Below are 144,179 nucleotides of genomic sequence, written 5' to 3'. Positions count from 1 at the left end.
TTCCTGCATTTTATTTGGAACAAACCCATCCCAGTAAGAACCAAGATTGGAGAGTTATATTACAACTCATTGCAATGATAAACGGTGTCAATCAAAAATAAATTCACCATCTGTCTCCAGTCTTCTGTTGCTTGCATTGGTGTGAATTTGCTTTCATTTTTCATCAGGTTTTCGTAAGTGCACATTTTTTTTAGCAAAGCTTGGTGAAATTGGAGACGGATTCTGAAAAGGCCTTTCATGTAACATGTACTAATGGACAGTCATCATGTAATTTTGTGGGTAGAATATGGCAGTAGCCAGCAAAATAGCAGCAGAATGGAAGTGTAGATCCAAGCAAATGCACAATGAAGTAACTAAAACTCTATTGAGTCATCCTTATAACAAGCTTTCCAGAGCCACTACTTATTATAATTTTGTGCAACGCATAGTTACAAGACTCGTAGTATTTTAGGCTTTTACCCAAAAATGCAAAGCAGCTTTTCTAAGTGCAAATCTGGATATTTGGTCTTCATTCCCTTCCCGTGGCTGCAAAGATGTTGAATTTGGAGCTTTTCATCAAAAAAGGCTTTAATAAATAACAAAAAGGTTTAAAAAAAGGAACATGACACAAAATAGAACCATCATATGCAAAGATAATTGTGCAAGCTATCTCTCTGGAGGATCTGAGTAAATTATTACTTCAAAATGATTTGAGAAGTACCACAATAATTATAGCAGGTCTGCAATTCACAGAAACATAGAAGCACAAATATTTCCGTACTTCTTACTCTTGCTGTTAAACACCAATACTGTCATTGTAATGTTACTGGTGTTTGTTTTTTGGAGAAGGTGTGAATGATTTTTTATGGAACAGACCATTTATTCAAATATTTACTCAGTCCTGTAGCATATTGGTTAGAACACTCGCCTTGCAAGCAAAAAGACCTGGGTTCAATTCCCGGGCAGGGCAAAACCTCAGGCAAGTTTCCTTACTCCTGTTTACCTACCAGTAAGTAGGAATCTGATTATTAGTTGATTGGCAGATCGCTTTCTGTTGTTAATAATCCCTTAAAAACATTATAATAATTTGGTATCTTAATTCACAACTGTTTATGGGTCATTACTGTGCGCAATTGGCTGCCAGGTTTCAACCATAAAATATACAGTCAATTCACTTCACAGTATATTTTTGAAGCACTTTAAGACAAATCAACAATGTGATTAAATGCAAGGATTATTATTTTAAATTTGGTTATTCACTTCATGGCTGTTCTGTGGGACGTTGCTGTATGCAAATTGGTTACTTCGTTCGCCTACAAATGCACAGTTACTACACTTCAAAGTAAAATCCTGTGAAGCGGTTTGAGATGTCTCAATGATGGGATAAGGTTCTATCTCAATTATAAGGATAAATATAAAGATTGCCAAAATTAATTTATGTCAAAGGTCACCTAATTCTTGCCAGAGTCTGTCTGTTCTGCATTCAAACGCAGCTCCCATAGATGAAAGGGCATTATTCTAATTGGATACCAGCTATATATGAGTACTGGAAACTAAAGTAATGTGACATCAGGGCCCTTTCATACTCTGGGATAAAAGTTGAACTATTCGGGTGCTGAAGATTCTACACGACTGTAACAAGTCATCAATACAAAGAGAACCTAGCCACTATTTTAAAACAAGAAAATAAATAAATAACCAAGTTGCTTAAGACAGTCTTGGCATTCAGACAACATTCCTGAGCCACTTGAGCCTTGGTCTCACAGTTTATAACATCATGTGAATCCCTTGATGTGTCACAACTTTGCAACACATTTCAACTACACTTACTTAACTTTGATTTAATCCATGCAACATGCCAATTAGTTCAGGGATGAAATTATTATAGGATATAACATATTACTTAGCAAACTGTGCAGCTGAGGGTTGGCCATTTTGAATGGATATTTTGGGTTGCTGTCTGTAAAATTATTACTGTTGAGGGGGAATATTGGGTATGTTGGCAGGATATTGTTATGTGCAAATTAGCTGCTGTGTTTGTCTACAAAATATACTCAATGCATGTTACAATATATACTATGAAATGCCCCTCTCTCCCCCCAAAACCATCTCTCACCTCCTCACTGTCACTCTTACCCTCAAGAGATTATGAGCTTCAGTATATTTTTTTGCTGGGGTGGGAGGGGGGAGGGAGAGATTTAATTTTAAAAAGTAGCATAGAATTTTTTTTCACTACTCTCTTCACTCCTTCCCTCTCTCTGTCCCTCTCCCATGTATCACTCTAGAAAGGTGGGTAATTTCCTCTGTCACTACTTTGCTGCAGAATGCCATACAGGAGGAGTCCTGTACCTCAGTGGTTAGAGCACTCGCCTCAAGCTTGATTCTCAGCAGGGTGAAACCTTGGGCAGGTTTCCTCACTCTATACTCCTGATAATAATAATCACTCAAGAAAAACAATAATAAATTGGTCACTTCAATCCACGACTGTTTGTGGGACGCTGCTGTGCACAATTGGCTGCCGCATTTCTCCCACAAATATACAGTCAGTTCACTTTATAGTATACTCTGTGAAGCGCTTTGAGACGTCTACAAAACTCGAAAAACACTGGGTCAAATACAAGAACTATATTATATTATTTAATTTACCATGCATACCTCATATTTTAGGGCTTAATTAAAGCAGTTTTAAATGTAGCTCATCAAGGATAAGAAAGCCCCAAATAAAATATGTCCAAGAAACCCCCCTGCAAGACCTTTCCGATGAGGTGTAAATCATGTCTCTACGTCAATCGGTTATTGCGTTCTAGCAGACAGACAGACAGACAGACAGACAGACAAATATTTCATCTTGCTTATCATAGATATGTGTTGTGTTTTACACATTCATACATTTACAATTTGTCCCTACGACATGTTCAGGATCGGGACAACAGGTCTACTCTGGAGAATAGTTTAAAACACCTTTAACTGGGCACTTTTACTGCAGGCCATTATGTGTAAGGCCATAGATATTACAGAGAAGTAGGCAGACAATTCCTTGTATGTTCTCCCTACAACTTGTCCCAATGAACTTGTCTGCAGGGACCTGATGCAAACTAAAAACCAAAGGGAAAGAACATGGATTGCATTAGCAACTAAGTCAAGACATGGCACTAGGGTTCACAAATACCACATTATATTAAACTTAGCCCTGAATTTCACCAGGAGAATAAGCAGCCTTGATAATGTGATTAAATCTCTTGTCGCCTAATGAGGTTAGTGGAGGTTTTGTATGCTGGTCAGATTCTTTCTCTTTGGAACAGAAATAAAACCCTCGTACTGGTAAGGACCAAACCAATGGATGTTATGGTGAAAACAAATCACTGAAGTGTTCAACAATTTGCTGCTGTCATTTCACTAAATTTACATTGCCGACAAACATGTCTCAAGTAGAAACATGACCAGGGCTTTGTCCAGGGGTTAAACAATACAGAGCATCTGCAGCTTTTGTTGGAAATCTCTTTCTCAGTTACTGTTCTGTTGTGGGGGTGGTGTGTGTGGGGTGGGGGGGGGGGGTGGGGTTGGAGTAAACTTTCCTCCAATTTTCAGTCTCTCTTTTTTAACTGTTAATTTTATGATTCTTAATTCTTATCTGTATCAAATAGCTTGTGTGTTACACCTGCATCAGCTGTGTCTCTGATCATTGTAAAGACATGTATCTGGTGTGTCCATGTTATTAATATTCAACAATACTTATAATAATAATTATCCTTGAATTTGACTTAGCATTTTATCACATCATCAAGATGTCTCAAAGCACATCACAGGATAATAATAATCCTTGCATTTGATATAGTGCCTGATCATGTCGTCTCAACGTACTTCACAGAATATACTGTAAATTGAATTGACTTTACATTTTGTGGATGAAATGCAGCAGCCAATTGCGCACAGCAGTGTCCTACAAACAGTCGTGGATTATGTGAACAAATTATGATTTTTTTACTGTACATTGCTTTGACTGTTTATTCAGCTCCTGTCCAGAATGGATCAATATTTATTTACTGTAGGGAGGAAGCACTGATGGATTTGTACAATTTCATCCCCGCACCAAAAAAAAGAGAAAATGGATTTGGGGAGAATGTTAAAAATAACTTCCTCGGTTTTGCATTTCTTTTCATTTTAAAGGCCTTTTGGTGAATGTGACATTTTTAAACTTTTTTTTATATAAAAAGGCGTTGTTCACCCTTTGCCTATTTAGGGATTGATGAATAACAGGTCAAACCTGTTTTCTGTCTTATTTATTCCAATCATATAATAGTAATAATCCTTGCATGAGATACAGCACCTTTCAGGTCAGGACGACATCTCAAAGTCTTTCACCTAATTTACTGTAAAGAGAAGTGACTGTGTATTTTGCAGGGGAACGAGGCAGCCAATTTGGGCACAGCAATGTCCCACAAGCAAATTTATGCGTTGACCCTGGATGTGTGTTTTTTTGCAAAGAGGACATTGTAAATATCAGGATAATGTTTATTAAATGCAGCATTATTCAGACTAAGCCATTTGGCTGTCTCTGTGTGTCAGCACCTGTCTTTCCCGATGGGATGTGACACTAATGAGCTTAAGGAGCGGTGTAGTGATTGTGCTAATGAAATCTGTGCAATCGATCATATGATTAGCCCTGGACTGTAGATCCTTGTGGATGGGTACAGTCCGGGAATGAGAACTAAACCCTTGGAATACCGCAAAGTGCTCTGCCAAAGAGTTTAAAGGTCACAGAAATAGCAAGGCTCACACACCACAACCTTATTTCATGCTAAAACCAGTTGATACCATAATACTGAACTGCTGAGCGCAATTGTCTGCTGCATTTCGTCCACAAAATACACAGTCAATTCACTTTTCGGTAAATTCTGTGAAGCGCTTTGAGACGCCTCAATGATGTGATAAGGCGCTAGATTAAATGCAAGGATTATTGTAATTAACAGTGAAAAACATAACTCTGATGTATAATGAACCTCAATGAACTTGGAAACACTTGTAGGATTTGTAAATTGATGTTTTTTTCCCATTCAATGTGAGTATTTTCTGGGCGGCGAGAGTGGGGAAAGAAAGCTGGAATCTAAATGAACTCCCTCAAAAATAACAATAATCCACACTCCTTTCGAGTACGTGGTAAGAAATTCAAAACAGTCTTGCTTTTTTTTGTTGAAATAACATATTGTGCTCCGGGTTTGATCTTAGACCATACTGACCTTTTTACTTTATTTATCTAAAAACAAAGAATAACACTGAAGGAAATCGGGTTCCATTACAAGGTCAATGCTATAGCCAGTCTGTGGCCGTTTTATTGCTTTTCAGAGATTGCTGCTGTTCTGATGTGATCTCACTATTCCCACCCACCCAACTCGTGTCAAGAGTGTAAGGCAACTCATAGGAAATGTATGATTACATGAACGACCACCAGAGTTGATTTCAAAATCAATGACAAACTGGGACCCATTGAGTTACATTGTGCCAAGGTAAATCATTAGCTGGTACGACTAGGTCAAGCAAAAGTTATTAGTGTTTCACCCACAAACTACACAGTCAATCCACTTTACAATATATTCTGTGAAGTGCTTTGAGACATCTCAACAATGTGATAAGGCACAAATGCAAGCACTATTAAAATAATTATTATTATATCGACTAGAGTTGGAGGAATTTAGCTATTACCGTGAGCGGAACAAATTGGGGACTTTAGAATCCTACCTGGAAGGGAACCTGTCTGTGTGTGCGAGCGAACGAATGTGTGAATATTTGTGTTGGTGAAGTTTGCATTTTAATATATTTCATGTTATAATGAACTTACACCAGGGGGCATTCACATCAAAGGCACCTTAATTGCATTTAAAACACAAGGAGCAAGAAGACAAAACTGTTTAGAAGGGAGACTAAATTGGCTGTTATGTGAACTCAGAGGTTATGTAACATGAGCAACGCTTTATGAATTTCTTCTTTTCCATCCCTGTCAACCAGTGATGGAAATACTCGTGTAGAATTAGACACGTGTTAGCTGTTGGATCTCAGATGTCAGCAAGTCCAGGTTGCCTATAATTCGCTGTCATATAACTTCTTGAATGGGAACAAGAACCTCTTTTTTTATGAGTTTATCTTGGCTTGTTCAGCACATTTGTAAAATTCCTAAGGACTTGGAGATTTAAGACGGCGCTTGTAAAAAAGACAAAAAAAGTTCCAACTGGGTCTCTCAAAGGCCTGCAGATATACATAGCGAGATGGCAAGAGATGTGGGGGGAGGGAGGGAGTGGCGGGGGAGGGAAGAGAGGGTGGGGGTAATGTTTGTGCTCCCTTATCACTCTTGTAAAATCAATTCAGCCCAGTCAGATAAGCACCTCACAGCTTTCCTTGTCAGTCATCATTTGAGGTTCATTCGGTTTCACAGCGTGGCAGGCGGGCTGTTGAATGCCTCGCAAAAAACACACCATCTGAAACAAATTAGCTCCCTATTATGTCCACCCAGAGAGTTCGCTGATAAATAGGCGTCTGCATTTACAGCAAAACTAATTGGGTGCACACACAGACATATTACTGCCTGCTATTATATAGAACCTGATATCAAGAGATGCTGTATCTTACTTGTTAAGTAAGTTGGATCTTATATCTTGGCAGGTTTTTTTTGTGAATTAGGGTAGGTTCGTTTGTACTTCAGCACAGCTAGTTTTACTGGGGATGGGGGAAGGAGATAATTAAACACAGTGCTTTTTAATTCATATACAGAAAAATCAGATTCACAATCATTCAGCATGTACACTGTCACTCATAATTACATTCACTCTAATTATAATAATCCTTGCATTTAATTAGCTCCTTATCACGTCATTGAGAGATCTCAAAGCACTTCATAGGATATACCATAAAGTGGATGGACTCTTTATTTTGTGGGCGATTATATAGTGCAACACCAATCCTATGAATCCACTTATTTTCATCTGTTTCGCATTCCTACCACATCTATTATCTCATTTTCAATTCACATTTCTTTTTAATCGCTCTTCATTTATTTCTCATCTGATAGAGTAACCTTTCATTGTCAGCTGGCTCCGTTGTTACTTGTTTAGCACAAGATCTTCTTGTACAACCTTTATCATTGTCTCCTTGTCTTTTGGGGCTAATTATACACGTTTTTGACAGCCATTTCAACACAATTATTTCTTATTCTTATTCTAAGCTATACAGTACAGATCCAGCAAAATGCTGGGTTATAAGTATGCAAATATATTAGTTTTCCATGTGGAACTCTATAATTATCACGATTTGCGATATTTCCACCCCAACACACGGACCAATTTGCTGTTTTAATTGTCTCCTTTAATAATGTTTAGGAATATTGGATTTAATTTTCAGTTTTAATGAGATTCCGTCCTTTTGAATTTTCTTCACTCTAATGGAACCCCACTCTAGAATTCTAGGCCTGAAATTCCACCTAGTTTTGACATATAAAACCATTTTATCTTAATAATTACGATTGCACAGAATAGTAGAAATTTCTTAATTTCAGTTGTATTTTACAAGCCCGTTTCTCTTTAAGAACTGTAAACCAAATTAAAAAGTTAAGAATTTGCCATTATTCTGTGAATTCTTAAATTTTAAGATAAAATGTACATAATAATAATCCTTACATTTGATGTAGCTCCTTTCATGTCAGATGGATATCCCAAAGTGCTTCCTTTACAGAATATACTGTAAAGAGTAGTGACTGTGATTTGTGGGTGAACTTCTTTTCTTTGTGTTTTGTGAATGAAAATTGTCTTACAAGCTAAGACTGAGTGGAGTTTCAGACTTTTCATTGTGGGTCGAACATGGAGTTCCTGGAAATGAGCTGTATTTGCATGGTTTACCAATAGAGGGAACTAAAGAAGGCTAGGGACAAGGAAACATTGATGAGTTTAAACTCCTTTAATCACTTTAGCTTCTCAATGCTCCCTTAACTGGACCAACAAACAGTAATGGATTCAAATTTGCATGCTCCTGGTCCATAACTTGCAACTCTATCTGCTACACCATTGGGGCTACCCCTGGCAAGATATTCTCATTGTCAAACTGTCTCAATTGATCTGGGATGGAACCTATCTCATCCTGAATTACACCCCCCCACCAAACTGAATATGAGTAGAGCATGAGAATAGAAGGCATATTGTCAGGACAATGGCAATGTAGCACTATATCTTCAAGAGCTTTATCTCCCCCCAAAAAATCACCTATTAAATAATGCTCCCCAAAAAAAGAGGAGCTCAGATGTAGAAACATCTATACTGTTTCTATATCTATATATATGCTGCAGTTATACAGTTATCAATTTATTGGTGGGCCAACTAATTTTTATTTGCAATTGTGTGAAAATTCTGCCAGACAATTTGTCCTTCCTCAGCTTCTGACTGAATGTCAATAAATCGGTCACATGAAGATTGCAATGTTAACCTTTGGTTAGGTGTACACTGCCAGAACACAACTCGCATTTGGTGCCTAATCCGTTTGTACAGAAGCAGCTGGTTGTAATGGCCACAAGCACATTAGTGTCAGCAAAATTGCTAAATAATGCCATAAATAAATTTCAACACACTTATTTTTTTAATTTTTGGTCCCTGAAATGTGATCACTTAATCTAATCTCAGTTGTAGTTGCAGTGGGAGTAGTCTCATTGCCCTCCATCCTAGAGAGGAATAAAACCATGTTAAGTCGCAACTAAGCAGTGTCAACTGGAGACCATCATCTGTGAAGTGTGTCTATGTGGTGAGGCAGGATTAGGCTCAGTTATATTCTGCTTGGTGGACTGTCATACACAATTTTGCACATGAACAATTGCCCCTGGAGCAAAGTACTTTACAACAGTAACAATATTACCATGAGTTTTGCTTTCAGGGGATGAAGGGAGAAGAGCGCTCCAAGATGCTATGTCACATGAATTATAAATATTATAAATCATTTGATCACTCAATCCACGACAGTTTCTGAGACACTGCTGTGCACAATTGGCTGCTGTGTTTCGCCAGTCAATTTACTTGACAATATACTCTGTGAAGTGCCTTGAGACATCTCAATTACGTGATAAGCCATTCTATCAAACACAAGGATTATTACCTATTTTTAAATGAGAGTCGTTGTCGGTGAAAATTGGATGAGAAAAAATAATGCACTTTTCTAAAATTTTGCCTGAAAATTTAATTTTACAAAACTCTGAGATGGTTACTTGGGTTTGTGATTAAATTATATTAATAATTTTTATTTATAAGTTTGCTATTTTATACTGAAATGGAATATTCCTCTCAAAGAAATCATTTGATATTTAGTGTTCCCGTTCAAAGCAATTAGGATGCCAGTAACACCTATATCACTGATTTGTAACTGTCTTTTTCAATATTCACTTCACAATAATAATAATCCTTATGTTTCATACAGCGCTTTATGTCACATCTTTGACACGTCTCAAAGCTCTTCACAAATATACTGCAAAGTGGATTGACTGTATATTTTGTGGGCGAAACGAGTGTGCATTTTATTATTTAGTGTATGATCTTTGTGTTTTATTTCTATACTTAGCACATGTCTGCATTGAATTATTTATAACGATGTCCTAAAGGCTCCTCAAACAAATTGACTTTACAAAACAACGTTTATATGCAACCTGATACCAACAGGATGCTGGTGGGATTTCTTTAACATTTGCAGAAGATCTTAATTACTTAAATTGCTGCTACAGTGAGGGCCAGTTGGTTTTTTTTTAAAAATTGCTTATGGTCAAATCACGAAATGTTGTGACAAAATACAATATAATACTGATAATAATCCTTGTATTTGAAACAGTCACATCATTGAGATGTCTCAAATCGCTTCAAAAAAATATACTAGAAAGTGAATTGACTGTGTATTACATAGTTTCTGTTACCACCCAGCGATAGACTATATATAGACACATATTGTTCCTGTACATATAATGCAATCATGGGGTGTTAATTTAAAGCGTGTGTTATAAATATAGTTTCTACCACCTAACATGGTCTGTGAAGAAGATCTTGAAGATGAATAACCAAGCTAGAGCTATGGCAATATGGTTTTAAGGTTAACAGTTCTAAAGGGAATCCCAGAGTGGAATGCTTAGTGGTGAAGTAAGTTGAGAACTGAGGGACGTAGAGAAAATGTTAATGGTAATTGATCCAGTGCCCTTGATTATAGGGGGTTGAGCAAGATGAGCCGAAAATCCTTTACTGGTTGCTAATGTTCACACAGAGTATATTTGGAGTATATTTGGAGAAGGCAGCCTGGAACACATTATGTCATTTAAAAATTATCACTATATATGATCTGTTCACAAACACCAGCCTAGTATGTAAAGCAAACAGCACCTCTGCATAATAACACACAATGTCACTTGGGGCCACTAAGCTATATATATATATTTATAAAAAGGCAAAATATTGCAGATGCTGGAAATCTGAAATAAAACCAGAAGTTGCTGGGAACACTCAGCAGGTCAGGCAGCATCTAAAATATTTCGCCCACAAAATATACAGTCAATTCACTTTATGGTATATTCTGTGAAGCGCTTTGTGAGGTCTCAAAGAGGTGATAAGACGCTGTATCAAATGCAACGATTTTTATCATTATTATCTATGGAGAGAGGAAAGTGACCAAAGGTCATCGACCTGAGACCTTAACTCACTTTCCTCTCTCCATAGATGCTGCCTGATCTGTGATCTGCTGCTGTTCCCAGTGACTTCTGGTTTTGTTTAAGCTATATACCCCCCCCCCCCCCCCCCCCCCCCCCCCCACACACACACACACATATATACATATACCTCAGTGGTCAGACGCTGAACAGTTGAATATCAAAGCTCTCCCTCCCATCGCGTCAGTAATAGCTGATGTAAAACGCGCTGTTTCGGTTAAGAGCGAAGGTTTGGTGACTGGTGACACGGCAATAGTTACACTGAGGTGACCTTTCCCTGAGTCTCTTTTCTTAAATAAAATCCTGAAATCTCTGGCCATTGTGACCCGCGTTTCCGAGTCTGTACCTAAGATCCTGTACTCACTTGACGTGAAGTGACCACAGACCCAGTGCCTCTCTGTGCGTGTGGTCGCATCTATGTGCGGCTGAATGGAAACTGATAGATTTTTAAACACGTACTAAATACGACCATATTTACATCCCCCCGTGTTTTCAGTTTGAGCTACAAAGGGTTCGAGACCCAGTGAGTGAGGCAGCACTTGAAACTCTACCCCGTTTCATGCTTATTTATTTTATTATCCTATTGAGCTCCATGTTGACACTCCAAGTGCCACATCTGGATTAGATAATTTGTCGCGAATTAACAAGGGTTCGATGGTTATCATATCCAGCGTGATTAAATCTCTTTAAATTTATGATTTTTCTCGTGGGGGGGGAAATAGCAACCAGTCAGTTAAAAGTAATGGCCTCTGGAACACTTTGATGGTATAGGATTTTGGGGGAGAGTTTATACAAAGCGTGAGCTTCACTGATGAGAAATCAAAGTATTAGGCAATGCCATGGATACTTAACTCCAAGTTGTGTGTGTGTGTGAGAGAGAGAGAGAATACTGTACATTATGTAAATACATGTATTTACAAGGTTTTTTTTGTAATGAAGCAATTCGCGAAATCTTAAATAACGAGGGCTGTTTTTTTTTCTTTTTTTTTCACTGCAATATTCATTAAAATGTTCATTGCATTTTCTTTTTAACAAAACAAAACGAGTTACCTGCACTAAAACAGCACTGGCCGTTTTAAGGCGCCCACGGTTTCAGGTTCACGCCTCAGTCGAGCTCATGTCGGTTCAGGATTTGATGAAGTTTAATGTAATAATTAATAAGATTTATTGCCTGTTTGATGCAGCGCCGTATCACGTCACCGAGACGTCCCAACGCGCTTGAAGTGAATTACTGTGAAGTTTAGTGACTGCGTTTGTAGGTGAACACAGATAGATATCCACCAACATTGAAACTGACAGAAGGGAATTCGTTTTAAGAAATGAAGTGACTGCTGTGATTTCAATATAGGTTTTATATTCGGGGTGACTGGGGACCAAAGGTTAAACTCAAAACTGGAATGTAATTCCAGATTAAACCAATGTATTCATACAATAGTGACTGCTCGGGTTGATGAGGATTTACTGTGGTCACTAAATCACTTTGCCCTGTGCTGAGAGCTGTTCCACTGATGTCACCTTCCCTGAGGTTAGGAGAGGTCTGTGTGATTTACTGGACTGGGCGGTGCAGGAGGATTTCAGTACATTATTGACCAGGTCATGGCGAGGAAACCCAACTAAAGATATCAGTTTAACTTGTCAGTGTATTCGCTATTAAACAACCCAGAAACATACCGAGCAAAGCCACCCAGCACCCCCCCCCCCCCCCCCCCCCCCCCCCAGGCCGGTTCCCCTGCTGCCCTCATTACTGGGAACTCGAAACAGTTCAAATATTATTATTCATTATTAACACTGTATTATTAATTACATTCAGGCTGGATTAAAACCTCCAGTTAAATTAAATTTTAAATTAAATGAAATGGATTAATTCATTTAATAATACTGTACATTATTAAATACATTCAGGCTGGATTGAAACCTTCAATTAAATTAAACTTTAAATTAAATGAAATGGATTAATTCATTTAATAATACTGTATTATTAATTACATTCAGGCTGGTTTAAAACCTTCGCGAAGCATGGAGCGAACAGAGCGTTTAAAGAGAGTGATGTTGGTGCGGTGGGTGTGAGTGTCCTTTAGCTCAGGAAGGACTCTGATTGCAATGACTGGACATTTGATACCCACAAGGAGAAACGTGGCGTGTTTTGAGGGTCTCGCTAAACACACCAAGACAGAAAGTCTCACCGAACACAGCTTGGTGGGTGAGAGTCCGGGCAAGTGCGAGGGAATGGTGGAACTGTGTCAATTCTGCTGATAATTCTCAAATGTTCTCAGCATTTAATTCAAAGTGTTAATCGGCTCCACCCTGGAATAAAAGCTTCGCGACACCCAAGCAAATATTTCGTGAAGGGGGTAATAATCCCGTCATAAGATGGTTAAAATCACTTTTTTTGAAAAATGTGGTCACTCAATCCACGAGGATTTTTTTTGTGGGACACTGCTGTGTGTCCAACCATATAGAATAAATGATGTGAAGCGCTTTGAGACGTCTCAACGACGTGATATATCAAATTCAAAGATTTTTATATCAAATTCTGTATCAAAACGCTATATTAAATTCAAGGGTTATTACAATTATTATTATTAATATTAAATAACAATCCTTTGTAAATTCATTTATTCTGCCAACAATTATTTCTGTTCTAATCAGCTCCACTGTTTTGTACAGCACTGGACTCAGTTTTAAATGACTGATTTTACATCAGTTGTACATATGGAATCCATAGAAAGATTTTGTGTGTGTGTGTGTTTATCTGTGCAGTAGCGATGAAGCGAAATAACCACACACAGGAAAACGCGTTTGGAAGCGTTGAAAACTATTTTTTAAACTAGGTTCATATAAACCATAAACCATTCATTATAATTGTCTAAAAAAAGGATTAATATGAAAAGCGGTTGAATGGAAAAAGCTGCAAGTGACTCTTTGGGAGATCCCGTTGTAACAGTGAGTGAACAGTGAGCGATTAAAATAAGGATCAGTCAGTAATTTTCAATAAAAAAAACGCTGGATTGGGTCAGAGGCGCTTTTTTTGCTCCTCAGAAGGTTGAGAAAAAATACTTTTCCAACAAGCTCGCCTTGCTGTCAACTTTCAAACACGTTTCCTGCAAGCAATGGTTCTTTTAAAAACAAAATACCGTCTCTCTCACTCTCTTTCTCGGTCTATCTGCACACAATTTTATTTTGTGGAGGGGGCGGGGGGAGCCCTGTCCCTGTGGGTAAATATATATGTGTGTGGTCTTTTCTGAGAGCCACATCACAAACCGCTGATGTCTTGCATGGGAGAGGAGTTGATTTTTTGGTTACCGTCTGTAATGTGTAATTGTGTACCAGTTTAATTAGAACTTCAGGCCTGAGACCCCACACATTTCTGCTGAAGCTGCTATTGTCAGCGGCCGCTTGTGTGCCTTTGCCCCCTCCCCTCAGGGCGAGTTACACAGACTGCTGGTTGAAGGGGTCACTTCATGTCACACGACAGACACAGCAAACAGCAGCTTCCAAATGCATTCATTCCCCTTCCAAACGCAAACGGTGTGGCCACAGTTTAACATATGGTTCACACCAAAAAAAAAACAATAAATACATGTTTTAAAGAAAATAGATCGGGGGCTAATTTGATGCGTGTTTATTTCTCAATAGAGAGAAGGCGGTGGTATTATTGTTGTCTATTTGTTGTCTATTTCATGGATGTAAAACAGTACAGGCACATTAACATATAACTAATGTCAAGTCTGAAATCATAACACCTGCTTGAGGCACGCGTTCACCTGCACAGCCGATTGTGAATAATAAATAATAATACACTTTGCAGTCGTTATAGCGCCTCATCACGTCGTTGAGACGTCTCAAAGCGCTTCACAGAATATACTGCAGAGTGGATTGGCCGTGTATGTTGTGGGCGAAGCGACATGATTTATCATTCACAAGGTCTTTCTTTGTGAACTACAACATAATTTTTAAAAAATGATATTCCTGTTCTGACACCTCACAAGCCTTGCCATTGATAGCCAAACGACTCTTACGATATCTGTTTTTTTTCGAGTAAAGGAAAAGACACTCCTAATGTGAGCTACTGCTGTTTAAATGTTTTGACTGAAACCGAAATGTATAATAGAGACATACAATACGTTCGGCTGCAAACCGTGTCATTAAAGTTACACTGAACCCTATAATTGAATTGCAAGCGTATTATGAAGATGTTCCTCTTGGCTTCACTTATATTTCAGACATGTCATGCATTATATCGAATTACATAATTTTCCCCTTGAAGTAATGTGCACGCCAGTAATTCCAATTGAAATACATATTTTATGGTCGAATTCAGAAAATCTGGTGTGCATTCTCTCTCTCTCTCTCTCTCTCTCTCTCTCTCTCTCTCTGTGTGTATTTGTGTGAAGGAGAGACACACTCAAAAACACCGACTTTAAAACTATCACAATTGTGTCTCTTTACATCTGAAAATAATTTTACAATTACAACCCCCAAGCCAAGCCCACCCCATAGTATTCAATCGAAATACTCTGCCTTCCGCCTGTCTGTACTTTCCTTGTCTGTGCGCAAGTTATGGCTTCTCAAGAAAACTGTCTGAAAAAGCGCCTCAAACACAGACCATATTAACCATTATTAAGAACTTAAGAGTTGCTTTTGATGGACAGATAAGATATTATATTATCCATATAAAACGTCGTGGAGGCGCTTTAGCACCGGGAGAGAAGTGTGTTCACTCGTCTGTGTTTCAGTCCCTACGATCCATCTTTTCAGAACTCTCCAAGTTGGGCAAACTGAAAAGAAAAACAATAATTAGAGATAATTGCTTGTGTCCAAATATAAGCATCAAAGCCTTTTGGATTCGTTTGTAATGGACTATGGTGTGTAATCCAAAAGGATGACCCCTATTTTGCTTATTGAGTGGGTGCACACACTGAGTGACAGATGGAGTGGACCTCAGTGCACTCGCCATAGGCTCAGCCAGGGCACGGATTGTGGAGCAGACAGTCAGGGAATAAAGGGAAAGGTACAAAACCGAGGTCGGAAATAAAGGGTCCATAATTATTCGGGGGGTGGGGGCTGGAGGTAGAACAACAAAGAACACACCACAGTCGATTTTAACAAAAAAAACGTGTGTGCCGCCAGATTTTCTTCCAAATTGGAAAAAAAACCTAAAACACTACAAAGAACTGAAAAAAATCCTAAAATAAAAAAAAATCACATATTACATTTGGGGGGGGGGGGGGGGGGGGGGGGGAGACCAGTTTGAAAAGTAGAGAAGATGAAATAATTGATTGGGCTTTTAATTGTATTTTCTGACCGTATATTTCAAACCTATTTCTCTCAGGTTATTTTTTATCATGAGGCTATTCTGGTGGCTTGTGGTTTTCGATAGTCGGGTGAAAATGAGGATGAGAATGGAGGTTTCTTTCAAAAAACGGTATATTTACATTTTTTGTATCTTTCCAATGTAAAATCTTACTCCAGATATACACACGCACACATAACAGAGCGAACTGTATTGCTCAGAGAGAGATTGTCACTGGTGGGATGGGGGAGGGATGTTAAATATGAATTCTCCTGGTAGAGAAATGCTGATATATAGACAGACAAAAAACACATGAGTAATTGAAAGTTGGGAAGAGAAGAGAGGCGAGGATATACCACCCAGTAACTTCATCAGAGGAGATGTTTAGCTAGTTGAAGTGATTTACCAGTGAATGGACAAACGAGGAACAAAAGACCAAACTGCAGGGTTCCTGGTTGGAGTATTTAGAAAGCAGTGGTTCGTGTGATAAGATAAAGTGGGGTTTTTTGGGGACACGCAGTCTATTACACGGTAATGGGTTTTGAACGACCTAAACGATTTGTTGACTGGAACAATAAATGTATTGTCCTCAAAGAGTTTTTTTTACCCGAATTTAATACAACCGCTGACACAAAAGAGCGCGCATTCTGACCAAACTACAAAGATTGTTTTTGTCGGGTTTGAGACGTGCTTTCAAGACAGCTCGCGAGGGCAATCCTCACAAAATACCCCCAGCAAATCCCCAAAGGCTATTGTGATCTCCCACTAGTGTTTGACCCTTGTACCTGAAAGTTTGCAAATAAAATAATTCCAAGTTAGTCGGATCTGTTAACCACTAATGTACCTTATTCTCTCTCTCTCTCTCTCTCTCTCTCTCTCTCTCCATATCACTCTTACAGTCGATAACTGGTTGCAAAATCTCAAATCTGCTCAATAAACAGTATTTGTAGATTTTTTTCACTTTCGTTCTAGGGAATAAATATATTTCGCTCTTATAACAAATAGTCTGATGATGTGAAAGGCATAAACGCCCTCCTGTCTATCTTCTGTCATCCGCGAGAAATGCATAACAATAATACATAATAATATCATTTCATATTCTAATAACCCTTACATTTGATGCAGCGCCTTATCACGTCGTTGAGATGTCTCAAAGCGCTTCACAGAATATTCTGTAAAGTGTACTGACTGGATATTTTGTGGGCGAAACGTGGTGTGGGTTAGAATAGGATAGAATAGAATAGAATAATAGTTGCTTGTTTTAAGAACTCGCTCCTTCAATATGATGCCATGGCGGGTTAATCTCTTCGGCCTCTCAATGCCATCAGCCACTTCAGATCTGATCTTACTGCTCCTCCAACACGCTGGAGACGGCATTGCAATGGTTTAATACCTCAAACCTTCCTCCCCACCCACAACTGCGTTTCATTTCATTTCATTTAGAAACCAGCTCTGCCACCGTTTCTGCTGTTGCCCCTAATGTTGTTTCCAGCCACGTTCTTTATTAACTATGGCACTGTACAATAACTGTCACCAGTGATATTGTGTACATGTTGCCAGAGTACTTTTTCGTGTCCATTTTCACACTGACCTTTTCGATGAATGAATTCTCACTTCGAGAAAGTAAAATATTGTCCTAAAGTATTACTCTATGTGCACAGCTTTGAGAAGGGCACATATATACACATACACACACATACAAACATATATACACATACACACACACATACACACATACATACATACATACATACACACACATATACACACATATACACATACATGCATACATACATACACACACATACACTCGCACACACATACACACACACATACATACATACATACACTCACACATACATACACACACACACAATCATACACACGATTGCATTTTGGCTGTTGTTTTTTAGAACATTGTAGTGTATTCCTGGGAAACATCAGATATAGTGATATAGCTGTACAGCTACACATCACTGTAGTCACGGGTAGAAAATAAAAGTCACCTCGTGAATAGATACAGTTTCTCTTTAAGGGTCTTCAATTCAATTCTGTTCTTTTATTTATTATCTTTAGGCTCTGATTTAAGCGGACATCTCAAACACATCAACACTTCAGACATCCTATTGCTTTCGAAACACCTCGTTATTTACTGCTACATTTAATATTTCCTTTCGACACGAATAATGTTACAATAAAAAAACACACAAGAACTCCATTATTTCCTCGCTAACTGTACCATATGTTAACAACACGGTGTTAGACGTTATTGAGCTCAAATAGACTTTGTAATTAAAAATCTGCCATCGAATATCTGAAATCAGCGTTTTATCAAACTAAAAGTTTGCATATGGAGAGTGTGTGAACTCTTTAAACATCATGAACATTCTGTCAATTCGCGTTGTCTTTTAAATGCGTTTAATTCCATGTATTGGATTAAACCCACTAACACAACATCAATGCACCCACCAAGTAAGCAAATGCGAAGATTTAGAACTAATGTATTTTAACACACGCTCTATCTATAGATTTTCTTTAACCTCTGTGACGCCTTTAAACCCCGCAGTGATTCTGATGGAATAAATCAACCAACTTTCAATTAGCAAATCGTCTCAAGCAAGATTGCTTTAAATGCCGGTATCGCCTCAGCCACAAGGCTTGGGGACCCCGGAGGGTGGGTTGGGGTAACTGCTGGATCTAAACCAGCTCAAATCGCACAGCTCTGCCGTTGAGAGCACTGGCTGGTAAGCTCTCCTGCTGCTGTCCTGCTAGGACCATCCTGTCCGTTAGGGCTTTGGCTTGGTTTGCAGGGTTAACAAGAGCTGAGTGGGGGGTCTTGCTGCCCCCAGTGCCCTTCCAGGTCCTGCTCATGAGCCAGGCTGCCCTGGAAAACTGCAGAGCCACCCGGCTCAGGAACTGGATGAACCAAGACTGCGCCCTCACTAGATGGATAATAATAATAACAATAATAATAATAATAATAACCCTTGCATTTGATATAGCGCTTTTCACGTCGGGAGGACGTCCCAAAGCGCTTCACAGAACACACTGTAAAGTGAATTGACTGTATATTTGTGGGCGAACGCGGCAGCCAATTGCGCACAGCAATGTCCCACAAACAGTCGTGGATTGAAAATGACCAATTTATTATTGTTTTTTGTTTTGGAGGGATTATTATTAGGCTCTGTGTGGAGTAAGGAAACTTGCCCAAGGTTTCGCCCTCTGCCTGGAATTGAACTCAGGTCTCTCACTTGCAAAGCGAGTGCTCTAACCACTGAGCTACAGGACTCCACTGGATGGCAGCAGTGATGGACTGGCTCTCCCCAAAGGGGCTTGCGATTGTCATGTAAATTGGGGAGGGGGGGTGGGGCAGCAATTCGTGGGAAGTGGATGGGGGGGGGGGGATAAAACATCTGTGCATTAAAACTTTTTTGTTGTGTTTAAATGGTCAAGCAGCAGGAAAGCTTACCAGCCGGTGCTTTCAACGTCAAAGCTATGCGAACTGAGCTGTGCAAGTGGTAAACATCGAGAGCCATTCATTGGGGCGTTTGGGAGCCATTCACGGTATCCCAAATACCCAGATCCCCCCTCCCTTCTCCACCCCCCAATGTTGGGTACTGAAAACGCCTTGCCAGCTTCCTGGTGGGCATCACAGCTGGGTATGAGAGGATTGCAACCATCTTCTTGCCCACAGCGTGGTCGCACATCCCTTTCCATTGAGCGGTTCTACCAGTTGGAGGTCTGGAGCTTGAGCAGAGCTGCTTACCTCTCCGCAAACCAACCAAGGTGACTCCCAAGGGTTAGATGTATCTTAAAAAGTTTGCGGGCAGCGGCAAAACCTTAGGCAAGTTTCCTAACTCCACATGCAGTAAGTTTACATAGCAATAAGTAGGAACCTGATTGTTAGTTGATTGGCGGATCGCTTTCAGGGGTAATAATCTCTTCAAAAAAATATTTGGTCACTCAATCTACAACTGTTTGTGGGACACTGCTGTGTGCAATTGGCTGCCATGTTTCACCCATAAAATGCAGTCAATCCACTTTATAGTATATTCCATGAAGCGTTTTGAGACGTTTCAATGACGTGATAAGACGATATAGTAAATGCAAGGATTATTATTATTAAATGTATCCTACAGACTAAGACTAGGTGGAATTCTGGGCTTCTGTGAGATTTGATAAAATTATCTATGCTAATAGGAGAATCACCCTGGGGGGGAAGGATAGTTGTTCAAATTCTGTACCTGGAGTCCCGTCAAATGTTTGACTTTTTACCCTTCCGCCACAATAAGAAACAGAAACCATGGCAGAGTGGGAACATCCTCTATTAACCTCCCATTTAATTGCCTTTGACTATGGCTTTTTATGGCCACGCAACCTTGACGTTACCTGGTAACTGTTGAGTCCAGGTTATTAAATGAAAGGACTAATGGGATTTGCACACTAGTTAGGCTCTTTGAAATGGATTATAGAGTTCATATGTAAATCCAGGCTGGAGGATAGGACTCACAATTTCCCATTCATTCTGCAGATGAGAGGAAGGATATATTACAGAAGAGCTTTTAGTAGGGAAAGAATATTGTGTCTGAGGATCATTTGTTTTAAGAGGTGCTGTGCTCTCCCCCCCTCCCCCTCCCCCCCCCCGGTCAACCACATAATATAGAAAATTCTGAATCATAATGTGGAAATTGCAGTTTCAAGTGAGGTTGCTGTACAAAATATTATTTGTTTGTATATTGATTATTGCTCATTTTGTATGTGTGTGGTGGGTGGGGGTGGGGGGAGTGTTTTGGTGGGGGAAGGGAGGGGGTTGGTCCTGTATGAAAGTGGTCACTGGAAGAGAAAGAGATTCGCTATCACAACGCCTCCTCTCTCGCTCTCCCCTCAGCCCATTCTCTCTCTCTCTGAAAACGCTTGACCTCAGCTCAAGTCTTCACAAATTGGGGAACTCAATTTGGGTAAATTCAGAAAGGGAACAGTATAAGATTTGGGGTGAACTAAGGAATTGACAGATGTTACAAAATTGAATATTTTATGGAAGGATTTGAATATTTTGAGAGCATCAGAACAAACCCCAAGCATCTTACGAAATAATGTAACATATTGAGCCAAACTGACTCCTTTTATATGTATTGATGTGTTCCTAACTAATTATAATGAGAAAATCCCAGAGTGTTTTATCTTGGAACCCGTAGTTATAGATATCCTGGATTTACAGGAGTCCTGTAGCTCAGAGGTTAGAGCACTTCCCTCACAAGAGAGGGACCTGGGTTCGATTCCAAGCAGGGCGAAACCTTGGGCAAGTTTCCTTACTCCACACGCCTGATAATAATCCCTCAGAAACAAAAATTAATAATAAACTTGGTCACTTCAATCCACGACTGTTTGTGGGATGCAGATGTGTGCAATTGGCTGCCACGTTTCACCCACAAATATACGGTCAATTCACTTTACATGATATTCTGTGAAGTGCTTTGAGATGTCTGGAAGACGTGAAAAGCCGCTATATCAAAAGTCCAAACTGTCTCTTCTGAGAAAAATAACCGTTACCTCCCCTTTCAAAAGCAAAGAGAGTGACTAGCCAGCGAAAGTTGATATACATTTTTTTAAAATCAACTTTCAACTTTCTTCAATGACTGTTATTTTGCTAAAACACACAATTGCGTTGTTACAAGATCATAATTCTTGAAGCATAAATTAATAATAATCCTTGTGTTTAATATAGCGCCTTATCACACTGTTGAGATGTTTAAAAGTGCTTCATAGAATGTACATGTACTGTAAAGTGGATTGACTGTGTATTTTGGGGGCGAAAGAATATGGGCAGTAAATATGGGATGGATAAATAGAATATTGAATAACAGTGGTGGACTGGATCAGCCAGGGACAGGTTGGATGGGGGGAAATAGCCTTTTCACTTTAATTACCTTAGAACATAAGAACATAAGAAATAAGGGCAGCAGTAGGCCATTCGGCCCCTCAAGCCTTCCCCGCCATTTAATCAGATCATGGCTGATCTTCTAATCTAATTCCATTTACCTGCCCTATCCCCATATTCCTTAAGCTCTTTAGTTTAATAATGTATCAGAGCCTTCTTGTAGGTTGAAGTCTACTCTACCATCCTGAAAGGTTAGTTACTTTACAAGTAAAAGCCCACGGCAGACAAGCTTTATTTTAATTTAAAAAAAAACAAGAGGGTCCCCATTAGAAGTGAATAATTGCAGGTTTAAAAAAGTTTCAGTTTCGAGAATCATTCAGTCTACCACCACTATCTTTGAAGCAAAGTTGATATTGTCAGGTTAAAGTTATGTGTGTGTGTGTGTGTCTGTCTGACTTGAAGTTCCAAACTCAAAAGAAGAAATATATATTGGAAATATATTATATATAAACCTCAACCAAATTACACAAGATAATTTGCATTACTTTAAATAGAGGTACTATATGTAATACGTGGTGGGTTCAAAATAGACAATGAGAGGATTGAGTGACGGCTCCGGTCTATCACCAATACTTAGCAATGTCTTTGTCAGGAATGTAACAGGAACCACGAGCATTTGCTCACCGCCAATAGCCAAGAGAAATTCAAAAGCATCATAGACTTGGAGGCTTGGCATGTAATGGCAATTAACATAAACGGTTGGTCTAGAACCCCCCCCCCCGATAGTTGAGATTCACAGCTTTTACCAATGACCCTGAGAGCAACATTTATTGGAGAGGTTTCACTCACACCTGTTTATCACTGCGATGTACACACACTGTGTTAAGTTTTTGTGTCAGATTTCCAGCATCTGCAGTATTTTGCGTTTTGTTTAAATTAATACAATCGATTTTAAACTCCCGGTTCTTTCCAAAATCCCTCTGGTTCTTATTCGTACAATGTTGCTATGTTAGGAGAGGATTATTAACCCTTTAGATCTGACAGATAGTAAGTAAGGGCATCGTTTATTAATCCACTTTACAAGTAAGTATTGCCCCAAACGATTTGCACAATATTCTTCAAGATAACACATCATTTTCAAAGTATCATATTTCAATGTGCCCCACAGGTTACTATCAATTGCTATTTATTCATAAATTAAATTATTAATATAAATTACCAAAATATATATTAATGCAGATGACTTTAATTACAAAAACAAAAATACCTTTATTTTGTTTCTGTTTTTTTTGGGGGGGAGGGGGTATTTCGGAAACGTGGGATTATGGAATTTCTGGAATTAAATTTCTGTGAACCGCGTCTTAATCTATTCATCTCACCCCTAAAGGACCAAATATATCATTCCAAATAAGTAGAGCATTCATTTTAAGGACTCCACGTTATTCTATTCGCTCGTAGATCCGAATTGCAGCGGCGATGCTATTGTAAGGTACAATAAAGCCACATCCGTGTTTATCACTGAAGCATTATGTACTATTATTTTATATAGGTTAATAGCACAGAAATGTCAGCCACTGTGCCTAAAGGTAGTTATATCACAATCCCATCATAACACCCTGATTATGTCAAACCACACAGAAAGAGTGAGAAAGGAATGATTGCTTAAGTAATAAATGCTTTTACTTTTGATTTAAAATTCGGCTAGAAAAACATCAATGTTTATTAGATTTAAAAATAGTTAATGGCTTTTTTGATTTTTCTTACAAAATAGTTTAGAAGCTGCAGTTTCAGTTTCCCACTAGGGGTAAAGGATTTGTGTTGGTTCGACCACAAAATACACAGTCCATCCACTTTACAGTGTATTTTGTGAAGCGCTTTGAGATGTCTCAAAAACGTGAAAAGTGCTATATCAAATGCAATTATTTTATTATTATTATTCCGTGAAGTGCTTTGAGACGCCTCAACGACGTGATAAGTGGCTATATCAAATGCAATGATTAGTATTATTATTATGATTATTATTACTGTATCCAGGTCCTGTCCCTTGACCTGTCATTCGATATGCTTTACCTGTGGTTAGCAGTATTTCTTTAAACCCTCAGAAATATGCGATAAGAACAGAACTCAATAGTTTCCATATGGAAATCGATGTGTTACCCCAACTATCACTGAAAGTTTGCAGTGTTGGTCTGATCTGCTATTGGCATTCAATTATAACATAAAAATGTATTAAAACAGTTAAACAATGCTTTAAAAACGCACAAATCCTTTCTTTCTGTTCACCTTGTGCGATTTCTTTTACACGTTCGCCTACAAAACACAGTCACTACACTTTGCAGTAAACTCCGTGAAGCGCTTTTGGGCGCCCTCGCGTCGTGAGAAAGGCGCTGTATCAAATTTGACGACGATGATGATTATTTGGTTCCTTTCTTAAGTCTTTTCTCGTCACACAACCCCACATTCTCCGAATTTTCCCAGTAGTCTGCGAATGAAACCGTCCCCCAAAATTAGGTGATTCGTTACAGAACCTTCCAGAAAATCTACTAACGTCATAGTGTTTTAAAACATTTATTTTCTTCGTTAAAACAGAAAAGAAAACCTCATTCAATAATCATAAAGCAATAAAAACAACAAATCAGACTTGTTCTGATTTACTCATAGAGGTGATTTAAGCTCTCGGTGATAAATTGCTCATAAAAATAAAATAAAACCGTTGCTCCCTTTTGCTCCACAGCTATTAATATCATCCCTGATATAAAAGGATGTGGATATTTCTTTAGCGCCAGTATTCTATTCAGTGATATATGCTGCTCTGGCAGTAAGCAAACTTCGCCCCCTCCGCCCCCCCTCTCCAGGACCAGTTAAATGTTCAGCATTTCCACTTTGCTTACCTACATTTAACACTGTCCACTCCAATCTGTCCCTGATAAACCCTCACTCAGGGTGTGAGCACCAGCCCGAACTGCTGAGCGTATAATAACAAGTGCAATTCTGCTGAATGTCCGCCGTTTGTCTTCAGACCTCCTTCTAACCTTTGCAGAACGCGTTATAATTCATGTGTGTATTTATCCGTGTAAACATAACCTCTAAAGCGTCTAATCGGCCCACATTGCCTTGTTATCATAGGACCATCCGTCGCCACGATTATCTGTTGTGCACCTGAATACTGTGTTTTACATTTAACACTACAGTCCTGTGGGGGCAATGCCCTAGATTCTAAATAGCTAATACCCCCCCACCCCTCCCACCCCCATTACACACACACATATACACATTTTTCCTTCTCTGGACCCGTAAAGTTATAAACCCAGAACAGGGACTGGGTCGCGTTAATCTGCCTTTGAAATTTCAGACGGTCGTTCAATGGAGCGGATCCTGTGTCCAAAAACATACCGCTGAAATGATCAATTAACGAGGGGCTGTAACTAACCAATTTGGTCAGTAATTGTTAAACCACTTTTAATCCACCCTCCACACACCCACCCAAAAAAAGAGAAAAATCGCATATTTTGTGTTCAGCTCAGAGGGTGATATGTTTAATACAGGTGGAATATCATTTACATTCACCCCCCCCCCCCCCCCCCCCCCCCACCAGGCGCTTTTGCAGAGGCTAACGCGGGTTCACAGTAACTGGAACTATAGTGATGAACACTTACAGTGTTAAAAACTGCCCTGGATTCCAAATATCTAATCTCCCCCACACCCCCACACCTCAACACACACACACACACACACATTGCTTTTCCCCCTCTTTATGAGATAGTTTATAAGGTTTATACGCGAGTCCTGATTGAAAAGAACTGGACACGGATTACCAGCCATGTTTAAGAGAGAGTGAAATTTAAAATTGCCACAAATTAAAAACCAAACGTCGCCATTAGAGGTATTTATATATGTATAATTCACAAGCATGGCGTCTGCACTTGTTTTCTGATGTCTTCATCCTTTGATTTTGAATTCATCATTTATTTTTATATTATTTTCCATGTAAAGATGGATGGATCATTGGTTTTTTTCTCCAGGCAACAAGATTGTTGATTTTTTAATTGGTAAAATATTCACTTTTTTTGTTATGATTTTCCCAATATTCACTCAACATTTACCGGCGTTTTTCTTCCAATATGGTAGAATGAATGTGTCCCAGATTGCCATTCAGCTCTAACTGCAAGCCAGGCTGAACTCAAAACCAAGGCACATTGGCAAGGAGCAAGGGGAGAGGTAGAGCTGTATTATAGTGGAAGTTTATTGCTATATGGATCGCTCTTTCAGTATATTCAGTATATTCTGTGAAGCTCTTTGAGTCGTCTCAAAGGAGATACGGTGCTGTATCAAATGCAGTGATTATTATTATTATTATGAACAATGATTGACGCAGAATCCATAATAGTTTCTAAAAGGGAACTAAGACAAATATGATAGCAATCCTGACAGTGATATTGGCGTCTCAAAGCGAATTTTGGGACATAGAGTAAAGTGTAAAGAATCACTGTGTATTTTATGGGCGAATATTTGTAAAGGAAAAGTACAAAAGGGGTTGTGGGGACCGAGCAGGGAAGTTTGATTAGGGGGATAGCCTTTTCTTAAGAGCCATCAGAGTCGGTATGGGTCGAATGGCCTCGTTCTGTGCTGTTCAAATGCTTCAATTCCCACCAATGGATAAAAGTCAAATCTACAAACTCTCAGTCTACACGCAAGTGTGTCTCTTTACTGGGGACGGTATGAAACGCCAACTAAATACAAATGAAAAAGACACACATGTTACATGTAATGGAAAGAGCATCGCATTAGACACTGGAAGCAAAAAATCATCTTCTTTTCTGATCTCCAGCAATTGCCTCAGGGGATAAACATTGTACACAAAATACCTCTGGAACGTGAATACGACAACTATAGGGTGAATCTAGTGCCTTACTGTGGGATATGTTTGATCCCCCAGTTAAACAGCCGAGCCTTGCACCAACTCTTACAAATAATATTTATTGGCAGACAGCAAAATAACACACTGACGCCGAAAGTCTCTCTCCATCCATCTTATTTTAACCTCTTCTGATCCAGAAGATTTATCGCATATATATATATATGTGTGTGTGTGTGTTTACACCTTTTCGCTTTGGCAGAGACACTCTTACTCTCCACACGGCTCCTGCAGTCATTAATTATCATGATCAGAGGGAATCCAAGCACTGACCACAGTTTTGCCCTTAAGAGTCCTTAGGGTCCAATTCCCTTCGACTTTATTTTATTTTCCACACGGCGCATTAACAGAATTAATAATAATAATGATAATAATCCTTGATATAGCGCCTTATCGCGGCTTCGAGGCGTCTCACAGAGCTTCACATCTACAAGGGAGTCAAATTTATTTTGCCTGTTACCTGCATTGCTTCCAAGAGCCCCAGTAACCACATTCCGCTTGTTTTTCTGTGTATGTTGTGAAGATATTGGATAGATACATCCGCTGATTTTCAGGAAGAAACCAATTGGGAGTTTTTAACCGCCCGTAAACATTACACATTACTTACATTTAATTTGCCCGTTTGGAAATATAGCTTTGAGATTCGCACTTAGAAATATAGCATTGACCAAAGATGTTTAAATTTCAAGTCAATTGAAGGCAACAATTTGCAGTAAAATCCTGTAAGTACTTTTTCTGCCTGTGAATACATTGCTACTGGGCTTTGCAAAGCCTTGTAACAATACTATATCACATTACAAGCGAATTGCAATGGGAACTGTATAGGCAAGTTATGGAGAGGAGAGGACACTGTGCGCGATTCAGCGTAAACAGAACGAATATATACATATATAGATAGATTATACATATTATTTATACAGATATATTATATTCAGATGGGGGTAAAACAGACTACACACATTAACATTAACACAGAGACCCGCGCAGTCTATCACCCGCTTAAATGCAATTTAACAGAACAATTAGGATTTGGTAAAGATAAGAAAACACAGTCCCACATACGTACTTCTAGTTGTAAAAAAGATGGGCTACAATAAAAATGGGCGACAAGGACAGATTCTGTGATTAAAACTGTTGAGCATTCAAAGAGGGTGACAATAGTTTATATGATTTAGTATTTGTGTTGTATATGGACAGTGAGGGGTGAGGAAATAAGGTTAGCCAGTGAATAAATAAATACCTTTCCGTGACATACAAGTGGTGCGGCGCTGTCCTGTGTCACCCTCTATCTATGCCATGTTTGAGCCACAGCAGTAAAACGTCGAACACATATATTCCCACGAGGCTTTTTTCCCACTGTCACATCTCAGTCCGACTCAATTCACGCCATCACAAGCGGAAAAGGCACGATTCTGTACCCTCCAATCTCGGATTTCTTAGTTATTTGCACCTTTTTTTATTACTTTAATTATTTTGATTTTTTTAAAAAATTCTCCCTATCTCTCAAAATCAGCCTCTCACGCAATATTCCTTTTCTTTTTAAAAAATTACACCAACAATTTGTATTTATATAGCGACTCTCTCGCAGAGCGCTTGAAATTATTTATAATTATTATTATCTTGCTAATAAAACTCCCTGGGGGCGTTAGCAAATAAAAAAACATTCCCCCTTTTTTTCTTAAATAAAACAAATCACTGAACTACATTTTGGAAGGAAAAGAAACATATGAAATGAAAGAAATGAATGAATACAAATTGACCAGTGTCATACCATTTGCAGAATATTTTTAATAGCTACTAACATAGATATAACGCTAGTGTAGCATTTATGGGTTGTAGAATATAGCATTGCCTTATACACACACACAGTGCATAAATACAGACATACATTTCCTTTCTACACATTAATCTCAAATAATCTTGCAACAGACATTTCTAACGCATTAAACTTCAGGTTTATTCTCTCCCCACATCCCCCCTCTCTCTCGTGCCAATACCTGGCCCAGTTTTCTTGTTCCTTTTCTATTATAAACTAACTTTGACTTGGGAGTCACAATTTAACCTTGGTTTGGCTAAATCAACATGGCTTTTGAAGTCTGCTTAAAGCCAGAGCCGCCAGAGGCCAGGCGATTTTATGCCTTAACATGGATGGCAAATCCTGAACGGTTAAGTAAACTTAACCTTCATTTAGGAAACTCTTATGAAACAAAGAGCAAATGTGACTTGTGGAGTAATTACAGTGCAAGGGGAGGGAGGGGGTCGTTTAAAGGAGCCCCCCTGTGCCACACAAAACCTAATGAGTTTACCAGAAATTGATTCCCTATAATCTTACCATTTATATTCAACACCTTCTTCAAATTACTCGCCATTCAGGGTCAGTCAGCCTTCTGAACATTTAAAACCAAACCTTTTTTATTCCTCTTCTTTCCTCCTCTCCTCCACTTTTGCTCAATTTTTTTCTTCTATTTTGAATGAAATCCAGCATCAGTTGTTTTCACCCACAAACTGTACAGTCGATTCATTTTATACTATATTCTGTAAAGCACTTTGAAACATCAAATACAAGGATTGTTATTAATGTTTTCTCTCTGCCGCCAGTTAAACGTTTTTTGTTGTCTTTACTCTTGACTGAAATTAACTGAACCGAGATCGCACGTTTGAGAAATGAGCGTTTTTTTGCAAGTTTAGGAAAAGAAGAGACCAAGCAAGTACCTCTTCAAAACATGTGCATATTGCACTGTGTCCTTACTGTGCTCTTACTCTATCTAACTCATTGTCAGTTTCAGTGTCCAACAATGCAATACACTGCATTGTCCAACAAAGACACTGTCTGTCTTCCAAGTCAGCCCAGACATGGAAATCTCAAGCAATCACTTTGGGTAACCGTATCAAAGTGGAAAAACCCAGTTTTCAACACGCTTACTAAAACCAATTTGCATCCCCCAAAATAATAATAATGTGATCACTCAATCCACGGCTGTTTGTGGGACGCTGCTGAGTGCAATTGGCTGCTGCATTTCACCAACAAAATATGCAGTCAATTCACTTTACAGTATATTCTGTGAAGCGCTTTGAGAAGTCTTGACGACGTGATAAGACGCCGTATCAAATGAAAGGATTATTACTATTATTATAAGTCTTTATGGAAGGAGTGGAGAGTGAGAAATATCCAAATACAGGAAAACGAGCGGAGCAATGCACTTTGTTGACTTGAATCTAGTTTGGGAGCAATGCACAAGGACATGATCCATATATTACACTTGGCTGTGGAAACGGCATTTTTGGGTTAGGTGGGGGGGAGAAAAGAAGGAAAGAAATAAATGCTGCTTAAATGACACACAAATTGGGAAGGAGGGAAGGAGGGAGAGAGGGGAGGAACTGTGAATGTTTGTTGAAAGTTGTTGCTTAATCTGATTTCAGTGTGCGGTTTCTATGGAGTCTCCAGGCAACCAATCTGGTTATAGCAGCCAAAACATAGACAAGTTACTTCCTCCTTACTTTTTATAACACACACACACACACATACATACACAATTCTTGGTGGCTTTGGTGAGTTTTGCAAATGGCCTGTGCTATGTGGACAAAGTGAGTTTGTAACAGACTGACTTTGTTGCTCCATTCCAGTACTGGGAGGTGAGAACATTACTGAAGAAAGGCCTGCCATACAATATATAATGCTTACATTTCATGTAGCACCTTGTCGTCGAGACATCTCAAAGCGCTTCACAGGATTTTAATGTGAACTGGCTGCAGTTCAGTGAACATTTCGTGAACACAGTGACCAATTTGCGCACAGAGAGCCATGAAGCGAATGACTTTTTTTTTTATCTGGGGAATTGATGGCCAGGACATTGCAAGAAATTAACTTTCTTCTCTTTTCGAGCATTGCTGTGGAGTCTTTAACATCCACCTGAACAGGCAGTCAGAACCTTGGTCAAAGGTTCATCCAAAGGACAGCAACTCTGACATGGCAGAGCTCCCCCCAACACTGCATTGGAGCGTCAGCCTAAACTGTTAGTTCAAAGTCCCAGAATAGCATTTCAACACAACCTCCTGACTCGAAGGCAAGAGTATTATCAAGAGGTGCTTGGTTCCATGCAATCCACACAAAGCACATCAAACTTTTATTTTTATCTTTCCACAAGTTGCTTTATAAATGTTAGTAGGAAAGCTTCATCAACGCTCCTCTTTGACAATATATATATCTGTCAATTTGTTTAGGATCCCACTGAACATTCCTTAACTAGCAGAATCATGATAAATATCTCCACTGAGGCTGAAAATAGCTCTTATTTTACATCTGCGTTCACATACGGTCATTAGAAAAAATGTTTTTCATATAATTTGTGTTCTTGTAAAATGTAGTATTTTTAAAACTGATGTTAAAAAGTCAGTTGAAGGATTAAGGATGAATTTGTATTATTGTTGTTTGATGTGCTGCCATAGTCTTGTCGAGATCCAATATTCACAGTGTAAGACTGATCCCAATGTGAAACAGATGTAGATGCAGAGTACTTGTGGCAACGAAGGTCAAGTTGTGGGATGACATAGCATTATGTCGCCATCTAGTGACATGTATACAATCAGCAGCTTGCCACCACTGATCTCCAGCTGCCCAGCGCTCGGCACTGCTGAGCAACAGACTCGCATAGAATAAATCAATGTTTTTGACATTATCTTATTATAAATTATAAATAATAAACATTATAAAATAATGATTATTACAGTGTATTCTGTGAAGCCTGGTGAGACGGCTCGACGATGAGATAAAGTGCTACATCAAATGCAAGGATTAGGATTATTATTATGTTATTATTATTGTATTATTTCCTCAACAGCGAACTCGAAGCAGTTACCTGACTTTTACGCTGTGTGTGATCAGAAGACAATTGTAGATACATCTTGTGTTTTTTGTTTTAAGATTTTCATAACAGTGAATTATTTTTCCCGTTTTCCCCTTTTTCCTTACACAGGTTATATGTATTCTTTTATAGGCAAATGGAGGAGACAATTTCTGCACAGCATGAAACAGCCATGAAGTGAATGACCAATTTTTGTCTGCGGGATTGTTGGCCAGGACACCAGGAGAAACTCCCTTCTCTTTTCAAGTAGTGTTGTGGTATCTTTCACATTCACCTGAATGGGTACAAATGGAAGCTCAGTTAAATGTCTCATTCCAAAGGAAGCACTCATTTGGCAATGCAACACATTGCATTGGAGTGTCAGCCTGGACAATGAGCTCAAAGCTCAATGGGGGGGGGGTTGGGGAGGCTTGAACCCATAATCTTGTGACTCCGTGGCAAGAGTGCTACCGACTGAGTTAGACTGACATCTGTAGATTTGAAGTAAAGTACAGTACCTTGTCACTCCAGTGATCTAGTGACCTTCTTCTATACAAGATGTAAACCACTTTTTTAAACCTAGCATTAGCATTTACAGTGAGGAGCCACACAGCCTTATGAGGCAGTTTTATACGAGCCATTTGGCAGTGAACTCTGCTTTGTTTTCTTTCTAGTAAAAAGTCTATCATGGGTCGTACACAGTACTTTGACCTAACAACAACAACAACAACAACAACAACAACAAGATTCCATTTATAGAGCGCCTTTCACGTCAGGAGGACGTCCCAAGGCGCTGCACAGTTGGGTCATGACCCGAGCAGGGGGGAAATGGTCAGGGTGAGGGGAGGGAAGGGAGGGAGAGAGGAGGGGGGAAATGGTCAGGGTGAGGGGAGGGAAGGGAGGGAGCGAGGAGGAGGAAGAGAGTCGAGAGGGGAGCTGAAGGCACGGTCAAAGAGAAAGGTTTTGAGACCGGCCTTGAAGGAGGAAAGGGAGGAAGCAAGGCGAAGGCACTGGGGGATGGAGTTCCAGAGCCTCGGGGCTGAGAGGCTGAAGGCCCGACCACCGATAGTAGGGCGGTTGGGGCGGGGGACGTGGAGCAGACCGGAGACAGAGGAACGGAGGGTACGGGCAGGTAGGTAGGGGATAGTAGGTTGGAGAGGTAGGAGGGAGCAAGGCCGTGAATGGCCTTGTAGGTGAGGATGAGGATCTTGAAATCAATCCTCTGGGGGATGGGGAGCCAGTGGAGGCGAGCGAGGGTGGGAGTGATGTGATCGCGAGGCCTGGTGCGGGACAGTACACGAGCTGCAGAGTTCTGAATGACCTGCAGCTTGTGGAGGGAGGTGGCGGGAAGGCCGGCGAGGAGAGAGTTCCCATAGTCCAGCCTTGAGGTGACAAAGGCGTGAACCAGGGTTTCAGCGGCGTGAGGGGTGAGGTAGTGCCGTAATCTGGCGATATTCCGGAGGTGATGGAAGGCGGTGCCAGTTGTGGTGCGGATGTGAGGGAGAAAGGACAGCTCAGGGTCGAACAAAACTCCGAGGTTCCTGACTGGCTTTGAGAGGTGGAGAGTGCAGCCTTGGATGCTGATGGTGTCAGCGCCTGAGGTGCGGAGGCGCTGACGTGAGCCAATCAGCCATAGTGATCTCTCTGCCTGATAGAGAGCTGTGATAAACAGAGAAACAAGGTGTTGTCTGAGCGCAGTCCAACACCACAAAAAATAATAAACCTTTGAAGCCGATGTTCCCTCAAATATCCTGCAAAACATTTAACTTATTCAACACAACAGTCATTAAAAGTTATTTAATGTTTTGCAACTTTTGAGAAAAATGTGGCGCAATAAAAACAATTTGGCTTCAGAAATTACATCAAATGACCTGTATTGTACTTGCAACTGAAGTTATCGTCCCTCTTAATAAAGTTAAAGAGCACAAGACATGATTTTTATAACCACTGTATACTGCTGACCCCAAATATCACCATCAGGAACCTTTCCAGAAGCCAAATGGCTGCAAAGAATTATAACTGTTTTTATTTTCTCATTGTATATTTTGAAACCTTTGTTTAAAGTGATCTGAGCTGTGGACAACAGAGATGGGGAACAGGTGAGGAGAGTTTATGCAAACTGATCGGATATCACTGATTACCAAAATGTGGTAGACTCCAAAGTACGAGTGAAGGAGGAAAGGGAGGGAGAAAGGTGAAGGGAATGTGGGATGGAGTTCCAAAGGGTGGGGGCAGAGAGACTGAACGTCCGACCACTAATGGTGGGGCGGGCTGGGCGGGGGACATGGAGCCGGCTGAGTGTAGGGAATGGACATGACTGTATTTAAGCTGATGTTAATTCAATGCCCTCACACCATAGTTCTGCACCACTGGAAGGATGACTCACTGGATGGTAAAGAGAGAAAGTTGCTGGACACGACTTCACAAAGGATCTCCATTGTAAATGATGTTCACAATCACTGAGGGGCAAGATCCACAAAACATAGGTACAGACAGTGTCTGGGGTCAGGCGGGAGTCTGACACTTGGGGGAAAAACCATCACTGTGGTAATGAGTATCCAAACCAAGCTGAGATTTCCATGTATCCCACCTACATGGAGAGATTGTGTATTTCAAAGGTGATTTCTTCCCATTTGGCTCCTATTAACACTTACAAGACAAAGCCCTAAAAGGTTGGATGGTCCAACCAGAGATAGATTGTTGGAATGGGATGTGCACATTTTCCCTGGAGGGACGCATCCTGCTTACCTAATTGCATAAAATAAAATAGCTACTTGCCATTTCCCTTAACTTCAGTTCTGCAGATGAGTGTAAGTGCAAAGATATTGCATAACTCATAAAAATATATGGCCCTTGATTGCTGAGAAATGGCTAGTTCTTTTTATAGTATTTTTATGTAGCAATAACCATCAGTTATTTTTGTTTATGGGCAGGACTTAAATGGCATCTGTTTAGCATGAGCAAAATGACCTTAATGCACAATCACAGTCAGCTTAAAGGACTTGTTTTTGATCAGCCAAATATTCGACACATTCGGAAACCTATCAACATGCTTAATGGTATCCGAACCAGACTGAGAGTCGCACTTTATTTTACCCACAAAATATACAGTTAATTCACTTTACAGTATATTCTGTGAAGCACTTTGACATATCTCTAAGACGTGATGAAGCGCTATATCAAATGCAAGGATTATTATTATTATTATGTAAGCCACTTACACATAGAGATTTCCCTATGCCGGGTATGGAAGGTGTGCACACTCTCCCTGGTGGGAAGCACCCAGTTTATCTAACTACAAGAAGCATTCATAAAATAACAATAATCCTTGCATTTGATATTGTGCCTCGATAGGACTCTCAAAGCCTCACAGGATTTTACTGTAAAGTGTAGTGACTGTGTATTTTGTAGGCGAATGTTCCAGCCAATTAAGTGCACACCAATGTCCCACAGACAGCCGTGAAGTGAATGACCAAATTTATCTGGGAGATTAGGCATGCGAAAGCCAAGGTGTAGAGATCCTAGAGTGTGCATGGGGTAGAACTTGGGGTGAGGGGGTTTGGGTAATTAATGGAGTTTAACCAAATAAAGCTGTCCATCTTACCATTGAGATAATAATAATATAATAATCCTTGCATTTGATATAGTGCCTTATCACGCCAAAGCACTTCACAGAATATACAGTGTATATTTTGGGTAAGATCACTGTTTGGCACACTTTCCATTGCTTGTTCAGCTAGGACCACCCAACCTTTTCGGGCTTTGTCTTGCAAGGGTTAATAGGCACCAAGTGGGAAGAAACCACCTTTGAAAGAGCAGTTTATTGCCGCACTTAAACCAGGCATGAATACGGCTTCTAATGGAGTCACATAATTTAACCTTAATTGAAAACATGAACGATCGCTACCTCAGCTGTTAAATTTGGCAAAGCTCAGTGTGAAACTGAACCTTAAAGACCCTGAAGGTTCCAAAGACTTGAAACCTCACCTGATCTTAGCCTCACGTCCACCGTTTCAAAAATTATTAGAGGGTCAGGAAGAATTTTGAAAAATTCTTCAGTCCAGGCTTGATTTGGAACCTGGATTTCCACAGTTCTTCTCAAACAATGCAGCAAATTATTGTTTTAGGTACAATGTGTCAGCCTGGCTCAGTTGGTAGCACTTACATCTCTGAGCCAGGTTGGGGTTTGAGGTCAATGTCCAGGCTGGCACTGCAAAATCGGGAAATGTAGCTGTTCTTCAAGTGATAAGCTAAAGCAAAGCCCCGACTGCCTGTTCAGGTGGATGTTAAAGATCACGGGATTCAATTCGAAAAGAGAAGGGAATTTCTCCCGGCCAAGAATCCCCCAGATAGAATTAGTTGTTCACTCTACGGCTATTTCTGGCACATTGCTCTGCAAAAGTAGGCAGTCCAAAAATTAATAAATAATAAAAGTAAAATAATTTATAAAATAAAATTACTTTTAAACATTGACCCCAGGCTGGGGTCCAAAACTGTGAAAGGCGCTATACAAATGTAATTTCGTTGTTGTTGCCACGTAGGACTACAAAATCCAGTAAATCCATTGATGCACTTTGAGATATCCTCCTGACTTGAAAGGTGCTATATCAGATGCAAGGATTATTATTATAGTGATTTATCACTGATAGAGATAGCATGTGAGGAAACAATTTGCCCATTGTAAGCTCACCCGACAAGATGAATAAATTTACTGAACAACTAACAATCAAGATAGTCGATAAATTTACTAACAATCACAAAAATCATTCGCAATGTTCACCTCAGATACTGTGTACACTGGCTTGTTTTTCAATTTAGGCACTCGATCAGATCAGTAACCTTATCTCACACTAGATATACAAATTGGTCCAAGAGCATCCACTTAACTAACGTGTCAAAGCAAGATGAAAGCTTTTGGTGTAATAATTGGGCTCATTAGTGGTGCAGACCAACCTGAAAAGATTAACACTTTGCTAACAGTATTTATTGCTAAGCACTGCCTGACCTCTTCCATCTTCCATCCCAGTTGATCAAGTGAACTTTTACGCACTCTTTTAAAGAGCTTGAGATCTGTGGTCTCATTTCCTGCCTGGAAATTTATCCTATTTATAATAATCACCAGCTGTACCCATTGTAGCTTCGCTTGCAACCAAAGGATCCAATATGGAATGTAGGGTGACACACAGACAGACATGTCATCTTTATCTATACTCATCTGGGAGGGCTCCTGTGGGAGGACCCCTTTTGGGAGGGCTCCTGTGGGAGGACTTGGCGGTTTAAAAATGAAATGTTGTTGTTGTTGCCACGGCTTAGCTTCATCTGTGTTCTTTGTTTTGTTTCCACCACTTGGCTATGTGTTTGTTCTGTACCTCAGGATGTCACAGTGCCAGCCACAGTCAGCCGGCATGGCCACCAGGTGTAACTGCAGTGAAAAACACAAAACTAAAAATAACTCATGAACGAATTAAGATACCCGAAATCAAATATGCCTGTGTCACTCCCAGGGGCAAGTTCTTTCCGATAAGGTATATATCATGTCGCTATGTCAATTGGTTATTGGGATCCTTCTTGAAGCGTAGACAGACCTTGTTGTTTTATTAGTATAGAAGATAGACAGAAGAAGAAGCTAGATAATCCTTGCGTTTGATATAAGTGCCTAATCACACCTTCTGTACCAGCTCTTTGAAAAGAACTATCCAAATCAATCCCATTCTCTCCCCATAACCCTGCAAACTTGTCCTTCCCAAATAATGATTTACTGACCTAACAAATGTCCATCCACCTCAGTCTTGAGTGAATGGATCCAACATCCACAGCCTTTAGGGGGAGAGAGTTCCAGATTTCCTCTACCTTTTGGGTGAAAAACTGCCTCTGATTTCACTCCTAAATGGCCCGGCTCTAATTTTAAGATGATGCCCCTTGTTCTGGATTCCCCACCAGGGGAAATAGTTTCTCTGTAGCTACCCTATCAAATCCCTTTATAATAATAATAATCCTTGCATTTGATATAGCGCTTTTCACGTCGGGAGGACGTCCCAAAGCGCTTCACAGAATAGACTGTAAAGTGAATTGACTGTATATTTGTGGGCGAACGCGGCAGCCAATTGCGCACAGCAATGTCCCACAAACAGTCGTAGATTGAAAATGACCAATTTATTATTGTTTTTTTGTTTTTGGAGGGATTATTATTAGGCTCTGTGTGGAGTAAGGAAACTTGCCCAAGGTTTCGCCCTGCCTGGAATTGAACTCAGGTCTCTCACTTGCAAAGCGAGTGCTCTAACCACTGAGCTACAGGACTTTATTACTTTAAACACCTCAATCAGATCACCCCTAACCCCCTGAACTAAAGGGAATACAGACCAAGTTTACGCCACCTGTCCTCATAATTTAACCCTTTAAGCCCTGGTATTATTCTGTTGAGTCTGTGCTGCACCCCCTCCAGAGCCAATATATGCTCCCTGAGGTGCAGTACCCAAAACAGCACAGTCTCCAGGTGGGGTCTGACCAAGGCTCTATATAGTTGAAGCATCATTTCCTCTTTTTGATATTCCAGCCTCTTGAGATAAAGGCCAACATCCCATTAGCCTTTTTGATAACTTTTTGCACCTGTGATCTTGTTTTAAGTGATTTGTGTCCATGGACACCCAAATCGCTTTGCTCCTCCACAGTTCTTACCATTTAGAAAAAGTTTGTTTTGCTATTTTTGGATCCATAGTGGATGACGTCATACTTCCGTACAATGAATTCCATATGAAGAGTGAAAATATGGAACTCAGTACCCAAAACTGTGGTTGAAGCAGAAAGCAATCATGCATTTAAGAGGAAACCTGATGCATACATCAGGGTGAAGGGAATAGAGGGGTATGTGAGGGGGAACGAGGAGAGTTGGAGTCTCGTGTGGAGTACAAACACCGGCACGGACTATTTGGGCTGAATTCTATGTACAGTAGTTATAGTTTGGTCATTTTTATAATGAGAAATATTGCACTATTTTTTATTTAAATTCACACTTAGAACTAATTTGTGGACTCCAGATGATATACATTTTTCAGCTTCAGTGCAGTTGAGAACAATTAGACTGATTTTGATACTGTAGTGTGAAAATTAAGCATCGCAAAGCCTTGTGGAGTGCAGGAGTCTTGAAGTGCCACTCAGCAATTAGGATAAATTGTCATTCAGGTAGAAGTGCCACCTACATCTCCTGTCTCCTTCTCCAATAATGAAAAGATCCTCTGGCTGGACCTGACTCACTCATGGCAAGAAATCATCTCCAAGCCTCGTCGCGATGGAGCAGAGCTAATTACAGAGGCAATTAGCAACACGCACAAGAAATAAGTGGACAATCAACAGACGAGACTACCTGCATGATATTTAAACGTCAGACAAGTGGCACGGATGATAATTTGTACAGAATGAATGAAGACGTGGATTCCATGTTTATGCCACGCTGACGCAAAATTGGCTAAAATTTGCTCTTTGCATATTAAGTGAGAGCGTTAACTAGATTTGCCTAAGCCAAATTGCACTGAAACTCTTCTTTGCACTCCTCATTCCTGTAGGATTTTATGCAGAGGCCAGAAGAGCCATTTACAAAGTAACACAGCTACTCTCAACCTCCTGAAACTCCTCGAGAGATGATTATTCAGCCTGCACTGAATGCACCTGCTCTCCGAGATCTTGCTCAAGGGGCCTGGAATGCAATTGTTTCAGGGATTCCTCTAACATTACAAAGGCCATGCTCACACGGAATGTGAATTAAAGGTGGGGATTGTGTGTAACTATGTATGATGATTGAATGACTCAGAGCCACCCTCGAGGCAAGCATGATAAGTAATAACCACAGTATGAGCCTTGCCCTTTAAGATTAAGAAGTTGATATAGTGCCTTTCACATCAGGAGGATGTCCAAAACGCTTCACAAGATATTCTCTAAGGTGTAGTGACTGTTTATTTTGTAGGCAAGCGCGGCAGCCAATTGGCACACAACAATATCCCACGATCACTGAATGACCAATTTTTATTGAGGCAATTCTTGGCCGGGACACCGGGAGAGATGCACAGGATCTTTATTGTCTACCTGAACAGGCAGGCAGGATCACAGTTTAATGTATCATCTGAAGAACATTGCCCCCAACAATGCAACACACCACTAGCACTGCATTGGGGTGCATCAAACGCTCCGGGACGTCACCCCGCATGAAGAGCGCTCTATAAATGCAAGTTGTTGTTGTTTTTGTTGGCGTGCCGGCCTGGACAATGTGAGTTCAAAGTGCCGATGTGGGGCTTCAACCCACACAACCTTCTAACTCAGAAGCAAGAGTGTTACCAACTGAGCTGTTGAAGTTCCAAAGAAAGATCCATCACACGGTGAAACCAGCGATCGTTCATTAAGAATTGCAATTCACCACAATTTATTGCATTATTTTAACTATTTTTGATACTGTGCAACATTCTTTTCATAGCCTGATCTCTCTGGAGCTACCTGGACATGTGAATCACTCCCAAATCCACCGAATTTGATCAATAACTTGGGCTGCACTTAGAAGGCTCGATGTCGCATTCTCCTCCACACAAAGCCTTTAAACGTGAAGCATGCCTAATTTTGAGGCATTTAAGACACATTGTACAAATCCATAATTGCCGCAATCCCCTTATCTTTCCATTCTTATAAGAGAGTGCAGGATTAGAAGCCCGATAGCCATCAATGGATTAAGCCAAAGGGAAAGCCTTTGAGGATTTAAACAGATTTTCTTGAATGTCAAGTTTATTTCATCGTTGTGTAATTCATGGTACAAGTGGGGGTACTGAGGTCAATCCTTATTGTGAAACACTGCCTTTGTTCAGAATTTGGAAAATGTGAGCAACTACATTGCAATAACACGTTAGTGCCCTGAAGAGGGAGAGCTTGAGCTCTTAGGATTGAAGATACTTCCCAACATCCCATTTACTGTCAGCGCTTTAGGGCTGTGTTTTCCATGATTAAAGCAATTTAGAATAACCTAACACATAGCTCAATGACAAGTTATCGAGTCCTGTAGCTCACTAGTTAGAGCACTCTCCTTTAAGCAAGAGGTTCAATTCCTGGCAGATTGAAACTTTGGGCAAGTTTCCTTACTCCACACCCTTGATAATAATCCCTCAAGAAAACAATAATAAATTTGTCACTTCAATCCACGGCTGTTTGTGGGACGCTGCTGTGCACAATTGGCTGCCACATTTCGCCCACAAATATACAATCAATTTACTTTACCCTATATTCTGTGAAGCGCTTTGAGACAAGTCGAAGACATGATAAGGGCTGCATCAAATGCAAGGATTATTATTATTGACACCATAGCTATGTATTTTTAGCTGGCTTTGCCCACAAAATATATACAGCATGAAGCCCTGTGAGGCGTCTCAAAATCGTGATAAGACTCTATCAAATGCAATGATTATTATTATATTAAGCTTCAGCAGTTACACCCTCCCCCCGCCCCCCCCCCCCACCCCACCCCCAGCCACCCAAATGCACACTCTGGAGTTTTCTGTGGAATTAGGTAAGCAGGATTCATGTCCCTAGGGGGAGAGAGAGAGAGAGAGAGTGCACATTTCATCCCAGGCGTAGGGAATCTTTCATGCCTAAGTGGCATACATATGTGGAACTCTCAGTCTGGTTTGGAAACTTTCAAGTATAGTGATAGTTTCCTATAACTTTACCGTATTCTTTTTCCACCCCGGCTGAAATCAGCTAACTCAATGCAACCTGAGAATCGAACCTAAGATCTGATGTGCATTGCCCAGTTATGCAATGGAGTATTTTTTGAGGGGGGTGGGAGGAGATTTTATTACCTAATTGACTGGCACCAAAAGGACCCAAATGTATAGACTGTTCTATTTTCCACTGCAGTGTCCCCAAAAACACAAATCTTGTGCAGGCAATTGAATTCATTCATTTTGATTGTATCTGCTTTTTTTCTTTTGCAAGGTCACATTTGGGTGGCATCCGGAGAAATGATTGTGCTTCTTTCCACATAATTGGATTAAAATACATCTGAATTATTCTATTAATTGCATTAGCCACATTAATCCCCAGATGTGCCAAAATGAAGCGCCCAATTTATGTTCAGGATTATGCATCAATGAGAGCGAGTAACAAGGCTATGATTTACCCTTAGGGATTCAGGTTACTTTGTAGAACACATGAGTACAATGGATCATTTGAACCCCTAGATTAAATTCCAGCCACTATAATTACTTACAATAGGCGCCATTGTCTCCGTGAAATGAAGGCAATGCTATCCTAATGACATGATGGCTGGCAATGGAATTGTGATGTCAATACCAAAGGATAATATGGAATATTGAGTCACAGGAGAACACTAAATCCTTTTGCTCTTCTCAAGCATTGTAAGTGAAGAATTTGAAGCAATTCTCCATCTCCCGAGCTATTAGATTAAAAGGGCAAAGCAGCCGAAGGGGAGGTTTGAGGAATAACTTTGCAGTATTTTTCCGAAGGAGACGGGAAACAGAGGCAAGGACAACCAATCACTTAGATGAGATGTTGTTCATTTCGACAATAGAAATTGAGTTTTGTGAAAACCCACCTTCAAATGTTTGTCTCTTTTTCCGTATATGTATTTACGTAAACTATTGTGTATCAGCCTGGCTCAGTTGATAGCACTCTCGCCTCTGAGGCAGCAGGTTGTGGGGTGAGCCCCACATTGGGGCTTTGAGTTCACAGTTTAGACCAACACTCAATGCATTGCAAGAGAACCTGGACCATTTGATCTAGGCCTTCCAGAACCCTGAAAGGGTTCCACAACTTGGTGGAAGAGGAGGGCTTTGGGACTAGTCTTGAAGGAGGCAAGGGAGGGGGCGAGCAAAGGGACTGTGGGATGGAGTTTCAAAGGGTGGGAGCAGAGAGGTTGAAGGCCTGAACCCTGATGGTGTGTGTGCACATAAACTGGGTATGTATGTGTATATTATATATATGATAGTCCTCTTAAATGCTGATCCTGTCTGTAGCCTGGGGGTGTAGAGTCCACGTTGCCACTCATGGGAGATCTGGTCACTTTAGTACAAGGAAGGGATTTCCTGGTCCAGGAACCTAATTGGATTTAATGATTTAGTGCTGGATTGGGTTTGGGGAGAAGAGGATAGGAAAGCACTATATATTCCAATGTTAAATTAGATTTCTCAACAAAATGAAGTGTGAGACACCAATTATGTTTTTATTAATAGAGGAGAAATAGATTAAACACACTCTCAATGTGAAGCGTTGGCGGGTGCAGAGGAATTGATGGGATAATTGGCTGATTGGAGCAGGCGAGGAGTGGGATGAGAAAATTCTCACAGGGTCAGTGGGGAGTAGAACAGGTGCAGAGTGGTAATAGGCTACAAGGAGAGGTCTGAGAGCACGATGAGTGGCTTGTTATAAGACCAACTGGGAGGGTAGTGTGCTCAGCCTGTCAAATAGAATAACAGGTGCAGTCTATTAATGGGCAGTTCCCATCCCTGTCACTGGGGTGTTGTTATAAGCCCAGTGGGGAGAACATTCTGACAGCTCTAGCAGGGAAAGCAACATGTGCAAGTCAATGGGTCTATATGGACCAGGATGAATACCTTATTTCAGGCTGGGCTGGAGGGAAAAAGGTGCACGTTGATTTTGTCCATTAGACAAATGTTCCCATATGTTCCATCAGGATGTATTTTCCTCTGTTTTTTTATAGCATCAAGTAATAAATCTGTTTCTATGTTTACTAAATCTTTCCACTGACAGCATTATAAAAGAACAGGCAGCAAAAAATATTCCCAGAAAAATAAAAGAAAATCAATTTGCTGTAGCGCAACAAACCTTACTCAATGTAGAATGTTAGCAAGTGACAACAGCACATTTTAACAGAAAGAGTTTCCAGAGATTGTTCAGGTTATGTCATTCCAACACTCCACTGCAGTGTATGGCTGTAGTGGGGGAGCGCTGCATTGCTGAAAGTGCCATCCTTCAGATGAGATGTTAAACCCCGGGTCCCATCTGTCTGTTCAGTGGATATTAAAGATCCTGTGACACTGTTTGAAGAGAGAAGCGGGGGGGGGGGGGGTGTTCTCACAACGTCCTGACCATTTAACCTCTATTTAAATCAGGTCATTCTTCCTGACTGTTTGTAGGATATCACCGTGTACAAGTTGGCTGCTACATTATCCAACAAACATATAGTCAATACACTTGACAACAATTACTGAGAAACGCTTTGAGACAATTCATGTTATAGACGCAATATTGAATATCAATATTGTGTCAGCCTGGCGCAGTGGTAGCACTCTCACCTCTCAGTCAGAAGGTTGTGCGTTCAAGCCCCATGTCTGCACTTGGAATCACATAGTGATAGTCTAAGACATAGTCTTAGCTTGAGGGATGTTGTATTGTCCGAGGTGCCAACCTTCAGATGAGACGTTAAACAGAGGGCCCATCTGCTTGTTCAAGCAGATGTTAAACATCCCACAGCGCTGTTCGAAAGGAGAAGGGAGTTTCTCCTGATGTCCTGGCCAACTATCCCCCAAATAAAATTGATCACTCACTTTATGGCTGCTTGTGGGACACTACTGTGCATATTTGGCTGCCGGGTTTTGTCCACAAAATACAGTTCCTGCACATTACAGTATATCCCGTGAAGCTCTTTGGGATGTCTCACCAACATGATAAAAGCGCTATAATCAAATGCAAGGATTATTATCATTGTATCAGGATTATTATTATTATTATTATAAGTGCTTCAATTCACATCTGCCCAGTGTGACAGCAAACTGCACAGACCCAGGAGGTTCCCATGTTCACCCCTCAGTTTGTATTGAGTTGAGTGAGCTGTTCACAGAAAGGAAGGGATGGGGATAAAGGGAAGAGTATTCAACCACAATCCTTGATCAATCAGTGAGATTGTGTGGACATTGTGTGAAGATCAGGATCTGTTGCAAAACCGTCTTTCAGGCTGATAACACTCACCATCTGTCCTCATACTTGACCACTTAGGTAACCTATGTCAAAGAACAGCTGGCCCATTGCACCATTCTAACACCTGAGTGAAACATCCCGTGGCTGGAGCCTGTAACAGTTTCAGCTCCACAAAATGCATCAAATAGCAGATTACCTCACCTTTGCTCATGCAGATATAGCTTCCTCCAGGGCTTGACATCCCACCCACTCTTAGCCAGGTAAGAGCACTTCAACTTCAATTTTACGATTGGGCTGATTTGTAGAATATTTCTGAAACTCAGGCTCAATAATCCTTGTTGCCTTTTTATTAGAACTGCGGCTAGAAAAGTGGCTTCCAAAATTAAAATTCAATTTAACAATTTCCCACAATTTTGCATACTCTTAAAATTTGAAAACAAAATAGTTTTCCCCGGGCTTGGGTGGTATTTTAAGCCTTGGGTCTTTGACCCTCACTAAAGGAATCATTATTATCTTAACTCCTAATGGGCAGGGAAGGGCCTGATCTAGATCTAGATAAGCATTGGGAAGCTTTCCAGTTTATCGTACTTAGTAAACAGCACAGTTTTAGCTGGTTACTTGTAATTAGCTTGCTCTTTGCTCACTTTGGAGTTCATAATTTGTTGTTTTCTGTCAAGCCAGGCTTGTGTTATTAGCGCCTAGAGTGTGTGTGTGAATCTGCCTGTGTACAAATAGCAATTCCAATGAGTTCTCTATTGCCGGAACTGGAAAGTTAAGCACACTGATGGATTTCCACACATCCAGTCACTCAGCTGATTGCCATAAAAGGCTAATAGGGTGGTTGGTGCAGCCCAAAAGGTTCACGTTATGACAGAAAATAGGATGATCTGCTCAGATTTAGGCACAAACTTACTGCACATCTGATGTATACTATGCCTGACTTAGATTCACATAGAATTACATAGATTGAGGTGCCAGACTGGCTCAGTGGGTACTTTTTCCTCTAAATCAAGATGATTGTAAGTTAAAGCCCTACGCCAGGACTTTGAGCACACAGTCTAGGCTTACATTCCAAAGTAATGTTGGGGGAGTGCTGCTTCATTGAAGGTGTCACCTTTAGATGAGATGTTAAACCAGTGTTTCTCCAATGGTGTCCTGGCCAACAATCCCCCAATTCACTTTGTGGCTGCTTTGGGACATTGCTGTGTGGATTGTGAAGTGACAATGCAATAGAATGCCATAACAAATACAAGGATCATTATTATTAAGTGTTGGATCAGATAAAGAGCAGGTGAGGCTTTGGTTGCCAGTAATTGCTGCTACACGCCTCTAGGTGACAGTGCAAACATCTGAGTGGCCGAACAGCAAACTCAAAGATCACCAAGTCTCAGTATATTATAATGATTCATCAACTTTATATTAAGTTTTTTGCGATGTTGTGCGAAGTACAGAATGACTTGAAAAACAACGTGAGCAATATTTTTAAGGAGTTTATGAGTCACTTATACTGTTTCTGTGTTGAAGTCTATGACCCTATTTTGTCACTCATTTGTTGAACACAGCTGTATGCAATCACCTGCCGTGTTTCGCCTACAAAGCATACAGTGAATTCACTTTATATTATATCCTGCAAAGCGCTTTAAGACGTCTCGATAACGTGATAAGGTGCTATATCAAATGCAAGGATTATTTTGCATCAGTCAGTCACTCTAATCTCTTGCTTTGTGAGGAATTAATCCTTCAATAACGTAACATAACGTGAGTGGAGTCCTGTAGCTCAGTGGTTAGAGCACTCGCTTTGCAAGCGAGACACCTGAGTTCAATTCCAGGCAGCGCGAAACCTTGGGCAAGTTTCCTTTCTCCACACGACTGATAATAATCCCTCCAAAATAATAATAAATTGGTCATTTTCAATCCACAGCTGTTTGTGGGACGCTGCTGTGCGCAACTGGCTGCCGCGTTTCGCCCCAAATATACGGTTAATTCACTTTACAGCATATTCTGTGAAGCGCTTTGAGACCTCTAGAAGACCTAAGAAGCGCTATATCAAATGCAAGGATTATTATTATTATTATTAACATATTTTAACAAAAGATCCCACTAACAAAAGTTCATTTTTGAGTTCAATCAATTAAACTCATTAGTTTGTGTGGGGAAAAAACGTTTAATTTTAAAAACACATTAAAATTAAGGACAATATAGAATATAGATAGATTTCTGTTAGAAAATAACATCTCGGAATACAATATATAGTTTGGGACACGACATGTCAAGTGATGGTGAAATGGATGGACCTTGTCATTTTTTGGGGGGAACTAAGGCCAATTGTCTTCAACATCTCCCCGTTCCTTATTCCCCACCCACCCCACCACTGATATTACAAACTTCAGCACAGAGCTAGACTCAAACCTATGACCCTCCTGGTCTCCAGCTTGTGATGTGGGCAGTGCCTTTTTATTTGACCATTGGGGGGAGCCCTTCACAACCACTGTGGCCAGAGACTAACACCATAGAAATTTACAGCAGAGGAAAGCCATTCATCCCATCGTATCTTCTTCTAATAAGAATAATAATCATAATAATCCTTGCATCTGAAATACTGCCTTATCACAACTTTGAGATGTCTCAAAGTGCTTCACAGAATTTACTGTAATGTAAATTGACTCTATATTTTGTGGGTGAAACGCAGCAGCCAACTGTGCATATTAAATAAAAATTATTTATTTTTTTGAAGGGATTATTACCCCCAGAAAGCAATCCGCCAATTGACTAGGAAGTAGGTTCCTACTTACTGCGAGGTAAACAGAGACGTGTGTATGGAACAAGGAAACTTGCCTGAGGTTTCACCATGGGCGGGAATCGAACCTGGGTCCTCTCGCTTGCGAGGCAAACGCAATAACCACTACGCTACAGAATTCCATGAATCATACATAGGTCCCAGGATAATGGACAGCGAGGCTGATAGACTGTTAACTACCCTCCTGTTCCTCGGGAATGTAGGGATGCCTTGCAGAGGAGATTGGGCATTTGCCAGGCAGCTTATCACAGGGAGTGAGGAGAAAATCGCTTTAGTAAAACCATTTGTGTTAACACAATAGCCGAGATGAGACAATGTTGCCCAGACTGGTTGAGCCACAACTAAATAAGTACTGTTTGATCCAATCAGTTGCTATGAATTGACCTCAGTGCTCCTGAGATAAAAGATAATGATTCATAAATTAATGCGTATACATTGAAATATTACAATGAGCTTCACAAGTAATTGTTGTCAAGTGTACCGACTGTAATTGCAGCCAATTAGCACACAAGGTTCCAATATATAACCATGAAGTGATTGGTCAATTTTATCTGTTGGGATTGTTGGCCAGGACAACAGAAGGAATTCTCTTTTCTTTTCTATATTGTCAACAGGATTCTTAATGTCCACCAAACTAGACAGTGAGGCCATGGTTTTAACATCCCATATTGGAGAGGAGGGCAACTAAAATGATTGAGGGAATGGAGGGACTGGACTATGAGGAGCGACTAAGTAAATTGGGCATGTTCACAAATAGAAGATTGAAAGGCGGAAGGTAGAAAAGAGAAGATTGAAAGGTGACATGATTGCTGTCTTTATTAGGATTCTAAAGGGGCAAAACAACATAGATCATGACAGGCTGTTTCAACTTGTCCAGAATAGTAAAACCAGAGGACACGGCCTGCGATTGAATGGGGGTAAATTCAGAAGGAATCGATAATAACACTATTTCAGCGAGTGAACAGTGAACCTGTGGAACAGGCTTCCTGGGGAGATGGTTGAAGCAGGAAATGTTGATTCTTTCAAACACAGATTAGTTTTATTTTACTAAATAATATTATGGGATATAGTGCATAGTTCAGGACATATGTGCAATGTGACAACATGGAAGGAAGGTGGAAGGTGAATTAGATGGACCTTGGTCTTTTATCATCTAGAATTTCTTATCTGAATGATGGCATCTCTAATAGAGCACTCCCCCATCACTGCACTGGAGCATCAGCCTAGACTGTTTGCTCAGGATCCCAATATGGGATTCAGAACGTTCAAAAAGAGAAGGGAGTTTCTGTCCCGGTGCTCTGGCCGCCAGTCCTGATAAAATTGGTCATTGACTTCATGGCAGGGACATTTCTATGCCTAAACGGGCTGTCCTGATTGCCTATAAAATTGACACAGTTCCCTTTGCAGTGAACCCCATTAAGTGCATTAAGACGTCCTCTTGCTGTGAAAGGCGCCATCAACTTTTAAGCATTTTCATTATTGTCAAATGCAAGGTACAATAATAATATTAATGCAAATCTCGATTCCAGAGAATGATCTTAAGGAAAATATCAACCTAACCTCTGAAGCTCCACATGCTGGACACTAGCGATCCTATAAAACTCCGTAGCCATTTTAAATGTTTTGCATTTATTGGCAGACCCTATTTCGCAGCCTTGCTACAGTGCAGACTGACACACGCTGGAAGTGACCTGTAGCCCAGATAATTAATCTGCCAGTGACTTATGCACTGTTTACTAGCAGGCTATCAAGGAGTTTCATTACCTAACATGGGCAGCGAAAAGGATTCTGAAATCTTTTTCAGAAAAAAAAGAAAATTAGAATAGCAAGCTATAAATCATTGAAGTCACAGCACATTCCGCAAAGGGGGAGTTGGGGGGGTATTGACGATGTGGGGGGTGAGTGTCTCACTGAAAGATTTTCTGCGATTATAAGTAAATTATGAATTGTGATGGTGGCAGTGGATGTCAAAGGAGGCTGGTTATCAGATAGATTTGTTGTTCAAGAATGTTTATTTAAAAAAAGGAAAGTCTCAGAAAGAGAGACAAGGCGAGCGGGTTCCCGTGGAATGTGCAGGGTGTTTTTACAGCCGCAGATATAATCCACAGAACCACGCAGTGAGGAATGAATGCCCAAGAGTTTTACCCAAATTGTCTTTATTCAGTGTGAGTCTCGGCAGTGAGTGTGACAAAGCCACGTTTCCTTCCAATTGTCAACTGGGATTTGAAATCTCAGTGTAGTTATTCCATTGTGACAAAATACACAGTCACTCCACTTTACAATCTATTCTGTGAAGCGCTTTGAGACGGCTCAATGACATGATAAGGCACTGTATCAAATGCAAGGATTATTCTAAATATTAACATTTAAGATTGTGTAACACAAAGCTGATATTCCACATGATCTGTTGAAGCCTATTACAACAGGAACAGAAGGTCAGATACAGCCTGCGGAGGTAAGAAAGTAACATGTGTAATAAAAATTAATCAAAAACTACATTTACTGAGACAACACATGGAAATAGTGTGGGGTTGCTCTTGGTCAGATTAAGATGGGCTACAATCATGATTTGGGTGTGGGAGAACTCTCTGTTGGAAACTAGCATGTGTTGTTTTTTATGAAAGGATGGGATTGGTACTTGTAAAGAAACATGGCAGCCAATGTCTTGCAAACAGCCATGAAGTGAATGACCAATTTTATCTGGAGGACACTGGGATAAAATCCCGTCTCTTTTCGGATAGTGCCAAAGGCTCTTTAATGTCCACCTGAGCAATCAAATGAGACTTTAGACTATCGTCTCACCTGAAGGACGGCACCTCCCACAATGCACGGTCTCCCCCCAGCATTGCACTGATGTCAGGCTGGACTGTGAGCTCAAAGTCCTGGTGCAAGGCTTGAGCCCGCAAACTTCTTACCCAGAGGCGATGGTGCCACTTTGCCTGAGTCAGGAATCAAAGGAGCTTTCAGAACTAAAGCACAAATCAACCACAGCAAGCTACACCGAACAATTCAACCCAAGGCCATTTGTTGAGTTCTGTTTGGATTTTTGCTCAAGCGGTAACGAGAGGCAGTGCCTGACCTTTCCCGAGGGCAACGCCAGCTCCTTGGAATGGCCTGAGACGCTTCACTTCCAACACAGCCACACGTCAACACCCACAACGGTGTACACAACAACAGAAAAGTAACTTTAATGGGGGGAATAAATATACATTATTCATATGAACAAATATACTTTCAGACGTAAATTTACAATGCCCCATAGCACCATGGGAATAATTGATCCTTCTACAAATAGAAGATTTTAAGTCCACCATCCGGGGTTTTCCAAGCTTCACACTCTCAGCTTCATTCCCACAAAGGCTCACTCTGTCTTGTCCCACGACAAACAGGCTCCAGTACAACCTGGCTTCTGAGCCGAGACCGGGAGAGTTACCTGAAGCTCTTGACAGTGAATATCATCAATTCCTTGAGGTTTGTGTTTTAAAAAGATATTTTTTTTGCGGGGATGGGGAGGGAGGGAGGGGGGTAGATGTGCCGTGGGGTCAGGAGGCCAGCAGTAGAATCCGGATTAGGAAGGCCAGCCCATACAGGAGGGCAGTCGCTGGGGGGCTGGTGATGCCCGTGGCGGAGGGGATCACTGGCCAGTGTTCCTTGCGATGAGCAGGCTCCACGGTGGGTTCCACAGTGATGTAGCCATTGATGATGCGGATGTTGGATGGCAGGACTGTTGTGCTGAAACAAGAGAAACAAGAGTAACACATCTGCACACCAGCATCACAGAAGCAACTTGAGCTTCAGAGGGAGGGGGGCGGGGGTAGGGGTGGGGGGAAAGAGAACCTGTGTACAATTAGTGACCTTTCAAAACCCATTTGATTTCCAATCTCACAGCCTTAGTGCAAATGCCTGTTGAAACCGTGAACACAGCAGTATTTGGAAACGGAATTGGATAATACTGCAGTAACTTTGATGCTCTTAACCACAAAGAGTAGAAAAGGTGGTTTTATTTGCATGGTGAGCGCTCAGATCATTTTACGACCTTTTTTGCACCAAAGACTTTTGAGCGAAATGTATAGTCCAGGCTGACACTCCAGTGAAATGGGCTGAGCTGGGGGAATGCTGCAGTGCCAGAGGTGCCATCCTTCGGGTGAGATATTAAACAAGAACCCCATCTGCCTGTTCAGGTGGACATTAAAGATCCAGCAGAGTTTTTCAAAACGAGAAAGGAATTCCTTCAGGTGTCCAAACCAAGAAACTCTTCAGATAAAATGTATTGTTCAGTTCAGGGCTGTTTGTGTGCCACTGCTGTGCTTAAATTGGTTTGATTACAGCATACACAGTCACTACACTTACCAGTGATTACTGTAAAGACAAAATAATGAAGATTCCAGCTCCCAATCGATAACCTACTAGACGGTGCGTGCATGTAGACATCAGGAAAATATACTAATAATAATCCTTGCATTTGATCACGTCATCCAGATGTCTCAAAGCGCTTCACAGAGTATCCGGGAAAGTGATTTGACTGTGTATTTTGTGGGCGAAACGTGGATGACGATGAGGAAATACTGATTACTATGTCACCTTGGTTGGGCAAAATACAGGAAAAATGGTTGAGGTTGAGGTTTTTAAAATAATAAAGGGATTCAATAGGGTATCTACACAGAAACTATTCCCTGTGGTACGGGAATCTAGAACAAGAGGGGACATAATCGTAAAATTAGATTCAAGCTATTTAGGAATGAAATCAAGAGGCACTCTTTCACCCAAAGGGTAGTGGACATCTGGAACTGTCTCCCCCAAAAGGCTGCTGGATCCATTCACATCTTCAAGTCTGATGTGGACAGATATTGTTAGGTCAGGGTACTAAGGGATACGGGGCAAGGACGGGTAATTGGAGTTGAGGTACAGATTAACCATGAACTTATAAAATGGCAGAACAGGCTCAAGGGCCTCCTACTGTTTCTGTGTTTCTATGCTTCTAACTCTGGACAAGGTGTCAGAAAGGAGTTACTTCGGCCTGTGCCAATGCCTTCAAGGAGAGGGTGTAAAAATAAAACGGTGAGGAATAATTGCACGACATTCTGGTGATCTTTGAAACGCAATCATTGAATGATCAGAGACTGCAGTCTTTTCACGAGAATCTAGTCATTTCACATGAATCCAGTCACTTCACTCAAAATTGTGTTGCCCCTGCCTAACCCCTCTCCTCACCCCAAAGCCTCAACATGGCACACACACACATGCACACACACACACGCACAAGACAGCAGGTCCGAGAAAACAATGGAAAACATTGTGCCCCCACCTCCCCTTCCCTCTCCCGTATGGTACGAATCATTTTAACTGCTCAATATAACAACTATTTCATCTGCTGATACGAACAGGGAGAAGGATGAAGCAGACAAGCCTCTAATAAGAAACAGATTCCAAACTGAGAAAAAAAATTCTTAAGTGTTTACATCAGATTGATAGAATGTTTTGCTTTGCGCGTTAGATCTATGACAAAATGGTTCCAGTCCTGCTCACAACAGCCCCACACTCGAAGTGCCAACACGTATTTGAGGTACATGTGGTATTTCTGTCCACTTCGTGGTTCTGCAGCTCATTATTAAACTGCTTGGTTTGAAGGACTTGAAGGGGGCCCTGGACTGCGAGTGTTCAGGAAATGATACTCATTCAGTCTTGCTGCTGCACAAGAGTCTATTACTCCTGTGAATGACTAACATGAATGCAGCCATGCACAATATCGGGGCTGCTTTACACAACAGCTTCGTCTCAGCTGTTCCTTGCCTACTCCAATTATACTGGGCTTTCCGAGGGCTTTGAATTCCACTTAGACTTTGCCTGTGAGACCATCTCTTTTTTTTTGTGTGGATGAGGGGGGGTTAGAAATACTCCTAGGGTCCTGATATATGCTATTTCCTGAGCATCTCAGAACGCTTGGAATTTGGCAAATTCTTATTTTTAACCTCAAAGCCGATTTTCCATACGTTTCTTTTAAGAACTGCAGAAAGAAAGCAGCTTTGAAATCACGATTGAACTCACCAATTCTGAACATTCTGCATAAATAATCTGACCCCAGATTGGAGTTACTCCCTGGTCTTTCAGTGTCGATAGAACACATGACAAGGGGTACAGACTGACCACTCGTCTGACACTGACCAGTTACTTCATGGCTGCTTGTGGGACATCGCTGTCAGCAAGTTGGCTCCCACATTCAGGTACAAGTGTGCAGTCACTGCATTTTATAGTAAATTCTATGAAGGTACTTTGCGACATCCTCCAGATATGAAAAGCACTATATTGAATGCAAAGATTTTTATTGTATTATTATTATTATTGATGTTAACTACAGGTGCACAATCCATTTTCCACACAATTAATCTCGGAGTTTGAAGGAACACAAAGCCAAGTGCGGGAGAGAACATCATCAACAACAACAACTTGCATTTATATAGTGTCCTTCATGTGAGGCAGCATCTTGTGAGCACTTAAAGAATAAGAATAATAAGTTTGATGTAGCGCCTTATCACGCCATTGACTCATCTCAAACCGCTTCACGGAATATACTGTAGACTGGAGTGACTGTGTATCTTGTGGATGAAACATATCACCAACCTGACTATTGAAACTATTCCATTCCAGTACAGGAACTTTCTCAAACGGGCATCTAATTATAGCTTGAATGTATTTGCCTTCACTACCTTGCTTGACAGGTTATTACAAACATTCATCACTCTTTGAGCACCAAAGATGTTGCTCGATATCTGCCTCTGAATTTGCTTATTCACTTGTTCCCATTTTCTGCCCTCTGCTCCTCATTCCTGGACTACTTTGAAGTAGTAATCTGGGTTTACCTTATCTGTTCCATTAAATTTTTGTCCCCTTTGATGAAATCCTCCCCCTTAACTGGCTTTGTCGTTTAGATTGCAAAGCTTGAGTGTCTCTAAACTTTCCTTGTTCCTCATTCCTTGTAGTGTAGAGATCGTCTCGGTTGCTCTTCTCTGAAGTAAGGGAACATTTTCCCCCCCGTGGTGTGGGGTGGTGAGGGGAATGGGGGGGGGGGGGGGGGAGAGAGCGAAAGAGAGAGAACACAAAATTCTTTGTACAACATTCCTCATGTCAATAAATATAGTGACACTGATGGTGTGCGTTAACACTGCCAGGTGTTAGGCTTGATCATCAATCTCACTACGTTTAGCAACAAGAGGATTTTTTTTAAACAAGGTGTGACCTGGCTTGTAAAGCTCTGCATACCTTCACTAGGCTAGCACTCTACCATTACATCTATACATCCTAGCATTCTATTACCACTTTACAGTGCTTCACCACATCGTCTGGATATTGAAAGTGAACATACTTCCCTCTTAAGTCTGTCTACTTCAAACCACTTAATAATAGTAAAAAAAATAGCTCTTGCATTTGATACGTTCACCCCTGGAGGGCATCTCAAAGCGTTTCACTGTAAATTGTAGTGACTGTGTATTTAAAGCAAACGTGGCAGCCAATTTGCACGCAGCAATGTCCCACAAACAGCCATGAAGTAAATGACCAATTTTATCCAGGGAGGTTGTTGGCTACAACACTGTGACAATACAATTACTCTTTTCAAACTGTGCCCCAGGATCTTTAACGTCCACTTAACCAGGTAGAGAGGATCTCAATCTAATGTTTTGTCTGTGAGGATGGCACTCCCATGACTGCACTATAACATCAGCTGGGACCAAGTTCAAATTAACAACTTAAGGGTTGAATCTACAACCTTCTGACTCGGAGGCGAGAGTGCTACCAACTGAGCCAGGCGTCCATTCATTCTACACTTTTCTGTCACTTGTATCCTCCCAGGTTTAATGCTTTACATTTGTCAGTGTTAATCTAATTTGCCCCGATACCCTCGATGGTTTCGTGGGTAAGAGACGATGCCAGCATTGAAACAGATACTGATGGAAAGGTGTCAGTCTTTTTCTTTTGTCTCTGGCTGATCTCAGCTGGGGTGTTCTTTGGAGCTACATGGGCCTTGACCTTCCTACTTTAGGGAGAATAAAAGAAAATCTGTTGGAGTTTCCCCTCCTGATAGCTGTGCAGTGATCCCAAGCTGGGAGATGTCAGGCTGTGTGAGGATCTGCGAGAGCTACAGTGTTGTGTAGCCTGCCTGACACTTAAAACTGTTTATCCTGTTCGAGTCTCAACTGTCCTTCATACCCAACATCCGTGCCATGACCACTCCGTCTTCCCCCACCTCCGCAACATCGCTTGGCTCTGCCACTGTCTCTCAACGCAGGCCGCCGAAACCGTCATACATGCCTTCATTACATCCAGGCTCGACTACACAAACTCACTGCTTGTCGGCCTTCCCAACTCCTTCCTCCACAGGCTGCAGACCATCCAGAACTCTGCAGCCTGTATCCTCCTCTCCCGCACCAGGCTCCGTGATCCTATCACCCCCATCCTCGCCCAACTCCACCGGCTTCCCATCACAGAGGATACAGTTCAAGATCCTGGTCCTCACCTTCAAAGCTCTCCATAGTCTTGGTCACCCCCATCTCTGTGACCCCCTACCAACCTTCTGCTCCCTCCGCTCAGTGGGCTCTGCCCTACTTCACGTCCCCTGCCTGACGGGCAGGCCTTCAGCCACTCTGGCCCCATGCTCTGGAACTCCTTCCGGCAGTCCCTCTGCCTCGCCCTCCCTTGCCTCCTTCAAGACCTTCCTCTTCAACCGTACCTTTAATCCCCTGCTTCCCCCCCACCCTCCACCCTCCCCGATCCCAACCCCCAGCTTGGGTCCGAAACAATGCCTTGGGACATATTCCAGACATGAAAGGCGCTGTACAAATGTCATTTTGATTGTGTTTGTTTGTAATAATAATAATAATCCTTGCATTTGATATAGCGTTTTTCATGTCTTCTCGACGTCTCAAAGCGCTTCACAGAATATGCTGTAAAGTGAATTGACGGTATATTTTGTGGGTGAAACGCGGCAGTCAATTACACACAGCAGTGTCCCACAAACAGTCATGGATTGAAGTGACCAAATTATTATTTTTTTGAGGGATTATTATCAGGCGTGTGAAGTAAGGAAACTTGCCTAAGGTTTCACCCTGCCGGAAATCGAACCCAGGTCTCTCACTTGCAAGGCAAGTGTGCTCTAACCATTGAGCTACAGGACTCCACAGGTGAGTAACACACCATGCCAGATGGTGCTGGAGGGTGATTAGAAATGAAAGGAGCGGCAATAAAATTGAGAAGAGGATAACAATTATTAGTCACTCTAAGCTGATCAATGTGTTCAGAAATATGTGGTCAGGTCACTGGTGCCATAATTTGCACATCCAATAGATAAATCACTACCCTTCCTGCCCTCCACCCCTGCCTTATCCCAACCATCCCACACCAACCCACTCGGGTCCAAATTCCTGACTGTCCAGCGCTTTGGGATGTCCTCCCGATGTGAAAAGCGCTATACAAATGTAATTTTGTATTGTATTGTATAAAGGTAAACTCTTTATTTTCAGGTAACACTTTTAGCCTGGCACTTAATAATGTTCCTACCATACGTCTAGAATTTGGTCTAGAATTTGATCTCTGACCCTGCGTGACATCCATCGTTGCCCAGAGACTGGCAAACAAGGCCTGACAGAAAGCTTTTATTCTGACAGAGCAGCAAAAGGCATGGTGTGTTGTGTTAGCTGGAGCAAGAGATCAGGTTTTTGTCTGCCATTGAAAACGGTCATTTCCTCAGCTACATACCAATCCATCAGGAATGTTGTTGTCAACGATCACATCAAAATCTGCCCCCACCTGACACACAATAAGACCTCACCTCCCAGGCCAGCCGTACTCCCCGAGGGTCAACAGAACCATCGGTCGGGTTGCTAAGCTGAAAGCCGACACCGTCATAACATTTCCATTGTGTATGGTCAGGCCTAGCTCACAGGATCTGACCGCATAAATAAGCAGGTCTGGCTTTCAGAGGTGACTAAGGCTGGCCACCTTGCTGACCCTTCTTGCTCCAGGGGCCAAATGCTGGAGTTTAAAGCTGGATCTCACTCAGGCACCAGAAAGCTCACCTTGGGCTGGAAGAGATATAAATCTGTCCTTGTGGTTTATTATTGCGTGCAGAAATTAGCTCACTGCTGAGGAAGAGAACTTTCCATTGGTGGTGAAAGAGAAAGATGTTCTGCAGGGTTTGTTATTAGGGCACAGCCTACATACACAACCCTGACTTCATGTTCTCATGGGAGATAAAGTCACCCACAAAATACACAGTCAATTCACTTCACAGTATATTCAGTGCCTTATCACAACTTTTGAGACGTCTCAAAGCACTTCACAGTATATTCTGTGAAGCGCTTTGAGACGTTTAAAGTTGTGATAAGGCACTGAATCAAATGTCATATAGGTTTCTTTCAGTAAAATAACCTTTCAAATATTATTAATTTACAGAGCAAACATTTCCCAATAAATTACCCCTATTTTTCAGCACCTTTAGATACATGAGCTCTTTATTGGAGATTAAAATCCTCAATGACGCACTTGACCAGAAAGGATAATCTATTGGGATATGTTGGGAACAGTTGCATTTTAGGGTTGTATGATTGAGTTACAACAATAACTTGTATTTACAAAGCCGGGTAGCATCCCGGAGCGCTTGACAGTGGCTGAGTCTGACACCGAGCCAGGAGGAGAGGAACGTGTCCAAAAGCATGATCAAAAAGGAAGGTCTTTAGGCAGGATTTGATGGTGGGAAGGGATTGAGGGAGAGAGTTTCAGAGTTTTGAGGCGTAGTGGCTGAAGGCACGGCTATCAATGGTGGGGTGGAGGGGATGAGGGACAAATAGGAGACCGGAGCCGGTCAAGCGGAGGCAGTGAGTGGTGGAGTGGGGGGTAAGCAGGTCGGGGAGGTGGGGAGGTGCGAGGGCATGATGGGATTTGAAAACGAGTGAGAGGATCTTGAAATTGATCTGTTCAGTAATTGTGTGGGTTGATCTTGAATTATAAGCTTGAGAAATAGTTAAGTTTATATGCATTCAAAACAGGCACTGCACTTTCAGTAAATCCGGTGGAGCACTTTGAGATGACATATGAAAGGCGTTATATCAGATGCAAAGATTATGAATATTATTATTACTGCTCTTAAATTGTCTCCTGGTGTGGGTTAAAGTTTACTATCTGCACGGCAGATAGTGCAAAGGGAGTAGATTTTTACAGCAGGCACATGGTATCTTGCAATGTCCCCACAAACAGCCATGAAGTGAACGACACTGTTGTGCTCAAATTGGCTGCCGCTTTTGCCTACACATGAAGTCACTACACTTCACAGTAGAATACTGCGAGGCACTTTGAAATGTCTCGATCAGTTGATAAGGTGATATATTAAAATGCACGGAATGTTATAATTCTGTGCACTCTTACATTTTAAGGTAAAACAGTCTCCAGGCTAAGATTAGGTGGAAACGGCCTTTCAATACACATGGGGTTAAATCATGGCTGCATTACTTAAAATGCTCAGTAAAAAATCAAGAACCGCCAGGAATGATTGACTGCCTTATCAGCCTTGACGCTGTACTGTAAGTGTGGCCCGCTGATAAGCTGGGTCAGTGAGTGTGAACACATCAGCAGCACCTTAAATAATACAGCTCCTCAGGGAAAAGTCTCAACAGCCACACTCTGGTCTCATCCACGCACAGCCTCTGAACTGCGGCAGACGATTGATAAAGATGATAACGGACTTGTAGTCTCTCACATGTTCAAGAACTCTGTCTAACCCTTTTACTGCTTAATGTCTTTTCTGTGCGATAGCAGGTTTCAGATAAGGTAGGCTTGACAGGGTAATATTAATAGATCTGCACTCAATAGAATTGTTGCTGGCAAATCATTGACAGTACAAAGACACCCACCCCTAGCCCATTCCTTATGCGTTCTTTATTAACTGTCCAACAACTTTGTGCAGTGATTCGATTCAGTCAAACTATTCAAAATGTACCTAAAATCCTATCAGTTAAATCACAGAATCATAGAATCGTACAGCACAAAAAGAGGCCATTCGGCCCATCGGGTCTGTGCCGGCTCTTTGAGAAGAGCAATGTAATGTCAATCCCACTCCCCAGCCCTTTCCCCATAACCCTGCAAACCCGTCCTCCTCAAATACCCGTCCACCGTGTTTTTAAAAGTAGTTATTGAATCGGCCTCGACCGCCCTTTCAGGCAATGTATTCCAGATTCGAACAACTCGCTGCGTGAAAAAATTTCTTCTCACCTCCCCTCGGCTTCTTTTAGAGACTATTTTGAATCTGTGACCTCGAGTCACCGACACACCCACCAGTGGGAACAGTTTTTCCCTTTCTAACCTATCAAATCCCCTCATGATTTTGAAGACCTCTATTAGGTCTCCTCGTAACCTTCTCTGCTCCAATGAGAATAATCCCGGCCTCTCCAGCCTTTCCTCATCATCAAGGTCCCTCATTCCTGGTACCATCCTCATAAATCTCCTCTGCACCCTTTCCAATGCCTTAACATCCTTCCTATAGTGCGGTGCCCAGAACTGGGCACAGTATTCCAACTGAGGCCTAAGCAGTGTTTTATATCAGTTAATCATAACCTCCTGACTCTTGTACTCTATGCCCCTATTTATAAAGCCCAGTGTCCCATATGCCCTTTTTACAGCTTTATCTTCCTGTCCTGCCACCTTCAAGGATTCATTTACGTGAACCCCCAGGTCTCTCTGTTCCTTCACCCCCTTAAGATTGTATTACCGCCTATATTGCCTCCCCTCATTCTTTCTACCAAATTGCATTACCTCGCACTTCTCCACATTGAAACTCATCTGCCATGTGTCGCCCATTTTACCATTCTGTCTATGTCTTCCTGCAGTCGGCTCCTATCCTTCTCACTGTTTACCACCCTACCCACAAACTTGGAAATGGTACTTGCTATACCCCAAGTCCAGATCATTTTTGTATATTAAGGAGAGCAGTGTTCCTAATACCGATCTCTGGGGGACACCACTGTACACTTCTCTCCAGTCAGAAAAGCAGCCGTTCACCACAACTCTCTGCTCTCTGTCTCCCGGCCCGTTCTGGATCTGCTGCCCTGTCCCTTTTATACCATGGGCTTCTATCTTTCTTACAAGTCTTTCATGTGGCACTTTGTCAAATGTCTTTTGAAAGTCCATTTAAACTACATCAACTTTTATCCACCCTCTCCAAAAATTCTATTAGATTTGTTAGACAAGATTTGCCTTTAACAAATCCATGTTGGCTGTCCCTAATTAACCCATATTCTTCTAAGTGAAGATTTATTCTGTTCCATTTATAAAGACAATTCAAACCAAAGGTATTATTTTATATATATATAATAATCCTTACATTTGATATAGTGTCTTTCACATCGTAAGGCTACGCCAAAGCATTTCACAATATATACTGCGTGTTTTTGTCGGCCAACACAGCAGCCAACTTATACATAGCTGGGTCCCGCAAGTAGCGATGTAGTGAATGACCAGCTTTTATCTGGGGAATATCACTGGCCAGGACATCGGAGAAACCCACTTCTTTCCGAACATCCCAACGGAATCGTAATGTGAAAGGGGCCGATTATCAATACATCAATGTCAAGATTCCCTCCCCCACCCCACCCACCCCAGATCCCAGCAGGGGCTGTGCCTGGGAACCTTTAATGTGACCTGAGGAGCGGGAGACAGACACACTCACCTCTCTTCGATGCGGACCCACAGGTCACTGAACTGCCGTCTCCGCTTGGGAAGTTTCTTGTGCCTCTTTTTCTGCCGCCCAAACTCTTCCAGCTGGCTGAGGCTGTCGGGCATCAGGAGGTGCGGGGAGATGAGGTCCTCATCTGAGTCGGCCGTGGAGGAAGACCGTGAGGGCAGAAACATGGCATCCACCGTTACCGAACCCGCTGAGGTCAACCATGGAGACGAGCTGCCTGAAGCCGAGCCACTTTTCTGTGTCCTTGTCCTGCGGACAATCAGAACTCGTGTTACTGAGTGTAGGGATGTGCGCCCCACAAGGGGCTGGGCGGGAGGAGGAGGGTGTTAATATCACCAACGTTTCCCCTCAACAACAACAAATGACATTTACACAGCGCCTTTCACGTCAGGAGGACATCCCATGGCCCTGGACTGTTAGGGATCTGTATCGAAGCTGGTGGTTGGCATCAAGAGGGGTGAAGGATGGGGAGGGTAGAGGTAGTCGGGTGACCAAAGGCACGGTCAAAGAGGAGGGTCTTGAAGGAGGCAAGACAGTGAGAGCAGAGAGGTTGAAGGCCCTCCCGCCAATGGTGGGGTGAGCAAGGTGGGGGACGTGAAGCAGGCCAGAGCCCGCTGAGTGGAGGGAGCCAGAGAATGGTAGAGGTTAGGAGGTGGCAGAGGTCAGGGGGAGCAAGACCATGGAGGCTCTGAAGATGAGGACCAGGATCTTGAACTGTATCCTCTGTGATGGGAAGCTAGTGGAGTCGGGCGAGGATGGGGATGATAGGATCGCGGAGCCTGGTGTGGGAGAGGACACGGACTGCAGAGTTTTGGATGATCTGCAGCCTGTGGAGGGAGGAGTTGGAGAGGCCAACAAGCAGGAAGTTTGCATAGTTGAGCCTCGATGTTATGAAGGCGTATATGAGGGTTTCGGCGGCCTGGATGATCCCTCTCTCCCCCAATACATTTATTATGATTATTACCATTCAAAGAAAATGATTGTAAATAACCACGCACTGAGCAATTATAAAAATTCCATAAAATCAGATCGACGGGGCACAAAATGGCATAAAAAATTCTTTTGTTCTAATTTTGACATTTAAAGGAAAATTACACAAAAGTGTCCCTCCTACATATTTATTTTTGCAGGCAGATTACTGAAATTCTTCATTCAACCCAGGAAAATGATAAATCACCTTGAAGCAGCCGAGCACGGGGGGAAAGAAAGAGAGACGAGATTTATGTGGTTCCAAATAATCTGGATTCTGGCTGGGATCCAAACATTATTTACACAGGCGAGCGAGATCACTGCTGAAAGTCTCTGAAAGACACTTAAGAACGTCCTTGGGCTGGCTTTGGAGACAGCAATGCTAGGCTGCTGTGACTGTAAATCAATACACGACTGACCTTCAGCAAAAGATCTAAACTTGCAACGCTGGCCTTCCATCCAAGTGGATTGAAAATGTGCACGTAACCCCATCCCCACCATCACTTCCCACACGCACGCTCCATTGCCTTCAGCAAACTTTGTAAGATGGCTTGAGGCTTAATAATGGCATTATTAATAATAATAATAACATAACATGTAGGAGCAGGAGTAGGCCATTCGGCCCTTCGAGCCTGCCCCGCCATTCAATAATGCCTGATCTTCTAATCTAACTCCAACTAATAACCTGATTCTGCCTTATCCCCATATCCCTTAATCCCTTTTGCACTAAGAAATCTATCTATCTCAGTCTTGAATATGTTCAAGGACTGAGCGTCAACAGCCCTTTGGGGTAGCGAGTTCCATACATTCACAACCCTTTGAGTGAAGAAGTTCTTCTTCAATTCAGTGTGAAAGGGCTGCCTCTGATTTTAAGGTTGTGACCCCTGGGTATAATTTCTCCAACCGGGGAAACAATCTCTCACTATCTACTCTATCATTGCCCTTTGATGATCTTATAGATTTCTATAAGATCCCCTCTAATTCTTCTATATTCTGGAGAATATAGGCCAAAATTGGTCAGCCTATCCTTGTAACTCAACCCTTCATCCCGGGTACTAACCGAGTAAATCTACGCTGCACCCCCTCCGAGGCAAGTACATCCTTCCTTAAATAAGGAGACCAAAACTGCACACAGTATTCCAGGTGTGGTCTCACCAGGGCCCTGTACAGTTGCAGCAAGACTTTCCTACTCTTATACTCTAATCCTTTCATAATGAATGCTAACATACCGTTCGCCTTCCTAATTGCTGCTGCACCTGCAGACTAACTTTCTGTGATTGGTGTACAAGGACACCCGAGTCCCTCTGGACGCTAACACATTCCAGTCTCTCCCCTTCTAAAAAATAACCCGCTCTCCTGATTTTGATACCGAGGTGGATGACTTTGCACTTCCCTACATTATACTTCATCTGCCACCTACCTGCCCAATCACCTAACTTATCTATGCTTCACTGCATTTTTTAATGGCTTCCTCTGTGTTGACACTTCCTCCTAGTTTTGTGTCATCTGCGAATTTAGATATATTAGCTTCAATTAGATCGTTGATGTAGATGGTAAATAGCTGAGGCCCAAGGACTGATCCTTGAGGCACTCCACTAGTCACATCTGAAAAGGACCCGTTTGTTTATCCCTACTCTTCTGTTTCCTACCATTCCCCAATCCTTGCATTTGATACAGCTCCTTATCACGTCTTCAAGACGTCTCAAAGCGCTTCACAGGGTAAGCTGTAAAGTGAATTGATTATGTATTTTATGGGCGCAACATAAGTATGATCTTCATAGAATCTCCACAACATTTGATTCAACGTAGGTTCTACAGTGCAATCTGAAGCCCTTTTTTTTCCCTGGGGTAATCCCTTCAAAAAAATTTGGTCACTCTACACAACTGTTTGTGGGGACGCTGCTGTGAACAATTGGTTGCCATACGTTTCGCCCACAAAATATACAGTCAATTCACTTTACAGTATATTCTGTGAAGCGCTTTGAGACGTCTCGAAGACATGGTAAGGCGCTATATCAAATGCAAGGATTATTATTATCATTATATTTTAAATCTGAACTGCGTTGTATGTATGTACAGGTTGTGGGTAAAGCTTATCTTTGGGAAGCCTGGTGCACTGTGAATCATGGACTGAAGATAATGGGTTTCTTTGGGAAGATAATAGTACCCTAAAACGCAATCAATCCAACTAGTGCTTCCTTGGGGTGCTTGTGTGTGGGGAGGGCAGGAGATTGGCGGGATGGCGGGGGAGGAGGTAATCTTTATGATCCTAAACCAGATCATTTAGGGAAAGAGAAAGAAGAGTCAATAAAAGGAAGTGCCCTTATCTCTCACCCAGTCAAGTGCATCTCTTGGCTATTATTAGAGCCAGCAGAGGCATAGTCAGGCTCGATTGCCCTTGGACTTTCACAGAAAATCTCTCTTCTGATCGTGGAGATAGAGCCTGGCTCATTTAGAACACAAGTGGTTCAGCGTCTCTGAAACTCCCTCAGTCCTCTCTGCACGTATTCTCTCACTCGACGGGACACTTTTTATTTGCAACAGGAAATACCATAAGATTTTAATGTTTCAAAACATGGTAACCTAAATCAACTCTATTCTCCAATGTGGTCCCAAGTGGGAACGTTTCTAGAGAGAATATTGGCCAAAGCATTAGGTTTAGCCCCTGATCACTGTTAACTAGTTGAGAAGAGACTGCGCGGACAGTTCAATATGGGGTCTTATGGATGTGCCGTGCCGTCAGTAGTGACCTCTGCTTCGAATTCTTGGTTCAATGCCTCAGCTGCCCTTCAGGGGAGATGTTAGACTGAGGTCACATCTGTGCCATTGCCTGGACTTTAAAGATCGTGTGGTACTATTGGAAAAGAGAAAAGTGATTCTCCCAGTGTCGTGGCTGGCAGAGAAACAACAACAACAAGATAAGATTTCATTTAGACAGTGCCTTTCACGTCGGGAGGACGTCCCAAGGTGCTGGACAGTTGGGACCCAAGCAGTGGGGAAATGGTCAGGGTGAGGGGAGGGAAGGGAGGGAGCGAGGAGGGGGTAGAGAGTCGAGAGGGGAGCTGAAGGCACGGTCAAAGAGAAAGGTCTTGACCGGCCTTGAAGGAGGAAAGGGAGGAAGCGGCGAAGGCACTGGGGGATGGAGTTCCAGAGCCTCGGGGCTGAGAGGCTGAAGGCCCGGCCACTGATCGTAGGGCGGTTGGGGCGGGGGATGTGGAGCAGACCGGAGCCAGAGGAACAGAGGGTACGGGCAGGTAGGTAGGGGGATAGTAGGTCGGAGAGATAGTAGGGAGCGAGGCCGTGAATGGCCTTGTAGGTGAGGATGAGGATCTTGAATTCGATCCTCTGGGGGGTGGGGAGCCAGTGGAGGCGAGCGAGGGTGGGAGTGATGTGGTCCCGAAGCCTGGTGCGGGACAGTACACGAGCTGCAGAGTTCTGAATGACCTGCAGCTTGTGGAGGGAGGGCCGGGAAGGCCGACGAGGAGAGCGTTCCCATAGTCCAGCCTTGAGGTGATAAAGGCGTGGACCAGAGTTTCAGCCGCCTGAGGGGTGAGGTAGTGCCGTAGTCTGGCCATGTTCCGGAGGTGATGGAAGGCGGTGCCAGTTGTGGTGCGGATGTGAGGGAGAAAGGACAGCTCAGGGTCGAACAGAACCCCGAGCTTCCTGATGGCTCAGTTTTACGCACGTTGAGCTGAAAAAAGTTGTCTCTCGTCCAGGACTCGATGTCAGACAGGCAGGCTGTCAGGACATCGGTGGTCGTGGAGTTGAGGGTAGAGGAGGAAAGGTAGAGTTGGGTGTTGATGTAGCGATTTATCCTGTAACGGGCATCGAGTTGGGAAACAAAAGTAGTTGTTCAATTCATGTCGGTGTGCAAACTTTGTTGCCGCAAACATACAATCACTGCACTTTACAACAAATCCTGTGAAGCACTTTGAGACATTTAGACAACGTAATAATAATAATTCTTACATTTGATATAGCACCTTATCATGTCTTTAAGGCAACTGGGTTCCTACTTACTGCTATGTAAACTGAGGGGTGTGGAGTAAGGGAACTAGCCTAACATTTCGCCCTGCCCGGGAATCGATCTCAGGTCCTCTCACTTGCGAGGCAAATGCTCTAACCGCTATGCAACAGAACTCCGTTACAGGATAAATCGCTACATCAAACGCAAGCATTATTATTGAAAGCTCAATTTTATTGCCTTAAAATTTAAGACTGCGCAGAATTGTGGAATATTCTTAAATTCAATCTTAAATTCAGAAGCCAATTTTCCACAGTTAAAAATAATACCTCTCATAATTCCTTTATAGAGAATGCAGAATTTAGGATTGGCAGGTTTTTTTCAGACAATTCTTAAAACCCAGTCTCAATTTGAAAGCAGTTTTCTGCCAGCTCTTAAAAGCCACTTAGTTCTTCATGGGACACTTATGAATGTGCGGAGGGAACATTCCACCTCGTTCAGCTTGTGCCCATAATTCTTTTTATAAAAAAAGGGGCAGATTTTCTGAACTGGATCCAATGCGAATTCTATTGAACAAAATCCAATGCAGTTCAAGTGAAGAGTCGTGTAGGAGATTCTGCGTACATTTCTGGGATTTACACCCTAGAGCTGAGTAATAAAATTACTGGGCTGAATTCCACAACAAACAACAAGGGACACAGCTCACAGTTGCTAAAGTGGAGCAGAACTCACTTCCAAAGTGCTCGTAAACTAAACATTGGTTCATGAAATACATCTAAAGTACCAAATTTTGGGAGGTTACCAAGCATAACAAAGGCGTCATCACCCGCCCCCACCCCCACCCCTGCCAGATAGCTCAAAGCTTCAATGTGTTTAAGAATTTGTCCCAACTCCCCCTACAGTCCGTTGTGGAGTAATCTGAGAATAATTACCACCAAGACAAAGCCAGGTCAATGTTAGCCATTGTGTCTCTCTGACGGGGCAAACCCATTTGTGACATTTTGGCAGCAACGCAGGACTTGTCCAGCTCGGGACGTCCCATCAGTTTGGGCTTTGTTTGCCCGGCCCAGGACATGCGTACAGCCCTGCCTGACATTGACTGTCAGGCCCCACGGAGACACCATTTAGCTGGTGCTCAGAAGGGGGTCTGCTGAGCCAGAAACAACTGAGTGCCTATTTGAGGGGAGGGAGAGGGTGATTACATTCAGATATTGATGTTACCACTTCTGTTGTTGGCGTGCATTCAGCCCATATGTGTTAATGGGTCGGACTCACATCTAGCAACCTCAGAGCACTGTACACATGCTTCTAGCTGAACTGCATGGAAACTCAACATTACATCCGTGAGGCAGCTGAAACCACATAGCTTGCCGCTGAGTACTGCCTGGCAAAGCCTCGTGCTGCTTGGGACCACCTTACCAATCAGGCCTTTGGGGTGCAGGGCTAACAAGAGTCGAGTGAGAGGAATCCCAGCTCCCAGTAACTGGTCTGCCCTTCATTCAAAGTGCTGCTGACGAGCCAGGCTGGGCTATGATAAGCACCACCGACCTGCCCTGGCTCAGGAAGTGGACTATGGAGACTACCATTTGATTCTGAAATTGGCTGGCTAGCACATCACCGCAGTCCTGAAGAGATCCAGATTACGTCTCCCACATCCCCCCCGGCCCACATCCTCCAAAAGAATAGTGAGAAACAGGAGTTCCAATTTACATTTGCTTACTAGAGGAAGGCGAATAACTTCAGATTTTGGATTAGAAGATCATTAAATGCCATTCAGCTGTAAATTCTCAAAGAAAAAGGGAACTTTCACTAGCAGTGGAGCAGGATGTAAGGCACTACCTGAGTGAGTATTGCCTTACTCTCAATATCCCAGTGCCTTCCTCTCTCGGCCACTTGCCATTTTACTCTCGCTCTTATCCTTGATCCTTAAATTATCCACAAAGGAAAAAACAAATGTTATAACCCTACTCTTCGCCTATCCTCCAAAGCTCGCCTGGATAATGTCACAGTGAGAGAGGCTCCATTGATATGCTGGAGCAATGAAATATGAAAGACTCCACCGAAAAGCCCCTTTAATGCACAGACCCTTGAGATAAATCCGGGTTTCTAATCGTATAAAACACTTCCATGAAATGTAACTCTCTGGTTACATTGCACACACGGGCTGTGAATGCTTTGCCTTTCTCTGAGTCGTGCAATCGTCCTGAAACGGTCACATCTGGAGTGGAGGGTTTGAGCAGTGAGTTGATTTCGGTTCCTGATCATGTGAGGCACCCCGAGGGAGCTCGAGCTTTCTGGGGGAGTTTTCCCATCAGCAGCCTTGGGAGCCGGCCCCTTGAGGGGATGGGTCGAAAAACACAGTGAGCAAAAAACGTTACCGGAATCATCTGAATTGGATCACAGGGAAATCCTGTTATAGCGCGTTGGGATGGCTCCGATGCCTCAGCGCTATAAAAGAAGAGCACTGTGCTCTGCAGGAAGTGAGTCCTGTAGCTCAGTGGTTAGAGCACTCGCTTTGCAAGCGACAGACCTGAGTTCAATTCCAGGCAGAGGGCGAAACCTTGGGCAAGTTTCCTTACTCCACACAGAGCCTAATAATAATCCCTCCAAAACCAAAAACAATAATAAATTGGTCATTTTCAATCTACGACTGTTTGTGGGACATTGCTGTGCGCAATTGGCTGCCGCGTTCGCCCACAAATATACAGTCAATTCACTTTACAGTGTGTTCTGTGAAGCGCTTTGGGACGTCCTCCCAACGTGAAAAGCGCTATATCAAATGCAAGGATTATTATTATGATTATATAAAACAGTGCAGGAGGTGATGTTAGCAACGTCCTGACAATCTAGAAACAACCACAACAACTTGCGTTTATGTAGCCATCCTCAATGCAGAATAAAGTCTTCGAGCGCTTCACAATGGCAGGGCAGATGTTGAACAAGTGAGCCATGAGGGAAGCTTGCCAGTCAGTGGCAGAAGCCGGGTATACCACAGGAGCAGACTATAAGCAACGCAGAGCTCAATCAAAGGCTGTACGTCGCAGGACCCCTGTGGTTCCATCTGCTGTTTCCCATCTTCAGCCATTCACATAAACAACATGTGTCACAGCACAGCCAGCAGATTTAACCACTTGAAGCAAGTTGATAATCAGAGGTCAACCTCTCAGAGGGTTTCCAAACCACCAAGACATCATTGCTTCGCTGGCTCTGAATCATCCATTAATCTTAAAGATGTTTTTTAAGTAAACAAAATATTTTGAGCTTCCCCCAATGTTTTTTTTGGGGGGGTCAGCTGGGTGTCTGACACATGCGGGAACCCATCACCAGGTTTCAGAGTATCCGAACCAGACCAATAATTCCATATGTACACATGGAAATTTCCTCTGAATAAAAGTACTGTCCAATGCATCAGAGATTTGCACAGATTTGAGTACTTCCGAGTTAGCGTATTTCAGCCAGAGAAGTACAACAACAACAACTTGGATTTATATAGCACCCTCCACGCCGGACGGCGTCTCAAAGTGCTTTGCAGTAACGGATTCCGGGACCGAGCCAGGGGGAGGGGGGGAAGGTGACCAACTGCAATAGGCTTCAGTGCTCCTGGGTTCAGATGGGTTGGCGGAAGGCAGGGAGGAAAACCTACTGAATCACTAACTAAAAACCATCGAAGGAGCATGTACCTGTGGGTATGGACAATGGTTGAGGATACATCCTAATGAAATAATAATTCTTACATTTGATACAGCACCTCATGTAGAGAGGACACTTCAAAATGCATCGCAAGATTTACTGTAAAGTATAGTAATTTGTAGGCAAATACGGCAGCCATTTTGCACACAACAATGTCCCACAAACAGCCTTAAAGTGAATGGCCACTTTTTTTTGTCTGAGTGACTGTTGGCCACGACACCAAGAGAAAATCCCTTCTCTTTTCGAACAGCGCCACACGATCTTTAACATCCACCTGAGCAAGCAGACAGGACTGATTTATTACCTCATCTGAATGATGGCACCTCTGACAATGTGTCGCTCCTCCCAAAACTGCACTGAAGCATCAGCCTGGATTGTGAGTTCAAGAGTATGAGCCCATAAGAGTGACCTTAACTATGCTGCCTCTCACTAATAATCACCATCAAGGCTCAGGTATGAATCATGCCCAGTTATCATGCCCTGTGTAAAACTTACCACAGTAGAAGGTCTTCACAGAATGCGGAAGGGAAAACACTGGGAGCTGGAAAATTTGGCAGGGAATATTCTTAAATATAAATCTTGACTTGCCAGCGAGCAATCTCATTCTTTTAAAAAAATATCAAAGTGCCATTAATACATTAAGTTCTGTGGGGAATCTCATTGTTCTTTGAAATATCAGAGCAAAAGATGCTCCCGATGCCACAAAGCAGAGTTAACATTTGTCTCAAGAATGAGACAGAATAGCACAGACACTGGAATAATCGTAGCCTTGCTTGTAACCTTCATTCATACCACCCACACAATGCACCAAGCCAACGGCTGCTTCGCTAATTCTACATTTATTGTAGAGAATAGCTGGGCTTCAAAGTGAACTGTACACATACAGTATTGTTTCAAAAGAGACATTCAAATTGTGGTTTGGAACCTTCCTTCACCGAGTCTTTGGCTCCGCAAACATAATTTAAACTGCAATTCTTCAAATCTGACATTTAATACCTAAATCACACGAGTGGGTGGGAGATTCCCAGACGTACGGACAAGACGTCTTGTTTCTGAATGTTTGATATACAGTAGGATCTTTTGGTGTAAACAGCGTTGACAAAACAATCATTTTGATTGCAAAATTGGTTGCCCAATTAAAAAGGGCCACCAAAGTGCTAGATAAGGGAAAGCGAGTTTCCTTCTAATCCATTCTCTTGCTGTAAGGCTGGAACCTTGTTGGTAGCATTTCTCTGCACTCTCCCACAGGATAATGAGGAAAGGAATCAGTGGGCACTAAAAACCTATTATAACACTTTCTCTACTTTTACGATCCACAATATGCCACGGTTTTGCTTGTGAAAAAGTCTTAAGTCTCAGCGAGTGGGTCATCTCAGCCATAAAATGTCTGGAGACTTATAGTCCGTGGCTATAAACTCAACCTCTTCCTGGAGGGTGAAAACAACACAGAGGCATTTCAGAGGCACGATTCACTGCATTTACAATTTTATGGATTTCTTGTTTTGAAAGGGAGAGGTTTGATGCTCGACTAGGCCAGTGTATCAGTCTGGGGGGGAAAGGTAGCCAGATTACTTTTCCTTTGGGTTGGGGGCAGGGGGAGAGAAAACATTTTGCAAATAGTTCCAGTGTCCTGTCAGGGACCTTGTTAAGATACAGATACAGCACCCGTCAGATATAACGTGTTCTAACTGATATTGGGGCTCCGGTCGAGTTTATTTGAGTTTATTTGAGTACTTCCGTGTTAGCGTATTTCAGCTAGAGAAGTACAACAACAACAACTTGGATTTATATAGCACCCTCCATGCCGGACGGCGTCTCAAAGTGCTTTGCAGTAATGGATACAGTCAATTCTGTGAAGATCCTTGCAATGTCGCAACAACTTGATTGGGCTCTATATCAAATGTAAGGATTATTATTATTTCTGTAGAGTAAATCCTCTGCCCTGCTCCCTGACAACAGGGCCTGTGTTGGGATTACTCTGCAGTGTTGCCATCATCAGCCTACGCCAAAAGCCAGCAAGACAAACGTTCCCTCCCTGTGGCCGTGTTATCCCTGTAAAGCACGTGCGGACGCCAATCCCCCCCCACCACAACCCACAGGCTTTTCACTGCAGATTGAGCACATTCTCCCCACATATGTAATCACTCCACAGTAGCTGCCCATGGTAGAGCTCAAAGACATTTCGAGGTGGTAAGCTGCTGTTGAGAAAAAATTTCTATCTGAGTAATCCCAAACGGGTTGTAAGACTTGGCTTTAAAACATCAGTTGTCTCGGCCGGTGACAAAGGTAAAACATTTGCCCTGGAGCTTTTGAACCCTCTGAATCTCGAGACCCAAACAATGTGTTTATGAAGCAGTTCCAAAGTGGATGAGGCTTTTTCTCTGAATGTTTACAATGCCTCTGGGTGATATGCAAAGCCGTCTAAAAGGTTATGGTGCCGGCAGATATATGGCCATGAAAGGCATGACAAAGTTGCACCAAGATCAACTTTTCGGTCAGATCGAGTCAAGCAAAATAAATCCCACAACCTAGCCCAGCTCCATTTTGTTTTGAGAAAACTCATGAGTGATAAAAAGTGCTATTGGATTTTTTCAAGCGTTAAGATTTTATGGGGATTTCACTGTATGCAGGAACTGCAGAGGATGTTTTGTAATGTTGCTCGACTGGCCCTGGCTCCTGCTCGAACCTCGCACCCTCCTCCCCACTATCGGAGGTCGTGCTTTCAGCCACTACGTCCCGAAACTCTGGACTCTCCCTCAATCCCTCCGCCTTGCCCCCCCTTCTCCCCTCTTTCAAGTCCCGCCTGAAAACTTTCCTCTTCGACTGTGCTCAGAATCAGGCTCCGCCACTGTTAAGCGCTCTGAGATGCTGCCCTGTGTAGGCCGTTATATAAGTGCAAATTGTTGTAACCTTTATTATACAGTGGAAGTCATAATGTTTTATTTGCTTAATGTTGATTTTATTTTGGTGGGAAAGAGCAGGTTGGGAAATGGGTCGGTGGCAGGGGGGAGGGGAATTCTTGTGGGGGCTCAGTGAGTTACAGTGCTTTGATAATAATAATAATAATAATCCTTGCATTTGATATAGCGCTTTTCACGTCGGGAGGACGTCCCAAAGCGCTTCACAGAACACACTGTAAAGTGAATTGACTGTATATTTGTGGGCGAACGCGGCAGCCAATTGCGCACAGCAATGTCCCACAAACTGTCGTGGATTGAAAATGACCAATTTATTATTGTTTTTGATTTTGGAGGAATTATTATTAGGCTCTGTGTGGAGTAAGGAAACTTGCCCAAGGTTTCGCCCTCTGCCTGGAATTGAACTCAGGTCTCTCACTTGCAAAGCGAGTGCTCTAACCACTGAGCTACAGGACTCCACAAATCTTGATGCCAAGATATTAGCTCAACTCCAGCCCATAGCATCTGCCCTCACTGTATCCATTTGGGGTGGTCTCAATACAGTTCCTTGTGTCACAGCAGAATTGCATAGTATGTATCAGGTGATAGCAGCAATCAGCCTTGTAGGACAGAAATATCTCAGGTGGAGTCTACAGGGGAGAATGCTCTTATTACAGAGCTGAGAATGAAACACTGGTCAGGTGGTTCTTTGTCGCTGTAAAGCTGCCCGAATGAGAAGGTAGAGTCACCAGAGGGAGGTCTCAGGCCTCAGACCCCACCTTGTCTCAGTCCGGTTGACAGTTGGGTCTTAAAATGTAAGATTGTGCCGAACTGGAAAAACTCTTAGATTCAATCAAAATTGGGAAGTCGGTTCACGGACACTTGGGACATTACCCGCTTACAAGAATTTTCCACAATTTTGTACAACCTTAGATTTGAAAGCAGCAACGGTCTTAAGGCTAAGGCTAGTTGGTTTGTGGGTTGTGATGACATGAGGGTGAAGCAGCTCAGAGCCAAGTCATTGTTAGAAACACACACTGACCAACAGAGTGGTTCCTAGCAGAAAGAGCGTGCGTGTTTGTGTGTATTGAGTGTTCTGCTTCTGTGAGGGAAATTCTGCCAGAAACCAGAGTTCGCAATAAAAAAACTTTGCAATAATAATAATATTTGAATTTGATATTGTGCCTTATCGGTGAAATGCCTCAAAGCGCGCACAAATTCAGCAGTCACGACACTTCACAGAAAATCTGCACAGGATTTCACTGTAAAGTGTTGTAACTGTGTACTTGTAGGCAGATGATGAGAGTGCTGAACCCTGAGATCGAGACAGGTCACTGGGAAGTCAGACAGCAGCCTACATCCACAGCTCCCCTCAGCGCGGTGTCCCTTCACACAAACCTCGAGAGCTGAGCTGTAAATCACCACGGCTACGCCGAAACATTTCTGGGATGATATACAGGACTGAAAGTCAAAGGGATTTATATAGCCTCTTGTGCTCTCGAAATCCCCTTGTACGATTTGTATTTGTCTGTCACCAAAATCAAGCCCCTACGGTTCCATCGAAAAGAGCAGGTTATTTGCTCTCTATTCACATCACAGCGGCCTCTCTCTCCGCTGACCCCTCAGTTATTTAGTTTGGAGAAAATAGGCTGTTTGGACTCCCAGTGCAAACTGAGATTCTCTCCGGCAGTCATAGTGACAGGGGGAAGTTTCCCCTTTGATCCCAGGCCGAGGCACGGCTCAGTTGCTGGCAGGGAGCAATCTTCAAATACAGCCAGACAAAAGATGGCACATGAGCACAAAGAGTCATTTCAAGGGTTCTACAACTTAAATCAAACAAGAGCTGGAGATCGAAGGGCTGCCTCTGACAGGTCCCAGCGTCAAACTATTACCATGGTAATACTGATAAACAAACAGTCTCCCAATCTCATCATCCCTTATTGCCTTTCCAAGAAACATCAACAGTGAAATCTGATGGAATGGCAAACCTTGCATTTTTAATTGTCCGTGTGATGAAAATTGCTAAAACCACAGCTTGTCCAGACTTGACTCTTGGTTTCTCTCCCCTTCGCTCTCTCTCTCTCTCTCTCTCTCTGTGCCCATGTTCTCTCCCTTCCCTTCCCACCCGCCTGTCCGCCCTCTGAGGGAGGCTGACTCCATACAGCAGTGTGTTTCGGTGGCTGCTATCCCTCTATTACCTCGACCAATTGCCTATTCTTCATGTGTGAAGCAAGCAGCTGCTATTCAAGTCCAAGCCATTCCAATTCCCCCTCTCGCTTGCACTTTCCAGTAGGGTTATAATTGGGGCTGGTAGCCCCAAGCCCTGCCCCCCCCTCCCCATTCCAAGCTGAATTCTCGCCTTCTTTAGCACACAGCCACAGAGGGCAGTATGCAGAGAATAGTTGTGCTCCCACCACCCCCGCGCCCCCAGACTGCTGCCTGGCTAAGATCAGTAAACAACCCCCCCTCCGACCCCCAGCAGAGAACAGACATTGAAACTACATCCTCTCTGCTCTCCATCTCATTAACTGCCTGTCAACCAGTCCATCCAGTCTTTAAAGCCACTTTTTGTCTTAAAATGTATGATTGTGCAGAATTCTTAAATTCAGCCTGTGTTTAGAAGGATTCTCTCGCGCCCCCTGTTCCTAAAAAGCTTCCCAATTAAGCCCGAATTGAAAATTTTTCCACAATTCTGCCAATTTCTTAAATCTTAAGACAAAAAAGTCTGACAGCGAAGGCAAGATGTAATGTTGAACAGCACTGCTCTAATTCCTACCTGTTCACTGTGACCTGCCTGCCTGTAGGGGGGATTTTCGTTGTCTATTACCAATCGTTGTGCTTAGGAGCATCCAAACTGCCCTGAGAGTTCCATATATGTCCACCACCTACACACGCCAATTTCTCTGCGCCTGGAATGGAATGCGCTCTCTCTCTCTCTCACCTTGTTTACCTAATTCTGGAGAGCATTAAACTCAGGTTGGTCAAAGCCAAGGCTTGGGGCGGGCGTGTGGTGGAGGATAAGTCCTGGGAGTCTAAAGGGTTAACCTGGGATTGCTTGCCATTGAGATCACTGTCTGGCGAGCCTCCTGCTGCTTGTCCAGCTAGGATCTTCCTCCCCGTTAGATGTGGACCATGTCATTTTTCACAGCTTGAAGAGGGAAAGAATTTTCTGAGCGCATCAGACCCGGAAGCATTGTATTCACAACAAACTTACTGCTTAATTGGCTGTCCTGCGGGCGTGTGCTCAACTTCATAACCCGCTTGCCTCAAGACATCAATCACTGTGTTGTTGCCAAGGAAATGACCTGAAGTGAAATAAAAATAGTTACACTTTGGTTTGTGACATACTGCTATGGAGATTCGCCCAGCAAATAATATTGACTTGCAAATAACATCAACTCGCATACATAATAGTGCCTTATACATCAAACGACTGCCCCGTGACTACTGCTAAGTGGAGTGACTGTGCTTTTTGTAAGCAAGCGCGGCAGCCATTGTACACACGGCAAGTTCCCATGAGCAGCCAGGTAATGAATGGGCAATGTTATCTGAGGGGATTGTTGGTCAGGACATTGGAAGAAACTCCCTTCTCTCTTTGTGCAATCACTGGGGATCTTTAACATCCACCTGAACAGGAACAGACAGACAGTCGTTTAACAGTTGTTAAATTGAACGGACTTCAACTTAACGACTCATCTGAATAAACTAATGACTGTGGCTGACTGCAAGGTTAGGGAGATGAAGAGGAAACTGATGGTGACTTAGCTCCACTAAAAAATGGGCGGGGGGCGAGCAGTTGGTGGGTAGAGCACAACCATTCTCTTCTCTACACAAGCAGCCAACACCCCCCCCACAGACCATCATCCACAGCATAACTGAGTGTTCCTCATCATACAACACACAATGACATGCGATTGGCAGGGGTATTGTGATTGAAGCTAATTCATTGAAAATCTGAATTCTTCGGTCTCTTGCCATCAGCAAACTCTCAGTAGCTCTCAGTTAAGGTGAGGGACGCTGCCTTGAATAAAATACAATGAGAAGTGTCATCAGGGATAACGGGCTGGCCGAGGAAACAAACAAGAGTAATAATAATCCTCAGATCTGACCTCGTGCCTCAAAATGCCTCCAAAAAGGCTCTCGATTGCAGTGTCTGTGTGTGTTGCTCACATTTCCCCAGAGTTTAAGGTTTACGTTAAAATAATACTAAATCCTTGCATTGGACGTGATGCAACTTCCAAGTGCTTGGCATGAAATCGCTGTCAGGTGTAGTGACTGTGTGCTTGCAGGCCAAAAAGTAAACAATAGAGAAAGTGGAAGGAAGGGGAGGAAGGGAGAGAAATGTTTCAGTTCATCGACCTGATTGAATGCAGAGAGAAAAATGTCCAGCTCTGGTCAGCCTGATCTTAATGTGTGCTTAAGAAAAAATTATATATTTTTCTCTTCCCCCCCTCCCACCCCATAGAACACATGCACTGACACACACACACACCCTCAGTTCTGCCTTTGTTCGCTGTTTAGAATAATTCGGGAACAAATCCCAAACCCTATTATGTTAATTTATTGTGACGGCTGATGGAAGCTGTGGCTGTGGAGAGGTCAGTCTGACTCCCTGCCTGTGTTTGTCTGTGCGCGGCTGACAAACGACCGAGCCAAGGCGAGCACAGCCTGAATATCTCTCTCTGTCTCTCTCTCTCTCTCTGCCTCGCCAGTGTGTGGATGAATCATTCCGCCCGCTTTGGCTCTCATTATTCGGCAGAACGCAGCGAGACAAAGGGACACTAGAGGAGAAAAAACGCTCACATCAAAGGTTTGCTTCACACCCCTCCCCCTTTGAAGTTGAGCTGGAACCAGGCGCGGCGAATTTGTGAAGGTACAACTGAAAACTCGACCCCTTTTTGAGGTGGGGGGGGGATGTGTGAGGGCGGCGTGGGTGGGGGGGCAGAAAAGCCGATGCAAATTTATGTGCAATTGCACAAATATAAACACGGCCCTTGGGTCTGTAGTTTGTTAGCAATCCGGATGCAAATTGTCTGCTGTATTCACCTACAAATCACACAGTCGCTACACTTCAGGTAGAATAGTTAGGTGATTTATCAAATACAAGGTTTATTATTATTAACCTCCTCCTTCCCCCACACATAGACATTGCCACCACCACCCCCACCATACACATCCATAGATACCACACACACACACACACACATACACAACATCCCCACCAACACACACCACACCCCCACCCCCTCCCCCACACCCACACAAAATGGATCAAGCACAGTGTGCGATTGTTCAACTCTAGGTTGTCAGGTTTCTCCCCTGGTCTCTCCTATGTAACACAGCGTATCTAACACAGAGAGAGCACACCCATGCCAAGAAGTTGTATGCATTGGTTCTTTTCTAAAGTCTCGTCAAGAATATGCTACAAGTATGAAAGAACAGAGACAACTGATGATAGATAGTAGTGGAAAGAATTACTGGAAATGAGAAGCCTTTAGCTGAGCAGTCATTAAAGTGTATTGTGCATCTGCCTTTGAAGTTTAAACCAAATCCTGCATCAGCAAATTCATTGCTGATCTCTGTACAAATCCACAGCAACTGCTCGCCCGCAAGATCAAAGCAGACGCCTTATCAAATTCAGTGTTATCCTCCCTTATCTTGGCTTTTGCTGAACAATTGAGCAAAATGTCATCTCTTCAAACAACCAGCTTAAAAATTGTAAACCAGTAAAATAAATATCCTCGTGTTTCATGTAGCGCCTCTGATGTTGAGAACGTCGCAACGCGCTTCACCAAGTTTCTGCGGTCTGTAGAATGTTAATTTGTAGGCAAACTCGGCAGCCAATTTGCACACAGCGATGTCCCACGGCAGTGAATAATTTCAGCGAGGGATTGTTGGACAGGTCACCGGGAGAGACGCTTCTGTTTTCAAGTACTGTAGTGCCGTGGGACCTTTACCAGCCACCTAACAACAGGCTGACGGGACCTCGGTTTAACGTCTCATCCGAGGAAACGTGCATCCCAAACAATGCAGCATAACTTGCAGCGCTGCTTTGGAGCATCGGCCTAGACTGTGAGTTTAGGTCTCAACGTGGGGCTTGACCTTCTGACCCAGAGGCGAGCCAGGCCGACTGGCAGGTTGACTAAGAGGCGAGCCAGGCCGACTCTGATGCAGCCTGACAGATCCACCGATACAGGCAGAGAGGCAGCTTGAGACAGGCACCTTTACAGACCTTATCGATACCTGCCGCAACACAGCTCCGCCGGATCAAAGCTACAAGGTGGCAGGTCTACTTACCCAAAGCTGCTGTTTTGACTTTTCAGCACAAAAGGGCAACTAAAAAGGTAGCACTAAGGCGTGGTGACCTGGGGCCTTTAGTCAACCTGCCAGCTATTGTAACACTCAGAGAGCCTGAATACCCCCCAATGATCTTAGCAGCTGTGAAGTTCCGAGGGGAATGTGGGGATTCCGAATAGTTCAGAAACGCTTTGAAATGAAGACATTTGCGAATACCTGGGCTAAAGTCTTGTTACACCGCCTGCCAGATTACACTCCGACCGTTTCAAACTCTACGCTCGATTTGCTTTTCCCGTACAGCAGCAGCTTTAAGCATCTTTCAACACAGCCCCTCTCAAATCATAGTGCAGACAAGGACATAATGACACATGGATCTACTGATCCTCATGATAAGACAGCCACTGAACACAAACCTGCTTCACGGCAGGTGGCGTTGTGCTATGGAGGGCTGACCAAAAATAAAGAGAACAATTCTATCCCTTTTAAGAACACCCTGCCCCCAAGATAAGGCCATTGTGGAACCCTGCTCTAAACTATTGCTTTACAAGTCAAGAGAGCAGCAACACAACATTCTGTACCAGACAGATGATACAGAACTTCAATCGAGTCACTGACAATGAAATATTTTTATAGTATTCAAGGGAGGGCAAGCAGCACAGAGATTAGCTGCCCCACTGTAGATGAAGTGTGTTTTATTGTTAACTTTGCTTGGTGTAGCTCTGATCAGACTTAATTTATACGCCGTTTTCCAGACTGCAATGTAAACAGTACCGTTATCTGTTGATGTTCTCAGACATGAGTTGTGGGCTGTCTTGTCCCAATGTATACCAAAGCGTGACTAGGATGGATTGGACACAACTGGATAACTTTGGAAGCTATCTGTAGATATGCATCAATTCCTCAGAAGAGACCCATTTGTTTTGCAACGAAAGAACGCGTTTCATCAGCATTATTGTAACCCTTTTTAAGATCCTGCTCTGCGTTGGTTTATTTGTTGTTCCACAGCTTGTCACAAAAGGCTCCAGAGCTTTGAAGCTTTCCTGGTTATTTTAACATTAAAGGCAAAATGTTAGGTCAAAAACTTTGTCCTGGCCAATACCACGACCTTCCTAAAGGTCACAAATCCTAAACTTACATTGATGATTTTGATTGTATCCAAAGCCAGGGAATGGGGGAAAATCAGGTTGGAGGGTTAGGGGAATGGGAGATCTAGTTTGTGGTATTTCTTAGTGAAGAAATTGGATTTTGCACATAAGTAACCAGAACAACAAGCCAATCCTATTCTGTGTTAGCAAATCTGACCACTCCCAACACAGTGGGATTTCTAGCAGGATTCCACATTACATAGAACAACATAGAACAACACAGCACAGCACAGAAATGGGCTGTACGCTCAGTACTCCACATGAGCCTACGTCCCTCCTATTCCCTTCTCACTCGTGCGCGCATGACTCCTGCGGAGTCCTCTAGCTCAGTGGGTAGAGCAAGCGCCTCGCAAGCGAGAAGTCCTGGGTTGATTCCCAGGCAGGATGAAACAGTGGGCAAGTTTCATTACTCCACATGCCTCTGTTCACCCAGCAGTAAGTAGGAACCTGGTTGTTAGTCGATTGGCGGATCACTTTTCCAGGGGTAATAATCCCTTCAAAAAAAATAATAATAATTTGTCACTCAATCCATGACTGTTTATGGGACGCTGACTTGCGCAAATGGCCGCCATGTTTTGCCCTCAAAATATAGTCAATTCACTTTACAATGCATCCTGCGAAGTGCTTTGAGATGTCTCGAAGATGTGAAAAGGATCAAATAGAAGGATTATTATGACATTTCCTCTTAAGTACGTGGATGCTTTTTTGCTTCAAACATTGTTTCAGCAGTGAGTCCCACATCCTCACCTCACTGTGTGTAAAGAAGTTCCTCATAAACTCTCTTTAAGATATGCTACTGGCAACCTTATATTGATTCTCCATCATATTTGTCTTACACTTGTGCAGCCAGTGTTCGGGATTTTAAGGATATGAAGGAACTCCACTCAGAAATGGGACACTGAGTTCCGTCTCCTGATCAAGCCAGTGATGTTATGTGGATGCAAAATTATAGCATTGAACTCAACTGCACTTCTCACACACATAGATCAAAAGCCTTTGGCATCACTCACTGTCCAGGCTCACAAATGAAGAATTGGCCACTTGGGGTGAGGTACTAGCATGACTGAATCAAACTCCAGCTCAGATCTTCTGAGTTCCTGACATCTCTTGAGTTCAGTTGCTCATTCTCTTGCCTCCAAGTCAGAAGGCAGAGAGTTCAAGCTCTATATTGGGACTCGGTGTGAGTTCAGTCTAGGCTGACACTCCAATGACACCCAGGAGTACTGCGATGTTGGACGCTGAAATGTTAAACTTTCTGCCCTTTCAGGTGGACATTAACTACCGTGTGAAGGGAAGTTTCTCCGAGGTGTCGACAGTCTGACAATCCCCCAAATAAAATTGGTTCATTCACTTGCTGACTATTTGTGGGACATTGCTGTGTGCAAATTGGCTGCCTACAAAAGTAGTCATTGTAATAATAGTAATAATTCTTGCATTTGATATAACACCTTATCATGTCATTGAGACGTCTCAAAGCGCTTCACAAAATATACTGTAAAGTGAATTGACTGTGTATTTTGTGGGAAAAATGCTGCAGTCCCACAGTCGTGAATTGAGTGACCAAATTATTATTATTATTTTTTATTTTGGAGAGATTATTACCCTCGGAAAAGTGATCCACCAATCGATTAACCACCAGGTTCCTACTTACTGCTTGGTAAACAGAGACATTGCCTTAGTTTCGCCCTGACATTAGAGTAAAATCCATTGAAAAGCGTTGAGATGTTTGATGATTTGATAAGGTGATATATCGACTGCAGAATTATGTAATTCCAGCCAAGTCCACTATCACAGCAGAGTTGAATGGGAATTCAAACAGGAAAGCTTATTATGGAATCTTATTAAGAAATACAGCGTATTAGAGGTCAATTCGGCAATCCATCACAGCAGACAGTGTTGAGATAGCGGGAAAAAGCAATTTTCTATCTTAAACAGATGTTATGAGTGTCAGGCAAGAATGTTTGGTTTCATTGAAAGATTTCACTGAATTCAAAGCACGTTTTCATACGAGTCAGAATAGCTGACCTTTGACCACTCTCCCACCTCCCCCCCCCCCCCCCCCCCCCACACACACACACACAATCATTGTACAGACTGTAGGGAGTAGTAAAAAACCCAAGTTTCATAACTAATTCCATGTGATTATCGTATCAAGTTTGTTGCTGGATGTTTAGTTTTTTCATCCCTAAGTGACTACATCCTTATTGAAGCTTTTAAAGGAGTTTGATATCTGACTCCAACTGGCCCATTTCTGTGGCTACTTGTAAAATGAAATGTTGCACAGACAGACCTTTCCTCCTTTTTTTCTTCTTCCACTGAACCAATCCTCCAAACATCTCAAAAAAGTTGAAAGCGAGTGAGTTGAAAGAAATCGCACTTTGTCAGCTGGAGAGAATAAATCGTCCTTTGGGCTAATTCACCGACTCCTGAGCTGGCTTTTAAAGAGCTGAAGATTCCGGGAGACGTGATATTCTAGATGCTTGTTTCCTTTTCATTATCAACCCAGATGTCTCCTTACATTTTTTCTATTAAATCTTCTGCCCATTATTCTTCCTCTGATGCCTCCGAAGTGTCAGGGCGCAAATTTATTAGTCCATTTAAACTCTAGATCTGCGCAAGTGAAAAACGCCCCCTTAAGTAATGTCGCGTCATTTGTATATTGCAGTGAGAAAAGTATCATAGAATCACATTGAATCTGCAGCACTGACACAGGCCATTCAGCCCAACTAGTCTGTGCTGACTTTTAGCCTCCACCCCTCATTAGCCTCCCCCATATGCCACTATTCCCTCTCCTTCATTAATCCTACGAGAAAACAGTTGGGGTTCGCTGAGTGAAGGCAGTGTCCATGGTAGTACGGAGCCTGCGATTGGACTTGAGGTACAGATCAGCCATGATCAAATAGAATGGTGGGACAGGCTTGAGGGGCTGAAAGGCCTACTCATGTTCCTGTGTTCCTCTGATTGCAAGGGAATAGATAGTCATGATCATTGCCTTACCTCCCGTCGCCTTTTTAATTCCTTGTAACCTTTCTCCCATCACTCCTGCAGTAGGAGCAGGGCTATAGCCTGGGTCTGTGCATCACGAAAGCATTCCAACCTCAGGGAAACAATCTGCACTTTTCAGCTACGGAATCGTATGAGAATAGATTTGCTCCACCTGCAAACTAACTTTTTGAGACTGGGGTACAAGGACACCCAAACCTCTGAACACTAACACTACCTAATCTCTCCCCCTCTAGAAAATAATCTGTGTTTCTGTTTTTTCTACCGAGGTGAATAACTTCACACTTCCCCACATTAAATTCCATCTGCCACCTACTCGCCCACTCCCCGAGCCTATCTATATCCCGCTGCAATCTTTTTACATCATCCTCAGAGCTTACTCTCCCACCGAGTTTAATGTCATCCGCAAATTTAGATACGTTACATTCAATGTCCTCATCTAGATCATTGATGTAAATTGTAAATAGCTGAGGCCCAAGCACTGATCTTTCTGGCACTCCACTAGTCCACCTGCTAATCCATTACCTCTCAGCACCTCCTCCAAGCTTGGTTTCCAAAGAGGAGATTGAGAATGGAAAAGATAGCCAACTTATGGACTTATGGCACCAACTTCAGTTACCCTGCCTTCTTCCCTCTCTCCGTGTTATCCTATAGATCAGAGAGCTATAGAAAGCAAAGACAAAGAGTTATAGGTCAGCGCCATAAATGCACAGAGCATCCACTTCCCTGGTCTCAATATCCGCTGGGGAAGAGGGAGGGATGAAATTACAAAACCTCGCAGAGTGTTTCTTTAGGAACATGATGCTTTTTACAAGGGAAGCTGCTTTAGATCACATCTCAACTTGACAAAAAGCTAATTAAAGGTCATCACAGCTTTATTATTGCTGCCAGAGCCCTGCTATTGCTCAATGCACTCGTCAATGCCGTCTGCATCCACCGACTCTGAGATACTGGTTGCACTGACTCAAGACATCTATGGGAATGATTTGAATTGCAGGTGTGTTGTCTTACAGAATACGCAGTTACTACGCTTGACAGTAAACCCCATAAAGCACTTTGTGATGTCCAGATTTGGAAAAGCCTTATCGATTCCAAAAATTATTATTGTTTTTATTAACTCGTCAAAGAGTTCCCTTGCATTTGATCAAGATGGAACAGGCAGGATTTCTTTCATATTAAAAGCTCTCTGAGATGCTACCCTTCGTGGAGGGTGCTGTATAAGTGCAAGTTGTTGTGTGTGGGGGCAGGTTGTGGGCTTTGGATGAGATTGTGGAATGACACAAGGCTTAGGAAAATACATCTTTGTGCATCAGCATCCGAAAAGCTTTCAACCTATAGTGCCTCTTGAAGCCATCATCAAGAAGCTGGAAGTATTTGAGAATATGTAGCCAAACAGATATATCTGTCCCAATTGTTAATTTATATCAATATATGGGGAATAGGGCACTGTAAGTTCTTGGTACCAGTGAGGGCTCAAACCTGTGCTTAGTGGATATAATGGTCAACAAGGGACCATCCTCTCTGGACGTGAGGTAACTGGTGTCTCCTCAGGGTTAAGCTAAACCCAAGGCCCCATGGCTCCTCACAGGAGATGTATATCAGATATTCTTTATCAGAATATCAGATATTCTTTAAGCTTGGCGACGGGTGTTACAGAGAAAAATAAATCTACTTGACAATCTTCTGGATGATATCCAGTTGTTTCTGAGTAAAAGAAACATGAAAGGAACAGCTGAGCTTTGCTGGACCACACTGAAGTGTCATAGAACACAGCATTGTCTCACTGTGCTCAGTAGAGGGCAAGCACATTCTGTCTTCAGACACAGAAAGGAACACAATGTTAAATAAATAAGACATGTGTGCTGGAGCTCATATCTAATGTCGTTGGCTATACAAAGTCTTCACTTTCTTACAGAAGCATACACATTTCCAACAGGAGGAGGCTGTTCCCCAGAGCAGTTCCAATGAAGAAGGCCCTTTGACCCACTTAATCTCACCTTTCCAGAACACCGAGAACACTCACCCCACTGTCCTCCCATCACAGAACTGAGCTGTTTTCTAAATGAGTCCAATGTCCTGGCCTCAACTATCCTTCCTGGCAAACGGTTCCAATCGGTAATTGCCCAACCCTTCCTGGTGTCTGTCCTGAAATTTCTCTCAACTCTAAACCTGTGCCTTCTTGTTCCTCTGTTTTATGATAATAATTATACAGCGCCTCATAACATAACATGTAGGGGCAGGAGTAGGCCATTCGGCCCTTCGAGCCTGCCCTGCCATTCAATCATGGGTGATCTTCTAATCTAACTCCAGCTAATAACCTGACCCTGACTTATCCCTGTATCCCTTAATCCCTTTTGCAATAAGAAATATATCTATCACATCTTCGAGACATCTCAAAGTGCTTCACAATATACTGTGTGGCAGTGAAATTAAATGGTGTCTTATGCCTTGAGGAGAGCATTGCATTGTCAGAGGTGCCATCCTTCACAAGTTATGTTAAACCAAAGTGCATTTTGAGGCGGATGTTAAAGATCCTGTGGCACTATTCAAAAAGAGAAGGGAGTTTCTCCCTGCGTCCTGACCAACAATCTCCCAAATAAAACTAGCCACTCACTGCATGGATGTGCTCAAATTGAATGCTGAGTTTACCTACACATATGCAGTCACTACACTTCACATTTCACAGTAAATCCTGTAATGTGCTTTCAGTCGTCCCTAATATTTAAGTTTCACATAACTCATACTTTGCATAAGTCATATGAAATTTATGATCCAGACTGATACAGTTTATGTGGGGTTTAGTGTAATTATTTATTTACTACATGAAGTGATCTTGTGTGCGCGTGTGTGGGGTGGGGGGCGAGGGCGGGAGTTCAGAGGAAGAAAGTCCTCAGATCAATTTAATACAAACAAGAAACATTTTAACATTATTATTAGTTTGCCAAAAAAAAGTAAAATTCTTTGAAGGCGAGCAAAAGTGAAAGATTGACAAATCACAAATATCAAAGTGGGGCAGACGTACAGTAGGTAGACTATTAGTATAAAAAATCACACACATTCGAAAAGAGAGTGGATATTGTATTTTAGTAGATAAGCAAAGCCACTTCAGCATTCAATTAACATCATTTGTCCAGGTTCACTGGCAGGCAAAGGGACTTCAAGAAATAAAATCCTTTTATCAAGGCCAATTAGTTTGAAACCACAGCATTTTGTATGTGAATAATTTTAAAGAAATCTCTTAAAAAACACTATTTCATTAAAGTGGGAAGGGCATGACGAGAGCCAGGAAAGGGCACAGGATGAAAGACGCTTTTGGAATCTGTTTAAGTCATACCAAATGCTCAATGAGCTGCGAATCTGAGGCATCAATTGTGGCATTAAGTCCGCTTCCTGATCAAACAGAAGAAGTATGCACTGACACACCCTCCTCTGTATATTCCAAGCATTCTCCATCTGCAAGCCTCTTCAGCTTTCTTTCAGCACTAAATAGTGGAAAAATTGCGTTGATTTACACTTCACAGGGTAGGCAACAAGAGAGGCAGAGCAAAGATAAAACACATTCCAAAACCACACAGCTTTGAAACTGGGTGCAGGTCGATATTCTACTTTCCTTCCAAGAATCTTTGCTTTGAAAAGAAAGAGAAACGTCCAAGTTTGCGATATTGTTTTGTAACTTGAATCTGCCAGAGGGAGGGAAGGAGGGAGAGGGAGAATGAGAGACAGAGAGAATAAAGAGGGCGGGAGGGAGAGAGAAAAAGAGGGAGTGAGAGAGAGGGGGTGGGGGGAGAAAGAGAGAGGAAGAGGCAGAGGGGAGATGCAGAGAAAGCGTGAGAGAGAGGGATAAAGAGGGAGAGAACGAGGGTGTGAGAAAGAAAGAAAGAAAGAAAGAAAGAAAAAGAGAGAAAAGAGAGAGAAAAAGAAAGAGAAAAAGAAAGAGAAAGAGAAAGCGAGAAAGAGAGAAAGAAGGAAAGAAGGAAAGAAAGGAAAGAAAGAAAGAAAGAAAGAAAGAAAGAAAGAAAGAAAGAAAGAAAGAAAGAAAGAAAGAAAGAAAGAAAGAAAGAAAGAAAGAAAGAAAGAAAGAAAGAAAGAACAGAGGGAGTGAAGGAGGGAAGATTAAGCAGTGTTGTAGAGAGCACCATAGCTACCCATTAACGTTTGTGCAGAACAAGACAGACAACAGAGTGGTTATCTGTACCCCAGACAGATGCAGGTTTCTCCAGAGCTCAGAGAACTGCAAGCTGCTTTTCATTTCAGTAAAGCTCGTGGAAACGAACATCGGTTTGTCTCAGAGCCTCAAGTATTTCCTTCGACACCTGTTGCTACAGCATTTCCATATGCAAGCTGGATAAGTTTTTTCTCCCTCTGCCATTGCATACAACAGTAATCATTGATGTTTCCCTCACCCCGCTTGTGATGTTTATTAGTTTGAACTCAATGTTTCTAGATTAGTTTTTGTCGCCATGCTACCCTTTTCCACAGTTCAGCTCTATAGAGGGGGTTATAAAATGCAGGTTAAATATACAACATACAACTCAACTGAGCTGAAAGACTGATTCTATCTTAGCTGTAACTTGCAAACAAACTGTTTCCCGATCAAACACTGAGTCAACTTTAACTCCATTCTGCAATGTTTGAGCTGTCATCTCAGAATGAACTCTGTGTTGCTTGGCTCAGTCAGTAACATTCCTGATTCTGGCTCAGAAGGCTGTGGGGTTCAAACCCCACGTCAGAATTTTAACTCACAGTCTAGGATCGACACCACAGCCAATAATGACCATGACAGAAGTGAAAGCATATTGTTTATTATGGCTACATGTCAAGTGGGAATGGATCAGCCAGAAGATCCAGCTTTTGGATGAGACATTAAACCAAGATCTCTATCTGCTGGTTCAGGTGCAGGTTAAAAGATTCTGTGCCACATTTCGAAAAGAAAAGGGAGTTTGTGCCAGTGTCCTGGCCAATGTTCCAGCCAACTTGGTCATTCATTTCATGACTGTTAACTGGAAACTAGTTGTGCACCAATTGATTGCCACGTTTGCCTACAAATTATTCACTTCAAATAGTCACATTGACATAAATTCCCCTTTGAGAGTTTAATGTTACAATTTTATATCAAGTGCAAGAATTAATAATATTTTAATATAAGTTTGACCCTATTAAACTCCAAACTCCCCAATATTGGCATCAGCGGGTGGATTTGTTGAGGATTTAATACCAATTTCGGAAACAAGAGTTTCAACATCACATTTAACAGCGCGATTAATATGAAAGCCCATTTTCTGATCTTTTCTATATTTTTCTTTGTGAAAGAATTCTGTGGCCAAGTGGAATTATATTTTCCCAGATGGAGCCAAGACAATCTTTCTGCTATTTTTCTAAGTATGTGGCTTTTTTTTGCTTGAAAAACTATCCTGTTCCAGTCACTATAGCTGCACGTCAAGAAAAGGTCAAGCCAAATAAAAGCAGGTGTGAATGGCTTGCTATCTACCTAGTGGTGAACATTGGGCTTAAAGCACAAAGGGGCTGCCTCAGCACCAGATGTAATGCAAAGGAGAGCAACGAGATCAATCTCCAGGATTAGAGGAATGGGCTATGAGTAACAATTAAGACAAGGAAAGGCTCTGCAGTGTTATAAGAACATAAGAAATGCTAGACCAATAAAACGCCAAGGTCCATCTAGGTTGCCTTTCACCTTCCTGGCGGTCGCATGCACATATGTCCCAAACTACATATGTACCATAATGTTCCCATAATGTTATTTCCTAAAAGAAAACTGATCTGTGTTTGAAGAAATCAACATTTCCTGCTTCAATCGTCTCCCTCTGGACCCTGTTCCACAGGTTCACTATTCACTCACTGAAATAGTGTTTGCGTAGATTTGTTCTAAATTTACCCCCTTCAATCTCAGGCTGTGTCCTCTGGTTTTACTACTCTGGACTCGTAGAAACAGCCTGTCATGATCTATATTATTTAGAACTTTAAGGATAGCTTCAGATACAAAGAAACAAGATGACTTGGGGGACATTGTAGAGATATATAAAACTTTAAATGGATTGAAAAAATAAACCCAGAACAAAACTTTAGGATACACAGAGAAAGTATCTCTTTCCACACGCGCTCATTTAAGAATGGCTCAATGGGTAGATGATAAGGGTTTGTGTGCGTGTTGGATGGATGATACCAAGTGCGTTGCAAGGCCATTTTCACCTGAACATCTCATGTGTTCAGAAGTGTCCTCTCAGTCTGTAGCACAGTCATCCTCAGTGGTAATGGACAATGATTCAGAAAGGAGGAGATATGTAAAGAGAGAGAAAGAAAAAGAGAGAGAGAGATAGAGGAATAGGGAGTAGCAGAGAACAAAAAATAGTGAGAGAGAGATGTTAAATGGAAAAGACACAGAAGTGAAAGTCAAACCAGACTACTTCACACAGGGGTGAACTTGGTTCAATGAAAATGAGATGGGAAGATGTTAAATACACCACAGCCATTTTTAATTTGCACATCCTGCAAACAAGTCCAGTGCACCCCAGGGAAGCGAATGGAAATTTTATAAATGGATTTCTTGTCCCTGAACATAAAGATCAAAGTCTGAATTTTATATCATTCCCAAGAAATCTGTTTTCTGAGTATTTCCATTTGGGGTACATATTAATTCATGAATGATAACAGACATTTGGCTGAGACTGCAGACCGTGTGTGGCCAGCCATGGAGACGGTTGCCTCTATAGACTGGAAGTTCACTATTCTATCTCACTGCTTTGATACTGTTGGAATCTGACATTGGCTGAGGATTGTGTGGCGCAATGCAAATTTCCCCAGTTGAATTCTGCAGTTTTCCAGGTGAAACATTGAGAAATCCCCTCCAGGAAATAATATCCAAAACATCAAAACCAGGCATGTTGTCAACAGTGAATGCTTTGTTCCCGGCCTTTGAAGACATTGCATAATAATAATAATCCTTACAATTGATATTGCACTTTTCACACCAGGAGGACATCTCAAAGCACTTCACAAGACATGCTGTATAGTAGTTACTGTATATTCAGAACTCTGCCGCTCGCATACTAACCCAGACCCACATCTCACCAGGTCTGGCCCAGGCTCCACTGATTCCCCATCACCAAACAGATCGACTTCAAGATCCTCTCACTCTTGTGTTCAAATCCTTTCACTCCCTGAAACCTCCTTCCCTCTCCGACCTCCTCACTCCCCAATCCACCACCCGGCACCTCCGCTCATCTGGCCCCGGCTCTCGCTCATCCCTCGCACACTCTGCCCCACCATCAGAGGTCGTGCTTTCAGCCACTACACCCCAAAACTCCGGAATGCTCTCCCTCAACCCCTCCATCTTGCCCTCTCTCCTCTTTCAAATCCTGCCTGAAGACTTTCCTGTTCGACTGTGCTTACGGCCACCTCCCCTCTCCCCGGCTCAGAATCAGGCTCCGCCAATATTAAACATCTGAGACTCTACCTTGCGCGGAGGGCATTTTATCAGTGCAAGTTGTTGTAGTTGTGTATACTGTAAGCAAACAAGGCAGCCAATTTGTGCACAGCAACATCCCACAAATAATCCTGAAGTGAGTGACCAAATTTATTTGGGGGATTTGTTGGCCAGGTCACCAGGGGAAACTCCTTTTCTTTTCAAATAATGCCGCGGGATTCACCTGGGCAGGGAGACAGGACCTTGGTTTAATGATTTCATCTGAAGGAAGGCACTTCCGATAATGGCGTGCTATAGAATCCAAAGAAGATTATTATAACTGCAGGTGGCTTTCCGTTTCCACCACGCTTCTTGGTGGTTGGGAAATGATTGTAAGCTGCAAAGTTCTCCTGACGTTGAGAAGGTCAAGTGTTTCCAGTTAGCAGCAAGCGTTTATGATAACCGTCTTTCCCATGCTCAAAAAAGCGCATTTCACAATACTCTGGAGATCTGCGAGCCCCAGGAAGCAAAATATGTAAACACAAAAAGGGCAAGTCATCAGCGTCCAACACATTTCAACACCAGTTAAGATCCTGTTTGCTCTGGCTCCCTTCGTTATTCCTCAGGGTCCATTTTATTGAGATGTTTATTGGGTCAGACTATAGTTAGGCTTGGAGGATCAGTAAACTGGGATTTTTTTGTTCTTTGTCATGTTACAAAATCAGATTTTTAATGTACTGATTTTTATCATTTTTAAAAAAGATTTTTTAAATGTTGATTTATATGTCATCGGTGGCAAGGGCATCACTTATAATCATTAAATAATTATAATAATCCTCTTTGCATACAGTAGAGCACCTTACCAACTCACTGCTTCACGGAATAGGTATAGGTGACGAGATGGGTTTTGAGCAGGATTTAAAGACAAGCAGAGTGGGGCAAGGCAGAGGGGAGGATGGAGGGAGATATGGCTGGTTAGGGTTAGACCAATTCAGGTCCAACAAAGGGAATCATGTCCTTCAACCCGATACGTTTTTAAACCACTCACAAGACTACAAAGTGTAGCCTCTCAGGGTTAAGCACAATGTGTGGGCTGCCATCTTGTCAATGCTCATTGATATTGTGCAGAAATGCTTCTGTTGAACCTGAAAGGTTAAATGACTATTAGTCTCTTATTGAGCAGATGATGAAGAAAGCTGCTACCAACATGAACAATAATACTTCTCAATGAAATATTTACAAGTGTACTTCCTGAAGTTCTAATGACTGGATCTCCTTGAAAACCCCTCCCCACATCCATCGCACTGGAATGTGTAGTTCCATCACCATCTGAAAGAAGGAATATTTTCCTGGAGAATTTAAGGAATTTCTCTCGCTTGCAGCTCTTGACAAAACTGTAACTGGATAGAACGGATTGTTTATGGTTCCTCAGCAAATGCTCTGAACACTTGATAAGGCAATCACTATCTTGTGGCTTACTGGTGACCTCAAAAGGAAGCTTCACACAAGACTTATTCCATTTATTCATTAATAAACAATCCTTGCATTTGACGTAGCTCCTTATCATTGAAATGCCTCCAAGCGTTTCATGGGATTTGACTGTAGAATGTAGAGACTGTATATTTGTAGGCAAACACTGAAGCCAATTTGCACACCACAATGTCCAAAAAAACGCCAATTAAATAAATGTCGAATTTTATCTGCAGAAATTGTTGGCCACGACACTGAGAGAAACTTCTTTCTCTTTTCATATAGTCCCATGGGTGTCAGCTTGAGTTGGTGATAGCACTCTTGCCTCTGAGTTAGAAAGTTATGGGTTCAAGCTCCATGTCTCACGCCAAGACTTTGAGCTCATGGCTTAGGGTGGCACTCCAGAACAGTGCTGGGGTGTGTGGGGGGGTGCTTTGTCAGAGGTGCTGTCCTTCGGACAAAATATTGAGTCCAGTTGAACTTTGAAGATCAATAAATGAAAGGATTATTACAGCAAATATTATTATTGATATATAAGCCTCGGGAGTGAGTTTCGGCAGGAGGCACGACACTTAATCAGTCATTCACACTCACACGTTACAATAAGGTCAGTGGATAATGATCAGGAGGCAGGGACTTTGGCCAGCGTTTCCACTCCCAAGCCTGAGGGCACTGAAGCCAATTGTATTCATTTTATTGCTAACAGGATAAAATCAGCTGGGAACAGCAATAAAATATGGGTCCTTCCTGGCAGAGTTGTACAGGTCAGTATTTGTCACCAGCTACTCGGCATGCAAAGGAAATAAATACTCATCTCAACATCTCTCATTTCTCCCAGAGAAAAAAAACATGTACTCTACATTCACTGAGGATTTCTTGTGACAAACATCAAGCATTCAGAAATGTAATGCTTTCAAAATCCACACGTGCAGAAATCTGATAGGAAAAAAGTGACAGATAAAAGCTAATTCCATTTCTGCAAGTTCTCTCTGAGCGAGGGCTGGGTTGTGCAAAACAACTGCTCATTCTTCCCGCTTGAGCATTTGCAACACAGCAGACAGCACGCAGGAGCGAAGATAGATCCACGACTGTTTGGGGGACACTGTTGTGCGCAATTGGCTGCTGCGTTTCGTCCACAAACACACAATCGCTACACTTTACAGTCTATCCTGTGAAGCGCTTTGTGATGTCTCAATGACGTGATAAGGCGCTATATCAATTGCTAAGGATTATTATTATTGTCAACAATAAGGGAGAACTTGCATTTCTACAGTGTTTCCAATCAGTAAATGCCTTAAAGCAACTCCCAGGCAGTTACGCTCAAGCGTAGTGACTATTTTTATAGGCAGAAGTGACAGCGCATCCTACAAACAGCCAGCAGTTGAGCAATCAATTAACCTCCAGCTGGGCCTCCAGCTGCCCGGTGGGTGACTTTATGCGACCATTTCCACCATTCCAATTTTCACTTCCTCCAACCCGGTGAACGTCTTCCCAGGGCAGTGGCAGGAGCCGGCGGTTGGGAGGGCGCAGTTCGCAGAGACTTTACTGCAGTCTATCAGGAAGGCAAGAGCATCTCTTACCAACCCCTTCCTTAGCAACCAACCACCGGTGCCTGCTGCTACAGATAGTGACCTGCACTTGGGAGAGGGAGGGGTGAGAGAGAGAGAGAGGGGGGGGGGGGAGAGAGAGAGAGAGACGGGGAGGGAGAGAGAGAGTGAGAGGGGGGGTAGGGAGAGAGAGAGAGGGCCGGAGGAGAGAGAGAGCTGGGAGCGAGAGAGAGAGAGAGAGAGAGCTGGGGAGGGAGAGGGGGGCAAGTGAGAGAGATGGGGAGAGGGGGAGAGAGAGAGGGGGGTAAGTGAGAGAGATGGGGAGAAAGAGGGGGAGAGAGAGAGACAGGGGGGCGGTAAATGAGAGAGATGGGGAGAGAGAGAGAGAGAGAGGGAGATGGGGGGAGAGAGAGAGAATGGGAGGGAGAGAAGGGAGCACGGGGAGAAAAAGGGGAGAGCACGAGGGTGGGAGAGAGAGAGTGGGGAGAGAGAAAAGTATCTCCTGCCGCTACCCTGGGAGGACGTTCATCTGGGAGGGAGGAAGGGAGGGAGGGAGTGGGTTGGGATGTTGGGAATGGACTCGGGCTGGATGTGGCTGATGGACCTTTCTCAAACAGGGAATGTGGCCCACGGCAAAAGGTCGGACAATCCTGATCAACAGGATTGCTCCTGAGTGCAGTGTTCGATCAAATGGGACCTAGTAGAAGCAGTCATGTGGAATAATAATAATATAACAATCCTTACATTTGATTCAGCACCTTATCATGTCTTTGAGGTGTTTCAAAGCGCTTCACAGGATATACGGTAAAGTGAATTGACTGTATATTCGTGGGCGAAACTTGGCAGCCAATTGCGCACAGCAGCGTCCCACAAACAGCCGTGGATTGAGAGACCAAATTATTATTGATTTTGAAGGGATTATTACCTTCAGGAAGTGATCCGCCAATCAACTAACAACCTGGTTCCTACTTAATGCTGGGTAAACAGAGGCGCGTGGAGTAAGGAAATCGGGAATCGAACCCAGGTCCTCTCGCTTGCGAAGCGAGTGCTCTAACCACTGCGCTATGGGTCTTCACAAAGGTAGTGAGGAACAAAAGAAAATAATATCAGGAGCACAAGTCTAGGGAAGAAAGGAAATAAAGGCAGGAGAGAAGGTAGGTAGAAAGAAGTTGGGAGGATACAAAGTGGTTTATTTGTGATATACCATTTAGAGGCAGTGTTGATGTTACAGTAACAAAAGCCACTGCTGTCAGTTCAGCGGCTGCTGTTGTAATATGCTATCATCGCATCTTTCAGCGTTTGGTCCGGGGAAGCCAAAAGGTTGGTAAAGAAAAGGCCGCCAGAGAGAGACAGGAGCTTCCCAGGCGCTGGGACAGTCCAATGGTTAATAGGCCACTGCAGCTTGGTAAGTGAGTCCACCCTTTCATGTGTAGCGCTGCTCTGTCAGTGCGGGATGTGAAACTAAATTGCTGAGTGTTGGAAGAGCTCAGAACAATCAACTGTTGGCACATCATGATGTCGAACACAAGCAAGGCAAGGATCTTGCAGCACTGCACTGAGCTCCTCTCTCACACACTCTGTGATTCCCTTAATGATCAGTATTCAGACAGTGAATCTAGACAAAACACTTTTACATCCCGCGCTGACAGAACAGCGGCACACATGAAAGACTCACTTGCAAAAGCACCCGTCTCTCAAGCGGGAGGACCTGGGTTTGATTCCCAGCAGGGTGAAATGTTAGCCAAGGTTCCTTACTCCCCATACACGCCTCTGTTAACCTAGCAGTAAGTAGGAGCCTGGTTGTTAGTCGATTGGCGAATCAGTTTTCCCGGGGATAATAATCCCTTAAAAATAATAATAATTTGGTGGCTCAATCCACGTCTGTTTGTGGGACGCTGCTGTACACAATTATCCACAAAACATACAGTCAATTCACTTTACAGTATATTCTGTAAAGCGCTTTGATATGTCTGGAAGATGGGATAAGCCGCTGTATCAAAGGCAAGGACTATTATTATTAGATTTTAAAACATTTGTTTGGTGAGATGGGTGACACATGCAGAAACTCATCGCGATGCTGGAGTATCCAAACCAGACTGAGAGATCCATGTTATAAACCACCTACACATAGAATTTCTCTCTGGAAATGGAATATGCGCTCTCTCCCTGGAGGGACGCACTGTCCTTACCTAATCAAAGAAGAATATTAGGCGCAGGTTGGTAAGAGCTGAGGCTTTCGAACCCCAGTAAGTGTGTGTACTGGAGTCTAACCAGCTAAAATTGCAGAGCATGTCACTGAGAGCGCTGGCTGGCAAGCTTTCCTGCTGCTTATCCAGCTAGGACCACCCTATTCGTTAGGGCTTTAGCTTGCAGAGGTAACAGGAGCCATGTGAGAAGAATATCTGCTCCAAGTACATTAACTTAAAGGCACAAATATATTTTGAATCAAATCCTCTCCTGCCCTCTGTAATGCAGCTGAAATGCACACTTACCAGGTCAGGAGGGTTTGTACGCAGTGCAGGACGCAGGGAGAGAGAGGATTAGTGTGTATACCAAACTCTGGAACTCCCTTCCTTTATCACTCAGTCTTGTCCCCTCTCCTTGCCTTCCGGTCCTGTCTCAAATCCCACCTCCTCAAACGAGTCAACGGACACCTTACGCTCTGCTCTTGCTGGCTCAATGTCTAACCCTGTCCCATCGAAGCACTACGACACATTAGCCAACGTGAAGGGCCTGGAGTAAGTTTTTGCTGTAATGGCTGTGGGATTTAAAAATGGGGAAAGGAAAGGAAATGTAACCAGACCTGACTAAATATTTCTGGAGGATAGCTAAAGAGTATCTTCATTCAGTAGCTGGAGCTATTTGACTGGGTCCTAAGCTAGAAGATAAAGAAACATAAAAATAAGTCGCTGGGAACAGAACACACAGCAGGTCAGGCAGCATCTACAGAGAGAGGAATGTGAGTTAAGGTTTCAGGTTTTGTCAGACGATAACCTTTTGGTTATCGACCTGGAACGTTAACTCACTTTCCTCTCTCCATAGATGCTGCCTGACCTGCTGTGTGCTCCCAGCCACTTGTGTTTTTATTTCCAATTTCCACCATCTGCAGTTTTTGCTTTTAGAAGATAAAGGAAACTGTCCCACCGTTCTCACCACAAGCTTGTTTCACAAGCGGCACGCAAGGAGCCAACAGTGAGGAAACAGTGAGTGATTAATGAAACTGGCAGGATGATGGGTGTGTGTGTGTGTGTGGGGGGGGGGGGGGGGGGGGGGGGGGGGGGGGGGGGGGGGGGAAGAGGGGGAGGGTTGGGAGAAGTGGGGTATGACATCATACCCCCTCCCCCCCTCACTCCCCTCCCCTCATCATCAGCAATTAAATTGGAACGTTGAATATTGTTCATTACAACTTTGAAGGTGGGTGGCAAAACACTGTATTGAATTTCATTGCGGCAGGTGTCCATGTTCCACACTCCAATATACTGCACAGCACCAAGCTCCAATCAGACTACATCTGCCAAATAACCATCCTTGGAGTATTTAAGTTAAGCCACTCATTGGCATGAACCAAAGCTGTTATTTGGAAGCTGAATATCGGGGGGGGGGGGGGAAAGTCCTCTGATGATGCTGGGCACGAATGCACACACACACACACATATGGAGACTAAAAAGATTTTGATCCGTGGCACTAGAAAGAATTTCTACCAATGATCACTTGCAGGTGAAGCACGTTACACCAAATGAAAGACGTTTCTCGCAGCTCATACGGTAGATGCACACTGTGATTCTCAATCTCCCAAGACCACTTCAAGCTTTCAAAAGTTGTTTTCTTTGAGAGCTGAAATATCGTTTGGTCAGGGGACGTTTTAACCATGGTTTACTCCGAAATATTCCCTCGTGTCCCATTTTATGAAGTTTAATTTGGAATTTAAAGTACATTTATTTTTCTCCTACAAACCCTCTTTGTAATTCTCTCCCCACCCACCCACATTAAAAGTCCTCCATTCAAACCATTACATTGTGCAGAGCGAAGATTTCAAAAGGGAAAGCTGTGCTCTTCACAGTCTGGGTTTAAGCAAAGTTGACCTGTTGAGTCACGGACAGTTTGCAGTAGCTGTTGGTCTCCGCAACCTTATGCCTCTTTGCTTGGCTGCACGGATCTCTCAGTCTCCGGCACAAACTAAAGAGAAATGCAATTATCCTGAATATTGCATATCAAACAAACTACCTCCAAGACAAACACTCGGGAAGCAATTAACAATTTTTTTGTCGAACACAAATGATCCAAATACAAAACCATCAAGACCCAGTTTTGATTTGCCGTCCTGTGCCTCCTCAGTTGATCCCCACAAGGACTGCAGGGTTTACACTCAGGACTTTGTCCCCGGTTGCGTCACGATTTCAGAAGCAACTCGAAGGAAGAATCAACAGCTCACTTTGGTTCAGTGGAAGAGATGTACCAGGGGAATGCAGTAGAAAATAAATAATCATCATAATCCTTGCATTTCATATCGCGCTTTAATCACATCGATGAGACAGCTCAAAGCCCCTCATGGGATTGTCTGTAAAGTGCAGTGACTGTGCTTGTTGTCAGTGATCGCGGCAGCCATTTCTGCACAGCAACTTTCCACAAACAGTCAGGAAGTGAATAACTCATTTTATCTTAGGGATTGTTGAGAAGGAACCAGGAGAAAATCTTCATCTCTCACAAAATACACAGTCAATCAATTCGCTTTACAGTACATTTTATGAAGCGCTTTGAGACGACTCAAATCAAATAAGCACTATAACAAATGCCTATTATTATCTCTTTTCAAGACCTTGAACTCACAACCTTCCAACTGAGAGGTGAGACTGAGCCAGGCTGATCTTCTGGGTAAAAAGATACTTACTGGTGTCTGTTATATAGCCGTGATTAATTGTTCATTAAAGTTACCTTGGCCCTATTTGAAAAGAGAATGGAACTCCTCCCGGTGTCCTGGCCAACAATCCCCCAGATAAAATTGGTTACTCACTCCATGGCTGTGCGCAAACTGGCTGCCGTGTTTCACCCACAAAATACAGTCAAAGCACTTAACAGCCTGTGAAGTGCTTTGAGACGTATTGATGAAGCGATAAGGCACTATGTCAAATGCAAGAATTATTATATTAAAATATCACCTCCACAATAAAGTAATTTTAATCCTAATATATTTTTCAATCTCCTGCAGAGGAATTGATCTAAAACTTTTGATAATACTGTGTGATTCAATCATTTTTATTCAACAAGAAAGTACGACTGAGTTTTAAACTCTACTCAGTTGCTATTTATTGACAGTGTTGTGGATTCGGAAGTCAGTGTCTGAAAACTCTGTAAAGCACCTTGCTTGTGCAGGGATTTGAAGGATGACTTATAAGATAAATAACATAATTTAATTTTGCAGCAAAGCTTCTTGAAGAGCACTATTCACAATAACTTCTGCTCCAATAATGTGTGGCAAAAAAAAGAGAAGAGGTTTTCTCCCAGCGTCCTGTCCGACAAACCCACAAATACAAATTGGATGTTCACTTCATGGGACACTGCTGTGTACAAATTAGCTGCTGCGTTCACTTCCCAAATGATCAGTCTATACTATGCAAAACTACATTTGTATAGTGCCTTTTCACATCTATATGCTTTACAGCAAATGCTGTGAAGCGCTTAAGAGGGTCTCCTGACGTGAAAGGCGCCGCGTCAAATGTAAAGATAATGACAACTGCGAACAGTTTTTTTAAAGCTCTTTTCAGGAAACATGAACATCTTTGAAGGGGCTTCATAAAGACAACGGTGGGGAGGGGCTGAGGGAGCATGAGCGAAGTAACCAAAGGCATGATCAAAGAGATGGGTGGTGGGTGGGGGTGGGTTTGAAAGCAGGGAGTAAACAAGCATAGTGAAGAGATTTGGGGAGAGAGTTCTGGGGAGTGGGGTTACGGTGGCCGAAGGCTTGGCCAACACCGGTGAGACAGCGGGAGTGAGGAATTATTCCAAGCAAATTCAGCATCAGGAAATTCAGCCACGTTGGTTGGAGGTTGTCAGTGTTGCAGTAATAGAAATGGGGCATCCACTTATCTCCCAATTCACTCAATCCACAACTGTTTGTGGGACTCTGCTGTGCGCAATTGCCTGCCGCATTTCGTCCACAAAATACACAGTCAATTCACTTTACAGTATATTCTGTGAAGCGCTTTGAGAGTCTCAACGACGTAATAAGGCGCTATATCAAATGCAAAGATTATTATTATAAGTCAAGGGAAAGGCTTTGCCCCAATCGCCCTACCATCGGTGGCCGGGCCTTCAACCTCTCAGCCCCGAGGCTCTGGAACTCTATCCCCCAGTGCCTTCGCCGCTTCCTCCCTTTCCTCCTTCAAGGCCGGTCTCAAGACCTTTCTCTTTGACCGAGCCTTCAGCTCCCCTCTCAACTCTCTTCCCCCTCCTCGCTCCCTCCCTTCCCTCCCCTCACCCTGACCATTTCCCCCTCCTCGCTCCCTCCCTTCCGTCCCCTCACCCTGACCATTTCCCCCCTCCTCGCTCCCTCCCTTCTGTCCCCTCACCCTGACCATTTCCCCCCTGCTCGGGTCATGACCCAACTGTGCAGCGCCTTGGGACGTCCTCCTGACGTGAAAGGCGCTTTATAAATGGAATCTTGTTGTTGTTGTTGTTGTGCCTCCATGGGGTTTTAGTGCATCGCAATGTGGTGGTCAGAGGGCTTGAAGAAAGTGCAGTGTTACATGCCCACTCACTGGCTGCCCACCATCACCATGTACACAACACGAGGGCAAGCCCACCTTGTGAGTTGGCAGAAAGGCAACTGGTCCGGGGTGGGGGGGAGGGGGGATTTAATAAAGCAGACGTGTGTGGGGTGGGTGGGCACTGACAAAGGTCCATTGACAAGCAGCGATGAGGAAAACAATCTTGTTTTTTTGGCTTCCTGGCAATGCGCACAAGCTGTAGAACAGAACGGCAGCAAAACCAATTCAATTGCTCTCCACTTGCCAGGTGAATCCGTGCCACATTGCTGAAGGGGTTAGTGACAGGAGCCACAGGTAGCCAGCTCAACCATTTCACAGACTGGAGGCAAATCACAGAGGAGTTATCTGAGTAAATCAGTTAAGCTGCCTCACAGACAGACAATCAGGTTTCAACAAACGTGGCTTTTCTAATCTTAAAGCCTCTTGGTGCCGCACGTTATTTCATATTGTGGGGAGGCTTATCGATGGTTTCCCAAATCCCAATCTCCCAGCCCAATGGGTGGTCTCTAAACCCACTCCCTACACATCCCCCGGAAACCCAGCTTCTAATTTCATTTGGGTTCAGTGCTTGTTCAGAGGGCCGAGGGCAAAATTCAGCCAATATTTCCACTTTAACTTTCATTCGCTGTCATCCTAGTGTTTTGGCTGAGGTCCAAGGAGGAGTTTCCACAATCCACAACCTTCTGAGCTGCAGACGAGAGTGCTGCTGATTGTGACAGGCTGATATCTGCCTCAATGGATCAGAAACACTTAACGGTGGGTTATGACCCATTGAATCAACCTGTGCTGTGCAGATGTAGCAACACTTCCCATTTTGGCCAATATACTGGATTTCTGTCCTCCCATTTCCCCAACATTACAGAAAGGGGGGGAAAGACACTCACAGTTCTGTGTCACTGGAGAAGGGAGTTCCGATTTACACTCCCCAAACAGAATCTGCTGTAAAACCAGCAGTGTGCAGGTGTTACGCTAACAGCTGGCTAAGTGTGTTGGAGTTTTTAAAACAAATGCATTGAAAAGCCCGTCTCATACAATGTACATGTTAAAGAATAAAGGTTCTTGGATATCGATAATGGCTGAGCAGCCATCAGCAGATAAAATCCCTCTAAAAATTACTGGAGTTTCTTGCTAATTGTCCAAAGCCATTTCCTTCCGGGGTAATTGACTGAATGGAGGTAATGGACTGAATGGACTGCACCAAAAGTGACCCCCCCTCAATTCCCATTTCAGCAGATAAGCTTCTTCAGATATTAACTCTTTAAGCGTCCCATCTCTGTGAGATTCAGCTTGGTTTCATGTCGTTGGGGTTAAAAATTACAGTGCAAATCGTTCTGCGTTTTGTTTTCGTGCTAACGCGTTTGGAAAGTTCTGTAACAAAAACCAGTCTGACATTTACACAGCGCCTTTCATGTTGGGAGGATGTCTCAAAGTCCTCTACACAGCTGACTGGGAGCCTGAGGTGGGGGTGAGGTGTGGGGAGGAGGGGGGGGAAGAGCTGAGGAATGTGTGTGTGTAGGGTTGGGGGGTTGGGGGAAAAACGTGATGGAAAGCACAGCTGAAAAGATGGGTCTGAAAGGTGAGTTTTAAAAGGTGGGAGGAGATGGGAGGCAAAGCCTAAATTGTAGAGTGTAGTATCAATTTGACACAGCGAGTCTAACCTCTAACGTGTCTGAGCCTTGCAGATAATAGATTTGTAGACAAACTGCATTTGTAGACAAATATGGCAGTATTTTGCACATCAATGTCCCACACACAGCCAGTGAAGGATCAATCAGAGATTGGTCAGGACAGCAGGAAAAATTCCCTTCTCTTTTTAATAGCATCTCGGGATCCTCCATCTTTATCCTCCATCTGAACAGGCAGATCAGTTTCACTTCTCATGCAACACTTTGCATGAGAAGTGAAACTGATCTGCCAACACCTCTATCAAGCTGACGCTCCCCCAGGATTGCACTGAAGCAGGGCTGGATTGTAAACTCAGGCGCCAAATGCTGGGACTTGAACCCACATCATTCCCGATCAAGTGACAACTGAGCCAGGCTGACACACATGTTGCTGGTGTGGTGCTGTGATCAAGTTAAGTTAGACCCCGTTTATTTCTTGTGGCGTGGGATCCACACTGCTCCACCGATCGTACAAATCAAAGTTGCCTTATGTTATAGTATCACGAGAAAACACTTTGGTTCCTCTGATAGTCGAGTGGGTGAAGGCAGAGTTGATCTATACAGACTGCAGGTCGCAGGTGTGAATCCTGGTGTGTGCTGAGTTAGCTGATCCTATCAGGAGCAGCAGTTAAGACATTACATTTTGGAAAAATCAATCAGGATTCCTCGGAACGAGACTCGAATCACAGGATTCCTCAGAGTGAAGTCAATAACAAGTGATTACCAAAAGTGACTGTGTAACCTCCACTCAATCAGCGCTCAGATAATGCGATAATAATCCTTGCGTTCGATATAGAAATATGACGATGCATATCCTTATGTTAGTTTTACATCTTCTTTTATAAACCTTAGCCAGATGTGAACAGACAGAAACCTTGAGGCAAAGCTTTATGCAGCAAAACAGCTAACCCCCAACGAACACCAGTGGTGCTGTTAAGCATTAAACCTCTTGCCCAGCTCACAAAGTGCCATTAATCAGACTTTTCAGGGCAGTATTTATTGCCTTCGAGCTTCTTAATAGCAAATGTTTTGCCTTTCCCAACAAAAGCAAGAGCCAGATCATGGCAACTGAGCCATTAAGTTGCTGAAATATTTATCTTTCAAGCAAAGACCTGCGAAAGATGAATATGCATTCAAAGTGCTATTAGAGAGCAGGAAAGGATCAAAATTAAAAACACTTTCAAACACTGAGTACTTTTGAGTCAGGGGCTGAAATGACCTCATTAATTGGCTGCCCCCCCTAACTATGTGTCACACTGTCTGCCACAGCTTCCAGCAACTTCTGTCTTGTGTAAAACAAACCTGGCTCAACAACTTATCACGCTGCAGAAAGCTGTAAAAAAGTTCACTGGTGGCACCAAATGTGGCGATTTCAGATGTTTTTGTTCAGATGGACATCTGGTCAGATGGACGTTAAATATCCCGCAACATTATTCAAAAAGAGAAAGGAGTTTCTTCCGGTGTCCTGGCCGACAATCTCCCTGGATAAAATCAGTTGTTCCCTTCACGGCTCTAGGCAGGGCTGTGCACAAATTGGCTGCTTCGTTTGCCTACAAAATACACAGTCGCTGCCCTACACAGTAAAATCTTGTGAAATTCTTTCTGCCAACGTGAAAGGCACTGTATCAAATGCAAGGATTATTCTAAATCTTAGTTAATCGCATGACAGGGCGTTGCTTAGGAGAATACTATGTTTTAGTTATCTTATACATCATATATATATACACATATAAAACTGTAACAGATGCTGTGCTCTTGCAATCTAAACACTCAAAGCTCGAGCAAGAACCAGGTTGGTGCAACTAATTGACTTTGGTCCCTCTTTGCCCTCTACCTCACAGTCATACACAATAATGATGATAATAATATTCCTTTCATTTGACATAACGCCTTATCACGTCTTCGAGACGTCTCAAAGCGCTTCATAGGATACACTGGAAAGTGAATTGACTGTGCATTTTGTGGGTGCAACGCAGCAGCCAATTACGCACAGCAGCGTTCCACAAACAGTGGTGGACACATGTACCTTGTACTCAGGGTGAGCACTGTTCTCAGGTGGAGTCTGTGTTATGCTCAGAGCGCAAATGTTGAGTGTTTGTAATAATTCTCCCCTCCTCCCCACCACCCATCCCCATAACCCAATAATCTCTCCCTGGTTATTGTTCTCATCTCCTGCTCAATGCGTTTGTAAAAGAAGGAAAAGTGGATTCATTAATGTTAATAATAGCACCAGCTTCACTTCTTGCCCTTGCTGCTAGGTAGCAAACTTCCCGTCTGCTGAATGGCTTTCAGAGGAAAGCAATCCATCAGTCCAACTACTTTGGTCCTGAAATTGGAGACAAATGTCCCAACAAGCAAGCCAGCATCTGAGGAGTAGCCACTGAGCAATAAAGAGCAATCTAAGGAGCCAATGTCATTAACCTGCACCTCTGCCTACAACTGCCCCCTGAGGTATTATGGACAAGATCCACAAGGCAGATCCTCAAGAACTCGTTGCTGGAGGCTGTAGTTGAAGTAAAAGGCATTATTGCATACATGAGGCAGAAGGGAATAGAGGGGTATCGGAGAAGGGAATAGGAGGGGTGGGGGATGTGTGGAGTATAAACACCAGCACAGATTAGTGGGGTCGAATGGCCTGTTTCCATGCTGTGTAGCTCTATGTGATTCTACTTAACCCATGCTCTTCAGATTTTTCTTTACTCCACCAGGTGAATGGGGCAATACAAGAAGAACAACAACAATAACAAATTGTATTTATATAGCTCCTTTCAGGTCGGGAGGACGTCCCAAGGCGCTGGGATGGGGCGAAGGCCCTGGGGGTATACAGGATCACTCCACATACCTGCTCCAAATGCAAAGAAAAAGCTTTTGTCCGGATTTGCCTGCAGAAGTGCGTTCACCCTTTTGCCCATCCTTTCGTTTCTCTTGTAGATTAACTCCTGGCGGAAATAGCTGTCTATCTCCTGAGCGGTCACCTGCTCATGTGGCGGGAGCGTTGTGTTGATAAAGTTAGGCAGCTGTGAACCAAACACCCAAACCGTTATTATTACTTCCAAGAACAGCTCTTAGAATTTCACCCACAAAATATACACTTTACAGTATATCCTGTGAAGCGCTTTGAGATGTCTCAAAGACGTGATGAGGCTCTGTATCAAATGTAAGGATTATTATATATTATACAATTCATGATATTGAGGCATTCTCCTAACTTGAAAGGCGTTAATCAAATTCACTAGATTATTAGCAAATGAAAAGATTACTTATTGTCCTTACAGCATAGTCTATGCCCTTATTGTCAGCTACATTGTATGGACAAGAGCTGAACATGAAACACCTCAATGTACTTTGAGTGAGCAGGTCCCAATCAATTTTAAGCCATAAATAATTTTGTTCACAAAACAATCAATTTCTGGACTTTTGAACAATTTGTGACATAACCACACCTGCCGTTTTGCCCACAAAATACAGTCAATTCACTTTACAGTATATTCTCTGAAGCACTTTCAGGCCCCTCAACGATGTGATAAGACGCTGTATCAAATGCAAGGATTATTATTACTATTATAATTATATACACTTTTTTTTATCCTCATTGCTGTTGTGTTCAAAACAGTTGAGAGCAAGCATTTTACTGTGAAAATTATCTTAAAACCATTGAGAAACCTCCTTTCTACCTCTGACACTGCTCCTCTAACATTTCATGACATTTGGACAATTTGTGCCATACCACACCTCCCGTAACTTTCCTGTTGATTTATGCAGTAAAAATGAACTCACTTCACCGAGAGATGCAGGATAATGATCTCAGTAAACCCTGTCTCTCACTTATCAAGTTATTCCCTCAAGCCTTCCATCAATTTAATGCAAAATGCCAGGAAAAAAACCCTTTAAAGACCTGAATCCTTCTTTTCCTTGTGATTTATCATGCACAAGGCCATGATCATCACCTCAAGCTTAGAGTGCTGATACGAGATACTAAGACGCTTCTCTTTCATGTCAGCCCACTAAATTCCTGCTTCCTGCTGCAATAACTGAATTCACCCATTTCACTTCAGACTGTCTCCATCCACAGTCCTGGTCGTGTCTCTTCCCCAAGCGAGCTTTCGTTTCTCCCACAAAACACACAATCACTCCATTTTACAGTATATTCTGTGAAGCGTTTTGAGACGTCTCAGTGACGTGATAAGGCGCTACATCAAATGCAAGGATTATTATTATTCTTAGCAGGAAGAGAATAATTATTATCTCACATTAATTATAATTACTCTGATCAATAATCATAATTATTATAATAAGAATTATTATTAATGTGAGATAGCTTTATGATGGCTCGTGGAACATGGCTCAAGTTGCACGAAACCGGCTGCCTCATTTTGCTTACAAAATACTTCTCACTTCACAGTGAATCCCGTTTAGATCTGCTAATGACGTATAGGAGGCTACAGCGAATGGAAGGATTATTTTTCACTACTTTGTCAACAGATCGAAAAAGTGTCAAAGTGTCAAACATCACTAGTCTTTTCCAGTGCTATACATTCTTATTATTGCGATTAAACAAAACTGAGTTGTTCTTGGGCTAATTAAATCATTGGAATAATATACATTATATCCATATATTTATTTTATATACATGGGCACAAATAATAAATGAATTTTCCAGAGTTTTCTTTTAAACAGCAGCGATACCTTGTCAAGGAAATATACATTCAGACCCCAAACCATCATTTTCTGGTTAGTAAACCACAAACCCAACTTAAGTCTGTTGAATAGAGGGCACTTATTTGGCTGTGCAATGCGGCTGCATTAAGACAACGGCCCCATTTAAAGCCTGTGTTTACTGACAGAAAACGACAAACCGGGTTGCTGTAAATGTGTCAGGACTTCTGACAAGTTAATTTCAAAATGATGGGCTGCGTTTCCAGAAACCTCTTGCAGTGGGCTGATTTCGAAGGGACACAAAATGCCACTCGCTGCACATGATCGTGCATTGAAACAGTCATGTTTCACAGCTCTAAACAATTAAATGGGACATAACTATTTAAAGACCATTAAATGAGAGAAGCCCCACACCCCCACCACCACACACACACATATACACACACTCACACACATTCACTCACACACACACACACTGACTCCTTTAATGACACTATTTCATTGGGAATAATTAACACACTTTGAGTGGGTTTGACTCAAAGCTTTCGCTATCTCAGCGGTCACTACACTGACTGCACAAGTGCTCTGGGACGCTAACCTGCGCGAGGGGTACTATGTAACTGCAAGTTGTTGTTGTTGTAGCTGTCGGATGGACTGCGAGTGAGTTTAAAGAGAAACTGAAAGCTCTCACGTAGCCCAGTCATTTCTGATTCCTGACTTGCTGTTTCGTGGGGTAACCTACTGGGGGGGCGAAATAGTCAGCTGTGCCATTTTCATTAAATCTAATGCCCCCCCCCACCTTCCTCCCAAGGGTGAGGAGACACTCTAGGGATGGCTGGATCTCTAGCTCACAGCTTTGCTATCAATGTTTATTTAATTATTTTCATGGGATTATTACCCCCAGAAAGCGATCTGCCAATCCACTAACAAATAGGTTCCTAATTACTGCTAGGTAAACCGAGGCATGCGAAGTAAGGAAACTTGGCTAAGGTTTCACTCTGACCTGCCCGGGACTTGAACCTTGGTCCTCTCGCTTTGCGAGGCGAGCGCTATAACCAGGACTCTTCCATTCACAATGTTCAGAACCCCAGCATTCACCACCCATCACCAGGGTCATTGACACGAGGAATTGGAAGCTCAGTGGAAAGAAAGCCTTGGGCAGGAGAGGCGCTCAGACCTGTCAAAACCACACACACAAAAAAAGTGGCACCGAGTGGAAAATAATGTAGACTTCCAGGCTGCGGAACCAGGGCCCCAATTAATGAACTTCTCCCGGAGAGAGGAGGAAAAAAAACAATCGTGTTTTTTTTAATAATGATACAAAACTTTTACTGCCGTCATCAAAGGATTTTAGATGCGCTTCCAAATTGCAAGCGACAGCAAGGACTGAAGTCGAGATACAGTGCCAGAGCATACAGTAATCTAATCAGAAACCATGCTGGTTTGGCTACACTCCACCAACTCATGTAACGCTTGTTAGGCTCGGCTCCAATTTTTCGGAAACCCTGTAAATATTATTCCAAACAACAAATTTCTGAGGCCTGCTCCCATGCCAGCTTCATATTAGTTTCAGCAGCTAAACTGATGTGGGCGCATTTCGCCCCACGTCAGCCTGCTGACAAGAGCTCGTGACTTAGAGGGACCTTGGCTGGTCACATACAGATGCAGATTTAGTTGCAGATCAAAACAGTTACAGAAAGCAAACGCAAAGCGAGTTGACAGACCACATTAGCCCTGCCCTCTGCAGTCCACAATAAACTTGCAATTAGCCGGCATCCAGTCTTTCAAGTAACTTGCTCTCTCTCGCTGCCTCTCTTCCCCTTCTCTCTCCCCCTCCGCGCTCACCCCCCGCCCCCTCTCCAATCTCTGAATCTCAATTCACCCTTTCACTGCACTCCTTTTGACATGATTGAAAATGTCAACAAAATAACAGCTCGGGCTCCTTACTTGTGATGTGTCGTGATTGAAGATGACAGCGTTCAAGTCCCCGCAATTGTAGTGTTTGATCAGATCCTCGGTGGTGTAGGGGGCCTGCAGACTGCCTGCTCGGAGGCTCTCGTGCTGCAGGAGAGTCTGGTTTAGAGCAAAGAGGACCTGCCACAGAAGCAAAGGGGACATGGAGAGTCGATTACACAGACTGGCCAACGACACGACACAGTGAAAATCGGCCACTTCAACCACTCCATGCTTCAATGCAGGACGTTGCTGCACTCGCCTATAGAATCCACCGTCGCTCTACTTTATAGTAAAATCCTGTGAAGCGATTAAGCCATCCTGATCATATGATGAGGGGCTATCAGATGGGAGGCTTATTCTATATTACTAGTGTATTATTAGTGCTGTTTGCATGACATATGCAAATTGGCTGCTGCACTCACCTACAGAAATACATTTTCATAGTGAAATCTTACCCAGTACTCTCCACAATATGATAAAGCCCTAAATCAAAAGCTGACGCAAAAAACACGGTTGAATCAGACTGATGTCAATCTTACTCAGCATTGACACAAGCAAAACCTTCCAGTGGTGATGAGGGGGGAGATTGGGGGAGGGAGGAGCTGGGGGAATGGAAATAAAGAGTAAGAATCCAAACTGATCCATTGCCCCCCCCCCAACCTCCAATCAATCTCCCCGATCAGGAATCACCCACTCCTCACCCTCCAGCCAGGGGGTGCAGAACCGCCTCTGTCGTGTTACATCTCAGCACAGACGGTGAGGGGGTGGGGAGGATCTGAACTGCTGGGTTCTATCCCCAGCTGGTTCACTGGGGCACCTGACAGTTTGTTGTAAAACAATAATTACGCACCAATCTTCCTTTCAACAGTACTTCCTTTTGATTTCCTCAGTCGCAGGGATCAGTTCTTTATATTTCCTTGTGGCCTCTTAGGGACCTTTAAAGTTCCAGTTTTGCTGAGCTACCAGCATGTTACATCAATTTCCTTCACCTTTTCAGTTCCATCCCTCGCTCCGTTCCCCCTCCCTCCTGTAAGAACATTTACAGAGCACCCTATTAGCCAAGTTTTATTGCTGGCTTGTTTGGATGATGGGCTAAATGGCTACCTACATACCCAAGCCCGAGACAGTATCTTGGATACTATGTAAATGCAAGTTGTTGGTGTAGTCGTTGTTGGTTTCTCAAGCATGAATGGATAAATTGTGAGATTTAGCAAAATCATAGAATCATAGAATCCTAGAACGCAGATGGAGGCCATTCTAACCATGCACAGTGGGCAGGATTTGGCAGATTTAACGCCAAATCTTGAAATCTTGAAACTCTATTTCGTTTTGGAAGTTGCTTTTAAGAACTGCTGGTCTCAAAGGCCTGGTAAATCCCAGACCCAGGCGGAATTTTTTCAAATTTTTTCAAATCCTTTCGCCAGTCATGCAATTTCGGTCCTGTTTATGGACATTTGACCCTTTATGACTTACAAGCTCATGTCTGACATTGCTCTGCCACAAAGAAATTCAGGTTTCAAGCTCGTTTGTTGCCCATCGGGCTATTGTAAGATCCTGCAGAGCCATCAACTCCAATCAGTCCAGGCGTTCTGGGGTGCTCCCCTTTGTGCGTGGTGCTATATAAATGCAAGTTGCTGTTGTTGTAATCCATTCCTCTCCCCTACCCCTTGATCATTATTTACAAAACACTTGTTCGCTCGGTCATCAGGCTCTGTAACTGTTTGTCAACCAAGAGAAGGAACTTCACGTCAAAATGTGTCAAACAACAACAACAAGATTACATTTGTATAGCGCCTTTCACGTCAGGAGGACGTCCCAAGGTGCTGGACAGTGTACAGCACTTGAGATTCGAGCTGGGGTCGGGGTGGGGGGGGGGAAAGAGAGGGGAGGGGAAGGGTGGCCGATGGCATGGTCAAAAATACATTACAGCAATTGTTGTCAAGATTAGTGTCCGCACTGAGACGCACACTTAATACACATAATGGAATTAGGTAAGGAGATGCTTCCCTTTGAAGTGGGTGGGGAGAGAGAGAGAGGAAGAGAGAGAATGCTCACTAGTCATCTCAAACACAGGAATTTCAATTATAGGTGACACACATGGAACGTTCAGCTTGGTTTGGATACTCTTAAACATGTTGATGGGTGTCCGGCATGTGTCAGACACCCGCTGACCACAAATCAGTGACTTTTATTTTGCAGGCAAGCCAAGAAAGCAGAACTGGACCCCACAATGCGTCAGAGTTGGGGTCAAAACTCAACGCTTTGCAATCTCAAGTCAGGTGCTCTCCAGCTGAGCTATACAGGGTTGGGGTGGTGGGGGGTAGGGAAGTGGGGAGGGAGTGTAGTGGGGGGCGGGGGGAAATGTTGTTCGTTCCTGGCAGGAGCCTCTTTACCCCAGGTGGGACATATTAGCCAAAGCGCTGCTGCACAGTCCAAAAAGAAAATGCTTTGAACAATACATATTTACTGGAAGTCAAGAGCACAACAAAGTCAGCAGGGAGGCAGGAGAAGCAAGAAACAAAACATTGCTCCCCGTGTGGGGCGAGAAATATTCCTGGTTTACAAGCAGCCCTGGGCCACAACACCAGGCAGATGGATTTGCTTAACGCAAGGAAACAATTGTTTGTCCTTCGTTTGGGGATAGAGGGGCAAAGATGGCAAGAGAAGACTCAACACATATATACAGGTACATTACATAGTGTACACCCACACAACAACAACTTGCATTTATGTACTTCCATTACGTAGGGCGACATCTTGGGAGTGTTTTACATATCGGATGCTTAGAAAATGAGAGCGCAGAGGGAGAAGGAGGAGATGGCCACATATGAAGACATATGTTTGAGCCAGGAGCTGAAGACAGGAAGGGGTTGGGGGGTAGAGGGGGAGATGCCGTGGTGGAGGGAAAGATGGTGGGGTGGAGAGGTGGAAGATGTGCAGGAAGTGACTGAGTGTGTGGGTGGGGGGAGAGGGAAGTTGAGGGGAGTTTCTTGAATTTATATCTACATATAACGATATACTGAAATTGTTTTGAACGAATGTGGGGACCCCTCTGCGCCTTTAAATAAGAGAGTAACACGGCTTCACTCCTCTCTGGGTCTCTATTGTGAAATTGAGATCCCACTATTCCTTGTTTTAATTACCAAACCTCCGCTTTCTGTACATCTACAGCCTACTGTGTACTATATAATTACAGCAAGCCATTCCAATTCGCACAAAACAGCTGTTTCTTGCCAACTAATAATCTCAAATTAAACTACCACATTTGGGGGGAGAAGGAAGTATGCTTAAAAGTTATATAATATAGTAATAATAATTCTTGCCTCTGATATCGCACCTTATGTCATTGAGAGGTCTCAAAGCACTTCCCAAGATATGCTGTAAAATGGAGTGACTGGGTATTTTGTGGACAAAACGTGACAGCCAATTGCGCACAGCAAAATTCCTTTTTTTTTGAAAAAAAATAAGATTTGTGTTTCAAAACCATGATCAATCATTCAACCCCATTTTATGGAATCATAGAAATCTACAGCGCAGAAAGAGGCCATTCGGCTCTTAGAGCAGACTGTCCAGTCAATCCCACTGCCCCAGTAAGGGTTATTATTCCCTTCTACCCCGTGTATTCTCTTAAATTACACTGAAGTTATTTGCTTCAAACACAGCTGCCCATCCTCTGGGTAAAGAAATTCCTCCTAAACTCCCTATTAGATGTACCTTAGCTCAGTTGCTGGCACTCTGTCCTCTGAGACAGAAGGCTGTGGGCAGTGAACAATTTGGGGTACTTGTGCTCTTGATGAACCTCAGCCCAGCGAATGGCAGTAACAATGTCATTACACTGAGGATGGGAGAACGATCCTCAATTTACTGACTCGCTTATTGTCACCCACAGCACTTCACAGTCCGTGATTTACAAGGTGATAATGGGCGACAATGGCCCTTTAAGAAAGAGAAGGCCCTCGCGTTCAGTCCAGCGATGCATACCGATGAATGGGGAGCAGGCTGAAAGATTGATGGCCTACTTGACCTTTGCCCCCTCCCCCTTTACCCCCTCCCCTTACCCTTTAAGTCCAGTCATTAAGGCACGACATAGCCATTCCTGTTGAAGTAATGAGTACGCCTCAAGGATATCAAACACACAGTCACTAAATAATAATAATTCTTGCAATTGGTATAACGCCTTTCATTTTGTGATGATATCCCAAAGTGTCTCACAAGATTTACTATCTAGTCTAGTTACTGTATATTTTGAAGCTTAATGTAGCAGCCAATGTGCACACAGCAACGTCCACACAAACTGCCATGACGTGTAAGGCCAATTTTATCTGAGGTAGGAGAGGGGGGGATTGTTGGCCAGGACACCAGGAGAAAACTGACTTCACTACAATTTACAGTAAATCCAGTGAAACACTTTGGGACGTCCACCTGACATAAAAGACATCATGTCAAATTTAAGAGAAAGGAGTTTCTCCTCCAGATATAACCGGTCATTGACTCCAGCGCTGCTTGTCGTACACTTGAGTGCAAATCGGCAGCCGAGTTTGCCTACAAGTACACAGTCACTGCACATTACAGTGTGCCTGGTGAATGGCTTTTGAGATGTCTTCCTAATGTGATAAGCTGTTGTATCAAGTGAAAGCGTCATCATTTTTTCTTACGTTCAACATTCCTTGATTTGTCTCACCTTCTCTGGACGTCCTCCTGACGTGAAAGGCGCTTTATAAATGGAATCTTGTTGTTCTTGTTGTTATAATAATAATCCCCTCTGTGCCCTCTAAAAAATGTGGTCACCCAGTGAGCAAATGACTGCCTGCAAAGTACAGTCAATTCACTTTACAATATATTCTTTAAAGCACTTTGAGACGTCTCAACGATGTGATAAGGCACTATAGCAAATGCAAGGATTGTTATTATTAATATTGAACAAGAATTATTATTATACTATCCTGACAATTTGAAAGATGATTGCTCCACTGCCTTCCCCCTCGTTTTACAGCAGCTTTATAGGGCAAAGTGACTCTTATGACCCTTTTCTTTAACGCAGTTCCACTTAATGTTTCCCAGCGGTATCTGTGGCTACTACAGACGTGAAGTCAAAGTAAACACACTTAAAATGTAATCACCGAAAAGAGCCTTGCCTTAATAGATACTGAAGAGCGTTATTTATTTCCCGAAGCAAAAAAAGCAGAGAAAAAGCACAACGCTCTGTTTCAGGGAATAAAACGATGCGGCTTTCAGGAATATATAAAACGGGACTTTTACTGTGTGAAAGGCAAGCACAGCTTAACAGCTAAAGCTTTAGTTTCACAGCCTTTTATGGTTTCTCATTGTTTTCCTCAGCAACATTGGCCCCGTGGGAAAAAGATGCTTAAAAGTGATTTCATTAGCGAGCTCTGCAAGACCAAAAGCAAATTACTGCAGAGGTAGAAATCTGAAATAAAAACAGAAGTCACTGGGAACAGCAGCAGGTCAGGCAGCATCTATGGGGAGAGGAACGTGAGTTAATGTTTTAGGTCGATGTCCTGCTGAGTGTTCCCAGCAACCTTTAGTCATCAACCTGAAACACTAACTCATTTTCCTCTCTCCATAGATGCTGCCTGACCTGCTGCTGTTCTCAGTGACTTCTGTTTTTATTTCTGTAAGACTAAGCCTTCCCGATATTTCCATAGGAGGCGGTAAGAGAGGGGGGGGAAATCCAGCCAACTGAGAAGCTCCTCAATTCCGGGATTCCTTCCAAAAACGGCGCTTGTGTCCTTGTGACCATTCACAGAATTCCACCTGCTGCACAGAGCGGGATGAAACGGACCTTACAAATCCAACACTGAAGAGAGTAGCCCACCTGATGTGAGCTTCAACTTGATGTGGGTTTAAATCCACAGCCTTCTGATCCAGAGGTAAAGGTGAGGCTTGGCTGAATAGGTCAAATGACATTTAGCAGTCAGGATTGTGGAGAATTGTACAGATATGTTTGATGGTTGCCATCGGTGCTTTGGAATCCGCCTGCTGTGTAAAGGGGGAGAGGTGTAGTCCTGCAGTGTAGTGTTCAGAGAACTTGTCTCGTAAGTGAGAGGACCCAGGTTTGGTTCCTAGTGGAGGCAAACTTTAGGCAAGTTTCCTTACTCCACACACATACTCCCTGACCTAGAGTTAAGTAGGAACCTAGTTGTTAATCGATTGGTGGATCACTTTTCGGGATAATAATCACCCCCCAAAAAAATTCACAAAAATGTGGTCACTTAATCCCCAGCTATTTGTGGGACACTGCTGTATGCAATTGGCTGCCGCGTTTCACCCACAAAATATACAGTCCATTCACTTTACAATATATTCTGAGAAGCCCTTTGTCTGAACAATGTGATAAGGCGCTGTATCAAATGCAAGGATTATTATTATATTATAAGCTGCACTCAGCTACAGGGAGGGAAATGACATTCCAGAGCCACTTCATGTTGAAGTGGCAAATACAAAAGGGACACGAGTAACGCTGCCAGTGTCTAGGCGCCCACGTCTGCCCCTCGGGAATCTCCATTCAGCAGAGAGCAACTTCAGCAAACACTTTCAAGTCTCCAGGCAATGTATTGTGCACTAATTTCATCACACGGTGCTGTGGGTTTTGGGTTTGTTCAGCTCTGTACTGTACAGACGGCAAAGCGAGCAGGCATTGCTAAATGCAACTTCAAAATAAATAATCCTTATGCATGATACAATGCATCATGTCAGGCGGACATCTCGAAGCGTTTCACGGGATTTACCGTAAAGTGTAGTACTGTGAATTTTGCTATTTCCTTTATTTAGCTTCTGTGATGTTTTGACCTTGGGTTGCAAGATCTACATATCCTGCAATAGATCTAAATATTATGGAGCCCATCTCAGGACAGAAGCTCCACTGTATCCTTGAAGTTCAAAGGCACGACACAGCGTCTGGGAGCAGTTGAATGGATCAGTGAGCGGTAGCGCCTGTGGTTTCTTATTTACAATACTGGAACACAAAAACAGATTACGTTTCCAAAAGCATCTGAGATTTAAGCTGGATTCGATTGAATTGAATGCAGTGCACAAATGTCACACACAGGCAAAGTCCTCACGAGAGCCTGCAGACATCCGACAAGTCTAGGTGAGTCATGTCAACAAAGATGTGCAGAACACCCTCTTCCTGACCCTGATCAACAATGTTCACACAAGCTGCCAAGCGCAGTCCATCCAAGAGAAGTTCAGACAGGAGCCAGGGCACAGAAATACAACGTGCCCAACGCCTCTCTGTTTATACACAAAGCGCTTCAGAACCTATCTTTTTTTTTAATCAAACAGTTTCGTGGGATTTTTGACCCGCACTGCACCAGGCAGACTGGGGCTCGGTTTAACACCTCATCTGATAGACAGCATCTCCCAAGTGCATCATCCCCATCGCAGGGCTTAAACCTACAGCCTCCTGACTCAGAGGAGAGAGTGCTACTTGCAGACTGGGCCAGGCCAACACCTGCAACCAATGCAGTAGTAAATGGCTCAATTGTCCCATCACCCAGCTGGGTTTATAAGACCATCGGTGATTGAAACCAATTCAAGTTCCCTTTTAACCATTTGAATAGCAAATATTAAATTAATCACCATTGACAGAAGGGCAGGGGTGATGGATTTACAATTGACTGCCTCATTTAAGCCTTATTTAATAGACTGCTTGTTAAAAGATGACACAGGTAGAGGAAGACTTGGAGCCTGTTCTGTATTGTTTGTCCACAATCCTGTCCTGTGGTTTGCAGGCTGCAGCTGCCTCGGGATTACCTTGTAACATAAGATGATGTTGATATAATCGCCAGGCCCTAGGAATGGAAACAAGCTTAAATACTAAATACAGACTAACTATAACCAACCACACTCACACCTTTACCCCCGATTCAACTCACAATTCAGGAAGTTCAGCCCAATACTGGGAGGACTGCTGCATTGTTAGAAATACCAACAACAACTTGCATTTATATTGCGCCCTTCACAGGGGTAGTGTCCTGGAGCACTTCACAGCATAACATCAAGCCAGGGGGAGAGGGAGGGGGGAGGTGACCATAAACACGATCAAAAGGAAAATCTTTAGGCGCGATTTGAAGGTGGGGAGTGAGGTGGAGGGATTGAGGGAGAGAGTTCCGGAGTTTCAGGGCATAGTGGCTGAAGACATGGCAACTGACAGTGGAATGGAGGGCATAAGGGACAAATAGGAGACCAGAGCCGGCTGAGCAGAGGCAGCGGGTGGTGGAGTGTGGGGTAAGCAGGTCGGAGAGGTAGGGAGGTGCAAGGACATGAAGTGATTTGAAAACGAGTGAAAATGAGACTTCAGATGAGAGTTTAAACCAAGGTGCTGTCTGTCTGGTCAGATTCGGATGTTAATAATCAGTTGACACTGTTTGGAAATGAGAAGGGAATCTGTCCCTCTGTCCTGGTCAACAATCCACAGGTTAAATCGGTCATTCACCTCTTGGCTGTTTGCACAAATTGGCTACCATGTTCGCTCACAAATAATCACCACATTTTAATATGATAGAAATGCTCATCTGTCACCTCTTCCAGGCGGGTAACCAAGAGTTTAAACTCTTCACCTCGGCTCAGTCAGTGCCATTCTCCTCTGGGTCAGAAGATTGTGGGTTCAAGCCTCAAGTCAGGAGTTTGGCTATCACGTGAAAACAAGTTGTTAAAGACCCCACGGCATTATTTGAAGATTCCTGGGAATTTTACCCAGCGCCCTGGCCAACAAACCCTCAGATAAACTTAGTTGTTCACTTCATGGCTGTTCGTGGGACATTAGTGAGCGCAGAAGAGCTACCACATTCACCTACAAAATAATCAGTCACTATATTTTACACAGACAATCATGTGAAACGCTTTGAGACATCCTCCCGACGTAAAAGGGGCTGTACCAAATGCAAGGATTATAATTATTTTTAGATTATATCTTAGAGGCTGTGCCAACCCATTATTAGTACATGCCACCCTATTTTCACTCAGTTTGTTTGCTGTTCAATATTGAATATGTGGCAGGGAAATTCTGTGCCAAACCCTCATTATTCATCTGAATGTTCCTTATTAAGCACTGGCTTTTTCACATGATAAACCTTCTCACAACCCCCACCCACATTCCCTGAATCACTGCAAAGACAATGAGTGAGGCTGACTATGGGTAAACAATGTTTTCAGCATAGGCCACAGTTTGCATCTGGTTAGTCCTGCAGCTAGGACGGAGTCTCATAAACAGGACATTACTTTCTGAAAGTGTGGGAAAGTTATTGGAAAAGTGCAAGTGACAGATTGCACAGAACCATAAACACTGTACAATTTGCTCACACCATTCTCTGAAGTGAAACAGCCAAAAGCAGGTTGTATTTTCGGGCAGAACTCCAAAAGGTCCGAGGTCAGAAATTACAAGTTGTAGATGTTGCGATACATCATTAAAGGGGCTTCAGTTCCAAGTTTTGGTTCATTAACCACACTTAAACGTTAATGTAAAAGCTCTAGACAGTATAGTGGCAACATCCAGCATTTACACAGCCACTGGCATGCAACTGAGAGGCCATTAATCAAAAGGCTTTAGCCACAACTAACTGAAATTAATGCACACTACTTAAGGTGAATATTATTTATTGCTTCCAAGTCACTATAAAAATCTCACTTGGGAATGAATTACATTGACCGGTAATGAGGTGCAACAGGAACAAGACTGGATTATCATTATAAATGTTTCAGCTAATCAGTGTGCCCATCTATGGTTTACAACCTGATCTTTGACCACTTAACAAGACATTTATGCATAACCTTTGGGTCAAGATTTGTTCGATTTGCACACAATATTTTACTTTGGCCAAGTGTCTTGAAGTCTGCAGTATGATGGATCACCAGCAAGATTGGTGGCACAAGACCAGCCTCTCTTGGAGGCCAGAGTTCATTTGCATTCACTCAGCCTCTCCTCCCCCCCTCTACTGGTTACAGATATACACATAAAAAAGTTCTAAACAACGAAATATATAAGCCTGAACTCTTCAGCAGGCCCTGTAACGTGTGGAGAAAAGCTTTACTGAAATGAGTGAAAATAGAATGAAGATGATGAATGCTGGGTTGGGTTTTCTCCTAAAGCGTATTGATTGATCCTCCAATAGCTTTACTTGCAGCCAAAGATAGAGCAATACAATGTCAATTTACACAAAGAGGCCATTTGGAGCATCTTTATACGCGGTTTCTTTAACACACGAGTCGTCTAATCTAATCCTACTCTGTTGTCTCTTCTCCCCAAACCCTTTAATAATAATCCTTCCATTTGATACAGCACCTGATCACATCTTCAAGACCTCTCAAAGTGCTTCACAGGATACACTGTAAGTGAATTGACTGTATATTTTGTGGGTGAAAAGCGGCTCCTCTGTTTCAAGGATCTTCCTAGTTCCCTTGAAGAAGAGATCATGGATTCTGCCTCAGAATAGCCGATGGTTTGCATCAAGGGAATTCCAATCACTCTCTGTTTTCCTACAAAACACACAGTCATTACACTTTACAGTTGATCCTCTGAAGTGCTTTTGAGGTATTCTCCCAATGTGAAACTCCTGGTGAAACTCACTCTCTGGGCTCACAAGTACAAAATGCTCATTTGGTTGATGCCTGATTCTTTGGCACCAATCAGTGGTTCCAGGAGAGCAAAGATGAACAGACTGCTGTAGGGGGAGGGGAGAAGGAGAAAGGAGCGAAGGAGAAAGCGCCAAAAGAAACATCTGGACTCGGTGGACTTGCCGAGCCTTCCAAATTGCAATGCTGAAATTTATTGGTCTTGCTTATTGCTAAAACAGGTACGATCTGGCTGACTGTTAGCTTCACAGCGCTAGTGCTGAGTCCAGCCAGCCCTGTTTACACTGGCACACTTACACCTGCTTGAATATGGTGTGCTTGTCGGGCAGCCTGACGCTGCCAATGTAAAGCTCTGCAGACTACAGGATGTGGTTTGAACACGGTACAACACTCACATTTCCCCGGCCTTGGCGCCCGGCAACTTCCCTTCTGGTTTCACACGAGCTCAGCCCACAGTCGGGAATTCGAAATAGAATCTCTGGTGCACTGACACAATCCCATTGCCGTACGCTGTGCTGGGCTGTGGTGTGCTATGCTGGGCTATGCTGGGCTGTGCTATGCTGGGGTGTGCTGGGCTGGGCTCTGCTAGGCTATGCTCTGCTGGGCTGTCGTGTGCTCTGCTGGGCTGTGATGTGCTGTGCTGGGCTGTGGCGTGCTGTGCTGGGCTGTGGTGTGCTGGGCTGTGGTGTACTGTGGTGTGCTGTGCTGGGCTGTGGTGTGCTGGGCTGTGGTGTGCCGGGCTGTGGTGTACTGTGGTGTGCTGTGCTGGGCTGTGGTGTGCTGGGCTGTGGTGTGCTGGGCTGTGGTGTGCTGTGCTGGGCTGTGCTGTGCTGGGCTGTGGTGTGCTGGGCTGGGCTGTGGTGTGCTGTGCTGGGCCGTGGTGTGCTGTGCTGGGCTGTGGTGTGCTGGGCTGTGGTGTACTGTGGTGTGCTGGGCTGTGCTGGGCTGTGGTGTGCTGGGCTGTGGTGTGCTGTGCTGTGGTGTGCTGTGCTGGGCTGTGGTGTGCTGTGGTGTGCTATGCTGGGCTGTGGTGTGCTGACTGTACCCAAACAGATGGCAAGTCACTGTTATGCAGCTGAGAATTTTTCTGTGCTTGGGTACACCTTAATTAATGAGTACAGAAGCTGTATTGTAACATCCCAGTAAAAACAAGCGCACTGGCAGGGAGTAGATTAAGGATCCCCAGGGGTCTGCAACGGAGAAGCAGCACAAACTCAAAAGTGGCTTTTAACCCTCTCTCACCCATCCCCAACCCCTTTAAGTCAAAGAACATATTATATGAGAATAGGCCATTTGATTCATCAACCTCGGTATAAGCCGCTATCCCCGTGACGGGGGCTGTATAAATGCAACTTGCTGTTGTTGTTATCCTGACAATGACTTTTTCACATCTCACAGGCCATCATTGGACAGATAATTCCTGAACCCCTATCTTCACCCCCCACCCCCCATCACTGAAAATGATTGAATAGAAGCTCTGAGATATTCAATATTCAACTACCTGCACTTTTCATCTATTCAACTCTGACACATTCCTCCATATGTCAGAGGGAAGGGAAGAGATATGTGGCGGGAGACAGACAGACAGGGAGAGGCAGACAGGGAGAGAGACAAGGAGAGAGATGGAGAGAAAGACAGAGAGAGGCAGAGATGGATTGAGGAGAGAGATGGAGTGAGGAGTGGAATGAGAGAGACAGAGGAAGACGAGAAACAGAATGAGAGAGAGAGACAAAGTAGAAGAAATAGAGTGAGAGAGAAGAGACAGATAGACCTACAGAGAGATGGAGAGAGACTGCAAAGAGAGAGAAAGAGACAGGGGAGAGAGAGAGAGAAAAAACAAGAGAGACATTTAAAAATTATGAACCAAATGAGAAGCAGTCGCTTACCCAATTTTGATAATAATTTTGGGTCAAATACAAAGGCTTACTGTTATGCACTAAAAGTCTGTTGCCTGCCACAGTCACTGGGATCATCAAAGCCACTGCGTGAGGTGAACGGCAATAAAGAGAGTGGAGCGAGCGGTGGAATGCAACAAACAGGATATTAATTCTACACAGATTAGGAGGACATTATTTTGTGCATATGCCCAAGAATGTACCAGATAGACTTCCCCAAACTGCCCTTTGTTAGCTTACAGTAACATCAATTACCAGGAAGCAGCAGGTAAACAGACTATAAAGAGAAAGAAAAGGCAAAATGCTGCAGATGCTGGAAATCGGAGATAAAAACAGAAGTGGCTGGGAACACGTTTCACTTTCCTCTCTCCGTAGATGCTTCCTGACCTGCTGTAAGTTCCCAGCGACTTCTACCAATAAAGAAGGGCAAAGAGGTGGACAGACTAAAGAGACCTTGGGAATTTTACATGTTTTAGACACAGCCATTCTTAAGGTGTTGCAGAAGTTATTCATTATGTTATTCACTGAGAAGTACGACCATTGCAAAACGGGGGGTAAGTCACGATGTCCGAAATACATTTCCCTGGAACCACATCAGAAGTCTTGAGATGTAGTCAGTCACACACGCACCAAACTGCATCATTAACAGTCAATAAAGTTGTAAACTGGCCTGTACTAATGTACTGCGCAATTAGCACCAGTTTGAGGCATTTAACACCATAATCCCTCTTAAACAGCATTGCGACAAGTACTCCTACAGCAGGAGAGGCAGGTTATTGACACTCTGATGTAAACTCAAGAGTATTAGAACTTTATTGCCAAAGTTACCCTGAGGGACATACTAAGTCGAGTGCAGCACTTTCTGAGCTTTGTATGGACTCGAGCTTTGCCAACAGAAGCATCAATACAGAAAAGCCAACAACACCTTTTCACCAACAAAATACACAGTCAATTCACTGTACAGTATATTCCATGAAAAGCTTCGAGACGTCTGGAAGACGTGCTGAGGCACAGTATCAACTGCAAGGATTATTATTGTTTTTATTAAACCTGACAGAGTGGGAGGTCCTCATTTTCTAATGAAATATCCTTTACTCCATCATAGTATTGTGCGCTACTTCACATATTCTGGCCAACGATCTCCCCCACCACCCCCAAAATAAAATTGCTCATTCGCTCTTCGTGGCTGTTTGTTGGATATAGCTGTGCACAAACTGATTGCCGTGCTCGCCCACTAAAATATACTCGCTAGATCTTGCAGTAAATCCAATAAAGTGCTTTGAGACTCTGGCGACATGATAAGATGTCACTTATATATCACTTATAGCCAGAATCAATTGGGATGTATGAAAAGGGAAATTAAATTAAAAGATCTACCATGATCTGGTAGATGTGCCGAATAGTGTGTCAGCCTGGTCCAGTGGTCGCGCTCTCTCTCCTCTGAATCAGAAGATTGTGAGTTAAAGCCCCACGTCAGGATTTGGAATCACACAGTCTAAGCTGATGCTCCAATGCGGTGCTGGAGGCTGTTGCATTGTTGGGAGGTGCCGTCCTTCGGATGAGACGTTAAACCAAGGTCCCGTGCGCTTGTATAGGTGGATGTTAAATGGCACGATTCGAAAAGAGAAGTTTCCCCTGGTGTCATGACCAACGATTCCCCAAATAAAGTTGGTCGCTCACTCCACGACTGTCTGTGGGACGCTGCTGTGTTCAATTGACTGCCGCCTTCTGCTCACAAAACAATCAATCCACTTTACAGTATATTGCGTGAAGCGCTTTGAGACATCTCAACGATGTGATAAGTCGTAATATCAAATGCCAGGATTATTCTTATTATTCTCCTGTTCCTATTAGGGAGCAGAATCTGACATATCTGACTCGACCCTTAGCCTGTAAGTCCATTGATTTTTAAGAACTGAAGCAAATTGGCTTCCAAAGTAAGACTGAATCGAATTGTTTCCCACAATTTTGTACATACAAAAATACAGTAACTGCACTTCGCAGTGAATCCTGTGAAGCGCTTTGAGACATCCTCTCGAAGTGAAAGGTGCAATATCAAATGCAAAGATTCTTCTTATATTGTTATTATTTGCAAAACGCTCCCATGAGCTGAGACCAAGTGGAATTTGGGGCCTTTTTGCGACACTTTGTATAAAAGGCAGAACGGGCAGAACAAAATAGCCCAAACAGCTCTCTGTATCACAGGTAGAAATGGAAAAAAGAATTTGGAGCCCTATTAATACAACAATAAATACCTGCTTAAGAGATTTTCCAGACAACAGCTACTCACATCTGGAGAGAGGCAAGAGGCAGCTCACATGACAAGCTGGCGTCTCAGTCGTGGCCTCTGCTCTTGTAATAATCTCCGATAAAGCTGACTAGACAAAGAAACCAAAGCTTAATTATTTAGGTGGTGCTGGGCCAGGCTGTGCACTGGAGGGTCAAGAAAGTCAACTTGTGCTTTATTACAGCCGTGAGTAGGTCCTGATCACAGGAATGCCGGGAGGAGGTGGCAAGTGCGGATGGGGATACATAAAAAAATAATGCTTGCATTTGATATAGAGTCTTATCACATCTTCAAAATGTCTCCAAGAGCTTCACAGGATATACTGTAAAGTGATGTGACTGTATATTTTGTGGACGAAACATACAAATCGTGGACACACGGCTTCCTCCGATTCCGATTCTTCTGATCAGCTCACATGTTCCTCAATGTTCTACTCTCCCTATCACTCAGAATCACAGAATCATAGAATCGTACAGCACAAAAAGAGACCATTCGGCCCATCGGGTCTGTGCCGGCTCTTTAAGAGTAATGTAAAGTCAGTCCCACTCCCCAGCCCTTTCCCCATAACCTGCAAACCCGTCCTCCTCAAATACCCGTCCACCGCGTTTTTAAAAATTGTTATCAAATCGGCCTTGACCGCCCTTTTAGGCAATGCGTTCCAGATTCAAACAACTTGTTGCATGAAAAAATGTCTTCTCCCCTCGGCTTCTTTTAGAGACTATTTTGAATCTGTGACCTCGAGTCACCTACACACCCACCAGTGGGAACAGATTTTCCCTTTCTAACCTATCAAATCCCCTCATGATTTTGAAGGCCTTTATTAGGTCTCCTCGTAACCTTCTCTGCTCCAATGAGAATAATTCCGGCCTCTCCAGCCTTTCCTCATCATCAAGGTCCCTCATTCCTGGTACCATCCTCGTAAATCTCCTCTACACCCTTTCCAATGCCTTAACATCCTTCCTATAGTGTGGTACCCAGAACTGGGCGCAGTATTCCAACTGAGGCCTAACCAGTGTTTTATATCGGTTAATCATAACCTCCTGACTCTTGTACTCTATGCCCCTATTTATAAAACCTAGTATCCCATATATATTTTTTTACAGCTTTATCTCCCTGTCCTGACACCTTCAAGGATTCATTTACCTGCACCCCCAGGTCTCTCTGCTCTTTTACTCCCCTTAAGACTGTATTATCAGCCTATATTGCCTCCCCTCATTCTTCCTACCAAAATGCATTACCTCGCACTTCTCTACATTCAAATTCATCTGCCATGTGTCTGCCCATTTTACCATTCTGTCTATGTCTTCCTGCAGTTGGCTCCTATCCTTCTCACTGTTTACCACCCTACCTAACTGTGTGTCTCAATTCCCTTCTCCACATCGACTAACTCCCGCCTGCACTCTTAACCCAATCTTTTCTGCATTTCTGCTCAGGATTCCACCCAATACATTTGGCAATTTCCTTCATGTTGCCTTACCCCAACCCACACAACCTTCACTCCTCTGCTTGAAGATGTCAGCCTGGGTCACTTGGTAGCACTCTCGCCTCTGAGTTAGCAGGTTGTGGGATCAAACCCCATGTCACAACTTTGAACTGATATAGTGTAAGCTGACACTCCAGAACAGCGGTGAGGAGCCTTACGCTGACAGAGGAGCCATCCTCCAGATGAAGCTTTAAACCGAGGCCCATCTGTTCCAGTTTAGGTGGACGTTAGTGATCTATTCAAAAAGAGAAGTGAGTTTCTCTCTTCTGGGTGTCCTGGACAATAATCCCCTGAAATAAAGTTGGTCATTCCCTTCGTGGCTGTTTGTGGGACATTGCTATACGCAAATTGTTTGCTGCATTTGCTTACAAAATGCAGTCACTACACTTTACAGTATATTCCGTAAAGCGCTTTGAGACGACCTTCTGATGTGAAGGTGAAGAATAAAAAAACAACTTATATTTGATACAGTCAGGAAGATGTCTCAAAGTGTAAGTATAATTATTTTTATTATAAAAAATATACTGTCTAATGTTTTTATAATCAAAGGTCTAGGTGATCTCATGAATAGAGCAACAATTCCTCACTGAGGTGTGTGTGTGTGAGTATAACTCAACCCAAGTGACTGACTGTGTGGAAGGCTTGACATCGGTTGATTTGCTATGTATCAGGGGCCAATTCACACGAATGTTCCTTTGCAAACATAGCCCTCTCTGTCAAGCAGCCATTCATCTTTTGAATCAATGTCAACTTCAGATTACTGGCAAACCATTTTAACCCCATTTCTGTCCCGTCGTCATTAGCATTACTGTGTTTGCCTTTGGCATCAGTTTCATTTCCTAATTGGATAAATAAGAGCTATTTTGGCCCAAATGCCATAGAAATGAACACGTTTTTCTGGTCAGTCCAACTTACAGTTGCTTCTTTGTAGATAAGCCAAGCAACTTGCTTTTAATTTAAAGTGTGATTCAACTTCCTTTAATGCCAGCAGACACGGTAATGAGTATTAATATTTGGAAAATAGTACCTTATTAACAAAGTATAAATTCTGTCAAATATTGAAAGTTCGGGTAGGTTACCTCACCACTTACTTGAAGGAGCTCACCGCTGCCCAAGCGTAATGCATGCAAAACACATGCATTTTTGTAGCATTTACAGTATTGGTCTGCCTGGCTCAATTGCTAACACTCTCGCCTCAGCAGTCAGAGGTGGTGGACTCAAGTCCCTTGTCTCATCTGGCCTTCAGATGAGACGTTAAACGGAGGTCACATTCGCCTATCTAGGTGGACACTAAAAATCCCCTGGCAATACAGTACCTGAAAATAGAAGGAATTTCTCCCGATGTCTTGGGCCAATAATCCTCCAGATAAATTGATCAATCTTTTCATGGCTGTTGATGGGACTTTGCTGTGAGTAAATTGACTGCCGTATTAACCAACAAAGAGAGTCACTACACTTGACAGCAATTACCTGTGAAACACTCTGATGTTCTGGGCGGTGTCTCAATGAAAGGATTATTATAATGGATATGGGGGTGGGAGTAGGGGGGTGCGGGGATGGTGGCAGAGGTGGGGATGAAGGACTTGAATCCAAATGCAACCTCTGTCCCAGTGTTCATCATTCAGGAGAGAAAATCAAATGGATTGTGGGGGGAAGGATTTGTGCTGAGTATATTCCCAGCCTGGACTAAGCATACGATTACACGATTAACATTAATCTTAAAATTGTTCCAACGTGCAACTAGTAAGGTAGTGAGTGCATCGCGGTGCTCAGCAATCTTGACCTTAGCTCCTGCCCTTGAGTGACCTGCGTAGTTCAGAACTGATCCTTAGTGTTGATGTCAGCTCCCCCACCCCTCGCTATCCCTCAGCAAACGATGAGAGGCGCAGAGGCTGAGAGCATGACACAGACGATTACACAGCGGGAATGCCTGCCCACGGGGAGGACAATGGCTGAAGGGATCATCTCCCATTTCATTTAATCTGAATGCAATGAGCTGCTGAACCCTTTCAAGTGGGGAGCATCCCTCTGCATTCTGAATGTAGCTGCACTTTCTACGCCAGAGCCAGTGTAACAGTAAAACAAACAACAATAATAATAACACCTGACGAAGGGTTGTGGACCCGAAACGTTGACTCACTTTCCTTTCTCTATAGATGCTGCCTGACCTGCTGAGTGTTCCCAGCTCTCTCTGTTTTTGTAACAATAACAATAATCCTTGCATTTCATACAGCGCTTTATCAGGTGTTCCAGATATCTCAAAGTGCTTCACAGAATATACTGTAAAGTGAATTGACTGTACTTTGTCGGCAAAACATAGGAGTCCTGTAGCTCAGTGGTTAGAGCACTCGCTTCGCAAGCGAGAGAGCGAGAGACCTGGGTTCGGTTCCCGGCAGGGTGAATCCTTGGGCAAGTTTCCTTACTCCACACGCCTGATAATAATCCCTTAAAAAAATAATAAAATTGGTCACTTCAATCCACGACTGTTTGTGGACGCTGCTGTGCACAATTGGCTGCTGCATTTTGCACACAAATATACAGTCAATTCTCTTTACAGTATATTCTATGAAGCGCTTTGAGACATGTTGAAGACGTGAAAAGCGCTATATCAAATGTAAGGATTATTATTAGAACACGGCAGCTAATTGCAAACAGCAACGTCCCACAAAGAGTCGTGGATAGAGTGACATTTTTTTTATGGGGGGTGATTATTACCCCCGGAAGGGATTATTATCCTTGGAAAAGCCAATCGATTAACAATCGGGTTCCTATTTACTGTTAGGTAAACAGAGATTTCTCCCACAGGAAAACAGAGGTAAGGAAACTTACATGAGGTTTCGCTCTGTCCTGTTCTCCCGGGAATCCAACCCAGGTCTCTCGATACAGCTTGATTTTGCATTCAAGAAGAGAGTCTGACCTTATTCCCCTTTTCTCTCCCAAACAAAGAATTGTTGATCTTTGGGAAGATAAGGGAGTGCAAAATACAAATAAAGGTGGTCAGAAGCCAATCGAGTTCCTCCCTATTCCCCTATATACACATATACACAGAGCCACATGGGAGCCCAGAAAGATTAAATAAAATAGAGGCCATAAAACGTGGCATTTTGCCAGCTTTGATAATAAGCAATGAAAGTAGATCTTAATCAATTGCAATTTGTGTCAACAGATTCTGACATAAAGGAAACACAGGACATACACCCACAGAGACTTCATTAAACTCTGCAGACTTATTGACATCCCGGCCATAGGCACATCGCTTGGCTGGAGTAATTACAACCACGGACTTTCATTGAAGCAGTTTGGTTTCTCCCACTGGAAACAGGAAATGTAATTAATAGAACCTTGCTGTCACATTCTCTCTACTCCATCTCCACTTCCGTCTAAATGCTGCCCCCCTCACCCCCCACCAAGCAACTCCACACCACAATACAGGTGCTGTTTCGTTTCAAAGCTTAAGGTTCTTTCAATTAAGGAAGACGTTTTGCTGGAATAAAGTGAATAAAATAAAATGAAATGAGATAAAATAAAATCATGGCCCTGAGAAGTGGGTGAATATTAACTCGACAAGCCAACTAGGTAACTAAACCACACTGCTGGCTTTGTGCCTTGTTGGGAGCACCGGAGTGAGGGGCACAATTCAACATCAGAGCAGTTACTGATACACGCAGTGGTTGGAGGCAGTGGGTGAGGTATTCAATGAAAGAAAACACTTTGGAGCCTGATTAATAATCTTGGGGCATTGTTGTCACACAGCCAGAATTACAACTGCCAGCCTTAAAGCTGCTGCACGTAATAATAATAATAATCATAATCATAATCCTTGTATTTGATATAGCGCTTTAATACGTTGTTTGGACAATGGGATTAAACAGTTTGCTATCTAATAAACTGGTGCAACAGGCTGGATGGGCCTTCTCCTTCCCTGTTTATTCGTTTCCCAGATCAGGGAGTGATGTAGGATCAGCTCTGTGGCTCCTTAGCCAGGCTCTTTGCCAGGTGTCAGGCAGAGGAATACTAACTAGTCTAGTTTTAATAAAGATATGATTATGCCAAACATTTCACACCAGAAACACCAGAACTATAGGTTAGCTTTAGTCTAGCTCTCCTGCCCAGGAAAGCATGTTCTCAGCAAGTTACACTGGAAATTTACCTGAGCAAGTATTAGTGGGTTGGGATTTATCTGCCCCGATTTAAGACTCCTGTGAAAATCGTGGCTTCATGTTCGAAATGAGGAACTGCATAGAGTGGAAACAGGCTTTGATCAACAAACTACAGGAAATCAGCATTTCCTAAATATCCAGAGAGGTCACATCACTTTTGTCTTTATACTGTGATTTTCCACGACACCAAAGTAGCACTGAAATCTCATTCAAAGTTGGATGCAATTTAAGGGATTCAGACAGATTACGTGAGTGGGCAAAACTGTGGCAGATGGAATTAAATGTGGGGAAGTATGATCCAAAAATAGCAAAAGAGAAAATTTTCTAAGAACTGCGGAGGAGAAAAGGGATTTGGGATTTCCACGTACACAAATCACTAAAAACAAGTTCACAGGTACAAAAAGTTATCAAAAAGGCTAATGGGAATTTGGCCTTTATCTCAAGAGGCTGGAATATCAAATAGAGGAAATGATGCTTCAACTATATAGAGCCTTGGTCAGACCCCACCTGGAGACTGTGCTGTTTTGGGTACTGCACCTCAGGGAGCATATATTGGCTCTGGAGGGGGTGCAGCACAGACTCAACAGAATGATACCAGGGCTTAAAGGGTTAAATTATGAGGACAGGTGGCCTAAACTTGGTCTGTATTCCCTTTAGTTCAGGGTGTTAGGGGTGATCTGATTGAGGTGTTTAAAGTAATAAAGGGATTTGATAGGGTAGCTACAGAGAAACTATTTCCCCTGGTGGGGAATCCAGAACAAGGGGCATCATCTTAAAATTAGAGCCGGGCCATTTAGGAGTGAAATCAGAGACAGTTTTTCACCCAAAAGGTAGAGGAAATCTGGAACTCTCTCCCCCTAAAGGCTGTGGATGTTGGATCCATTCACTCAAGACTGAGGTGGATAGATATTTGTTAGGACAGGGTATTAAGGGATATGGGGTAAGGGTAAGGTAACTGGACTTGAGGTACAGGTCAGCCATGATCTTATAGAATGGCTATAAGGGGCTGAATGGCCTGCTACTGTTTCTATGTTTCTATGTAAACTATAAAGGCACTGGGAGGGAGGGGGATATACCATACTTCAGAAACATCTTCTTACATTCCTTCAAATAACATTTAATACTAAATAATTTGGATTAAATTCCTGTGGGGACACACGCACAGGCTGTCGACACTTTTGCCCATTGGCAGACAGACATTGTGCAGTGGGGCCACAACCAATCTTAGACAAGGGGTTTCATACTTCTTTGTGCTAAAGAATTTACTAAAGAAGACAATATTTTAAGCAAAGTGTTGTATGCCGACGATGGTGAACCAAGTTGCAAATGGGTCAAGCTTACTTAAGCACACACAGCCCTTCAAATGAGCAACAGTCTGCTATGTGTTGTTAACTGTGGCCTTCCGCCACTCTGCCCCCACCCTTTGGAACTCCATCCCGTAGTCCCTCCATCTCACCCGCTACCTTGCCACCCTCAAGACCCATCTCAAGACCTTAATAATAATAATAATAATCCTTGCATTTGATATAGCGCTTTTCACATCGGAGGACGTCCCAAAGCGCTTCACAGAACACACTGTAAAGTGAATTGACTGTATATTTGTGGGCGAACGCGGCAGCCAATTGCGCACAGCAATGTCCCACAAACAGTCGTAGATTGAAAATGACCAATTTATTATTGTTTTGGTTTTGGAGGGATTATTATTAGGCTCTGTGTGGAGTAAGGAAACTTGCCCAAGGTTTCGCCCTCTGCCTGGAATTGAACTCAGGTCTCTCGCTTGCAAAGCGAGTGCTCTAACCACTGAGCTACAGGACTCCACGCTTGGTCGAAGACCACGTCTTTGTTATGGGTAAGGTTGAGGGACGAACTGGAGTTAGGTGCGGGGGTAAAGGCCACAAAGCCACACAGGCCTAAGCTTTCAGATTTAAATCCCAGACTGTGGTGTGTGAGATGATTTTAGCAGGGGTAGCAGTTTGGCTAGAACTGAACTGGCTAGAACATCCCCCAGTTCAGCCAGAACTCCCTCCCAATTGGTCTTGTGTGTTAAGACACTTGGCTGAACAAAAACAAGCCAACCTATATGGCCTATCTTCCTGGAGAGGAGACCAAGATGTTAACAATCTCTTAGTGCCACAGTGCATGTGATGTCACAAGCGCTCCGAGACGCTACACCTTGTGAAGGGCCCTATATAAATACGTTGTTGTTCTTGCCACCCCTCTTTCCCCACACCCTCATTAATTTTCCTCCTTCCCTGTAAGCCATTAACTTTCTCTTCTCTTCTAAGCTAACTGGCTGTCGACATATCCTCAAAGTGGCCTCCTCATATTTTAACCTTGAAAGACAGTTCTGCTTCCTTAAAAGGTCAGCATCTTTCTGAGGTCTATCCCAAGAGAAGGAGTCTAGGAGTCAATTCCTTCCGTTCAAGAAACAAGCTTCCTATTGCCAACTGTTCCCCATTAACATCCGGCCATTCTGAGTGCTGTGTATGTAGCTGAGGTTACCAAAGACATCCACAGTGGGACTTCCTTTTTGACCATTGGCCCAATTAATAGGTTATTTCAAACAGTACTGAGCTAGATATTATGGCCTCTCTGGGATGCACTTGGTTTCTTCCACATAGTTGGGATGAATTGTTAGGAGATTTGCTGTTTGGAGCAGTTGTTGACAGTGGAGGAACGTTCCATGTACAACATCCACAGTCCTGAACACAATGTGAGGCCTGGAAAACGTTCCAGCACTGAAGGTCGGGAAGAGAAGACCTGCGTTAGACCAGGAGGATGAACTGCATCTTTTCAAATAGTAGTTACTTTCATATAGTTAAACGTCTCAGAGTGCATTCAAAGTTTCAGAGTGCTTTCCAGTGATGCATTGCGAGCCTGAGCTTACAAGTGGAAGAAGGAGTAGGGAGGGATGGAGGGAGAGCGGGAAAGTGGGAGTGAGGGGGTTAGGGAGAGAGAAGAGTAAGGGAGTGATAGCCAAAGGGGCAGATAAAGATGTAGGTATTTAGTAAGGTTTTGAAACTGAGACTTGCCCAGGACAGGCACCGAGCTCGCTTCAGAGAAGGCGGCATCAACGAGGAAACAGTAGCCAGAAGAGAAGAGACATTTAGCAACACAATTAGCAATGCAAACAACGTGTTACAAAGTGAAAGTAATCATAACAATAATAATCCTTGCCTTTGCTATAGTATCTCATCTTTTTATGTCAGGGGGAACATCTCAAATCGCATTACAGGATTTTCTATGAAGTGTAGCGATTGTGTCTTCACAGGCAAAAGCAGCAGCCAATTTGTGGCCAGCGATGTCCCATAAACAATTGTAAAATGAGTCACCAATTCTATCTGTAGGGATTGTTGGCCAGGACACGGAGTTAGACGCCTGCTCCTCTCACCAACCAACACTGCATTGTTGTGTCAGCCGAGACTGTGAACTCAAAATCCCAAAATGGGACATCTGACTCAGAGGGGAGCCTGCTACTGACTGCGCCACGCTACACATGGAGCAGGCGCTGAAACACAAGAGAGCATCCATCTTTGATGGAGAATGAATGAAAGTTGCAGCAGTGTTGCAAGTTCCATTGGGACCCCTCGTGGTGCTCGTAAACTGGGTACAATGCTTTGTTCACATGGCACCTTCCATACACTTAAATTACATCTTTGGCCACACAAGTTGGCTCCCCAGTGCTCTGAACATCAGTAGAGTTCAGCCATTCTCTTATTAAACTCTTTCAGGATGGCTTCTAAATGTGTTCCAGATTATTTAAATATTACACACACATATGTATAAAATACTTTTACTGAGAGTTTAAACCCATTTATAGCCATTTGAAACTTTAACCTCTGGTTCAAAGTGTCAAATAGTCCCATAGAGAAATGGCACAGGAAGATGAAAGAGAGTTAATTTATGAATGAATGAATAAGTGAATGAGGGTGGAAGTCAGTCAGTCAGTAAAGTGCACTGATCCATTTGTAAGATGCTTGGATTGACGAAAGCAGCATTGAATGTGCACACACTTGACTTTCTGGAAAAAATGTATTCTTTTATGACCTCTAAAGGAGGTAATTTGGAGATGGGGTTCACTTAAATCATGTTCCCACGTAGCTACATACCACCTTTCCCATTTTGTCTGGTCAATGTACCTCGGAGATCCATTTGACTGCCTTTTGCCACAAAGCCCTTCAAATATTTACAGGGATTTGCGTAACCCTCATTTTAAGGCAGAGCGAGAGCAAAGCGATCGGAGCACATTTCAATGCAAAGGAAACGGAATGCAAAGAAATTTGATTGAGATCGTGAGGATGATTTGGATGCCAGATTCTAAACTGGTCGAGGAAACACCCCAGTTTTCAGTCCACAGCCTGTATTTGAACGCACCCTTGTGGAGTCCTATAGCGTATTGGTTAGAGCACTCGCCTCGCAAGTGAGATTCCCGGTAGGACAAACATGAGGCAAGTTTCCTTACTCCACAAGCCTCTGTTTACCTAGCAGTAATAGGAACCTGGTTGTCAGACAATTGGTGGATTGCTTTTCCGGGGTTAATAATCCCTTAAAAAATAAATAAAATTTACTCAAACCACGACTGTTTGTGGGACACTTCTATGCGCAATTGACTGCCAGGTTTCGCCTACAAAATATACAGTCAATTCACTTTACCGTCTATTCCGTGACTCGCTTTGAGCATCTCAAAGGCAGATATCAAATGCAAGACCTACCCGCAGCATCACCTGGGTTTTAAATTTCAGGTGCTGTGCAAATTGTGGAAAATTCTTCAATTCGGGCTTAATTTGGAAGCCAGTTTCTTGATAATAACAGCAGAAAAAAGTTTCCAAATTGAAGATTGTTCCACGAATCTACACCATGTCAAAATTTTAAGGCTACATAGTCTTAGAGACTAAGCCTGGGTGGAATTTTGACCCCAGCGAATCACTGATCCTGTCAGTCCATCACACCTGTGCTGACTCTGCAAAAGAGCTTTCTGCTTTGTCCCACTCACTCACCTTTTCCACACACTTTTCCTTGTCATATCTTTGTTTAATTCCCTTTTAAAAGTTGTTATGGATTCTGCTTCAAAGCCCACACTCGTTAGGGACTGGCTGTCTTAATGCTCGTTAAAGCTTTGAGACGCTATCCTTCGTGAATGTTGTATAAATGCAAGTTGGTGTAGGTTTTCCAAGAAAGTTTTTGGTTTCAAAATAAAAATTGTAACAAAGTTTAAAATTGTGAATGAATGGGTGAGACATTCATACAATACAGCCATCTCTGTCTATCTTTCACTTTCTCTCTCCTGCTCTCCCTTTCTCTTACGGACTCACTTCCCTTTGCATTTATTTCCTTCCTATTCACCTTGAGACGTCATTCCATCATTCTATAAGTTGTTGTTGTTCTAGAGTTCAGGAAGAGAGGCACAAGGATCAAAACTTGAAACATCCATCACTGGAGCATTTTGATGATGGAGTTGTGCTTTGCTGGTCTGGATACCAGCCCATGTTTACATTGTGGCCTGTTTAGTTTTGGGAGTTTGGGAGTTTTGTAGATTAATCTAAAAATAAATCATTTGATTCACTAAAACAGAAAAGGAATCCATCTTGTTACCAATATAAATAAGAACAGATATCACCTAAAACAAACTCCAAAACATTAGAATAACTCATAGAAACTTCATCTCCTGTGAGTCCTGTAGCTCAGTGGTTAGAGCACTTGCTTTGCAAGTGAGAGACCTGAGTTCAATTCCAGGCAGAGGGCGAAACCTTGGGCAAGTTTCCTTACTCCACACGCCTAATAATAATCCCTCCAAAAAAAAACAATAATAAATTGGTAATTTTCAATCCATGACTGTTTGTGGGACATTGCTGTGCGCAATTGGCTGCCACGTTCGCCCACAAATATACAGTCAATTCACTTTACAGTATGTTCTGTGAAGCGCTTTGGGACGTCGAGAAGACATGAAAAGCGCCATATCAAATGCAAGGATTATTATTATTGTTATTAATTAATAACAAGTGAAAAGTATTGGTTTGTTGATAATAATCATCCTTGCTATATTAATATCATCCTATATTAATAATAGTAATATTGGATTTAATATTTGCTTTTGATACAGTTCCTTTTGTATCAAAGCACTGTTATTGTTACTGTAAAGTGTAGTGACTGTGTATTTTGTAGGCTAACAAGACAGCCAATTTACACACAACAATGTCCAACAAACAGCTATGAATCTTTCACACTGGCTGTTATTAACACATGGCATATAATACGCCTAGGGCCTTGCGACATCCTCCCGATGCGAAAGGCGCTATGCAGATGTAATTTTGTATTGTAATAGCCTCCATTGTCAAGGAACAAGAAAATGTGATATTCTTTAAATGGCTGTCTTCATACCCATTGTTTGCTAAGGCTTCATTTCTACATAAATACTGGCAGTGTTAAGTAAGCACCATTCACTAACAGTGTGCATCAGAACACCCAGAGACTACTTAGCAGCATCTAAAAGGTTTTTTTCCCCCACTCCACAGTGGAATATAATCCTTGCATTTGTTATAGCTGCTATAATGCCAAAACACATCCAAGCAGACAGATGGGTCCTCAATTTAACACCTCATCTAAAGAACAGCACCTTGGACAATGTAGCCCCCCCCCCCCCCCCCCCCCCGCCTGGTCTATCAACTCAAACTCAGAATGTTCTAACCCAGAGACGAAAGTGCTACCGACTCAACCAGACTGACAACAGTAAAATTGCAGCTGTGTTTGCCTACAGAACAAAATAATTACTACACTTGATAGTAAATAACTATGAAATGCTGTACAGTACCGCAATATGACGGGAACCTGTAAAGTGATAGGCAGCTGAAATCGTTCACTGTATAAAATTTGTTGCAAATCTGACACATGACTGAAGTGGCCATGGGGTAAAGGACTTGGGGACAGAGAGAGACATGGATATCAATCTCCCTAATGTCAAGGGTGCAGCAGAGGTTAGCATTGACGAAGGTTCAAGCAGACTATGTTGCTATGGCTTGCCCCAGCGTTTTGACATCTTCGATGTCTCAGATCAGTAAACCCTAGAAAATGAATGTCAGACATGGAGCCAGTTGAGCAAATATACTTAATTAGAAATCTCATGATAAGGAGACTTATCGCACCGGGCAAAGGAACAAAGCTCTGTGTCAACGGTCAAGTACTGGCAGCGGGCAGGTAAACAAGAGCTGGTTTTGGTAGCCAAGACACTTGGGCTAAAGCAAAGTTATGTCTACATTTAGATTTCATTGTTCAGTCCCACGTTTGCTCTCCATGCATTAATACGGTCTCTGTGCACTAGACACAAAATATTCTGATGCAAAGAACATCTGTCTTTGAGCAAATACAACCCAGGCTTATTAAACAAACAGCTGACACTGCCCGCAGGACCAAGAGACTGCTAATCTACAACATGTGTATTAGTGAATCTCAGGAAACTTCATACAGAAAGATCAATGAAAGGTCTATCCAGGTTTTCATGAGGTCTGTGTTATATGAGCTGTAGATTGACATCTTTTTGTAATGCAAAGGAAAATATATAGAAAAAGGGAAGCAAAACAAACTCTTTCATCAATCTAATTATTTAAATTAATTCAATATTTTCTATACACCAATATCAATTTACTGGAAACCAGATGCTTTTGGAAAGCATTCCCTATCGTGAAACTGAAAGGAAGGCAGATTGGGAGAAAAATATTTGAATTTCACTTAAAGGGGGAAAAGGAGAAACATCCCCTTTCCCCCCACCCCACTCCCATCCCTCTCCATCTTTCACACATGGTAACTTAAGATTTTACTGACAAACATTGCAGAGAGAACTGCTGCATTATGCAGATATACCAGGTTAGAAGCAACACAACTAGGGTGGAAGAGAGCTACAGCCAATTGGAAATGAAGACGTACCTCTGGTAAGGCTTTTGGTTGACTTTCTCCCTCCCACCCCCTTGCTCTGCCAGCAGTGTCAAGCATTTTGAGATGTCCTCCCGATATGAAGGGCATTATATAAATGTAAACTTTATTGTAATCGATTATGTCTCTCTCTCTTCCAGTGAGTCTGGGCTGATGTCCTCAGCTGTAATAATGATAAAATAATTATCCTTTGATTATACCATCTTTCGTATTGGGAGAATGGGGGATATACCATTAAGTGTAATAACCATATTGTGGCCATTCTTTACGTGTGTATTTCAGCCCCCTGCGATGCCTTTCCGATGTGAAAGGTGCTTTACTTACAAGTGTAATTTGTTATTGTTGTTGTATGAGCCAAGACAACAAAGACTATTTGACCTTGTAGAGCACCATGGCTGAGGCCAATCCTCACTCACTCACACACACTCAGTTTGCAGCAGTGGAGGAAACGCTGGAGCGATCAAGTGAGCCTGGTGCTAGACTCTCGTTAACATCATTTAGCGCCTGGCCATTGTCTCTATCAGATTGGCTTGTGATCCAGAAGCCCTTTCCTCTTCCACCATTGCACTGCTTTTCCAATAAAAACATGATCCACGTGGGAGATATTAGCCCGAATTACCTGGTTAGTAGCAAAATTAGCCATTAGCTTATAAAAGGAGAAGTATTTGGAAACAGAGTTCTCCAGCTAATATCTCCCATCTGGAATATTTTATTACTGCACGGGTGCTATCATCCGACCAGTTCAGAGGAAAGGGGAAAAAAGGAAGTAATGAAGAAAAGTGCCAAATAACCTGAAATTCAATTAAAAACTCAATGGAGAATTTCCGATTGCGTGTATTTTACAAAGACACCACGCGCACTTCTAGAATGCCACGCTCTTTTGTGGGCCTAAAATTCACAATTGTTGATGCAGACTGACCCTGATATAAAGCAGTGATTTGCGACAAACACACACATACGCACACACAAGCACACATATACACACACATACACACAGATACACACATATACACAAATACGCATACAAACACACACACAAGCACACATATGCACACACACATGCACAAATACACAAACACACATATACACACACAGACATACACAAGCACACTATACACATACAAAAACACATACACAAATACACACACAAACACACGCATACACACATAAACACACACATACACAAACACACATACACACAAACATACACATACACAAACATAACATACAAACACAAACATACACACATACACAAACACACACACACAAACACACACATACACAAACACACATACACACAAACACACACATACACAAACACACACACACAAACACACACATACACAAACACACATACACACAAACACACACATACACACAAACATACACGTACAAACATATACAAACACAAACATACACACACATACACAAACACACACACACAAACACACGCACAAACACACACATACACAAACACACACATACCATTCTATAATGAGGCAGAAACACAAAGTTGCACATATATGAGGCACAATAAAGAAAACCGGCCGCTGTCGTCACTTCCTGGTCGCCACTGATGTAATTTCCTGACACACGGGAAGCTGGCAAGCGCTCTTGCAAGGCAGACACTGGGCGACCCCTAAGCCCAGGACGCTGGGCACTGACTGATTCACGCCTCCACACTCAACATCGCCAGCAACACATTCCTACTCTCTCCAAGTGCCTTACTCTAAAGTCCGCACCAGCAGATACCCAAAGCAAAACAGCTGCAGGCGCCCAGCGTACACACAGATGCACAAGATCCGCTTTTTTGGCAACCGCAGCTTGTGGGAAGGAGAACATTCGTTCACACAAATATTTGCCAAAAGCTGTACAAACAAACAAAACAAATTGCACTTTGTGTGCCAAAGCAACACAAATATTCTGTGTTAATACAGCAGCCTACATTCACTGCAAGCCACTAACAAAGGCCAGAACCCACTGCATGAGGCATAAATCCTGAGGAGGATCGCAATTTACAATTTACAATTCTGTAAACGGACTCGCAATGCTAGGAAATCAATAGTCATCATCAAGGGGTTAGACATGTTTGTAAATAACAAGTCTTCACAATCGCCAAGTCCTTTAGTGACTGTATTTCATGCCCCAAAGCTCCAGGCTTGTGTAATTACAGACTATGAAGACAAAGCCAAAGGAATTGAGATCAAAAGTTCACAAATCGTTTGTTTCCGGCACGAACTGTAACCATCACAGGGCAGGCCTGCAAATCACACTTACTGCGCTAATCTAATAATTAGCCATTGTGACCAGAGATGGGTCTGAGGATATCACCTTAACATCATCAGGCTGCCCAGGTGGTAGATGTACCATGACAGCTCATTAACCAGACTATTTGTTGGACATTGCTGTTTGCAATTTAATGTCCACCTGAGCAGGCATCAGACAGGACCTAAGCACTCTGGGATGCTATCCTACTCGAGGTGCACTATATAAATGCAAGTTGCTGTTGTTAAGAATGTCATTAGAAAATCCAATAAGGACCATCACTTGCCCAGCTTTACACATCGAATCGACTTCTCAAAGGGATTCCCAGAAGGGAGCAGGGAGGAAAGGAGCGGGGAAATTGAGGGTGTAAACCAAAAAGCACCTGCAAACAGCATTGTCATACAAATAACCATGAAGCGAATAAACAAAATTATCTGGGGTAATATCGGCCAGGACACTTCCCCGCCACCCCCTCTCATACTGAGTTGGAGTGCCAGCCTAGACTGTAGCACAAAGTCCCAACAGTGTAGTTTCACAAGACCCCGATTGTCCCTGAACAGTAGCAAACTCAGGTGTATCTGTCTGTGGAAAATCTCCACTCTTTCCTCTTGCAGTGACGTACTGATCAGTCAGAACGCAGCAGCAAACGTTTTATTTAGATGCAATGCTCTTAACTGCCCAGTCGTGTCACCACTGAACACAATACACCTCAGAGTATTAAAGTTGGAGGAACCAGGCTTGAAATATTGTATCTCAAAACAATCAGTAAATTCTGGCAAATAATTACTCACTAATCGTTCCTCAGAGACTTAGTTTGGAAAAAGTTCTGATGTATTAATAAGCAAATCTGTATAAAATGAAGACAACTCCCAATGCTTCCAATTAAGAAAAAATAAATGTTTCTGAAGAAAGAACTGACTTTTATTCTTGTGGCAACTTATCACAAAACATCTCAAAGGCATTTCACAAGCAATTACTGTCAAGTGTAGTGACTGTATTTGTAAGCAAACTCTGCAGCCATTTTGTAAGGTCCCACAAATAGCCACAAAGTGAATGACCAATTTATCTGGGTTTATGATGGATTGTTGGCCATTCTCACTGGGAGAAACTCTCTTCTCCTCTCAAGTAGTGTCAAGCAATCTTTCAATAATACTGCAATGGGCAGTTAGGGCCTCAGTTCAAAATCTCATCCAAAAGAAGGCCAGGAACATGGATCTACATGGTCAGTGGTATGAGGTAGTTATATGAGGGAGGAAAGGTATTAAAGGCCATGGAGAAAGAGCAGGGAATTGGGATAAGGATTAATTGAAGAAGCAAACTGGCAATTACACTGTGTTGAAGGGTCTCCTACTATCTCATATTTCTATGGTTCTATTTAGCCACATATAGGTGTTCACCCACAAAACACACAGCCACTCCAGTTTATAGCATATTCTGTGATGCTCTTTTGACACATCCTCCTGATGTGAAAGGCTATACAAATGGAGGATGATTGTTATTATCTACGAGACTTTGAACAAATTACAGTGGAAACTCATCTTAAAGCACCCTTTAATGTAGTGAACCCGCTAATGTGGTTAGGTTTCTCTTCAGTACTTTATATTTTGACGTTATGTTGTGTGGATATCTTCGCAAGTGAGCTCAGCCTGCTAATGCGGTCAAAAACTGAGGGGTGAGCGGTGCTCTATCAAATGAAAGGATTATTATTTAAAATTCCTCATTGCTGACCAAGCTTTTTGCTTGTACATAGTTGAATAAAAGAGAACACGACTGTCACTGAAATACTTCCACAAAAAATCTTCCACCAGAAATTTCAAGAACGTTCCTAACAGGAAGCAAAATAATACTATTCTCCCGCTGTGCCCATCACTGCTTGCTATGGTATTTTCCTTCCCTGTAACACTGTGCTTAGAGCTATCTGCCTCTGAACTGTTTCTTCCACCACATCAATCAGGTCCCACCGAATGAAACTTTTCCAGGAGTGAGTGCTCAGCCCCCACAGCACAGCACTGAGGTGCCATAGCCTAACCTGCCTTCCTGCCAAGGCAAACAGGAAGGTTGGAAAACTTGTTTCATTATGACGTTCGTTCCTCACACAGAAATGTTTGTAATTAAGAACTAATGAAAATCCTGCTCACAGAGGTTTAGAAAACCCAACCAGAAAAGTCCCTGGTCACGAAAAAAGGGTTCAAAGATATTATTAGATGATGATGATGATGATAATAATAATCATTGATATAGCGCATTTCATATCGGGAAGATGTCTCAAAGCATTTCACAGGATTTATTGTAAAATGTTGTGCTTTTTGGGGGCCAATTTGTGCACAGCAATGTCCCATAAACAGCCATGAAATGAATGACTTAATTTTATGGGGGTTTGTTGGCCACGACACTAGGAGAAACTCCATTCTCTTTGTTTGCTGTGGGATCTTTAACATCCACCTGAACACGCAGAGAGGCCCTCGGTTTAACGTTGCATCCCCCAGCACTATATTGGAGTGTCAGCCTGGACTATATCAGTTCGAATTGCCTTGTGGAAATTTGAACTCACAGCCTTCAGACTCAGAGGTGAGAGTGCTATCAACTAAGTCAGATACCCACGTTTACAGAATAGACCTCAATACCCAAACTCACACCTGAAAAATGTTCCCTTTTGGTGTGGTATTGTAGGCTCCCATTGAAGAGTCAACGTCTTCGAAGCTTCGGCTGGTCGAAGAGAAAAAGGGAAGAAAATCAACAAACAATAAAGATCAAATAAGAAAGCTGCAGCAGAGGTTTGCATTCATTTACTATATATGAAAAATGGCTCGAGGTTGCGACACATTGTTTGCATCTGTTTATTATTCAATGTAGACTTTCATGTTATAATGATGAGGAGTTGTTTTATTCCACCCTATAACATTCGCCCAGATGGCTTGTCTCAGTTTGATCTACTTTCTGCCGCATCTGCTTCCGATAGCGATGCTTTATAGGATGGGAGATCCTCAGATGACAATCAGTTAATTCTACAGGAACCGCACATTAAACATAGTCTTTTTTTTAATCCAGAAAGCCGTTTTTTGGATCTGCTACTTATCAATTTGGCTGCGTATTGTAAAGAAACCATTACATTCTTTCAAAAAGGATGCAGGGGAACCTAATCCATTGTTAAAGACATGGAAAAAGTTATTAAGACTCAATTGAACAATCACTTTCTGAAAATTCAGTTACCTGCCTTCAGGAACATACCTGCTGGGATTTCAGCAGCACAGACCAACTTTGTTTCCTCTTAAACTGACCAGTTGCCAGTTTTGATCAATAACAGAGCCCACCGTATATATGCTATAATAATAATAACAATATTCCTTGCATTCAATCTTGTGCCTACGGAGTCAAAATATTTTTTTGGTCAGCTAGATGTTTGACTTGTGCATCCTAACAGTATCCAAACCAAATCGAGAATCCAGCATCCCACCCACACATGGAAATCCCAGGGATAGATTGTTGGAATGGATTGTGCTCTCTCTCTCTCTCCCCCTGGAGATACACATCCTGTTACCGAATTCCAGAAAGTATTAGGTGCAGGTTGGCAAGAGCCAAGGCTTGGGGGCCCCAAAATCAAAACTTCTCAAAGCGCTATAAAGTGGAGTTGTAGGAAAATGAGGGTGGGTGGGGTGGGGGGGTAAAATCTGTTAACCTGAACATGCAGAGTCCTTGGTTTAATGGCTTACCTGAAAGGACAGCACCTCCAACAATTCAGTGAAACTCTTGCACCCCAGCTTAATCCCTCTGCTCCCCCATATTATACTGGAGTGTCAGCCTAGACTATGAGCGTACAGACCCATAACGAGGCTTGACCTCCAAAGCCTTCTGACCCACAGACAAAAGTGCTACCAACTGAGCAAGCTGTGACCTATGATTTATATTTATTAGAACAACACGCATTTATAGAGCACTCTTCACATAGGATGATGTCTCAGAGCACTGCTAATTGGCGGGGTTGTAAGAGGAGCAAGACAGAAGGTAGCCATAGGCGTGGTATATATTCACACACATACACATGCGAACTTTCATACACACACACACCTCTCGATTCTGTGGCTGAATCGGATGATTAGATTTGGAAATATGTCCAGTTACAAACAATAAAATATTAATAAACAAAGCCTTCCTTCCCACATTCCCAATTTATTGGCTATACTCAATGGCTACTGTTTGCAACAGCTCAAATTATGGATTGTATTTTCGAGGCAGATATTTGGCTCCATCTGTAAGAAATTATACTGGTCTTGAGTCATGTGGTGGACCACAATAGCTGAGACAAAACTGAACTGAAAGATTTACCACAGTCCAATAACTCAAGAATTTTAAGTGTAGTGTATTCAAACCAAATGCTGTAACTCAGGCCCAGGTATGTGGCACAATGTTTAACACCAGAAAACAAGTTCAGTTCATTGGTGCTGCCCCAATGAAAAGCTTCTGCCAGGCTTATAGAATGTAACTAGTGCCTTGGGACATCCTCCTGACATAAAAGGCGCTATACAGATGTAATTTTGTATTGTACTGACTCTATGGCTACAAAGTGTTTATTCAATGCACCATAATATAAAAGTAACCTTCGCATTTAATATAGCAGCCTTTCACGTTGGAAGAGCGTCTCAAAGTGCTTCACAAGGATGACTGTAAAGTGAGTATTTCATAAGCAAATTTGCAGAAGCCGATTTGCAGTGTTCCACAAACAGCTACAATAACAACTTGTATTTATATACATCCTTTACACAGGGTAGCTATGAAATTAATGAGTGTAAAATTCCTTTAATATATTACGACAATCGTCTAAACTAAACAGCCTTTAAAAATGTCTGATTCTGACTATTTATTGGACCTCATTCATAGAATCATAGAATTATACAGCACAGAAGGAGGCCATTCGGCCCATAGTGTCTGTGCCAGTTCTTTGAAAAGATCTTCCAAATCAACGCTACTCCCCGCTCTCTCCCCAGAGCCCTGCAAACTTGTCCTCCCCAAATAATTATCTACTTCCCTCTTAAACGTGGTTATCAAATCAGCTTCCACTACTCTTTCAGACA

The 144,179-nt window shown here is 42.8% G+C and overlaps 1 protein-coding gene across 1 annotated transcript; it reads right to left on the bottom strand.

Moving 5' to 3' along the window:
* Positions 1–49,215: 49,215 nt before the first annotated feature.
* On the bottom strand, positions 49,216–111,260 carry trabd2b (TraB domain containing 2B). Its single transcript, XM_042334926.1, has 6 exons — positions 111,240–111,260; positions 108,496–108,642; positions 104,735–104,909; positions 75,796–75,886; positions 61,047–61,310; positions 49,216–51,070 (listed from the first exon to the last, which is right to left on the bottom strand). The coding sequence occupies exons 1-6, from the start codon at positions 111,258–111,260 to the stop codon at positions 50,881–50,883; spliced, it is 888 nt and encodes a 295-aa protein (XP_042190860.1). The 3' UTR covers positions 49,216–50,880.
* Between the last annotated feature and the right edge of the window lie 32,919 nt (positions 111,261–144,179).

The sequence above is a fragment of the Callorhinchus milii genome, unplaced genomic scaffold (genome assembly GCF_018977255.1).
Source record: "Callorhinchus milii isolate IMCB2004 unplaced genomic scaffold, IMCB_Cmil_1.0 Scaffold5, whole genome shotgun sequence".
In the NCBI taxonomy this organism is placed as follows: domain Eukaryota; kingdom Metazoa; phylum Chordata; class Chondrichthyes; order Chimaeriformes; family Callorhinchidae; genus Callorhinchus; species Callorhinchus milii.
This window is presented reverse-complemented; position numbering and strand designations above follow the sequence as displayed.

Excerpts from the sequence above, each read along its gene's own strand:
- trabd2b (XM_042334926.1), bottom strand. The coding sequence starts at position 111,260 with ATGTCGCCCTACGTAATGGAA. Across the intron at positions 108,643-111,239 it reads TGTCGCCCTACGTAATGGAA|GTCCTCTTTGCTCTAAACCA; the intron begins GTACATAAATGC and ends CTTCTGTGGCAG. Across the intron at positions 61,311-75,795 it reads GCAGGACAGCCAATTAAGCA|GACAAGGACACAGAAAAGTG; the intron begins GTAAGTTTGTTG and ends GATTGTCCGCAG.